This window comes from Helianthus annuus, chromosome 13, assembly GCF_002127325.2.
Source record: "Helianthus annuus cultivar XRQ/B chromosome 13, HanXRQr2.0-SUNRISE, whole genome shotgun sequence".
NCBI lineage: Eukaryota > Viridiplantae > Streptophyta > Magnoliopsida > Asterales > Asteraceae > Helianthus > Helianthus annuus.
Window position 1 is genome coordinate 28,175,323 of NC_035445.2, and position 144,179 is coordinate 28,319,501.

General features: G+C 36.6%; 2 protein-coding genes, 5 long non-coding RNA genes and 2 pseudogenes across 41 annotated transcripts; 6 read left to right on the forward strand and 3 right to left on the reverse strand.

Annotated features, from left to right (window-relative positions):
- Positions 1-8,182: 8,182 nt before the first annotated feature.
- Positions 8,183-8,787, forward strand: LOC110897613. The gene has a single exon (XM_022144371.2). The coding sequence runs from the start codon at positions 8,283-8,285 to the stop codon at positions 8,595-8,597; it is 315 nt and encodes a 104-aa protein (XP_022000063.1). The 5' UTR covers positions 8,183-8,282; the 3' UTR covers positions 8,598-8,787.
- A 4,057-nt stretch (positions 8,788-12,844) lies between these two features.
- Positions 12,845-14,905, forward strand: LOC110902527 (annotated as a pseudogene).
- Positions 14,906-16,012: 1,107 nt separating this feature from the next.
- LOC110897611 (histone H2B) lies at positions 16,013-16,692 on the forward strand. The gene has a single exon (XM_022144370.2). The coding sequence runs from the start codon at positions 16,082-16,084 to the stop codon at positions 16,505-16,507; it is 426 nt and encodes a 141-aa protein (XP_022000062.1). The 5' UTR covers positions 16,013-16,081; the 3' UTR covers positions 16,508-16,692.
- Positions 16,693-19,694: 3,002 nt separating this feature from the next.
- LOC110897609 lies at positions 19,695-20,651 on the reverse strand. The gene is made up of 3 exons (XR_004876891.1): positions 20,426-20,651; positions 20,071-20,335; positions 19,695-19,913 (listed from the first exon to the last, which is right to left on the reverse strand). It is a non-coding gene; the product is annotated as an uncharacterized LOC110897609 (long non-coding RNA).
- An 8,160-nt stretch (positions 20,652-28,811) lies between these two features.
- Positions 28,812-46,225, reverse strand: LOC110900646 (annotated as a pseudogene).
- Positions 46,226-49,241: 3,016 nt separating this feature from the next.
- Positions 49,242-51,840, reverse strand: LOC110897608. 2 transcript variants are annotated; one of them, XR_002568789.2, is made up of 7 exons: positions 51,727-51,840; positions 51,541-51,628; positions 51,023-51,078; positions 50,715-50,793; positions 50,008-50,239; positions 49,578-49,689; positions 49,242-49,484 (listed from the first exon to the last, which is right to left on the reverse strand). It is a non-coding gene; the product is annotated as an uncharacterized LOC110897608 (long non-coding RNA). The 2 variants fall into 2 exon arrangements; XR_004876892.1 differs by lacking the exons at positions 49,242-49,484; positions 49,578-49,689 and having other exon boundaries at positions 49,785-50,239.
- Positions 51,841-60,353: 8,513 nt separating this feature from the next.
- On the forward strand, positions 60,354-66,701 carry LOC110897607. Of its 27 annotated transcripts, none has more exons than XR_004876903.1 (11): positions 60,354-60,611; positions 61,447-61,581; positions 61,738-62,009; positions 62,082-62,174; positions 62,249-62,679; positions 63,125-63,462; positions 63,538-63,600; positions 64,534-64,586; positions 65,485-65,625; positions 65,737-65,880; positions 65,988-66,701. It is a non-coding gene; the product is annotated as an uncharacterized LOC110897607 (long non-coding RNA). The 27 variants fall into 27 exon arrangements; XR_004876904.1 differs by having other exon boundaries at positions 62,265-62,679; XR_002568782.2 differs by having other exon boundaries at positions 61,738-61,857.
- Positions 66,702-81,052: 14,351 nt separating this feature from the next.
- On the forward strand, positions 81,053-108,675 carry LOC110897605. 8 transcript variants are annotated; one of them, XR_004876913.1, is made up of 5 exons: positions 81,053-81,523; positions 81,632-81,945; positions 82,471-82,545; positions 107,990-108,114; positions 108,228-108,675. It is a non-coding gene; the product is annotated as an uncharacterized LOC110897605 (long non-coding RNA). The 8 variants fall into 8 exon arrangements; XR_004876915.1 differs by having other exon boundaries at positions 108,242-108,675; XR_004876916.1 differs by having other exon boundaries at positions 81,054-81,523; positions 108,293-108,675.
- LOC110897606 lies at positions 88,635-93,844 on the forward strand. The gene is made up of 3 exons (XR_002568773.2): positions 88,635-91,278; positions 92,526-92,613; positions 93,588-93,844. It is a non-coding gene; the product is annotated as an uncharacterized LOC110897606 (long non-coding RNA).
- Positions 108,676-144,179: the final 35,504 nt, after the last annotated feature.

Consider the following 144,179-nt stretch of genomic DNA (forward strand, 5'->3'; position numbering starts at 1 on the left):
TCGCGCTACGCTACCATGTATCAGGTTCAGCAAAGTTTCAAAAATGGCAGAAATGGTCCCTGCACGTGTTTAAAGCCTTTTTCGATGCGTTTAAACCCCGTTAACCTCATTTCAAGGCTCTAAAATGAAGTTAAAGTATAGGGGACTCAAAACATGCTCAAAAACATCTCGGATGTCGGTTCGTTTGGTCGTACGGTCACGTTGTTCGGTTATTTACGACGAAACTCGAACGGACGCGAAAACGATCCAAATTAAGCGACGAATGGAATTTTTGCATGGCGATCACTAAAATAAAAATATTTTAGTGTGTACAAAAATTTTGGATGTCCAGATGTGTCCAGAACGTAAGATATGCGCGAAAATGCAAACTTACGCCGCTTTTGACACTTTCAGTCCCTGTAAGATCATATAAGCATGTTTTCACACACCGAACCTATCAAAGCTTATTTCTAAGCCATGTTTAGGTTATATATGGTATGTTTAACTTATGATCAAGTTCCGGACTATAAGTTGTCTTACGAAACGGCAGACTTTTGCAAGTTGACGCAAATAGTCCCTGTAAGCGAATAAACTTGATTTCGGCATACCAAACCATCCAAAACTTATTTCTAAGTTATGTAAAGGTTATTTAAGGTATGTTAAGCCTATGTCACTATTCCGGAGTGTTTGTTGCATTAAACTGGTTATATTTACGCATCAGATCGTGTATAACCTTCCAGAAAACGACTTAAAGCCCGAAATCGAACAAGAATTGATATGTGCAAATGATACACATATTTTCACAAATTCCCAAGTATGAAATACAAAATTTCATTGGTTTGGCATTTGTTTGACGGTCACAGTGACACAGGTGTCACACAAATGTTCACTTAGACCACCATGAGAGGCAAATCAGGTATGGTTGTTGTATAGTTTGTATTATTATTTGTTTTATTTTTTTCTTATCCATTTTCTAGTTAAATGAACGTTGTAGGTGTGTTCCCTATATAACCCTCACGAGACCTACTCATCCTCCCGAGCTATAGGGAGGTTTAAAAATGCTTGTAGCATAAGTTGAATGCAACCGTGATTCCTACGAAAGTGAGTTAGGTTTATTGTTATTGGTGTAAATTATTTTCCACAAATTCAAATTAAAGTAACAAATGGCTTGGTAAATCTTTTGTAAAAATGGTAGAACAAGTAACTAACAGATGTTGATGGTTGTGAGAAGCATGCTTCTACACAAGGATTTAGATTTGTAGGTACATTATGTTCGTGAGACGACCATTTTTATCGAAGAATGAAGACCACACGAGGAACAAGAAACAACCAGGTGCATTCGTTTCCTTTTCTTTGATTTTTATTTAGTTAATAAGTGGAATGTAATTTGTGTCACACCCAGCCGATGGCGGAAACATCGGGGTGCGGCACTAAGCGTTCAGATTGCTCAAAAGTTTCCATAACACTAAAGATTTCAATATAGATTAAATCAAGTTTCAACATAGCATTGTCTAAAACATCAACCACAACCTGAAGTACCAAATACATCACACAAAATCAAATTTTAAAATTCTAGAATTGACTAGGTGCGTTTCTAAGCATCACTCCTAGATTGTTTTCTTGATTCAGCATCCTATCAGCCTGCAATACAAAAGTATTTGCGAGTACACAAGTTTGAGTATATAACATAGTAGCTAAAAAGACTCATATCCATCATGTAAACAGTAAAAATAGTTTCAGCCATGCTAGTTTACGCAGTCCAAATGATAGCCCAAGTGTCCCAATGCATTTAACACTTTCCCAAGTCTCAAGGAAAGCAAATAGAATCCTCCTAACAATACCCCCAAGAATAATGGGGAGGTGCATCTTCCTATAGCGCTACTATTGTTAAGGCGGAACTACACACAAGGATTAAACGTTCACATAGCATAAAGAATCAAGAATCAAGAATCCAAAAGTATCAAGTTTCACATTTACAGAGGATAGAGTTAGATTCAAATAGTTTCAAGTTTCATAGAATACATGTTTCATCCCAAAAGTTTAAAACAAAAAGGGATCGAGTATACTCACAGCGGGTGCTAAGTATCAACACCTACTACTTGGATTAAAGGGAGCTCTGATTATAGTTTAAATGTTAATCGTTTGGACAGAATAAAGAGAATCGTGCAAGCATCGGATCAGTCCCCTGATCGGATGGCCATCCGGACGGATGGCCATCCAGTCGGATGACTCATTAGATTCAAACGGACCACCATCTGATCGGATGGCCATCTGGATGAATGGTCATTCGATCGAATGGTCATTCGAACCAAAAGTGAGTTTCTAAAATGTTTAACTTTTGAAGTTGTCATTGTAGCATAAATACAAGTCGTTCGATCGGATGATCGTTCGGTCGAATGACTATTCGAGTGTAAGTTTCAAAATTCAAAGGTCTGATTCAAAATAGTTTAAGTGTTGGAGTTTACTGAGCTAGCCCACCTGGTCGGACGATCATTCGATCGGACGGCCGTCCGATCGGATGGTCGTTCGTCCTTGGTGTACTCGTCTCTTGAAACGTTGTAAATTTCCAAGTTTGAGTTTGACTGAGACGACATGGTAACGTATCGAGACAATGGAAGCTCACCAAGGTTCAGCTCGCCTGATCGGATGGGAATCACCCCATTCGATTGGACGGCTGTTCTTGGCTGAGTTTCATGCCTGACCCGTAATCCGGTCATCTTCTGCGATGATAATCCATTCCCAAGCCGACTCCAGACTAATCATCAAGTCTACAGTCCATTTGGGTCCGGATTTCACCATCTTAGGTAAAAAGTTAAGAAAGTTTGAAGAATAACACGAGTTTAGCTGAAAATGTGCCGATTTAGCAAGGATTCAAGATAAAACACATAGAAATCCTTAGATCTGAGCTAACACTTGACGGAAATGACATCACACAGTCGGTTGTACAAACCACCATGATGACGTCACCTTCAAGATCTCGAATCTTAGTGATTTCATGGTGAAAAGTGTGATTTCAATGAAGAATCGTGTAAAGAATTGTGTAATGATCAAGGTTGTACAAGAATCTAAGAAAAAACTTACAAAAATCACCGGAAAATGGAAGAAAAGTGGAGTGCGTGCGCTTGGATCAGAGGGGACTGTCACATCAGTGATGAATGATGTGACAGGTCCTATTTATAGTGTTAGAGTGAGAGTAAGGCGGTGCAAGGAGCTGGATCAGATGGTTGTTCGGTCGAATGGCCATCCGATCGGATGGTCATCCGATAGGATGTGCATTCGAACAGTCCAGTCCGTTTTGCAACTTTTTCGTCTTTGGTTCGTTTTGCGAGCTAGATTAAGCGTTGCGTATTATTGTGTAGTATTATTACATAACAAGAGTATATTATTAACATAAAATTTTCCAAGTTTTCAAGTTTACATAAGTGTCAAGCCTCTAGCCTCTCGTTCAACCAAGTCTCAAGTTTCACGAGTCTCAAGAGTCAAGAATCAAGCATCAAGAATCAAGCATCAAGAATCAAGCCTCTAGAATTTAGTATCAAGAATCTAGTCTCAAGAATCAAGTATCAAGAATCTAGCATTAAGAATCAAGTATCAAGAATCTAGTATTAAGAATCAAGTTTCATAGAATTAGGTATCAAGTATCAACAAGATTCAAGTTTCATAGCATCAAGATTCACAAAGTATCAAAAGAGTCAAGTTTCACATAGTATAAAGACTAAGATTGACAAAAGCAAAAAGTCTAGGGACGCAGGCATTACAATTTGTATGTTATTAACCGGGGTGAACTTTTGGGAGGTTGGTCTTGTCACATCCCTTGTGCGTTTTAAAAGCTACATTCTTACACATTGAGGACAATGTTTACCTCAAGTGTGGGGATGGGGAGAAAAAGTTTGCGTTTTTGACCCCTTTCATTGAAACACTACACATTGAGGACAATGTTAACCTCAAGTGTGGGGATGGGGGGAAAATTTCAAAAAATTTTCAAAATTGTCTTTGAAGCAATCTAAAAAGCACAAGTAACTAAGTCAATGAGGGATGACACAACCCATTTGATCTTTTGTGATGGTCAAGTTCAAGTTAGTAGCATGACGGGTATTTAGCGGGTGGTTATTTGAGAATAATCCGCTTAAGAAACTAGTATATTATGCATATCACATACCATACCCTTTATACGTGAGATTTTAAGCCACTTTTACATCATCAAAGCGCATATATTTTTTTTGTATGAGTGGACCTTTAATCGTGTATTGTAGAACTTTAAATTTTTGATACATTTGAGACCATAGACCGAATACAAGCACAGGAATGATTAAAGCATCAGGTGAACCTTTTCCTTTAAAACCATTTATCTATCCTTACCCAAATCCCTTAGTCACCCACTTTGAGTCTAAACCTTTCGTTTGACAAACCCATTTAGCCCACAATCGTAAACCTTTTCTTTTTAAACCCGTGTGATGAAAATTCGATTGTAGGTTTATTTATTTGCATATTTATGTTTTATATGCGGAAAAAAATAAAAAATACAGAAAACGTTGTGAGAAATAGCAGAAAATTGTTGAGAAATATACAAAAACATGTGTTTATAGTTTTTTGAATAAAAGGCGAAGAATGTTTGCCTTCTAGTTCGATGTTGGTAGTTAGTTGTGTTTAGAATAGTCGCTTTGTAATAAAAATCGAGTTTCATCACCTTAGCCACTTTAAAAATAACATATTTCCTACCCTTAGCCTAGCCCCGTTACAACCCTTCAAAGCCCTTTTGACTTGTTATGTTCGGTGGTGGAGAATGATTGAGTTGCAAGCATATGCGGGTACATCTTTTAACCGGTTTGAGTGATTACTTAAAAAGTGCTAATGTATTATCTATTAGCCAATTGTTGAACCGAGTGGAGAGAACATCGTGAGGGATGTGCATAACTTGTTAGTTTCACGGGCGAGTTAATCTTGGGTAACCATAATTATGTGACTAATCACTTACCGCTAAATATTTTGAAAATTATAAGAATCATGAACCGAGTATGACCTTAGACCTTAACTTGAAACTCGAGAATAGGAATTGTATCTCTTGTTTGACCCACGTGAAAGTGAAAAGCAGATTTGATTGAGGGCAAACAAATGATAAGTGTGGGGATGTGATGGGTTGGTAAATTTCCAAAGCTTAACGTGTTTAATTTTACCGATTTGTGTGAAATTGAGTTTTGGAATACACTACTTTGAGATGGTTTGTATTTTGCAGGCCTTGACATGTTTAAGGTGTATTTTGGAAGCTTAACGGAGCTTGGGAATGGAGTTAGGAAGAACAGGAGCGAAAAACGGAGCTAAACGGCGAAAATCGGATAAAGACTTAAGAGACCGGCGTCCCAGACACCCAGACCGCTGATCCCCAGCGTGAATTTGGGGAAAACTTTAGTTAAGAACCCATTTCGAATATCTAGTTACATACACTCCATTCTGGACTTCCGTAAGCGATTTGGAGAGATTTTTGAAGGTTCCATTCGATCTATTATCTCATTCCATCACATTTTGAAGATCAATCATAAACAATAGGTGGCTAATTTCCCAAGATCATCCCCGGGTGAAAGATTGTGAGTTTCTAGGGTTTTTTTTTTTTTTGGTTTGATACAAACATTTGTTAATCTTTGATTGAAATTGTGTGAATCATTTGTTGGTATTGCTTTGAACTCGAAATTGTTAAGTTTTATTGCAAAATTGACGTTGAGAGATGATTGCTACCATTAAGTTGTGATTTATGCTAGGGTTTGGTTTTTGTTCTTGATTAATAAAGCATACTATTGTCTCATATTGTGATGGTTATCTTGCACCGGTTGCGTATGACAGATGATTGTTGATGTCTAAAATTAGGATTTCAAATTAACAAACTCAAGACGTCATTGGTGTTCATAACATAATCAAACCATTCATGTTGGATAGCTCTAGATACTTAATAATCCAAAACCCGGGTGTGATTATTTTCTAAATAGTGTTCACAAATCCATTTTAATAACCGTTTTGATATTCGTCATTCCAAATAACATCATTAAATCATTTTCTACAAACCAATTGGAATCACATTGTTGGTTCACACTTTCAAACACAATTTTAAAGAAAATTAGCAAGCTTCATAATTACTTTGTATATTTTTTGTAAATAGTCTAACTAATCGAACAGGTCGTGTGATACTGACCATATGCTCTTCGTGGATACGATATCTGACTTACCCTAGCTACCCATAAAAAAATGTCTAGGGACTTAGGGCGTTAAACATTTTAATTTTGAACTCAAATGATTAAAACTACTAAAACACGATTTTAAACTCAAATGATTAGAACTACTTTGATTTTGAACTCAAATGATTAAAACTACTAAAACACGATTTTAAACTCAAATGATTATAACTACTAAAACACAACTACTCAAAAAAAAGTCATTTACTTTTAAGAATAACTAGCGATTTTTCCCCGCGTTTTGCGGCGGGAATTCATTTGGTATATGTTCGGTTCGTTACGCTACCGACACTCGCTATAGTAGAGAAAACCTTACATCGATCGAAAATAATAATAAAGAATATCAATATCAATACCGGTACCAATGTAGTTCTTTTGATATCGCTTCGGTTGGTTTGCATTATGTTTATTTGTTTAAACATTTCTATATAAACTTTATTGAAAACAACTATTGTGTCGCTATCGTATGAATCCGAACCAAAATTAATTGAACAACATTTGTATCGGTAGCGATATTTATTTTTATTGTTTTTGTTTTCTATAAAATAAGATACTATCTCTACCATACCGTACCAAACTGAACATCGGTAGCGGTATGTATTAATTTTTTTAGTTTTGTTGACAATTTAAACCAATCGATACCGTTCGAACATCGGTGCTGGTATCGATGTCTGTTTTCGGGTATCGATTTTTTTTGTTAAGTTTTGTTATATTTTTATTATTATTTTATTTTTTTATATTTAAATTTTCCAAGATCACATTTATAATCATTCATATCTTACATTTTCACTTTTATATATAAAAGGTAATATTTTCACTTTAGTATATAAAAAGTAATCATGAGTTTTTTTTATAGAATGATCATCAAATCGTTAAACACAATATTTTATAATTTATATTGACTTCTTATAATTAAAACCGAATACACAATCTTTTATAATATATATAGACTTCTTATCATTAAAATCAAAATAATTGTTTATCTATTTTATCTTATTTAATGTTTTAACTTTTTTCTTTTTGTATTTTTTTAACTATTAAATTATAAGCTTTCGAAGTAACAATTATATACAGGTGGGGGTTTTAGGGAAGGGGTTTTTAATACAATTAATTTTCAACCTATATTTTTCTCTTATAACTTTTAAATATTATATTTTATCAAAATTATAGGTATAGTGTTGCAACATATTTAATTTAATCTATGTTCGATATAAGTTTTATTCAAAATTTTGTTGTGAATTACACGGGTTTGAGTAATAGGTTATTAACTTATGTATTACACGGGTTTGAGTATAAGAAAATATATCATTTAATAATGTATGCACAAATTTATATAGCTAAATTATTTTCATACATACAACTTGAGAGGTAATAGAGGTAGTAGATATGAAACTTTATTTATGGTCGTGCCTTAATGTCAACTTGTAATAAATGATTATATATATTTATAAAAAGTGTTTCATGAGCTAAAAAATTAAAAAACATGCAAAATAATTTGAAAAGGCAAATAATTTTCTGTAATCAAGGAAATAGGTTTGAAAATTATTAATTGAAATGATTTTAGTCACGGTTAAATATGGTATGACTATCATATGTTTGCGATATTTGTTTGAAAAAAAGTAAACATCTAGGTCATATATATAAGCAAATTGCGAAATAAATTATGCATACATTATTAAGTTATATAATTTATATCCTTGAACCCGTATTATACACGGGTCTATAAACTAGTAAAAAATCAAAATGAATGCTAAATAAAATATTACTAATAAAAAATACGAAAACAAATACCTAAGAATGATCTATTACCATTTATTATTAAAAGATCAAATTAATAATAGATAAAATATTAAAAAAATAATTATTAAAAAAAGTATTTAATCATTTAAAACTAAGATATCATTTTACACAAATTTTAACTAAGATATTTAACTCTTTGTGAAAAGTAAGCCTTCCCCATTCGTAAAACACAAAAAACGACGTCGTTCACCAACCGAAATTAGATCCAATCCATAAACCAATCAGTGGTCTCATCAATCAGCCTCTCCAGTCTCCACCCCAAAACCCTACACCGTCGCAGGCATGTTCCGATCACGTCTAACCACCGCCATCCGCCATTTTAGCGGCTCCGCCACCAGTCGGTGGACCACCCCGGGCCACCAGGTCCGACCTAACGGCTACTTCTTAAACCGCACACCTCCTCCACCAGGCCAGTCACGTAAATGGGAGGATTGGGAGCTACCGTGCTACGTCACCAGCTTCCTCACAATCGTCATCCTAGGCGTCGGACTCAACGCTAAACCAGATCTAACGCTTGAAACTTGGGCGCACCAGAAGGCGATCGAACGGCTCGAAGCGCAAAGGAGTTCTGCGTCTGGATCTGACGGATCTGAGTGATTGATTGATTGAGTGTTTGTTGACGAAGAAGCATCTGGTAAAAATTTTACCTAATTTTACTTGTTTGTTGTGGGAGATCGAGTTGATTTCTGTTGACTGAATGTTAAGTTTTTGAAGATATGATATGTTCATATATGTTTTTGATGAATGACCTAGTTTTTCCAATAATACTATTGACGTAATTTTACTTGCTTGTGTGGTGGAGATTGAGTTAATTTCCGTTGATTGGATGTCTGAATGTTAAGTTTCTGAAGATATGATGTGTTCATATATGTGTTCTATTTTTTTTTTTTTTTTAATAATAGTTGTTTACATTTCGGATATGATCGTCGTGTTAGTTCTCTTTTACAATTTATTATTCTGATTATCTTTCGTCTGGTAATTTTATCTAATTTTAGTTCGTATGGTGGAGATTGAGTCAATTTCTGTTGAATGTTGAATTCTGAAGATGTGATGTCTTTTTGATGGATGACCTAGTTTTCTAATAATAATCATGTGTAATTTCTGGATGTGATTGTTGTGTTTACTTTGATTTTACGACTGATTGTTTGATTTTCAGTCATCTGGTTATTTTGCCTAAAGTTTTAGTTGTTTGTGTGTTGGAGATTGAGTTGATTTTTGTTGAATGTTTGTTCGGTTTCTGAAGATAAGATGTGTTAATGTGAGACTTAGTTGATCTGGTTTTTGAATAATAATTGTTTAAGTTTCGGATGTGATCGCCGTATTGCTTCTATTTTACAATTGATTGTTAGATTCTCAGTCATCTGGTAATATCGCCTAAATTTTACTTGTTCTTATATGTGTTCTTATGTTTTTTTGATTGATGGCCTAGTTTTTGAATAATAATTGTTCAAATTCCGGATATTATCGGTGAATCGCCTCGATTTCACCTTTGATTTACATCTGATGAATTTGATTAGTTGTTTGATTCGCGGTCGTCTGGTAGATTATCCTAAAGTTTTACGTGTTTGTGTGTTGGAGATTGATTCGATTTTTGTTAACTAACTGTGAAATTCTGTAGATATGATGTGTTCATATGTGTTTTTGATCAATGACCTAGTATTCTAATAATGTCTAAAATCCAGATATGATTGTCGTACTTCGTTTGTTTTAAATTTGATGCGTTTATCTCTCTTCAAAAGTTCCTGAAAGTTACTTTAACCCTGTGTTTTTGTATCTGACAAATCCAATTGATTGTTTGATTCTCAGTTGTTAGGTAGTTTATTCTGAAAATTTACTTGTTTGTATGTTGGTAATCGTGTCGGTTTCTGTTGAATGTCAAATTCCAAAGATATGACGTGCTCTTATATGTTTTTAGTCAATGATCTACTTTTCTAATTATATTGCTTAAATTCTAGATATATTTGTCAAGGTTGACTTATATTTGATGCAATGATGTGTCTGCAAGTTAATTTTACTAGGTGTTTTTGTGTATTAACTGATCTTCTAGTTCATGTGCTTGCTATTGTCAATTTGCATAGACCTGCATTTTGTTGAATTTGTTTATGAATTATGAATTTTTGGGATTCGATGAGAAATCGATGCTTTTGTTCTGTAGACAGTTTAGTTGATTAGTTTCCAAACGATATTTTTAATTAAAGATCCTGTTCATCAACATGTTAGATTATGGTTTGAACCATGGTTTTAAAAAACGTAAGGCGTGCGCCTCAAGGCGCATCTCGAGGCAAAACGGACAAAAAACGAGTCTGAGGCGCCTCATTGTGTTTTTAATGTATATGCGTCTCAGAGGGGCTGAGGCGCTTAGAAAGCTGCGCCTCAGGGGATTTTGATAGTTGTTTTTGATGTTTTTGACTTTTTGTGTCAATTTGAAGCATTTCATGTCTTTTTTAAGTGTGTTTTTGATGAATCTGATGACGAAATTAGTTAGTATTATTATTTTTATAATATATATAATTTTTACATTTATTTATTAATACCGCCTCGGCCTTACGCCTCGTTTCGCCTCGAGGCTTACGCCTCGTGAGGCGAAGGGAAAACGCCTCGAAACTCGTTTCCGTTCTTTTAAACCTTGGTTTGAACTAATGATACGAACCAACCCACACAACAGTGCAACACGGGTTATGTTACATTGTTACTGCTGCACTTGTCTATTTCATTTATAGTTTTCATATTTCCTTGTTGTTTTAGTTGTTAGTTCATGTTAGGTTAGTGGGTCAGTAGCTAATTGTTAGTGGGTTTATTACTTAATTCTTCGTATTTATTCTCAACCCTAACTTTCTAAAGAGTTGATAATCGAGTTTTACGTATTTATTTTCATGTACGTGTCGTTATAAATTCAAGTTAATTTACGTATCGGCGTAAATATTACCGTAAATGAGTTTGGTCAAATATAATATGTTCATATGCTTATTACTATGTACGTTTTCAGTTGATCTACGTTTCGGCGTACTTGTGTCTTTACCTTTCTGAACTTTATTATTTTTATTTTTTTACTTTTCTCAGTTTTCTGAACCTTATTATTTATATTTTTTTACTTTTCTTTATGTATAACTAGTCTTAAGCCCTCGCGTTGCGGTGCGGTGTCGTAAAACCGTAATACCAACGTTAGGGGTACGAGGGGTGTAAAGTCATGCTAAATAGCAACTAAACGACGATCAAAACTTTAAAAAGCATAAAATAAAAAAATGAATTAGCAAGTAACTCACGTGACGTAATACGTAGCCGAAGTCGAATTTGTACCAACACGTATTGGAACCCGAGTGGCCAAATATGACCACCAAACAATATGCTAAGTAACAACCGAACAAAAAAATAAATAAATAAATAATGGACCAAATGTAACAACCAAACACCGTGCTAAGTAGAAAATGAACGATGACCAAATTTATAGAAAAAAACGTAAAACATAAACTAATAAAGATAACCGAACTAATTTAACTTTTGTGGTAAAAAAAAATAAAACAAAGTTTGTAACCAAAAAAAAATCTTAAAATTTACTATGAAAAGATTTACAAAAGACAAAATGATTACTATTTCTTAATAAATTAATATATCGTTTAAGAAGTATTAAAATAACAATAGGTTTTAAATTAGTGACAACTATATATTTTTTAATAATAAATTAGTATTCGATATTAATTATAAATTAATTAATAAATAATATTATTATAAAATTTTATAATATTATTAATGAATTAATAGAGAGAATGACATGTGGCATTAAATAGAGTCTTTTATTAGTATTAGATGATAATGTTTTAGTTTTAAGTTCCTTTTATTTAAGATGACGCTTACATTTCCATTCACATTTAATTTAAAATCAGTCCGTCCCACTGTCCAATTAAATTTATTTTTATGGTTTTCAGTCTATGTAAAAAATGTATCGATATTCTTTTGAGCGTATTTCTTTCGGTTGGTGTATTGAACCCAAATAGATGTCGACCGGCACCTCACAGCGACTAACCCAACTATATTAATTACCAAGGAATTGAATTGTTGGCTGCCTAAAATAGAACTTTTCAAATGTAGCGTCATAAAACTTAATCTACCCTACCTGCGACAGTTTGTAAGATCGAACCAGGGGCGGACTCACCGTTGGCCAAGGTGGGCGGCTGCACTCCTTGAAAAAAAAAATTAGTGTATATTTTAGGCAAAAAAAACTCGAACGCACCCATTGAAAATATGGTTGAAACCTCATCTGAACCCTCATCAAATAATTTCTGGGTCCGTCACTATCAAATAACTTTTGGGTCCGCCACTGGATCGAACTACAAGAAACTTGCTCATTAAAACCTCTATTGTAGATATTTAGCTGGTCAGAAGATCAACGATATCTTCCTCAACGATATTTGAGATTTTTCAGTCAATTACTTGGTAAGAGGTATGTATATCTAAAAAATGACCAGATTACAATTTAGTTAAGGGTGTCCGGGGCGTACTCGGTGAATGGGGTCGGGGACGAGATGCCGCGCGGGGAGGAGGTGCCGCCATCATCTTTCACCGCATGGAGGGGATGGATTTCGGCGACTAGTTATCGCATGAAGGGAGAGAGGGAGAGGGTGGTCCACCAGATTTTCAACCAATCAAGTTATTTTCTTTTTGGATTTTTTTCAACTTAATTAAAAAAATAAAAAAACAAGTCCCCCAAGAGAGGAGTGTCGTCATCAAATTGATAGTGTGGGAGAAGTTAAGTGAGGAGTTGACGTGGCGCGTACTGATTGGCTGTGGGTAAGAGAGGTCACTCCCCACTTAGAGGAGTGCCCCTTACACCCTAAGTTACAGAAAAAGTGTTTCATTTTTAGACCGAAGGAATATAACAATCGTGATGTGTATTTTGTCTAGAATAAAAAGTTTTTGCATAGTACCAAGGGGATACAACACAATAATGAAAGTGACACAGAGAGAAAAGGTACCAATAATACAACAATTCAACATTGTTATTAACACCACCACCATTTGGAAGTCCCTGGTGATGGGCGGCACTCTTTTAGCCTACTTATTTACATACGTACGGATCCACATTTGTTCATAAATCTTTCTTCTTTTTTTGGTTTTCTACTCGAACAAAGAAAGCGCAATGAAGGCAACCCGTACGAGCGTCTTAAGGGAATATCATGGACCGTTTGATAAGCTGAGAGGCATCTAATGTGGTTGCAATACGACTCAAACAAGGTCAAAGGTCGACTCACTTTGAGAAACGTTATGTACACAATGCCAGTAGCTTTCCAGTTGCAACCAATGAACAAAGCTGGGATTATATCTCCACTAACAACGGTAACCGTAGAGATCACCTATGACTTCCCTCCAAGTTCTAGTCTTCCGGGGTCATTGACGATTCGTTTTTGTTACATAGCGTGGTGGTTCCTTCCTGGAGCCACATTAAAAACCCGTCATCAACCTATGATTCGGTGCCTATTGATTGGTTTACTACAAGAAAGAAGCAAGTGCTTGTTGATAGTGGTATTAAGGTCATGTTTGTGGGCTCGATAGTGATAACTAGACTTGTCAATAATGGGCCCATGGATGAAATAAGGGACGTGTTAGAAAAGACTCAAAAGAGTGACCCGGGTTGGAAAACTGTTGACTCGGTTGATGAAGAAGGTCAAACGTACTCCACTTGGCGATTTCACAAGGCCGACCCGACCTGCTCCAATTGCTACTCGAATTCGAGCCAGATGTTGAGGCTAGGAGTCGGTCGGGAACAAGTCCACTTGAGGATGCAACCGCCTTAGGTGATAGCTTGATTGTTGGCTATTACTAGCTCATCAAGCTAACACTGAGAGGTCAGAGTTATCCACATGGGGCCCGCTCCATCTTGCTACTGGTGGAGGCCATATGGATGTTCTGAAGCTCCTTTTACTAAAAGGAGCTAACGTGAATGCGGTTACAAAAGATGAGAACACCGCTTTACACCTAGCAATGAAGGAGCGGAGATGAGACTGTGCTCGAGTACTGCTGACCGCCGAAGCAAATCCTGATGTCGCAAACTTATCCGACAACGAGACTCCATTGCATATAGCTTCAACTCACAGGGACGAAAACATGGTCATGCCTCTATTACTTAAAGGAGCTAAGAAGAACATCCGAAACCGATTAGGAAAAACTGCTTAGGACTTGGCAAAGGAGCATGGACACACAAGGCTCTTTGACGTGCTTGGGCTGGGCGACCGGTTATGTCTAGCCACAAGAAAAGGCGAAGTGAGAACTGTCAACAGGATCGTTGAAGCTGGAGCCGCTATTAACAAGCTGGACAACACAGATGGACCGCTTTACACCGAGCATCATTCAATGGCTACACGGACGTGGTCCGACTCTTGATAGAGAAGGGTGTCAATCTTGACGCACGAGATGGAGACGGGTACACTGCGTTGCATCGCGCGGTCGAATCGGGCAATGTGGATGTTCTTGAGTTGCTAGTGAAGAAAGGTGTTGATGTAAAAGCGAGAACCAAGAATGGTGTGACCGCAATGCAAATAGCGGATTCTTTAAATTATGCGGGAATTACAACAATACTTATAAATGGAGGTGCAAATATGGATAAAAGAAAAAATGTTGGTAAACACTCACCACCAGCATTTGTGAATAAAACGGGTTGGAGAAAGTGACGGAACCAGGAAATTTTTGCTCGGGCTGCGGAATACTTTTAAAGATTTTAGGCCCCTAGCTATATAAAAAATTGGTTCATAGCGGGTCCGATCGGGTCATTGAGACAAAAGAACATCAAACAAAAATTTATATAATCATCAAAAACACATCAAACGTCATTACTGGTTTCTAAAGGCAACAATAGGTTATAGTCAAATATTTATTTTGGAAAATATTAATTATAGGTTATCGTTCACCCACTCGAACCGTTATATTAGTCCTTTATTGAAATAGTTTGTCGTTTCCTTCTTTTAAAGTGATATAACAAAGAATGCGTCACCAATATATTAAGCTAATATATTAACGGTAGGAGTTTTGACATCTAATATAATATAACGATAATCAATATCTCATTAAAACGTGCTGAGTGACGTAAATATTATTCAATCAAACACCTTATTCTTTAATAGCGTTTTTTTAACTAAAATGTTAGTGTGAAATGTGTTGTAATGCAAAATAGCAATGTTTTAAAAACCGGTAAATACCAGCCGGTTATACCAGTATTACTGTTTCCAGATGTAAATCCGGTACGAAACACCCGGGTAAATAAGTGAAACGGCATAAGGTTTGTACCGGCGGTAAAATCCGGTATACCGGTTTGAAACGTAATACCGGTACCGACCCAGTGTTATTTTAGTTTGGGTTATTACTTATTTTTATTATATATGTTACTTATCTTACGTAATGTTTATATATTATGATTATTCGTAACTAAAAGTTCTTATTTAATATTGTGTGAAACGAAAATAGTTATCCTCTAGTTGATGGGGATAACAATAATAGTGAATTTCATCTTTTATGCGATCGTAAACTTGGTGTATTCAACACTCAGATGACTTAAACATATCATACACTTTTATTTAAAAGAGCTTGTTGGAAAATTGAATAATTTTCAATTATCTTTTGGATAATTTTTTTGTTATAGATTTACATTTGGATCATCTTTTAATATGTAATCATGCATTTTTGGATTAATTTTTGAGTTGATGTTGTAATTGATGAAATTATAAAGTTAGGTAGTCAACCCGGTTGAAATACTCGGTACAACCTGATTCAACCGGTTGAACCATTTTTTAGCCTAATTCGATTTGATTTAAAAACCGGTTTTTAAAACATTGCAAAATAGGATGATTTCCGTTTGGTGGTTGATGGGAGAATAGGAGATGAGAAAATTACAATATACTTACAAGTCACAATGAATCTGGACAATAACAACCGTCCATTCTCATGCCACGTCATCGATCCGCAAAACAACCCAATCATCCAATAAAAACACATTCACCTCTCATAAATAACCGATGCCCCTAACCTCTTTCAGTCGATCAAACACCCCCAAATTTCAACCCCTAGAATTTCAATTTCAATTTCAATTTCCCTCAATGGCACCAAAGGCAGAGAAGAAACCCGCTGAGAAGAAGCCGGCAGAAGAAAAAGCACCGGCGGAGAAGAAGCCAAAGGCCGGCAAGAAACTGCCGAAAGAAGCCGGAGCTGCCGCCGGGGACAAGAAGAAGAAGAGAACGAAGAAGAGCGTGGAGACATACAAGATCTACATCTTCAAGGTGTTGAAGCAGGTGCATCCTGACATCGGAATCTCCAGCAAGGCCATGGGAATCATGAACAGTTTCATCAACGATATCTTCGAGAAACTCGCTCAGGAGAGTTCGAGGCTTGCAAGGTACAACAAGAAGCCCACCATCACCTCACGTGAGATCCAGACTGCCGTGCGACTTGTTCTTCCGGGTGAATTGGCCAAACATGCTGTTTCTGAAGGCACAAAGGCGGTCACAAAGTTTACCAGCTCTTAGGGTGGGTTTCAAAATGTTAGTGCTTTAGCAAGACATTTGTTCTAAAATTGCATAGATAGATTGTCTGAACTGATCTTGTTTGAGTAGATAGTCAATTATGTTTCATCTTTTTGTATCAAAGTAAACTCTCTTTAGTATGATATCACCCTTGTCAAGGACTTCAGGCTCTATTTCATGATTTGTTAGTATCCATTGCATTAATAACTAATGTATTTGTTGTTTAGTTACAATGCAAGCTCAAAAGGAGGCTCCTTCATCTATTTAGATAAAATCTGTATAAACTAGAACTGATTTTTTGTTTTGTTTTGTTTTTGGTGCTCAGTGAAATGCAGGGTGGTTCATGGGTTAAATAGCCTGAGATGGGGCCATTGGATCATTATTTGAACCCAAGAAACTCCACATGGCTCAGAAAGATGTATGTATAAGTAGATTAGGATAATCCAGTTGGGACATGATACAGTTTTGTGGAGGATGAAGAAGAGTTATTGGTGAAAATAGATGAAGAAGCTGTTGTGGACTTGGCTGCATCGTTGATTAAATTATTCAACAGGTATAAAAACCTACAACGAAGCCCTCTTTATATTGTCACAGAATCTTATGCTAGAAAACATGTTAAGTCACTCTTGGATTACAGCTCAAACTTGGAGGTTTAGATTTTTTTTTTCAAACCTTATAATATGAAACGCCATTAAAGCTTATTCTTAAGGTCTGATTTCAATTTTGAATCTTTTTTATATGGGTGTGTAGGAATTATTGCATTGGGAAAGTTGAATGTATGTCACCCGTAAATTTTGTGGTAGGAAATTTCATATATATTTAAAAAAAGAGTTGCCTACTTTTTCATACATTTTAGATTGAAATATTGGAAGTGAAATTACGCGATAACTTAATAAAAGTTTAATGCACCATATATATATATGAACTTTAATTTCTTTTTGTTCAGGTTGAATACGTCTTATGACAAATACTCACATGTAAGCTCGGTCGTGCATGTTAACAATGAACTACATTTTAGCTAGCTTAACTTCTAGAGATGATTTGCTATGTCAATCTTTAGAAGAGTATATATAGTCGTTTACAAAATTGTATTATGGAACCTTTCCTACATTTTCAAAGGATAGTTTGGGGTAAACTCGACATCTTTTTAACGGGAATAGGTAGTGTGTATATGTGTATGCAGTTTATGTGTGTATGTGGTATATATATTGTGTGTGTAGTATATATGTGTCATATGGTGTTCCGAACGAAACAAATTAAGATAAAGAATAGGTGAACATTGTATACGCAGATTAGTTTCGTGAAATGGGAAGTAAAGGAGAAGCAGAAGAAAGAATCCTTGATCTGAACCCAAATAAAGATAAAAGATAAGCGGTAGAACTGAATTGGGGATGCAGGTAATGGATCCGAACTATTTTCTTAGTTTTTTTTGGGGATCTTGACTCTTCACTTGGGGTTTTTGTCTTGCATCTTTGGATGATTAATATTGTATATGTACATTTGTTTTGAGGTTTGTGATATTAGGGCGTGGAGATAAATGATTACTTGGTGTTGCATCACTGATTGTTGATATAGGTGCTGCTAATGTAGAACCGTGGATGAAGCAGAGGAAGACCAAAGAAGAAAGTTGTGAGATGTAGGATTCTACAATCTACATCCATCGCTTTTTGACAGATACATACTACATCATGATTACTTGAAGTTGCATTAGTTATGGTGGTGGTCCTTGAGTCAATTGGAGCAGCGAGATGAGACGAATTTTGACCGATGGCAGCCTCGCGGTGGCTGTTTGAACCAGAATCGGTGAAGACGGCTACGTATGAATCATAATCACTGAAGGGCGGTATGATGAGAGATGTGAAAATGATGAACTTTGTAGGGACCCTCCTATTACATCGGTATTTGGCACTTCTGTATACATGTTAATAAATTTATGACTTGAGGGGTGTTTGGCATTATGTTGGGATACTGATTATCAGATAACACCAAATTAATAAAACATCTAAATAATAATTGATAAAGACAAATGCATATAAAGAACTACTTATACTACATTTTATTGTGCTGAAAATGCAACGATTACAAAGCAACATAATTTCACTTAAAACTCTTGAATATTACATATTGAAATTGCTTGTTATTTGCTTATATATCATACATGCTTATAATTTGGTTTAGGCGAATACTCGAATGTTCAAAATTGTAGAAATGCTAACTCATATAAATACCATACCTTACCACATTAATTGGTAGTTACAATATTGGAATTTTAAAGAAGTTAACTAAAATTAATAAATTAATATGCGTAAAGAAGTACGAATTAATTGATGGCTGAAAACACGTTTTACATATGTAAAGTCGGCCTTACCGTTATCAAGCTTCAAAACAAGGATTGTTTACATCATGAAGTTTTAAGGAAAAAAATAATATAATTTTCCATATAATAATGATTTGTTATAACTATATTCAACTTGATTTTAACCTCTTAACAAATGTGAAATGAGATCATAGCATGTAAGAAGATTTAACGTCGTGTCTTTTATCTCATTTGTCACACATACATCAGTTGGATGTATTCTTTTTATTTACTTTTTTACTTGATGTAACTGTTAAATTTATTTAGTGTTGTTATTGTCTAAATTCGTTTACATAGAAAGTCTAAACTTTAAAGTTAAGTGATCTATATATATTAATAAATTAGGCAATCACCCGGGAACATCCCGGGTTAGGAAATTTAGTTTTCAATAATAAAAAGTACACAAACAACACTTTCAATATATTTAATATCCTCTTTCCTTCCCCACAGGAAATTTTATTTTGGTTTCATAAATATCTCAAGTTTTTCTAAACGTTTTTTTAAATTATATTAGAATACGTTATCCATTGAATTTGCAATGAAATACACTAATAAAGGAATTATAATAAACGGGTTTTTTTTTAAAAAAAAAAATCTTATGTAATTGGTTTTGGCTTTTCTTTTATAAAGATTCATTGATTTATGTTAAATAGAGTATTTTGACCATAAAAGTAACAAACGTCAAATATAAGAACGATTAGCTAAAATAAAAACAAAATTATTTGCTTTAAAAATTGTAGAGTTATTCATACATATGAAAACAAAATAAACATCAAACAGTAAACCTCAACATACAGAAATAATAATAAAAAAAACAATGTTTAAGACGTAAGAAACATAAAAACTAATTTTCAATTCGTAGATATACAAAGCTCAACCTCTTTCTTGCTAACTTTCTCCGAATCCTTGAAGTTGGAGAGTTATAGACGTCAACCAGTTTACGCTAGTTTATTTTATTATTATCACAACTGGTAGTCGCATCATCATTGTTAGCGGTTGTGCTTTAGCGGTTGTGATAGGAGCTTGACTTTTGACATATTGAAGAATGTTTTCCTGCGACAAATGTAAAAAGTGAGTAACAACACAATTTTATAAACTATAAATATAGAACATTTCGACAACCTGCAGAAACGATCTCAAGTATATATTATGTCAATATACATGCAGTTTGGATAAAGTAGATCTCGCTTAAAAATTTAAAGAAAAATACCTAACTCGGAAGCGGTTATCATGCCTTCTGTGCTGACAATGACACTCATTGCTCTGTGTATCTGTATCTGAATGATACTCCCTTTAACTGTGCCATCCACAGCTATGTCTTCAACACGACAAATCTGCGAAAGGTTAAAATGCAACCACCAAAATCAGTACCAAGTTCATCCAGTTTCAAATGACCGATCATCAATGCGCGATCCACCAGCAGGTATAATCACAAGATCCACCCCAGTAAATGCTTGCCGGAGAAAACCTCTCACCTGTAAATCTTCATAATTCTACAATTAGCTATAAAAAACATCAAAAGAAAATTGACAAAAAGAGTGTTGTGTCAACACTGAGCAAGCTACACGTGTTGACACGTTTAGCCAGACCAACCAACCCATTTTGCCACCTCTAGACAATCTAATGAACCAGAAAAATACCGAAACGTTAATGTACTGAGCTACAATGATAGTTTAATTCAACAAACCATAATGAAAAAAGGCCTCTATATAGCCGAAAAGTTTGTTATTGAAAGAAAGTTACGACAACCCTAGTGTCCATATGGCTGATATTGACAGTGACACCAGGAACATTAACTGTTGGGATTTTCACATGTTTATCAAAGTAATTTTATCCGAATAAAATTAAAACGCAGCGGAAAAAAGATTTAAAACATGTTACTTTACAAGATTTAAAACTCTTTTAAATGCAAAAACCCAAAATCGGATCCATATATGACATGCATGCTATCAAAATACAACCATAGGGTGTTATAAGAATACTACCTTCCATATAGCAAAAGATATGAAGAAGATAGATGTTCTTGAATGGAAATCTTCAATGGAGAAGACCTCAAGCTTGCATACCCCAAACCTCCAACAAACACCTTAAGTTGCTAGGATTTACACTTGTGAACTCACTTGAGAAACCCTCTAGAACAACCACCATGGCCGAAAATTTTGAGAGAACATATTGAGTTCTTGCACTTGAATCTCAAACTTAAAAAAAACTTCTAAAATGGCACACCATGTTGGCCGATTTTTAGAGCCTTTCTCCAAGTCTCCTGTTTAATTTTTGTCATACAAAATGTATTAATAGATGAGAGAAGGTTGCCACCCTCAAGACCCAATCAAAAGGCCTCTAACCATGCAAATTGCATGTCTTTCTATTGGACCAAAATTGCTTGGGAAGACCACCCAATTAAATGCCATCTAACTTGTAAGATATGCATGTAATGTGATTGGACCATATTTGGTCTTGGGAAGAGAAGGGAGGGGGCGGCCCACCTTTTAATTTTATAAAAAAAAATTCAAATTTCTTTTATAAAACAATTTAAGTCTTGATTAATTTTATAACTTTTATAAAATTATAACATCATATGTTATAAGACTTATACAACTTTTATTATGTTATTTAACCCATTAAATAACAAAATAAAATATTCTCTCAAAATAAATTATCCATATAATTTATTAGTTTGTCAAGTGCAATTATTTAGAAAACCAATTTCTAAATTATTTAGAAAACCAATTTCTAAATATACTAAGTGTTAATATTTATTTGTTTGATCATATCATAAATAAATATTGTAGGTGTTTGTCTAGCTTGTTATTGGGTATGACCCGACTTGGATCATAACGTACTAGCCACATCAATTTAATATGTGTCTTGGGCATACAGAGTCCAACAATCTCCCACTTGCACAAGATACATAGAAGATTGATGCAAGCAGTAAATGACGCCTAACAACGGTTTACTACCCCTAATACGCATGACAAAGTGCCATTCAATAACATCATCCCCTTCAAGTCCCTTACTTGAACATGATTTAGGTGAATCTATCATTTATCCTTTTGTTGCAGATGTCATGTCAAATCCAGAGACATAGTGTGATCATTCTCTGTTGATTTGACTTTAGCAGGCCTTAGACATCTTACTCTCAACTAATAAGAGGAACAAATCCCTTCTTGACTACATACGTCTCTCACAATCACCTTGTACCACACCTGAGCTTAGCCTTATGTACTGTCTTATTACAGACAGCGAAGAACTAAGTCAAGGTATAATATTTGGTGAATATCAAGACCCAATATGTATCTCAGGTCAGAGGATACTATGATATTCGCCTTTGCTCAAATTTACTTATGATCAATCACAGATGATTCCATGCAGTAATATTTGAGAGCGGGTCAGTCCAATATTTGTATCCCACAAATATCTATGAACTTTGGCAGCAACACTTTGCTCTATATTCATACCTAATGAATATCCACCAATCCAAGTTCATAATAGTCTTACATTCATACTTGTTCCCACAAGTATGATCGACTACGGACATTTAGAATAAGTAACTTATTCACGGATTTAAACATGCTAAAATGGAACATAACTCAACATACCATAAAGAGTTATAATAACAATTGTTCCAATATCCAAATACAAAATAGATCAAATCCAATCACTAGAATATCGAAGTCCCAAGGCACAAGTATGACCCTTCATGCTTTGCCCGTTCAAGGAGCTTCGTGAGTGGATCCGCAGTATTTTGATCAGTGTGAACTTTGCGACTACATATCTTTCCCCTTTTCAACTTCATCCATTATGTAGTTGAAACTCCGCTCAATGTGCCTAGTCTTTCGATGTGCACGAGGTTCCTTGATTTGAGCACTCGCACCATCGTTGTCACAAAGATCTCTAGGGGTCCTGAATGGTAAGGAGTACCCCTAGATCGGCAATAATTCAAGTGACAGATCCACATGAATCATTTTGATGAATGAAGCGGCGATGTATTCTGATTCTGTAGTGGACAATGCTACCCTGATTGTGATCGAGAATCATCTCGATCAGGTTGGAAACTCGTATCCATGTAAACCTTTACAATGAGTTCTTCTTCACCAGATCTATATATTAGAAATATATCCTTAGTCCTTCTAAGGTATTTCAATATATATTTTAACAGTCACCCAATGACCGTTACTCGCTGGTATCTTCTCGCCATGCTTAAAGCGCATGACATGTCCGGTCTAGTGCATATCATTGCAAACATTATGGATCCTATAGCAGACGCATATGGGATTCCTTTCATTCTTTCTTGCTCATCCTTTGAGCTTGGTCATTGAGACGCACTCAATATTGTCCCCTCTTGAATAGGTACCGAACCTTTCATAGGGCTCTCTATCTTGAACCTTTCAAGACTTTGTCAATGTATGCACTTTAGTTTAAACCTATCAAGCGCCTTGATCTATCCCTATAGATCTTTATTCCCAAAATACAGGCGGCTTCTCCAAGATCCTTATTGGAAAAACAACTTCCAAGCCAGGCTTTTACACCTACCATGGTTGGAATATCATTTCCATATAGTAGAATGTCATCGACATACAATACTAAGAAAGTGATGATGCTCCCACTAGCCTTCTTATACACACAAGCTTCATCGCCGTTCTTGATGAATCCATATTCCCTAATCTCTTCATCAAAACGGTAATTTCAACTTCTAGATGCTTATTTCAATCCATAGATTGATATCTTTAATTTGCATACTTTGTCAAGATGTTTTGGATCGACAAAACCTTCAGGCTGAACCATATAGACATCTTCCTTAAAATATCCATTAAGGAAAGCCGTTTTGACATCCACTTGCCAAATTTCATAATCATATTATGCAGGTATGGCAAATAATATCCTAGTTGACTTTAGCATCGCCACGGGCGAAAAGGTCTCATCATAATCAACCCTTTGAGTTTGAGTGAAACCTTTTGCTACAAGTCTCCCTTTATAAGTATCCAAGTTTCCATGCATATATGTTTTCTTCCTGAAAACCCACTTATTTCCAACTACTTTGGAGTTAAGAGGTAGCACAACCAATTCCCATACTTGGTTGTCATACATGGATTGCATCTCTACGTTCATGGCTTCAAGCCATTTGTCACAATCGGATTTTGACATTGCATCATGGTATGTGGTTGGTTCATCCGAATCTACCATGTAGCATCCATTCATGAAAAATCCATATCTTTCAGGTGGACTACTAATTCTACCAGATCTGCGAACGTTTTTGTGTGTATTGATCAACCACTTGATCGTTTTTCAACAACCTCTTGTTGAGTGCTAGTATCAACCAAACGTGTATCGACTTGTGGTTCTTGATCCTTATCAAGTTCCACTGTTCTACTAGTTCCTTCCATAAGGAACTTATCTTCCAAGAACTTTGCCTTTCGAGCAACAAATACCTTTTGCTCTGTTGGATCGTAGAAATATTATCCTATACCATCTTTAGGATATCTTACAAAGATACACTTAGTGGATCGTATTTCTAATTTATTTGAGGTGTATTGCTTCACATAAACTTCATGACCTCATACCTTTAAATATGATAATGATGGAGCCCTTCCATGCCATATTTCAAAAGGTGTCTTATCCACTTTCTTGGTTTGGGCCATATTTAATATACGAGCCACGGAGAGCAAAGCGTAACCCCAAAATGATAGAGATAATGCGCCCCTAGCCATCATAGATCGAACCATATCCGAATAGAGTTCGATTCCTCCTCTATCGGAACGAAGAACTTTGATTGAGTTGATTTTGTACTTCACCTTTTGAAGATTTTGAATGTTTCAAAACTTCATCTTAGTGTCAAGTACACATAACCATAACTACTATAGTTGTCGGTAAAAGTAATGAAGTATCTTTCACCATTCCTAGTCATTGGCTTAAAAGGATCACATACATCCGAATGTATGATACCTAATAAATATTTTTCCCCTTCCCTTTAAGGGATTACTTGGTCATTTTACCTTGTAAACAAGATTCACACGTATCAAATGAACCAACTTCACTTGTCTCCAAAAGACAATTCTTTCGAAGTGTTTACATGTGACAGCTGTTTATATGACCAAGGTGATAATGCCAGAGATAGGTCTCACTCAAATCCATTTTGAGTTTCTTGGTGATTATATGGTACATTTAACTATCAAATGATATATTCTTATGAACCAATTCATAAATACCATTTGAAAGCATAACTCTAAAGTAAAACATGTCATTTATCGAAATATAAATGTCATTGTTTACAAACTTTAAATTAAAACCATATTGTCTCAAAAGGGAAACTTGAATAATGTTCCTAGTCAAACTAGGAGCATTCAAAACATTTTTAAAGCAATTTCCAAACCATTTGGAAGTTTCAAAACATAGTCTCCTAGGGCTTCAACTTGAACTTTCGCTCCATTTCCCATGAAGAGACTAATGTCTCCCTTCTTGTAATGCTTATTTTTTTTGAACTCTTGCAACAAATTGTAAACATGAGTTCTACATCTGGTATCTAATACCCATGTGTTAGAAGAAATAACATTAAGGTCAATATGTATCATTAATATTGTACCTGAGGTTTGCCTAGCATCCCTCTTAGTTTTCAACTCTTTGAGATAGGATGGATAATTCCTATTTAAATGTCCTATCTCACCATACTCAAAGCATGGATCGTTTGTGGCAACCTTTGCCTTCTTTTCTATTGGTTTCGGTAGTTCCGCTTTAGTCTTTCTTTTCTTTCCCTTTGATGTGCCCCTTTCCTTTGGCAACATTTGCTTTGGTGTCGGGGTGATGCCCTTTCTAGTTGCCACTCTCATTGATCGTTAGAATAGATAAAGCCCTTTTATCCATATTGAGCCTTTCGAGGGGATCAATGTGGCTTTTCATCTTAAAGACATAAGATGAGACCGATCGGGTTTCCTCCATCCGACATGCATGAAACGCTCGAACCATTTCGAAGCGTTCTACCCTTAGGAACATTTCCTACAATTGGGTAATCTTGTCGTATACTCATGATGTTCAAAAAATCCTTTGAATCTCGGGAAACATAATTCCTAACATGAGGCAAGAGGCTTGCATAATATACTCGATATACTTAATCCAATCGTTATAGGCATCAATATCTTCCATAAGAGGTTCATTGGGATTAGGATCGATTTCAGTGATAGGTTATAGACGGTTTGGGTAATATTGTTAGCGACCATCTACAAAATTTAACAAGGTTCAAATTTTTGTATTTTCGATATTATTATGTTTTAATCATTAATACCCTTTTATGTCTCATAGACAATTAATAATTAAAATCTAGAATCCAACGTTACATTTAAATATTGGTTAGGTGACCTTTATCCCACTATTTAAATTAACAAGGTAGTCAACGTTTGACAATTGCAACCTTTTGCAACTTCTAGCCTTATGGGATCGGTTAAACATCTTTATGTTTAGTTGGCATGTTTAATCCCATCAACACCTTTGTTCCCCATGCTTCGGTGACCCTAAGTTCATGGTTTCCAAATCAAGTCGTCCAACTTATACACACATGTGAGTTTACACATATAAGTGGTTAGGTGACCTTTATCCCACAAACATGGTAACCCCACCTCAAATATACAAGTTTCCTCAAATGTGGTTAGGTGACATTTATCCCACAAAGAGTTCCCAAGTAATTCGAGTGTTGTATAAAAGGATGGTGTTTGACTTGTTTTATAAAAGGGATTTTCCTTTTTCAAAATTCTAGTTTAGAAAAATTTTATGTACCATATATTTGCATGCATTCAAATCAATGGTACTTTAGTGAAAACCAATTTTCAAGGTTCTTTTAATAAAACCCATTTTATTATAAAATCATTAATTTTTAATAAAACCTTTTATTAATCGTTTTAATGATTTTGTAAGAACCAATTTTAAGCTTGTTGTTGATTTTTTTAGTTTGTTAAGCATGCATATCCAAATATCATCCAAACAACATAAATAAACAACCATACAAGCACAACACACATATCAATAGGTGCATAACCATAGCCAACTATTTTGACCACACTTGTTAGCCGAAACAAGTGTGTCAAAAGGTCCTTCCTAAAGGGTGAATATTGACACAAATAATGTGTCGTTGAACTCCCACTTGATCACGCATCCAAATGCTTCAAGTCTTCTTCTTGTGTTGTGATTTCTTCACATTCTTTGAGCTTCCAAATGTCTTTTATATTCAGTTCCAAACTCCTTTGGACTTCAAAAATGTGTTTTGGTTATCGGGCTAAAATCCCGTTAAGAACTATGAAGTCCTTTATGCCCGAAATTGGCAAAAACCAAAACCGCATTTTTGTGTGCATCTTCTTTTACATAAAAGTATCCTAATACATTTTTCTAGTAAAATAAAATGCATCTAATCTATTTACTTACATACCAAATGAAAATAAATAAATTACATATTTTTACAAATGGAAGACAAAATAATAATTATTACAACCCTTTGAAATAATTAAATACAAATCACAAACACAATCATTCAACATATATTCACATAAGGTCATGGCTAGGTTATGAACACCAAAATTATATCTATCCAAATATATATAAAATTCAAGAACAAAAATGGTTTCCTTTTTACAACCTCTATTTTTTCGGCCAAGAATGAAAAACCGAAAAATGTGGGTTTTTGTCCAAACAAAACAAATCATCCATATGACATAATTTTTTCAAGATTCCTTTATGCATGTAGGAAATAAATCTTGAAAAAACAAAAGGAAAACCATGGATAAAATTTCGGCCATAGGGTTTCTTCAAACCCGAAAAACCGAAATTTTAAATCCGATGAAGCATGCACTCATATAAGCGGCTCTAGATGCCATTGTTGGGATTTTCACATGTTTATCAAAGTAATTTTATCCGAATAAAATTAAAACGCAGCGGAAAAAAGATTTAAAACATGTTACTTTACAAGATTTAAAACTCTTTTAAATGCAAAAACCCAAAATCGGATCCATATATGACATGCATGCTATCAAAATACAACCATAGGGTGTTATAAGAATACTACCTTCCATATAGCAAAAGATATGAAGAAGATGATGTTCTTGAATGGAAATCTTCAATGGAGAAGACCTCAAGCTTGCATACCCCAAACCTCCAACAAACACCTTAAGTTGCTAGGATTTACACTTGTGAACTCACTTGAGAAACCCTCTAGAACAACCACCATGGCCGAAAATTTTGAGAGAACATATTGAGTTCTTGCACTTGAATCTCAAACTTAAAAAAAACTTCTAAAATGGCACACCATGTTGGCCGATTTTTAGAGCCTTTCTCCAAGTCTCCTGTTTAATTTTTGTCATACAAAATGTATTAATAGATGAGAGAAGGTTGCCACCCTCAAGACCCAATCAAAAGGCCTCTAACCATGCAAATTGCATGTCTTTCTATTGGACCAAAATTGCTTGGGAAGACCACCCAATTAAATGCCATCTAACTTGTAAGATATGCATGTAATGTGATTGGACCATATTTGGTCTTGGGAAGAGAAGGGAGGGGGCGGCCCACCTTTTAATTTTATAAAAAAAAATTCAAATTTCTTTTATAAAACAATTTAAGTCTTGATTAATTTTATAACTTTTATAAAATTATAACATCATATGTTATAAGACTTATACAACTTTTATTATGTTATTTAACCCATTAAATAACAAAATAAAATATTCTCTCAAAATAAATTATCCATATAATTTATTAGTTTGTCAAGTGCAATTATTTAGAAAACCAATTTCTAAATTATTTAGAAAACCAATTTCTAAATATACTAAGTGTTAATATTTATTTGTTTGATCATATCATAAATAAATATTGTAGGTGTTTGTCTAGCTTGTTATTGGGTATGACCCGACTTGGATCATAACGTACTAGCCACATCAATTTAATATGTGTCTTGGGCATACAGAGTCCAACATTAACAACATGATAAAGCGGGTTCATCTTTGTTAACATAGCTAATGGTTGACCAATCCCTCCCACAGTGTCCAATATTGCAACTCCCGTAGCCCCCACCCTTTGCTCTGCAATTAGCTCTCTCCAACAATGACCTTCCCTCCATCTTCTGGCACATATATCATTAAAAAACAATTAAAGATTATAATTTCTGACCAGGATGTGAAAAACTTGGAACTTATAATTTAGAGGTTGTAAAAGCCAATACCATTGGGCCAAAGGCCACTTGAAAGTTGAAAGACTTAAAGATTCTAATTTCAATCCAGAAACCTACCTACCTTAATAATTGACTCCTTCATATGCATCTACATGTTCAGCAATCCTGAAAAGTTTGAATACATCATAAGACTGTCACACCCCGACCACGTTAAAACAACAAACCGTGGCGGAAACGTCGGGGAGTGTTGCAACAGAATTATTGTTTCACAACCATGGTAACCAAATGTTTTGTTTTATTGAATTATTGTGTAATGTACATTGTCTTTAAATTAAAACAAACAAACTACATATTGTTATGACTGTTTTTAAGTCACTAAGGCCTCGTCCAGGTCCTATGTGACACAAACTTCCTAGCAAGCATCATCAAGCAATATCACCTGAAACATATGTAAAAAGTAAAGTCAGCAAAGAAATTGCTGGCAAGTACATAGGTTTTGTGGGAGTATTGGATTCATGGCTCGTTTATATGTTGCAGTACCTCGTTAGACTACAAGAGTCAAAAATACAAACCTCGTTTTGAAAAGTGTATTGCAACATAATTAACCAACTCAAATCAAATTGGTTATAGTTTATAAAATCTCGTAGCCATGAGTCTTAACCCAAAAACATTTGTTTTAGTAAAATAATTTGGAAACACCTCGTAAAAGCTCGTTAATAAAACTTGTATGGTTTATATCGTTTCGAAAACCTCGTTGTGTGATATCGTTTCAAATCGTTTTCCCAAGTGCACTAAATAATGACACGCAATGTAATATGATAGAATCACTTATATATAAGAAGTACCAGCGGCGTATCTACCATGATTCTATCATACTACACCCGTCCCATTATTTAATCACTACCCAAAACCAATCGTTTAATTCGTTTATCTCGTTTCAAATCGTGTATCTCGTTTCAAATCGTGTATCTCGTTTCAAATCGTTATCTCGTCCCAAAATCGTATTTGTTTTAATAGTGAAAAAGATACTTTTGGTCGTCTCGTTAACAACATTCAAACCTTCGTGACTCGTTTAACTCGTTTCTCGTTTCGTATTAACAAACCACCAAAGGGTAAGTTAACAATCATCAGGTTCGGTCGTTACCTACATAACCCCCACACATAACCATGGGTGTAGTCTGATAACGGGATTTGTCAGATCCTATGGTACCATAACCTAATACTGGTCGGCTTGATCAGAGCTAATGAATGTCATTTGTTATGTAATAACAACCAACAAGTCTTGTTCACCTTATTGAAATCGTTATTAGTTTTGTATAAACCATCTTAATCGTTTTTGAAATCATCGTTTAAACCTTGAAAATCGTTTTGCACATATGTTTCACCCCAAAACAATTGAAAACAATAAAATAGGGGAACTATGTACTCACTTGAGATTGTAGGGTATCCTTGATTTTGTGAACTATCGATGCACGGGCAATCAAGGAATCAAGTGGTACCTAGTATCGGATCGCTAGATAAATAAAATCGACACCTAAATCGGGAGATAGGATGGAATGAGGTTCTATAAATCAAATGAGTAATTAAACTCATATGGTATGATTTAATAGTCCCAACATTCTGATTGGAAAGCCTACCTAAGTGCTTTTGACCCGTTTCGACCCATTATGGTAACATAAGCCACTATAATGCGTCGTTAGCGTAAAACTATGTTCGGACGGTAATCTATGTGCTATGCCAAGTCTTACATGCCCAATTATCCCTAAACATGTTACTAAATCAGATTACAAGTCAAAAATATGTTCACATAGTCAAATTACGGATTTTAGCTTCAAAAGGGCATTTTGGTCATTTCCTATGGGCATACAAGCTAACTAGCAAATGACTAACCGATCCTACGTGATCATAAGGTATAACCTCAGTGGTTATTCCCTATGCAATTATGATCACTAACTAAGCTTGGTCGGATCCAAAGATCGACCAAACGGGTCGGGTTCGGAAGTATAAGCGGTTGTTTAGACCGCTTATCTTACGACCCTAAACAAGCACAAACTAATAGTGTCGAGTTAGACATGTCAAAACATGTCTAACCTACTGATTTGGTATCAAAACAAAGCGTTTTGATACTCTAAAGTAGTTCCGTTGCAAAATGCGTGCTAAAACGCATTTTGACCGAAACTTTGACTCGACACTACAACTAGATAACGTGGTAATCAGCGGCTATAATCACGAAGGATTATAACTATCGTGATTACAATCACGTGTCAAAGTTCAATTGAACTTTGACTTGACCAATTGATGGTCAAAACCGAAAGTCAAACTGTTGGTCAAACTGTTTGACTTTTTGCTTAAACATAAAGAACAAGCATGAAAGAAGACTTACAAAGGGTCCTTGCTATCTTTTCTACAAGAATAATCAGATTAGAAAGCTCCAAACACTTGGGAGAGCTCTCAATTCAGATTGTAGAAGAGAAGAGAAGGAAATGAGCAATGGATGAATGAAATTGTTGGGCTATTTATACTTGTAGCAAGATCATAGGATCATTACACATGTATTGTGTAGCCTCCAAGCAATAATCTCATCCATACATTTGTTTGATGCAGGTGCAAAGCCTTGGAGAGGTGGTAACTTGGTTACCACACAAAGAAATTGCAAGATTGGCCCCTGAATTTGCAAACAGATGCTGAAAATGAACTTTCTGCCCAGATGAGGCACTCGCGTAGCGCGACGGCATAGGCCTTAGGGCTCGCGCTACGCTACGGTGTGCCTGATACAGCAAAGTTTCACAAAATGGCAGAAATGGTCCCTGCACGCGTTTAAAGCCTTTTTCGATGCGTTTAAACCTCGTTAACCTCATTTCAAGGCTCCAAAATGAAGTTAAAGCATAGGGGACCTGAAATATGCTCGAAAACATCACGGATGTCGGCTCGTTTGGTCGTACGATCGCGTTGTTCGGTTATTTACGACGAAATTCAAACGGATGCGAAAACGAACCAAAATTAAGCGACGAATGGAATTTTTGCATGGCGATCACTAAAATAAAAATATTTTAGTGTGTACAAAATTTTTGGATGTCCAGATGTGTCCAGAACGTAAGATATGCGCGAAAATGCAAACTTACGCCGTTTTTGACACTTTTAGTCCCTGTAAGATCATATAAGCATGTTTTCGCACACCGAACCTATCAAAGCTTATTTCTAAGCCATTTTTAGGTTATATATGGTATGTTTAACTTATGATCAAGTTCCGGACTGTTCGACACCATACGAATCGGTATAGTTTCGCAGTTTGACACAAATAGTCCCTGCGATCGAATAAACTTGTTTTCGACACACCAAACCATCCAAAACTTATTTCTAAGTTATTTGAAGGTTATTTAAGGTATGTTAAGCCTATTTCACTATTCCGGAGTGTTTGTCGCCTTAAACTGACTGCGTTTACACACCAGTTTGCGTATAACTTTCCAGAAAGCGATTTAGAGCTCGAAATCGAACAAGAATTTGATATGTGCAAACGATACACATATTTTCACAAATCCCAAGTATGAAACACAAAATTTCATTGGTTTGTTATTTGTTCGATGGTCTTGGAGGCACAGATGTCACAGTCTCCCCTACTTCAGGAAATTTCGTCCCGAAATTTAATCAGAGGAAACTTGTGAGAGCTCGAAACATGAAGTCGGAAATATAAGACAATACTGGTTGGGTTCTGAACTTCTAGTAACTTTAATAACATTATGCTTGCTTTGTAAGAGGGACACTTATATACAAGTATATGAAGTGTCATTGGTGCGTCCACCGTACCTCATTACATCGTTCACATTCCGTCATTGTTGCCACTATCAGTTCTTACACATGATAAATCTTACTGTGGTTTCTGTGCACTGAATTTCATAATTATGTACGCGTCCATAATTACGTAATTCCTTGCATAGTCCCCGTAGTGTATTTGATAATGTGTAGGGAAGAACCAAATGAATGAACCTGTGATGAGCGTGACCAGACCATCATTGAGTCCTGTAGATCAATAAATGATCTTTTAAAACAGACTACCTAGAAGTCTTTCCAGCTATATCACATTTCATTCCTGACCAGATGTTGAATCAATCTTTAACTAGACCACTCAAGGGGTCTTTTTCAAAATATGAAATGGCACTTATATAATCCAAGGGTCTTAACTACCACGTAGAAGCCCATTAAGGATTTAAGGTAGTACCTCTGAATATCCTACTATGAATCCCTCATATAAAGATATGGGAGATTCTATGAGGATTTCAAAAACAAATCGGATCGCACAAAACACAAAGGAGAACACATAAACACATAATCACAAAATCGCAAAATTGATTAATTCGACCTTTAATTTGTTATCTTTGGACCAGGGTATTTAAAGTACGCCAGGAATCCAATCCGTGGATTTCATTTGGCACTTTAAATATTTCCAAGAGTCTAACCATGAAGATAGGAAGATCTTAATAGGAATTCGGTTCTTGATGATAAGCTTATCAAGCTTACGATAATAGATACACATACAAAAAGATCCATCTTTCCTTTTCACAAAGAGGGCAGGAGCTCCCCAAGGTGAAAAAGCTCGGACAGATGAATCCTTTTCTCGAATAACAATGGGTTTTTAAAAGAAATGAGCGTTTAAGGTTCTAGGGGAGATCCAAGTGATCATGGGATTGACAGAACCACACGAGCAGTTTGTCTTTGTGTTGACATTACAAGGTTGCTTCAAACATTCACACAATTGCAGTAGTTTAAAATAAAACCACAAATTTTATTTATATAACAACCGCATTGTCTTTAAATGTTAAAAGATAACAACCAGAGGGATTCTAAGATACTAATTGTTCATTGCCGCATCATCGATCGCCTCATTGATGTTAAACACTCGCCCACGAGCGGGATTCACATTCGCGTTTGCGTTGACATTCGGATTGACATTCGCATTCGCATTCGCGTTTACCAATCTTGGGCAATTGTTGCGGAAATGACCCATTTCTCCGCAATTGAAACACGAACCAGGCGGGAATCTTGCAGCATTCCCTTGAGCTTGTGCTGGAACCTGGGCAGCCTGATTTTGACCAAAATGACAAGTATTGGCCAAATGCCCAAGCCTACCACACGTAGCACACTGTTTACAGGCCTGTTGGGCAACATGGTGACCATTACATCGAGTGCAGTGAGGTGCGGTACCAGCATATGCTTTCTTTGCAGGAGGTTGAGTCGGTGGGTTCTGAGCGTTCTGAGCAGTTTGATTGGTGACAGCGAAGTTTTGGGAAGCCTTGCGCTTCCTTGACTTCTTCGATGCCTCATCCTGCTTCTCACCCTTACCCTTTTCAGAATCAGTTGACTTCTTTTTATCACCCTTGCGGGTGAGTTTACCCTTCCTGACTTGAGATTCAGTCAGGGTAGCAGACAACTCGATCGCTTGACGAACGGTAGTAGGATTAACGCCAGTCAGGATGTCCTGAATGGAGTCGGGTAAACCATCGATATACCTCTCGATTGCCTTATCCAACGGGGTAACCATCGTGGGACACAACAAACTAAGCTCCTCAAATCGATCCGTATAAGCACGGTGTTCTCCCCCGACTTGTTTCAAATCGTCAAATTCTCGTTCCAACACTCGAATCTCGTGTCGGGGACAGAACTCTCTCATCATGAGAGCTCGGAGCTCATCCCAAGTTTGTGCTAGTGCCACTTCGGCACCCCTATCACGCATCACTCCGTTCCACCATGTAAGAGCTCGCTTCTCAAATACGCTTGAAGCAAACTCAACTTTGCGCTCATTCGGACACTGCACATGTCTGAATGTGCTCTCGATACTCTCAAACCATTGCAGGAGTGCAGTTGCTCCTTGTGACCCAGAAAACTTAAGCGGCTTCGCAGAATTGAAATTCTTGAAATTACACGGTGCATTGTTGTTGTTATTATTGTTATTGTATAGCTCGTGGATTTGGGTCACAATGCCTGGAAGCACAGCAGCCATTTGTTGAGAGACAAGGGCTGCGAGTTCCTCAGCAGTATAAGTTCGAGCATCGGGTTGAGTATTGCGTCGTGGAGGCATTGTCTAAAAAGGAAACATGGGAAACGCGTGAGGTTGACAATTGGAGGAACAAAAGAGGTATTGAAAATATCAACACCACACAAGGAAGGCGATCATTTGTTCGTTACCTTGAACAAACAAACGACACGCAGTGACAAATCAAAGTAAATAGGTCAAAATAATGTATCGCGAAGACATGCTCGCCTATAAGTGAACACTCACCCCAAGAGTTCCCAGGTAAGAGTGACTGGTCCGATAATGCGGATTTGTACGAACACTCTAGCCTTAGACAGAAAACTCAGGGTACAGGCATTCACTCTTCCAGTTTGCACGTGTTCACATTATTTAAACCCAAACTTTGACGAGATTTTGAAAACTCGAAAGGCACAAAGCCAAAGATGAATCAGACTGGAAGGGTTCAAAACCTTATAATAAAAGGTTCAAAACCTAGTAATCAATCATCTAAGGATAGATGATTAATTTTCGAAGCGGATTCGTTATTGTGTTCTTGTTGTGGTTATCACCTAAGGATAGGTGACGGTATTGTTTTAAAATTTCTAAACACAAGTAAACTTGTGTTAGGGTCCTAAAGTTATAGTCTAGGTCAAAGCAATGCTAATAACCTAATTCCCTATAACCATTGGCTCTGATACCAACTCTTCTGTCACACCCCGACCACGTTAAAACAACAAACCGTGGCGGAAACGTCGGGGAGTGTTGCAACAGAATTATTGTTTCACAACCATGGTAACCAAATGTTTTGTTTTATTGAATTATTGTGTAATGTACATTGTCTTTAAATTAAAACAAACAAACTACATATTGTTATGACTGTTTTTAAGTCACTAAGGCCTCGTCCAGGTCCTATGTGACACAAACTTCCTAGCAAGCATCATCAAGCAATATCACCTGAAACATATGTAAAAAGTAAAGTCAGCAAAGAAATTGCTGGCGAGTACATAGGTTTTGTGGGAGTATTGGATTCATGGCTCGTTTATATGTTGCAGTACCTCGTTAGACTACAAGAGTCAAAAATACAAACCTCGTTTTGAAAAGTGTATTGCAACATAATTAACCAACTCAAATCAAATTGGTTATAGTTTATAAAATCTCGTAGCCATGAGTCTTAACCCAAAAACATTTGTTTTAGTAAAATAATTTGGAAACACCTCGTAAAAGCTCGTTAATAAAACTTGTATGGTTTATATCGTTTCGAAAACCTCGTTGTGTGATATCGTTTCAAATCGTTTTCCCAAGTGCACTAAATAATGACACGCAATGTAATATGATAGAATCACTTATATATAAGAAGTACCAGCGGCGTATCTACCATGATTCTATCATACTACACCCGTCCCATTATTTAATCACTACCCAAAACCAATCGTTTAATTCGTTTATCTCGTTTCAAATCGTGTATCTCGTTTCAAATCGTGTATCTCGTTTCAAATCGTTATCTCGTCCCAAAATCGTATTTGTTTTAATAGTGAAAAAGATACTTTTGGTCGTCTCGTTAACAACATTCAAACCTTCGTGACTCGTTTAACTCGTTTCTCGTTTCGTATTAACAAACCACCAAAGGGTAAGTTAACAATCATCAGGTTCGGTCGTTACCTACATAACCCCCACACATAACCATGGGTGTAGTCTGATAACGGGATTTGTCAGATCCTATGGTACCATAACCTAATACTGGTCGGCTTGATCAGAGCTAATGAATGTCATTTGTTATGTAATAACAACCAACAAGTCTTGTTCACCTTATTGAAATCGTTATTAGTTTTGTATAAACCATCTTAATCGTTTTTGAAATCATCGTTTAAACCTTGAAAATCGTTTTGCACATATGTTTCACCCCAAAACAATTGAAAACAATAAAATAGGGGAACTATGTACTCACTTGAGATTGTAGGGTATCCTTGATTTTGTGAACTATCGATGCACGGGCAATCAAGGAATCAAGTGGTACCTAGTATCGGATCGCTAGATAAATAAAATCGACACCTAAATCGGGAGATAGGATGGAATGAGGTTCTATAAATCAAATGAGTAATTAAACTCATATGGTATGATTTAATAGTCCCAACATTCTGATTGGAAAGCCTACCTAAGTGCTTTTGACCCGTTTCGACCCATTATGGTAACATAAGCCACTATAATGCGTCGTTAGCGTAAAACTATGTTCGGACGGTAATCTATGTGCTATGCCAAGTCTTACATGCCCAATTATCCCTAAACATGTTACTAAATCAGATTACAAGTCAAAAATATGTTCACATAGTCAAATTACGGATTTTAGCTTCAAAAGGGCATTTTGGTCATTTCCTATGGGCATACAAGCTAACTAGCAAATGACTAACCGATCCTACGTGATCATAAGGTATAACCTCAGTGGTTATTCCCTATGCAATTATGATCACTAACTAAGCTTGGTCGGATCCAAAGATCGACCAAACGGGTCGGGTTCGGAAGTATAAGCGGTTGTTTAGACCGCTTATCTTACGACCCTAAACAAGCACAAACTAATAGTGTCGAGTTAGACATGTCAAAACATGTCTAACCTACTGATTTGGTATCAAAACAAAGCGTTTTGATACTCTAAAGTAGTTCCGTTGCAAAATGCGTGCTAAAACGCATTTTGACCGAAACTTTGACTCGACACTACAACTAGATAACGTGGTAATCAGCGGCTATAATCACGAAGGATTATAACTATCGTGATTACAATCACGTGTCAAAGTTCAATTGAACTTTGACTTGACCAATTGATGGTCAAAACCGAAAGTCAAACTGTTGGTCAAACTGTTTGACTTTTTGCTTAAACATAAAGAACAAGCATGAAAGAAGACTTACAAAGGGTCCTTGCTATCTTTTCTACAAGAATAATCAGATTAGAAAGCTCCAAACACTTGGGAGAGCTCTCAATTCAGATTGTAGAAGAGAAGAGAAGGAAATGAGCAATGGATGAATGAAATTGTTGGGCTATTTATACTTGTAGCAAGATCATAGGATCATTACACATGTATTGTGTAGCCTCCAAGCAATAATCTCATCCATACATTTGTTTGATGCAGGTGCAAAGCCTTGGAGAGGTGGTAACTTGGTTACCACACAAAGAAATTGCAAGATTGGCCCCTGAATTTGCAAACAGATGCTGAAAATGAACTTTCTGCCCAGATGAGGCACTCGCGTAGCGCGACGGCATAGGCCTTAGGGCTCGCGCTACGCTACGGTGTGCCTGATACAGCAAAGTTTCACAAAATGGCAGAAATGGTCCCTGCACGCGTTTAAAGCCTTTTTCGATGCGTTTAAACCTCGTTAACCTCATTTCAAGGCTCCAAAATGAAGTTAAAGCATAGGGGACCTGAAATATGCTCGAAAACATCACGGATGTCGGCTCGTTTGGTCGTACGATCGCGTTGTTCGGTTATTTACGACGAAATTCAAACGGATGCGAAAACGAACCAAAATTAAGCGACGAATGGAATTTTTGCATGGCGATCACTAAAATAAAAATATTTTAGTGTGTACAAAATTTTTGGATGTCCAGATGTGTCCAGAACGTAAGATATGCGCGAAAATGCAAACTTACGCCGTTTTTGACACTTTTAGTCCCTGTAAGATCATATAAGCATGTTTTCGCACACCGAACCTATCAAAGCTTATTTCTAAGCCATTTTTAGGTTATATATGGTATGTTTAACTTATGATCAAGTTCCGGACTGTTCGACACCATACGAATCGGTATAGTTTCGCAGTTTGACACAAATAGTCCCTGCGATCGAATAAACTTGTTTTCGACACACCAAACCATCCAAAACTTATTTCTAAGTTATTTGAAGGTTATTTAAGGTATGTTAAGCCTATTTCACTATTCCGGAGTGTTTGTCGCCTTAAACTGACTGCGTTTACACACCAGTTTGCGTATAACTTTCCAGAAAGCGATTTAGAGCTCGAAATCGAACAAGAATTTGATATGTGCAAACGATACACATATTTTCACAAATCCCAAGTATGAAACACAAAATTTCATTGGTTTGTTATTTGTTCGATGGTCTTGGAGGCACAGATGTCACAGTCTCCCCTACTTCAGGAAATTTCGTCCCGAAATTTAATCAGAGGAAACTTGTGAGAGCTCGAAACATGAAGTCGGAAATATAAGACAATACTGGTTGGGTTCTGAACTTCTAGTAACTTTAATAACATTATGCTTGCTTTGTAAGAGGGACACTTATATACAAGTATATGAAGTGTCATTGGTGCGTCCACCGTACCTCATTACATCGTTCACATTCCGTCATTGTTGCCACTATCAGTTCTTACACATGATAAATCTTACTGTGGTTTCTGTGCACTGAATTTCATAATTATGTACGCGTCCATAATTACGTAATTCCTTGCATAGTCCCCGTAGTGTATTTGATAATGTGTAGGGAAGAACCAAATGAATGAACCTGTGATGAGCGTGACCAGACCATCATTGAGTCCTGTAGATCAATAAATGATCTTTTAAAACAGACTACCTAGAAGTCTTTCCAGCTATATCACATTTCATTCCTGACCAGATGTTGAATCAATCTTTAACTAGACCACTCAAGGGGTCTTTTTCAAAATATGAAATGGCACTTATATAATCCAAGGGTCTTAACTACCACGTAGAAGCCCATTAAGGATTTAAGGTAGTACCTCTGAATATCCTACTATGAATCCCTCATATAAAGATATGGGAGATTCTATGAGGATTTCAAAAACAAATCGGATCGCACAAAACACAAAGGAGAACACATAAACACATAATCACAAAATCGCAAAATTGATTAATTCGACCTTTAATTTGTTATCTTTGGACCAGGGTATTTAAAGTACGCCAGGAATCCAATCCGTGGATTTCATTTGGCACTTTAAATATTTCCAAGAGTCTAACCATGAAGATAGGAAGATCTTAATAGGAATTCGGTTCTTGATGATAAGCTTATCAAGCTTACGATAATAGATACACATACAAAAAGATCCATCTTTCCTTTTCACAAAGAGGGCAGGAGCTCCCCAAGGTGAAAAAGCTCGGACAGATGAATCCTTTTCTCGAATAACAATGGGTTTTTAAAAGAAATGAGCGTTTAAGGTTCTAGGGGAGATCCAAGTGATCATGGGATTGACAGAACCACACGAGCAGTTTGTCTTTGTGTTGACATTACAAGGTTGCTTCAAACATTCACACAATTGCAGTAGTTTAAAATAAAACCACAAATTTTATTTATATAACAACCGCATTGTCTTTAAATGTTAAAAGATAACAACCAGAGGGATTCTAAGATACTAATTGTTCATTGCCGCATCATCGATCGCCTCATTGATGTTAAACACTCGCCCACGAGCGGGATTCACATTCGCGTTTGCGTTGACATTCGGATTGACATTCGCATTCGCATTCGCGTTTACCAATCTTGGGCAATTGTTGCGGAAATGACCCATTTCTCCGCAATTGAAACACGAACCAGGCGGGAATCTTGCAGCATTCCCTTGAGCTTGTGCTGGAACCTGGGCAGCCTGATTTTGACCAAAATGACAAGTATTGGCCAAATGCCCAAGCCTACCACACGTAGCACACTGTTTACAGGCCTGTTGGGCAACATGGTGACCATTACATCGAGTGCAGTGAGGTGCGGTACCAGCATATGCTTTCTTTGCAGGAGGTTGAGTCGGTGGGTTCTGAGCGTTCTGAGCAGTTTGATTGGTGACAGCGAAGTTTTGGGAAGCCTTGCGCTTCCTTGACTTCTTCGATGCCTCATCCTGCTTCTCACCCTTACCCTTTTCAGAATCAGTTGACTTCTTTTTATCACCCTTGCGGGTGAGTTTACCCTTCCTGACTTGAGATTCAGTCAGGGTAGCAGACAACTCGATCGCTTGACGAACGGTAGTAGGATTAACGCCAGTCAGGATGTCCTGAATGGAGTCGGGTAAACCATCGATATACCTCTCGATTGCCTTATCCAACGGGGTAACCATCGTGGGACACAACAAACTAAGCTCCTCAAATCGATCCGTATAAGCACGGTGTTCTCCCCCGACTTGTTTCAAATCGTCAAATTCTCGTTCCAACACTCGAATCTCGTGTCGGGGACAGAACTCTCTCATCATGAGAGCTCGGAGCTCATCCCAAGTTTGTGCTAGTGCCACTTCGGCACCCCTATCACGCATCACTCCGTTCCACCATGTAAGAGCTCGCTTCTCAAATACGCTTGAAGCAAACTCAACTTTGCGCTCATTCGGACACTGCACATGTCTGAATGTGCTCTCGATACTCTCAAACCATTGCAGGAGTGCAGTTGCTCCTTGTGACCCAGAAAACTTAAGCGGCTTCGCAGAATTGAAATTCTTGAAATTACACGGTGCATTGTTGTTGTTATTATTGTTATTGTATAGCTCGTGGATTTGGGTCACAATGCCTGGAAGCACAGCAGCCATTTGTTGAGAGACAAGGGCTGCGAGTTCCTCAGCAGTATAAGTTCGAGCATCGGGTTGAGTATTGCGTCGTGGAGGCATTGTCTAAAAAGGAAACATGGGAAACGCGTGAGGTTGACAATTGGAGGAACAAAAGAGGTATTGAAAATATCAACACCACACAAGGAAGGCGATCATTTGTTCGTTACCTTGAACAAACAAACGACACGCAGTGACAAATCAAAGTAAATAGGTCAAAATAATGTATCGCGAAGACATGCTCGCCTATAAGTGAACACTCACCCCAAGAGTTCCCAGGTAAGAGTGACTGGTCCGATAATGCGGATTTGTACGAACACTCTAGCCTTAGACAGAAAACTCAGGGTACAGGCATTCACTCTTCCAGTTTGCACGTGTTCACATTATTTAAACCCAAACTTTGACGAGATTTTGAAAACTCGAAAGGCACAAAGCCAAAGATGAATCAGACTGGAAGGGTTCAAAACCTTATAATAAAAGGTTCAAAACCTAGTAATCAATCATCTAAGGATAGATGATTAATTTTCGAAGCGGATTCGTTATTGTGTTCTTGTTGTGGTTATCACCTAAGGATAGGTGACGGTATTGTTTTAAAATTTCTAAACACAAGTAAACTTGTGTTAGGGTCCTAAAGTTATAGTCTAGGTCAAAGCAATGCTAATAACCTAATTCCCTATAACCATTGGCTCTGATACCAACTCTTCTGTCACACCCCGACCACGTTAAAACAACAAACCGTGGCGGAAACGTCGGGGAGTGTTGCAACAGAATTATTGTTTCACAACCATGGTAACCAAATGTTTTGTTTTATTGAATTATTGTGTAATGTACATTGTCTTTAAATTAAAACAAACAAACTACATATTGTTATGACTGTTTTTAAGTCACTAAGGCCTCGTCCAGGTCCTATGTGACACAAACTTCCTAGCAAGCATCATCAAGCAATATCACCTGAAACATATGTAAAAAGTAAAGTCAGCAAAGAAATTGGCACAAACTTAAAAATATAGTTTTACCTATATTTTCCATGGCTGCTTCTACTCTTTCTTTAAAAAAAATGCGGTGTTTGAGTTGACCCGCTTTATTAACGGGTCGTGTTCGAATTGACATGTTTAAAAACGTGTTAACCCACTAATCTCTTTCATGTAAGCGTTTTAAAATAAAAAATTAAATTTAATGTTCGTAACGAAGTATTGTTACATGCTTAATTTACATTCATAATAAAGTAAAAATGATCGTGTCAGGATTCCCAAATTCTAGATAAAACTTTAGCAAAATGAGTTAATTGATCGTGTTCAGGATGACCCGGATTCTATGTATTATGGATAGGGTTGAAATCTTTGACAAGAATAAAACAATGGGTCGTGTTCGGGTTCCCATATTCAACCCGCCCGAAGGCCCACTATGGTAAAACCCAGTTCAGCTCAGTTTCGAACTGGCGACCTCTAGAGAGGCCTAGTTCTAAACTTCATTGCCACCAGCAATGACATTGTTTTTGTAACGATAATAACCCATTAAATATATTTAAAAAAACCATGCAGGTCAAATCAACCCGAAATTTGACTCAACTAAGGCCATGGGGTATGGGGCGTGGGTTGGGGCGTGGCCCTTGGGGCTTGGGTTTCAAGCCGGGCGTGGGGCGGGGGAGCAAGCTGACATGGCGGGCTGTGAATGGTTATAAATATATATATATATATATATATATATATATATATATATATATATATATATATATATATATATATATATATATTTAAAAAAAAGTTGAACCCAAGCCCCAACCCAAGCCCCACCATACCCCCTTCAAAGTGGGTTGAAGACTTGAGTTTTGAATTTCTACGTGTCAACCAATGCCCCAACCCAAGCCCCACCATACCCCATGGTCTAAATCTGACCCTATTTTTTGCTCCAAAATAGGTCAACATAAGACCTGTTGTTGCGTGGACAGTTGTCATCAAACCTTCAACAATACCAAACTCTTCATGAACCACCTGTACAAAAGTAGTATTTCACCAGGAGTTAGAAATGCTATTTTGGTATCGTATTTTTTTTTCAAATTACAATATTCATAAATAAAAATAAAGAAAATAACACCATCAATTGCAGAAAACTCAAAAAGAATGCATACCTTGGCCAACGGAGTAAACAATTAGTGGTGCAGCTTGCATTGGATACGATATCCATGTTTGGCTTGTAAGTGGTCTCATTTACTCCTACAACAAACATGGGTGCATCGGCTGATGGAGCTGAGATCACCACCTTCTTGGCACCACCCTGCACGTTGATACGAAGAAAAGTCAGCCTAGGGGTACAAATGTTCTTTAAAAGTTTTAAGTAAATCAAAGTCAATTGTTACCTTCTTGTGTGCTGAAGCCTTATCAAGCGTTGTAAAAACTCCAGAAGAATCTACAACATAGTCGGCTCCAAAATCACCCTTCCCATTGATTTCAAAAGTTGACTCATCAACTACCTTAATAGTTCCTTTAAATAGGCCATGAGTAGAGTCATACTTCAACATGTAAGCCTGAAAAATACATTCATCACAAGGTTATTAAAATAAATTTGTTGCTGTCCAACTGTGAACTGTCCATAATATTACGCATTTGATTAGCTAGTCTTAGTATCAAATAAGTTGACTACTCCTTAAAACAAGAAATCAAATCTGATTTTGCTACCAGTCATTAAGCAGGAAGTGTTGACAGGTAAAATGTGATTTATTCAAAAGTCAAAACAATACATCCTTTTAATTTAATCATCTGTAGTCATTATAACTCATTAAACAAAACCAAGAAATTGTTACATAAAAGTTCATCCTTACCATATATTTGGCATCAATAAAAGGGTCATCGACCACAACAACCTCAATATCATCTCTAAATGTTGCTACTCTCAATACCAACCTTCCAACTCTTCCAAAACCTACAAGATTCAAATCATTACAATAATGCTCTGCAAATCACAACACATATATTTAACAAACTAAACAAGATCCTTATATCCCATTTTCATATACACAGTAACTATTCAAAAGTAAATCTACAAAATTTACCAAACCACCAATTTAAATTTTAAACATAACCCAAAAATATACACAGCAACAACCACAAAATCTTAAAAAAAAAAAAAAAAACCATACCATTGATCCCACCTCTGGTCTTCCCACCTGTGCTGGACTCTGCATAAAATTCAAGTATGCAGATTTTGTTTAAAAAATAAAAAATAAATAAAAAACTGGCTTTGGCATTTCATCAAACACATAGAAGGCATGTTAAAAACACTTACCTGAAACACTAACTGGTGTCTGTGTGGCAGTAGCTTTGATAGGCTGAATGCTATACGCATGAGACTTCCTGCAAAATCACCAAACCAACCAAATCATTTCCTGAACAATAATATTACCATCAATCAAAAACCCAAAAAACAGAAACAAAACCCAACTGTAAAGACGAAGATTTCCCACTAACAGCAGCAATAAACACGTTGGATTGAAACTTCAAAGATGAGACCTGAAAATGACACGAAATATTAAGAAAATATTCAAGATTTAAGGCAGCACCAATTTATATTCATTTGAAACACAAACCATTAAAACAATTGTAACAAAAGATTGTCAAGAGCAATACCTGCGGTGAGATAATCTGCGCATCTTAAAGATGTCAAATTACCTAACCTTTCACGCTCCCCATCAGCATGCTTGACCTGGATGGGACACACTCCCTGTAAAATAAACTCAAATCATTATGCCTTTCACTTGAAAAGATATCACCAACTTCTTAAAAATGTATCATCATAGTGAAAGAATACGCTGACCCTTAGCAACGTATGCTGATTATGTAAGGCATGTATTGCCCTATCAGCCTCTTTGGCTATCATTTCACCAATTATAAACTCACTAAAACTCAAAACAGAAGCCATAATAGATATAAAAACAAACTGGACACTTAAACTTTTACCTACACTAATATGACTTCAAATGCAGGTCTATTAACAGGATCTTCAACCATCCGCAAAACTCTTTTATGCTTGATCACATCCTCCCCACTCTCCACGTTCACACCCAACATATATCTGTCACCAACATGAAGAACTAAAAATCAAGAATGTGAAGAATCAAAAAGTTTTTTTTAATTAAAATATAAATAAAGGGGGGGGGGTGAACTTGGATCTTGAGAAGCTTAAAGTCTTCATCTTTAGCCATCTCTTCAAACGCCTTGAATACGTCTTCAGCGTTAATTGTTTGCCTCTTCGATTCCTTGCATATGTCATTTGCCCTAAAAAAATCACAACAAAACAAGGTTAAAAGATCACACCAACATCAAACTATACATTAATATATCATTTGCCCTAAAAAATTTACAACAAAACTGAATTAAAAGATCACACTAACATCAAACTATACATTAATACGTCATTCGACCTATAAAGATTACCACGAAACAGGATTAAAAGGTCATACCAGCACCAAACTATACATTAACATGTCACTTGCCTTATACCTATTACAACAAAACTGAATTAAAAAACCGCACCAACATCGGACCGTACATTAACAGCAATTAAAACTTATTTCCAACAAAATAACTATGAAATCAACTATAACATAAAATTAGCCTGTTCAAACTCAGAAAATACTACTTAATTGTACCTATCGCCATGAACAAATTTGCTAGTGTTATTGCCGAGCATCACCATGCATTCGAAAATTCACGAGATAGATAACCCTGTATAAACACCTATTATCAAAATCATCAACAAAACTCCGAATCAACAAAATGACCAATCGACAAATCTAAGAAGGATAAAAATACGTATATAGAAGGTAGAAGATGATACCTGAAATCTTTATTCGTGAGGTATTGACGACAGAGATGTGATGCGATTTAGGGATGAATGAGAATATTATTCGATGAATCAAATAGTAAAACAATTAAAATAGAATCTGAAGATTATAGAAGAACACTGGATTGAATGTAAACCCTAGCCTTGTTTTATGAAAAACTTACATAATAAAGATCGAAAAACAACTTACCAGGTTTCTTTCTCAATCCTAGAGTAAACATATCTAGGGTTCTTTCAAGTGGAAAGAGATGAAACGGCGGATTTGAATGGTTAGGGTTTGTGAGACGCAATCGATTGAGGGAAAATGATTGAAGCAGAAGGCGATGCTAGGGTTTACACAAGAAAATAAACATTTATACCCGGGTCAAAATATGCGGGTATGGTTATCTCCATTCGGATCCCGTGTAGAAATAACATGTCTCTCACGTTTCCCCGCCAAAAATCCATGTGGTTGCACCACCACTTGACACGTGTCCCACATTTTATTCATATATATATATACACTAGGTTATGGCCCCGTGTGTTACACGGGTTGATTAATGAAAACGATATAATTTATTATTTGTAATTACTTATTATTTTTAATCTACTCTTGATAGTTTTGATTGAACATACATGATAAATTCATAAGTTGTCATTAACAACATTGAATTTCATGGGAGAAACCTTTAATAACACATTGAATTTCATCGGATAAACCTCCTAAAATAATAAAATAAAAAAATAAAGTCATTAAAATTCACATCAACAAAACCTGGGAAAAGTTGAATTAAAGAAAGGAATATTGGATTTTAATAATCTCAATTATTCGTCGTTGCCCGCTAACAGTTCCAATTTAAATAACCATTGGTTGAGTGGTTGTCCCAACTATTAACATATTGGCTTCCAATGGACCCTGACTAACAAAACCCTAATGTGGGTTAGTCTTCGATCGCCGGAAAAACGCTTTTAGCCGGAAAAAGGTTCCTAAATGTTCGATCTAAGGTTACAAAAAGGTTTAAGACGAAAATGTTGAGTTTTCCAGCAAAAAACTTGAGTTTTCCGGACAAAAAGAAGTTTTCCGGCGATAAAAGAATTTACGGCGACCTCAATAATTGGGGTTTTTAGTAGAAAAAGGTTCCTAAAGTAAGTAATAAGGTCACAAAGAGGTTTGGGACAAAAAATGAATTTTCCGGCCAAAAATGAGTTTTTCGGCCAAAAACGTTTTTCCGGCGACCGAAGATTTAAATAAAAAATATATTATTTTTATCCACAAATTTTATCGTTTTATCTTTTACCCTAAACAAATATATATAGATAATATTTATTAATAAGATTCAAGTAATAAATGAAAATACAAGTAACAATTTTATCTTTTTATCTTGTACTGTTTTGTTTTCCATTTATATTTATCAATTTTATTATTTGGTATACAAAATTAAATTTATTCAACCCGTGCAATACACGTGTTTTTTTGAAATATATTTTTTTATAATTTAGTATGGAAAACAAAACAGTAAAAGATAAAATTATTACTTGTATTTTTATTTATATTTTTAAATTAAAAATCTAAAACATTAGTAGAAGCCATGAGTTACCTATGCTTATTTTATTATAATTCAGTTTTATTAATCCCTACTATAAAATAAAGTCATGATAAATATAAATGGAAAAAATAGTAAAAGATAAAATTCATAAATTAAAATAATATATTATTTAGTTGAATCTTATTAACAAATATTATCTATATCTATTTGTTTAGGATATATTTTTTGTTTGAATTTTATTAATAAATATTATCTTTGTCTATTTGTTTAGGGTAAAAGATAAAAAGATAAAATTTATGGATTAAAATAATATATTTTTATTTAAATCTTATTAAATAATATTATCTATATCTACTTATTTAGGCGGGAAAAAATAGTTGAGATCACCTAATAGAGCGACATGTGTCCCCATATGATTTACTTTATTATATGTATAGATATATAGATATAGATATAGACTAGGTTATCACCCTGGTACCCACGGGTTGTTTTATTTTATATGCGACACAGGTAGAGAAATTTATTTATATGTCAAAACATTTCCCTTAGTAAATCGAGCCCCCCTCTACAAAAATAACCAACCAAATTATAAGTGTTCAAATATATAAAATAAACGTTGGTCTAGATACCATTCTACTATTATGTTACTTTATATTTTAATAATCCCATACCCATACGGTCATACCTGACCCAATACCTCATGTATTACGCAGATTGAATAATAAAAAAATGTTATCATTGACATGTGTAGACGTGCAGATGACTTCCAAATTGCCTTTTTAATCAACTTTTTTTTCAAATTATAAATAGAATATGGTATACTAAAAACAATGCAATTGACTTTCTATAGTCAAAATAACTGAGTTTGACATTAATGACTAGTTCAATAACAAAGTTGACTTTCTATATAAATCTTTTTTATACTTTTCATACGTACATATCAACAGTAACCTAACATTTATATTTAAATAAGCTCTATATGCACTGAATATGGCATGAACAAAAGGCGTGCCTTGGTTTTACCTACGCTTCCTGTACAACCATAACCTCAAAACAATCAGACAAGTTTGCGTCTAAGTGCGCCAAAGTGAGGCAAGCTTTTTATAACTAAGAAGTCAAGTGATCAATAGTAACACCTCAAGTCTTATATTCTATAAACTTAAGCTTTTTAAGAATCTCTATAATCCTAATGCCATATACCAGCATAAGCTTTTTCGAAATTTATAACATAAAAACTAAATTTATTACTAAAAAATATATCTATTTTATGTTTAGTAGGTATATTTATTGGCCATGCGTGTTTATATATTGATAATTGCAAAATTTCTAATTCACATATCCACTTTAAATTCATTGAAACAAAAATTTATACATCAAAGATGGTAACCGGAAACATTTTCATCCCTCTGATTGTCACTGGATCGCGAGGTGATTGTCACATTCATCGAGATCACGATCTTGAAGAATAAGCTTTTAAAATTTTAGAGAAATAATCTAAAAGTACATTGATCTAGCAACAAAACAATAGCAAACTAATTCCACTATCTTTTCAAGAAGCAAATTCTTCTCGAATCTCTAAACAACTCCTGCAAAATGAAAACAAAATTATTATACCACTTTTTTCTTGTTTTTAGATAAAATATCAAAAGGGCATAGAAGATTAAGAAAACAAACGGTACCATTCTTTTTTGCCGTGACAACATGATAAACACGTTCTCTCATCTCCTGTTGGCATTCTCCACACCAGCTTACAAAATCCGTTTGGTTATTTCTCAAGTCTCTAAACACAGACTGTGGGGAATGAACAAATTAGTTCAGTAATATGCAATGACAATAAATTATATGGTCTAGATGTACACTACTCACAAAGATGAATGGGTAGGTAAATATAGTATATCTAATGGGCTCGACAGGCAATCTTTTTTAAATAAAAGAACTTAGTTAAACACAGTATGGGTCAAACTCATTAATTTATTTTTTAAAGTTAAAAAAAAATCAATACTATATTTAGAAGCCCCATTACATAAACCTCCACTTGATCATAAACCCACTATGATTTTAAGTCCTCTTTAAAAAAATTCAATACAATGTTAAGCCTCTATATCAAACCTTATGGTAAACCTGTTAGAATAGGTTTCCTTCTTCCCATTGTATTACCCTGTGTCCCATCTGGCATTCTTGGGCCTTCCGAACACTGATGTCTCATTGGTGATGCATCCAAATGTGCTGACCTGCTTGTATGCCGGGATGGTGCAAGAAGCCCAAAAGTACCGTGGGTCAGGGTGCGTGACTTTGATTTACCACAGCCACGTCCCCATCCTTTCTTTGAATTCTCCTGAGCCTGCCAATATGTAGTGTCTGAGTCATAAACTTTTATAAAAAAATCCAGATTTTCTAGCATCAGTAATTAATGCGATAAATAATTCAAGTTTTTAATTAAACAGAAGTTATATACTTATAATCGTTAGAATAATACTTTGTGCAAACCCATTAAACTCGTTAAGTTTTCTTTATTCGACTTGTTTGGAGTAGAAAGGTTCACAGTAGTTACATACTCAATGCCGAATCAACAACCAAACACGAAAACCTTTTCTCCAAATTCTTTCATCATTTAATTTGTTAACCTGGATGACGTCAGCAAGATATTAAAAAAGATGGATGAACAAAAACCTGAACATTAATTCAAAGAGTTCAAAAATTCTATGTTACTTGAGCAGTTTCATATCAACAGTAGTGCGAGACTGCATAAATTAAACCAAAACAAATTAAAGTTCTGGAAAATAACAATGTGGTACTGCATAAATTAGAATCCTTACTTGAATTGGAGTTTCAATACTTAATGAACATTAGAGGATCCACCCCCCACCTCAGCAATGGGGCAAGAGACCATAATACCTGCATGATAAAAGGCACGCAGTTTACACAAAAGCAATGGGGCAAGAGACCATAATACCTGCATGATAAAAGGCACGCAGTTTACACAAAATCCCCTTAAAATATCGCAATAAACCAAAATCCCTAATTTATAACCCCCCTCAAATTCAAAACATGCTAATAAACATTTAATGAATATCTGTATATAAATACATTAGAGTACATATTTGTCAAAAATACATAAGAGTACCTGCTTGCATTTAAAGCGAATACATGATCAATTTCCCTCACCTCCTTGCATTTAACCTATGAAGTGCACAATCCATGACCAAATATGTTAAAACCTGAGTTTGATGATATTAAATGCTAATAGTTAGGGGTAATTAAATGACGTTGAAACCAACACAACCGCTTAAACCGAAGCAAGCCGGCTAGTTTGAGATCCAAACGGTTTGATTCATTTTGAAACTTTAAACCGGTCATGTAAACCGAACCAGCCGATTGACCTTTTATTATATTTATATTTAAATACATTTTTGGAATATGTAGTTATGTATATATATTATAGTCATGAACCATTTTATCATTTGAAAATTTTATACATACTTTCTTAGAAGGAATAAAATATCAATTCAAACAGCCAATCTATCCGGCCACCCAACCAGGTTGAATTGGTTTATCATTTCCAGAAATCGTAGTTAGCGGTTTGATCTAGAATTTTAGTCAAAACCAGACCACAAACACCCCTACTAAGAGTTACAAACAAACCTCTGGTGCAAAAACAGCAGCATTTTCAAATGGTACTGGTGAATAAAGTAAAGGAACATCTAGTATATTCAGAGATGGTAAAAGAAACCTGCAAATAAAAAACAAAGACTTTCACTATTTAAAAAGGTTAGAAATATTAAAAATTTACAAAACTTAAATCTTTCTTGATTGAGAACATGTACTCACATGTAATTAAGAAGAAGAAGAAAGTCATATAACCCATGTACATCATTATCGCTTAACACCGATAAAGATTCTGGGGTATTATCCACATCAGAGAGAGAAACCGTACGCCTAGTCTGCATAAATATGTAACGGGTCGATCACTTTAAATTAATAATATTGTACGATCATGAGTGGATTAGGTAATAATAATGCCATTCCCAGGTTGTACTTTTCAATCTCTGAGAGCTCAAAGAGGTCTTCTGTAGTTACTTTCTCCACTTTAGAATGGCACGGAGGCATACTAAAAGAGATATACTTAAATACATTAAAAAACAATTAGCACAAGAACAAAAAATATAAAAAGACTAACATACCCTTTTGAGGCAATGATTTACTTGTTCTTTTAACAGCGACCTCAAGTTTCTTGTTGATTGGGATATGCATACTGTAAACTGTAAACTGGCAAGAAAATCTATATATTAGAGTAATGAAACTATACGCGCGTTATCACCAGACATAGACATATGACAGAAAAATAACAAAGAAATGAAGAAAAAAAAAACATACCGAACGGGAAACGAACCTGGGTAGTGCAAATTAAAAACCAGCTAACGTTGTTGCATGAGCTACATCTTGAAACGATGCATCGTTTGCTAATCAAAAGTTAGTTAAAAGAAATACGTCAAAAATCACCCGAAATATACTTTTGAAGTTGACCCTATCAAACCTTTTCCTCAAAAGGTTAACCAATTTAAATTCAACCACCCAACATTCCCATAGCCATCTATTTAGTCTTTAGCACTAAAAATGTTTTCATTAGATTTATACAAAGGGATATGTTTTCTAGTCAATTAAAATTAGACAAAAAGCATTTGGGGCTAACTCGTGTACAAAAAAATTACCAGCTTTGACCCATTACCTAACTCGTCCAATCGCGCCATTTTCCACCTCTACTAAAGACCGAAGGTAGAGAGGAACTGGACACAGTCATCTGTTCCTGTAATGTTTACTTTTCTTCCTTGAATTCCAAATCTGCAAAAAAAAAAAAATACTTATGAGAATATTAAAACATTATGTAGTTTTTTTTCCTTCTAAAATGACACTTTTTGACCTGAAACTATTGAACACACTTTTAATCTGGCCCGTTCTGATATGTTAACTAACCATTATTAAATTAAACTTTTGAAACTTGCAAAACACAAACAACTGTAGCAAGTAGGAACTAATTAAGACTTATTACACTATCATTTAACACTAACAATTAACAATTGTACATACGTATTGACATTTTCACTGGCGGCCACACCTTCTAGATAGACTCGAAGATCACCATCAGAGCCTGCAAGAAAGAAAGCATACAGTTTCACACAGTTAGGGAGTCCAAAATATAAACGGCAGGATTATAATATCTATTTTCACAAAAATACAAAAATAAATGAATTATAAAACAACTTACCTGAAGAGTTGTCATTTATATCCTTGTGCTTGTAAGACAACGGAAAGATTCAAGTGTGCTTCTACACAATAATGAACGTAACAGAAATTGAAACATGATACGCAACAAAGGTTTGTATGTAAGTTTTAATAAGAGAAAGAGATGAGACTTACAGGATTAGGCAATACGACCATTTCCTTCCCATATCTTCCCAGTTTCTTGAAGACTATGAACTTGTGATAGTTTTCAAGGCTTCGGGCACTTGAATTGGTGCAGTGAGATATGTCCTAAAAACAATAATACATATAATAATAACCTTAGTTAATAACAAACAAATATAATGCTGCCATTGACCACATCTTTTCAATGAAGGGTCTCTTGAAAAATACGAAACACGTACCCAAATAAACACCAGCTTCTTCTTTAAATTCCCTAACAAATAATCAACCACAGGGTCCAAAATTTTCCTATGCATAATTTCATGATTTACAAAGTGCTCACAGCGTATTATAAGAGACACTGAATGGTAAAATACATTTAACTTACTAACAATATAATACCTGGTTCTTGAAGACCAAATGTGACATACGAAAAACTCTACGATACTAAATTGATTGACTTATTATGTCGCATTGCCTACAAACTTAATACATTATATAATCAAGTACATGATTATCGACAATTAAATAATTTGATAAATGTATTAAATAAATATGTGTCCGTACATAACAATAATAAAAAAAATAATAATGTAGTAAATTCCAATTGAGTTTTAGAAACTTGATATTTTCAATTATAACGTATATATGTGTTTAGAAGGTTTGACTTAAAAAAAATATATATATAAAGTAAATAAATACATAAATAATCCTAACTAAATGAAATTGGCCTACCTAAATCAATTTGATTGTAACCAACTTAAATTATTTCCATTTTTACTTCCATCTATATCGTACACAGGGATTATCGTTTTTTTTTAAGTTCCGATTATCATTATCATATAACCGAAACTTGTTCATCCATGAAACCATGCCCTTCGAATAGCTTCTGAATCGGTTCTTTGGAGTTTTCGTCACAACGCAACCCTCTATTTCACTTAAGTTGTACCCGACCAGCCGCACCACCTTAAAACTCTTTCGTTCCGATTGAGTTTTTCCGTAGTGCGGCACTCCCCGCCACCGTGTTGCTACTTCGCTACGACCACGATCGCAACATTGTGTGATCGATGTCGTTGTTCAGCCGTGACCATCAACCGTCTACAAATCGTCAACACACGAACGTGTTATCTTCAGTTCACCAGGAGCCCCGTATAAGTTTGTGTATTCCATGGCAACTATATCACTCCCTCATCCGTTTCGATCCTATTACTATGGTACCAAATCAATCTCTTGTCTGATTCGATTATGAATGTTGTGCATTCTAGTTTGTTAATTTATCCCGGTGACTAAAGGCTCACTTAATCTAATCTAAAATAAGTAAATAAAAAGATGAACATGCTATACGCTTAAATACTAAAATAGAGTTTTGTTTATGTTTTTTTTTTCGCTTTTCTGTTTTCTGTTATGGGTATGTACACCAAGGTGTTGTACGTGATTTGTGTTTATATGGGTGTGTGGCTCATTTATATTGTTGTGTGTGTTATCTTGTGTGTATAAGTGTGTGTATGTTGAGTTATATATGTTGGTATGTCTGCGTGTGTGAGTTGTGTGTTGTTTGTATGCATGTATGTTATGTGCATGCAACATGTGGTTTTATTTTATTTTAATGAAGATCAATAATAAATTATTTTTACAACGTATAATATATTATTTTTACAACGAAATAATATTATTATTTAGTTTAGACCTTTCTTTTTGTCTAAAGCTTGCACTTATTATTTTCCTATTATTATAATATGTTTTTTTGGTGTTATGAAAATCGTATTAGATTTTGTTTTCCCATATATATATATATATATATATAATAAAATAATGCAAGTGTTGTTTGTAGAACAAAATTGTACTATATCTTTAATATTTAGGCATTTTAATAATATCATTAACTTGTATATGCCTTGGTTAAATCCATATAAGTATGTTGTTTTGCGTTAAATATATTGGGATAAAGGTTTAAGAATGAGATTCTTTGTAGCCGGGAAACTTTAACGAACGAGCCAATTTACGTTATTAGCTGTCGTAAAACTGATTTTGGAAATACGGTATCTAGGTTAGCGTACGTTTTCCGAACGAGTTGGTTATGTGATTGCTTTGCTTGCTAAACTAAGGTACGGATTCTGTTTTCTTTTCATCGTAGTATACTTTTATTTTTATTTTTTTTCGTTACTCGTTGGTACGGATTCCTTGGTCTTGCTATCATAGTATTTTCCTATGTCCGTTACTTCGTAGTACGGATTTTTGTCTCTGTCTTAAAGTGTTAGTTTCATGATTCGAAACCTATATTCGTTTGATATGTGATTCACTATAGGAGTCGGTTTGTTTTTGTTTGTTTGTTTGTTTATTAGTGTGTTGTAGCATGCCATACCTCAGACTTGTATCATGGTCGCATGTTCCTGTTAGTATTATTTTCAGGTGCTTGTAAATTATTTATAAGGCCTTAGTATTTGTACTCTGTCACCCAAGCATGTCTGGTTTGCCGTTTGGGCGTCAACGGCATGGCACTTATCGTGACAGTGCGTAATCAAAGTTCACGGCGTCTCTAGCTTGTGCTTGTGTAGCACCTTGGCCACTAGAGGCGTATGGATCGATCTTAGCTCTGAGTTTGAGTTTGAGTTTGTTTGTCTGGAGATGGAATAAGGGGTGAACGCCACACTCACCATCTCATAGGTGCATGGACTAGCTAGCTGTGTACCAGTCTGTTTCTGTTTCTGGCTTTGGGTGCTTCTGCGTTACACGATTTATTTTGTTATACATATGTCGTGTAAGTTAGTATATGTTTCTGTATGTGATTATGTTTAGTATCTGTTCTGAAATGTCTGATATGTTTTGTATGCATCTGGTTTTGTTTCCGATCACGTATCCGGTTAATTATGCTTCTGACTATGTTCAGTATCCGATTTTGTTCTGTATTAGTTATGTATGTTTTGACTCAGTGGATGCATGGTTGCAAAAGTCGCTAGGCGCTTCCTACTCGGTCGACCGGGGAGTTGAGAGTACTCGTCCTAGGCGGAGAGTACACGGGGAGTACTCGGACATGCCAAATTATAAAGAAATTCGTTTTCGGAAATTAAATATATGTCAAATAAAATAAATTTACTAATATTTATAACAAAATACGTGAAATTGATATTAATTTTTTAATATGATAGGCATAGAAATTACGTTTTATTTTATTTTAAGTCAAACTTGGCCCAATGTTGACCGCATTTGATCGATTACGAGTAATTAGTCGGAGTTGAAGAAAGTCGCCTCGGCAACCTACCTTGTAGCGACTACTCGGGGAGTACTCGGCCTTGGAGACCTTGTTTTACAACCATGAGTGTATGTACCGGTTAGCATCAGTTTCGTCTCAGTATCAGTCTCGATTTGGATTTAGATTCCGTGTTGTATGTTTAGTTTGTATTCGTCAGTACCTCTATTCATTATTTGATTCAATATTTGTTCTATACTTCGTTGAACATGTCTTTGTTTCGTTTCGATTCTCTCGATCAGTTTAAGAAATTTCGCAATGATTAAATTGTTATACTTTTAAACTTAGGTTATCTCGATTATTTAGGTTATTAAATATGAATCTTCAAGGCTATAAAAATAGTTATTTTAATTAAATAATAACTTATGAACTTTGATTAATTAATTGAGATGGATTTGAATCTAAACATTTTTTTTAGATAATTGCTCGACAATTCTTCTTTTAAAGTTTATGGGATTTTAAATGGTATTTAGAATGTTTCGGCTTAGCTATTTGTTTTCGTTTCTGTTTCCCATGTCGTTTTACGGAATGGTCGAAAGTGTTCATTTTGAAATCCAGATGATTTAAATTATTCTATTCCCAGAATATGATTTTTTTTTCTTTTTTCAAAGTTAGAAAATTAGTTCCTTTTGTCTAATTGTGATTTGCTATGAAATGTGATAAACTATTTTGTTTTGATAAAATTCAAACGTTCAATATAAAAAAAATAGTTTTGCCAAGTATCTTATTTTAAAAAAATAATAGCATTATTAAACATTGTTCAAATTATACGATAGTTATTAGTTTTCGATTTGTCCAAACGTGTCATTTCCAAATTATGGGTTAGAAAACTTTCTCGTTATACGAATACTAGATTATTTAAACGATGTTTTATAATAAATCTGGTTATACAAGATAAAACGCTTTAGTCATCATGGTCAATGATGTATTAGTCTCTGCATCGGTTTTGTGTTAGGTTTGATATCAGTTATGTATATGACTGAATTTTGTTTCCGTATCAGTTTCCGTTACAGTTTCAGATCAGTTCATGTATCTGTTTTGTATCAGTCTTGTGTCTGCATCTGTTTTCAACACTCGTGTCAGTAATCGTTTCAGTTTACTCTCAGTTCAGTTCTGTTACGTTGTGTTTTGCTTCCGCTGATATGACTTTACTTTTACTGTTGATTTCTCCGTTACTGGGCAATTTTTGGCTCAGCCGTATTTTTTTTTGTGTTTGTCTTATTTGTTTACAGGTAATCTCGGATTTTGGTGAGGAGCGTTAGGAAGTTGTTGATTAAGATTCTTTATTTTAGCATTGTAATAAAATGTAATTAGGATCTTTTATCTAATGCTATGGATTGGTTTTAGTTTTGATATCTGTAAGAGTAACACGTCAGCCCTAGCGGGGTTGGGGTGTTACACCAAATGGCAACGTCAAATCTCTCAAAGAAAAATCCTAAAAAGTCATCCAAGAAGGGTCTCTTAAATACTGCATTAAAAGAAAGATGATAAATAACAATAAAAAAACAGGATATGTAATTACCAGAGACAAAAATTATAATAATCCATCTTCACACCACCAGATCAGATCTGATCTCACCACAACAAAACTCGCTTTCCTCTGTACAATTCAATCAGTTAAGTATACAAATTAGAGACTTTCCTTTGTAATTCACCAAATGTCATCCATAGTAACCAGACCAGAAATAGAAATCTGAAATAAACCCTACCATAATTCAAAATTTTAATCAAGTAACACACAACAATGAAAAGACATGAAACATAAACGATTAAATGTAATTAAGCAACTGATAGATCGTAATATCAAACAACACCCAAGTTGTAACAACCGAGAATCATCAAAACCCCCAAATCCATGAACATACTCAGATATTAGATGAATGTTAGTAAATCAAACATCGTGGTGTCGAATAAAATCCGCGTTGAACTTAATTTCAAACTTACCTTGAGGGTTTCGATGACGGATTGGGAATGGAGAAGAAGATTACCTTCAGGACGTCAATACATCTCTGATATTTGCAGACTCCATTGGAAACCTTTAATCGATTGTTGAATTGAAATTGACAATCACCTTAAACGGAAGATTGAAATCAAAGCAGAAAAATATTCAGAAAGCATCAGCGGCGATGAATCATGGTCGGCATATCAAACCATCATCGCTTGAATCCAACTATGTTACCTCTGATGAAGTTTTTGGTTAGGGTTTACAGGGAGAATAGGAGAGAAAGCGGCGATGAAGTTTTTGGTTAGGGTTTACAGGGAGAATAGGAGAGAAAGCGGCGATGAAGTTCTGTAGTGTTCTTGAATGAAAAGAAAATTTTAGAAACAATATATACCCGGGTCAAAATCCGGATCCCGTGTATACCCATATGAAGAAAAAAAAAGACCCGAAATTTTGGAGCCAAAACCAATTTCTAGAATGCCTAAGGTGATGCCACATCATTTTCCAAGCCCTCATATCATGACACATCAGCCCTTATTTATCATGTTTATTATATATAATAGATAACTAGATTTACGATCCGCCGCAATGCGGCGGGGATCCTTTAGTTATAACTAAGTCGATTTAAGACGCGCACGTTATGTTGAACCTGTCAAACGGGAAAAAATAGACGATGTAAAAATATTCACCCACACACGCACGTTGCGTCGTGTTAACTCGTAAAATTTAGAATGAAACGTAAAAACGTGAAACTAAAGATGCACGTTCCGATGTGTTAAGTCACAAAATTTAGAACGAAGCATAAAGCGAAAAATTTGCGGAAAACAAAAACTATAAAGGACCAAAGCTGAAAGTAAAAAAAAGTTGTGAGGATAGATTGCAAAAAATAAAAAGTTTTGTGTTAAAAGTAAAAAAACAAATAGTTTTGGGTTAAAAGTAATTCATGAAATACTTTCGGGTGAAAAGTAAAAAAAAATCAATTTTTTTAAAAAACCCCCAAAAGCCAAGGTTTTAACAACAATATGCATAACCATTTTTTGTTTGAAAAAACCCACCAAAGCCAAGATTACCACACATAAGTAAAAAAAATCAAAGTGGTTAAATTGCAAAAGATGGAAACTTTTGAATTAGAAGTGAAAAATCAAATTAATCAAACGGCTTAAATTGTATAAGATAGAAACTTTTGAATTAGAAGTGAAAAATCAAATTAATCAAAAGGGTTAAATTACCAAAGATTAAAACTTTAAACTTAAATTGTCAAAGATTAAAACTTTAGGGTTAAAAAGGAAACAAAGATTAAACTTTAAACTTAAATTGTTAAAGATTAAAACTTTAGGGTTAAAAAGGAAAGTCGTAGTTTTTTTTTTTTTTTTGAAAAACTCACTAAAGCACATGTTACAACACATATATGCATATTCAACTTGCTTATTTATAAAGTTTAAAACTTTAAACTTAAATTGTCAAATATTAAAACTTTAGGGGTAAAAAGGAAACAAAGATTAAACTTTAAACTTAAATTGTTAAAGATTAAAACTTTAGGGTTAAAAAGGAAAGTTGTAGTTTTTTTTTTAAAACACCCCAAGCACAAGTTACAACTAAGGTAAGCCTAAAGTTGTTGCTTCTTTATATGGTTTTAATAGATGAGATGATTTGGGCCATTTGTCTTTGAATGGTGGAACCATTTTGCTTATGTGGCATCCTATGGTGGAGTAGAAAGTGATTTTGAGAGAGAATCCGTTCTAAATACACAAAACTTTTATCCACGCGGGATCCGAAAACAACTGGGTCGGACTTTGGGTCACGTAACGATCCAAACGGATCCTTTATATCCTTTTTACTCATTCTTCTTTCTCACGCTTTGACCTTCTCCACAAACCCTAGAAACCAAAGTTGTTCATTTGCCATCTTCTTCTTCCCCTGAATCGATCCCTCACTACCTCACCTTCTGCTTACCTTAATCTTTCGTTGTCATCTATACAATCCGATACCACCATCTGCTAATTACCTTTTTTTCTTTACCTGTTACCTTTTGATCATATTTATTTCAAATCAAGAATTAGGTTTGCTCTTATTTCAAATCTTTATGATTTATACACGCTAATCATCTTCAAGTTTCCAATCCAGGTATTTTTCATTTACTCCATATCATTGCTTTACTTTTAATCAGGGTTCTTACTTTAATCAATGTTTTCATTTGAATTAGGCTGCTTATTTCACTATTTCTAATGTTTATGAGTTTCGATTGAGGTCTTATTGAATTGCTGAATTTCTTCTGTTACATATATTATGGATTTAGTTGTGTAATCGATTCCAGTTCATTTTGTGTTGTTATTGTGAATCTGCCAGTTCATTTTGTGGTGTTATTGTGAATCTGGTTTGCTGATATTGTTGCTTTCACTATTTTTATTTTTTCATGATTTGTTAGGTTTTCTATGAATGATCTTAACTCTGTTTTTTGGCCATTTAGACCGTTCAGATTTTACATTATAATCTACTATGTTTTAGGCTGTAAGTTTTAGGTCAAATTTTGCAAGTGTGTCTTGGCGTATTATCTTTTATGTTTATCTACAAAATGTACATAAGGTGACCCAAGTTTTATTATTATACCCTGTGAAAGTTGTGACTGAACCCACATTTGAGCAACAAGTTGAATCCATCTCCAACAAATCAACAATAGGTAATGATGATTATAAGTTAGACCCAAAATCCCAAATTTGCTTCTTTCGTTCTTCACTCACTGATTCATCAGTGATAATTGTTGGTATGTTGTTTCGTTCATTCCTTCTATCTTGTTTATTGTTAATCGAATCAAACGTAGTTAATCGTATACCAAATCATGTTGATATTGTTCACGTATAATAGATTTGTTGTTTGTTTTTTTTATGTTATAATTGTAATCTTATTTTGTTGATTGTTTTATGACTTTTAATCTTATATATGTTGATTATATCTTTTGAAGGAATCCGTACCTCTAGCCACCCAATCGACGGTTGCACAATCGAGTAATCGACACCGCCATAGAGATCCAAAAACCCAAGTTTTTCGTTGACCAAAGTGGCTGAAAGATCGGAAGAACAACCGTAAAAAAATGAAGGTAAACTCTTGGTTGTCAGTGATTACATGTTAGTCAGGTTTGTCATTTTGATATTTGTTTGGGAAGTCTTTAAAAAAAAACTTTTGTCACATATTGAAGTTGTGATTTATATGTTATTGAATGAATATTCCCTAACAGTGGAAACAATAAAATTAGGATTTACAGGTTAGACACACATCAATGGTGCAACAGACCGCTATGGATGTCAGTTGTGTTGATCCAACAGATCACTATGGAAGCAAACATTGTGGTTATTCTGTAAGCCATGCTCTTCAGGTAAAAAAATCAGGTATATACATGAAGCGTGATTTGTTGGCTATTGAAATATTTCAAACCGTCTACATACATTTGTTAAAGACTCTACTAAACAAGTAATGGGGCTAAGGAGTATATTCCATTTTAAAGTTTTGGGATTAGCACTGATACAAGTGAGTTTAAGTAATTGCGTATTATATTTAATTATTTATTAATTTTTGATATATAAAGAAATTGCCTTTCAGGTTATGCTTTTTGGTTTAGGCTTTTGAATTAGATTTTTCGGATTGTCAATGTTGGTTATGTCATTTATAGCTGTGTCCCCCTTGCCTTTGCAGGTATCGTGCGTTTTGCTTATTGTTAGGATTGTCAACGACTTTGTTTACGAGGTTATTTGATTGTTTTTATTTAGATTTATATTGTTTTAGATAGTCTGGCGTGTACACTATCTCTACAAAATGATTGAAGAATGAGGACTCCATAATCTCAAAGATGTGACTAAGACTTGGAAATTTTGGAGTTCTGACCCACTGCTTTAATGTCGCTTACATACTATATTGACCGAACATGGTTTTAACGATGAAAAGCATTACATGTGGGACAACACTCTCATTTGATGATCAAGAGCTATATATGGTGTTAATTGTGCAAATATTAGATCGAGTTGTTCTATAAATTGGTTCAAATGGAGAAAAGAAGCATCCAGTCGGAGCAGAGCACTATGTGCTATATGAAGAGGTAGGGCAAGGTGTCCGTACATCAGTATATCGCGCCATGTGTACTCTATTCAATGAGATCATTGCGAATAAGATTATTGATTTTTAACACGACAATAGTGATCTGGTAAATTCTATTCGTTCATAGTCTTATACCGTGCTTTGATAATTCCTGGATTGATTTGATTTAGTTTTTGTAGATTTCTTAGTATATTTGGTTCATTGATTTTAAAATTGTTTTACTTAATAATACCTCTTAAGAATACTTGGATAAGATTGGGATTTATAGGTTAGGTTTACAAGTTTATTTTTTATAGTTATATATATTTATATTGATTTTTAAAAATACTTTTATGTATAGGGGCTGAGCCTGAACATAAACTTATCAAGCAGTTATGTGCTAACGTGTGTGTGTAACGGCGTTAGCGCGTTATCTTATGTGTTATTGAATACTCACTCTGAAGGGAAATATATTGCTTTTATGTTTTATGTTTGGCCCCAAATATTGATCCTTCCAAATATTATAGAAAATATAGTGCTTTACTCCAGGTTAAATCTTTCCTTTTATGCAGAACTATCTGGTTGCAATCATGGCAGGGGTTTTGGTGCTATCTACCAGCTTTCGTTCTATAGTTTCTTATGGAATCAAAGTCCGTTCTATTAAAGTGATCTGGTAGTTACAAGATCATCCCATGTGGGTGAGGATTTTTTGTTGTTTGTGGGAAGCAAACGCTATAGACAACTTGGACCAAAGAGGCCAGGATTTCCACTCAAAAGTTGCAGCTACCACCACAGTTTGAAAACTAAAGCCTTCAAGAATTGTGCCAAAGGCCGTGTTTGAACGCTTCACTGTGAAGTGATTGTAAGATAGTCAATGTGACTGAAACGACACACAAAACACCAATGAAGCGTAAGGTGTTTTACCCATTTTTTTCTCCATTGTTGCGTATGTTCTTCCTTTTTACAGCCTTTGTTCGTTCAACAGATAATATGGGTTGACAATTTTGCTTTTGCCTCTGACATTTTGGCTCTTTTGTGGCTGGTGAAGGTTAGCTTTCTTAATTGTTGTTAATTGGAAATCGCCTAATGTTTATCTCTATGGCTATTATTGCTCTTATTTTGGGACTTTTTTCTAATTTTGTAACGATGGTTTTTGCGATTTCGGATAAGCTCCAGGTAAACATAAATATAATTAAATAATTCATTTTGTTAACCTTTTGAAGTGTTCACACATATCAGATATACATGTTCCAAAAAGTTTGCAAATATATGAACTCATAGAGCACTTTGAGATGAACTAATTATTTGACTTGTAAAATGTAGACTAGGGGTTTGTCAAATTGGTTTTGGTTACTTCAAAATTGGGTATTTTTATGTATAAGAATTGGGTCGAGTGACTGATTGTAATAGGTTTGAATGAAACAAGGATTATGTTCGAAGTGGCTTGGGTTGAAAGAGTCGGGTAGGGTCAAGTAACAGGTTATAACTGGTTTGGGTCAAATTAGTTTCTGCCCAAAATGGATTTGGGTTGAATTTGAAGTGTGAGGTAGCTAATCATAATGGGTTCGAGTTGAAATGGTTTGTTTTAGAAAATATATATATATATATATATATATATATATATATATATATATATATATATATATATATATATATATATATATATATATAGCGAAACTGCAAGCATGATAGTCTCAAACTTATTTAGTTCAGTATTACTTGAATGTGATAACGTTGAATTAACGGACTGCTACAAATTTATTATTCTTAAAATTTTACTGTTATTTTGTTTGTGCTTTGATAGGTAGAGGACCCACTTTTTATTTGATGTTGTTTTTAATTAGTTTACCTTCAATTCATGCAATTTGCCATTAATACCAATTGGAGATTTGTGTCATTTTAGGTCTACTTATTTAAGATATATTACCATGTATGTGATCTTCATAACTACTGTATGCTAATATTGTTTTCTTGGTTGTAGCATGCAATGGAATGGGTCAAGAAAAAAAAAACTCTAATGCAATTTTTTCTCATGTAAGTGTTACATTGTTGGAACCTATATCATTTGGTTTGTACAGTAGTCATACAAAATTTCCATTGCTGTGTAAGTGAACATAACTAACCTATAATTCATCATTGCTAAAATAATCTAATTTCGTGACTATAAATCATTTGTTATCCACTTTGTTGTGTAAATGCGGACATGATGCCAGTATGGTGATATACCCCCCCCCCCCCCCCTTGAGAGGAAAGATGGTGGGTCCCACACCCAAGTTTGTGCGAAAGGGATGTAAGAAGTAAATAAGGGGTGTATTTAGTATCACCCTCTTTGTATATGAATTGGGTGGGTGAAGTATGGTGTGTAATATGTTCGTTATATATCTACTTTATGTTTGATACGTTTTCTTTTATTTTAATATTTTGTTAAACAAATTTAAGAAATATGGATTTGACTTTATATTTTCTTTCACTGTTTATGATCAGAAGTTTCTAAGTTATAAAAATTATTAAAAGTTAGTAATAAATGTCTCTTTTTAAGATTGATTAATATATTTCATAATTTCGACAAACAAGAAATAACAAACGCATTTACATATTCGTATATTTTAAATAAATTTTTATATTTGTTGTTTACAAACGCATTTAATATATTTTTTAGTGTTTATCATAACAATAAACAAACTGTCATACCATATTTTTAATAATTAATAATTCTTTTTATTGTTGAGTTTTTGTTTTATATAATTTTGGGTCGATTATTCGAAAATCAATCACCTAAGATAGTATAAACTTTTAGAAAAAAACTATTAGTTGATTTTCTTTGTTCATTTAGAAAGTGTATACCTTATTGCTTATGGAACTAAAAAAATATACGAGTAAGGTTTAACAATACTTCCCACATGTGAACTAATTCTATGAACTCTGCATACAGGATCAAGTTCCTTCATTTCAATCAAATTTGTGCATGAAACAATCATATATAGATGAGCAGATAAGGAAAACATAACCTTTGGAAAGCAGTGGGTCTTCAAAAGTTAAAAGAGTTGGTAAGAAGTAAAACTCCGGTCATGAGGTTTGTGTTGTTTCATGTTTAGGTGAATATGTAGGCCTTTAGTTGGGTTTTTAGTCATACCTCCTAATCGTGTTAGAGGTTGACATATTCATGTGTTAACTATTTTGTTAGAGGCCAGAATGGAGGAGGTTGTTGGTCGAAAATATGTTGATGGAGCTTTAAGGAGAGATAATCAAGCGAGTGGAAGTTAGCGATAACATTGGCCGCTCCGGCGAAATGTCATGGTTTGTGGATGTGTGTGTAAACGGTTGAGAGGTTAGTAGAGAGACCGTTAAGCTTTTGACGGCCGCAAAATTGCGTTATTTTTTGTCCAGTTTTTGTTGATTTATATTGATCTCTTTGTTTTTGATTTGAAGTTTCAGATCTGAATTTGTTAGTTGGAGTATGATTTTCCCTACATTTTTATGAAAGGGTTCGAGTTCGTTTAACAAGGTTGGGGCTGCTAAATTTACTAAAGAAACTGGTGCCTTTGGAATTATTTATGAGGCTATCTTTGGTAGTGACTTGGTTTTATTATTGATTTCTGGTTCAGCTCGGGTTTGTTGGTTTGGCACGTTTTGACCAATGTATAGTCTCTTAAGTATACGATCATTGAGCTGATGTGATTTTGTAGTTAATGCAAGCGGATAACTACGAGAAAATCTTTTCACACATGAAGCCAAACAACATACTTGGGTTATCCCATGGGTTCTTTCTTGGTCATCTGCAATAAGTTGTTCTTGATTTCCCCAAGAACACAAGTGTGGTTGCTGTGCGTCCCAAAGGAATGGGTCCATTTGTTAGGAGGCTGTATGTTCAAGGAAATGAAATAAATGGAGGTGGAATCAATGCAAGTTTTGTTGTTCAACCGGTTGCTTTTCTTCTTTATTCTGTATATATCTTGTGAGATATTTAGATGAAGAAAAATTGTACGTGTGTGCAGGATGTTGATGGAAGAGCCACTGAGGTGAGCCTTTTAACTGCATTTTCATTGTCAATAAGTAATCTATGTAAGATGTCACTTTGTTTGTATTTATACACTTTGTGATAATGTAGATTAAATTTTCCGACCCGCGAAGTTCGCGGGTGATAACCTAGTATATTATATTTGTAAAACAAAGCTAAAATAAATAGTTGCGGGCATATTTTTGTAAACTAATTAACTTATATCTTCATCAATATAAAAAAAATTATATATTTCGAACTTTGTTGTTTTACATTATTTTTAAAAGTTATTTTAATAACTTAATTACACATGATAAAATAAAACACAAATTAACCGTATTAGTTGTTACTAAGGGTGTTCACAATTCGATTTAAAACCGTGAAACCGATCAAAATGGTCATCGGTTTGATTTCACAGTCAGATTTGTTATTAACTTTCGGCTTATGTACTAAGTTTACTAATATATTACTTTTGGATTCAAATTTAAAACTTTAATTAAAAAATCAATAATATCTTGTCACAAAAACCGTTTTATAATATTTTAATCTTCATTATTAAGTATATTTATTTTATTCAACTCGTGTGATACACGGTGTTCTAACCTACTATTTTGTATAATAAACAAGTATTCATTCTCTAGGCTCTATTATCAATGAAAAGTCTCATTTTTACATTTCTTGCTTATCAATTCCGCTTCCATGTAACCGCAAACCTTAATTTGATAGAAACTATATACTTTAGCTACAATAACCAATGGCCTTGTCCGACTTAGTCTTAAACAGATTTTTGATCACTTACATTGATAAACCGATTTATACTATATACTCAAATATATCAAATAGTTGTGTGATTTATTTAAAACTCTTATTCTAAATATATATCTGCACATCTATACACAAAGGATTATCATGTTTAGAAACAGAGCAGAATTTTATTCTTTATGTGTTTCAACAAGTGAAAGGAACTTTTTATTGAATAAAAATTCAAAAATATATATATATTTTTTTGTATTTGTGTAAACATGATATATAATAGAATTTTAAAAAATGTTGGGGGTACATAACGATGGCGACCTACCATATAAAAGCAATTACATTCGTTATGTCTTCAGCCTGACCGGGTAGGAAGCTTTTGACTGCAACGATGGCGACCTGTCATATAACTCTAATTTAACCTCACATAACCATCTTTGTTATTTCTTTTGGCTTTAAAACTTAATAACAATAAGAAGACATCAATTCTGGCTATTGTTCCTGCTGCTCCAATCACAAAAACAACCTCGCTATCGGTCATCTCCTCCCTGACTACTTTCGAGTGAACCTAGGTCGCCGGAACCAGATCTTCCATCCAGCACGATTCGGGTAGCTAAAACAACTCTATAAGCTACTTCATTTTTCCAATCCATCTAGTGGAGATTTAAATTTGGGCTTTAGATTTGTAAGGTAGCGCTTAAAGGAATTTGAAAATAGTTTAAATGAAAAAAAGTATTTCATCTCAAGCTCTCATGTTTGTTATTAATGTTCATCGATGATTATATTTTTCGAGCTTGCCTCGTTGCTAATTACGAATTTATATGAGTGTTTAGATCGGTATTGCAACCCACCAATCTGCGTCATGAAGGTGTGTTTGTGTGGAAATCTCTTATGTTACAAGATCTCAAGATGATTTCTTTGATGGAATTGGTGGTCTCGGAATAAGGTAAATATTTTTGCTTAATTTTAATCTGAATTTAATTTATTGTGAAATCTATATATTCTTTTTCTCTTTGTTGTCGAAAATTAGACTAGTGTTTGAAGAGTCAATGAATGCACATAAAATATGTACCCGACTTTACACACCTAAAACCACTTACGAACCGAACCACTTTTTTTTCTTCTTGTTATGACTTAGCCTTTGACCATTGAAACCCTCTATGTTTGAGTTTAATTTTCCTCACAACAATAGAGACCCTACATCCCTAAATTAACCCTATGACCCTACATAATCTCTTAGCCTCTTTCGGTTGCTTAAAAAGGTCTTCAAAAGAAACTACACACATCATAGCTCGGAATTGCTTAAAAAGATCTTCAAAAGAAACTACACATTTCAAAGGATAGTTTGGGGTGTAGAAGAGTGACACCAAAACATAAATCCTCTTCAATAAAAATTAGATAAAAGAAAAAAAAATTAACTAAAATTAAGATAAAGTGAATCTGAATGATTTTCAAATAATATTCGATGAGATTTTGAAACAACAAAATGCATGGTAAATAGTCTAGATGTGAGATGGATAGTAAATAATTTAGATGTGAGTTTCAAAGTATGGGTAAAAAACACCAAGGCTTTGAAACTACAAAAATTAATAAACTAATAATGCCCATATTTAATTAGCTGTGAGTTCCAACAACGTAAGAAAGAAAACTGTGAAAAGAGTTTCAACCTTTCATCCATCTAGATTCTAGTCTATGGTTAGATTTGTTTGTTTCTTGTGGTCTATAATGAGAAGTTAAAAAAATCTATTCAGCCACGAAAAAAATCATTTGAGATTCACTTTATCTTAATTTTAATTAATTTTTATTCTTTTATCTAGTTTGTATTCTCTCACTTCTCATTCTCTCCTCTTTATCGATTCTTCTTCAGACACATAAGTTTTACAGGTTCATAAGTTCTTTATCCATCTTAGAAATTATGCATTTTTTGTTACTAAGTTTATGATATTATTGCTCACATTGTATATAACAGGATCATTGCAAATGCTTGTTGGGGTATTGAGGTCGCTTGCTGGGGTATTGAGGTCAGTTTTGTCTTGATTATGTCGGTTATCCTTAGTCTAGACCCGAGAACCGACCCGAACCCGAATTCTAAAGAATATATAGGCCGAACACTAACATGTTTAAATCATATCGTTTCGGTTTCAGGTAATTTTCGGTCCGGGTCTCGGGTAATTTCGGGTCGATGATGAGCTATTAATGAGACAAAATCGATGGTGGTCACCAATTACTAAAGTAGATGCTGAATTTTGATTGAATTTAAAATTTCATTGACTTTGAGAAAATAAAACTTACAGCAAAAATCTAGTTGCTTCCAACTGAAAGTACGGTAAATATGGTCTGAATCAATGCTAGAACAAACATGGCAATTGCAGCAAGTAGAGCGATAGCACTCCATGGACCACTAAAGTATGTACGCTTCACCCAAGCTTTTTGTTTACGCCATGAACTAATGTAGTGCTTATTTAGTGTTTTCCACTGTTGACCGTAAAGGAATTGTCCACATAGAAGTTCTTTTCTTATGATGTTTATCATTGCAGCGACTTCTTCATTGGACCCCATGTTGTTGACAAGAACTCTCGAATGTACTAACTTTGCAACATCCTCTTCTGTATCCACTAGCTTATTCAAGGCAAAAGCATACGATGTAATATGATTGAGAACAAAATTTGCCTGCTCGTATGCTATAAGATTTCTTATAATCAACTCACTGAATTCGGAAACAATAAACACCGGCATTGTAAAAGTAACGTCGCTCCAATACGAGGAAAACAATGGGCACGGATTTGTTGTCACTCCCATCTCTAACAACCATATTGCACCTGCATTAGGTCAAAAGTTGATCCCTACTCTGTCTAGATCACTAGCAGATAGAGTTGTTGAGCTAAATGAGGCTGGGTCCATATGCTCTGGATTTTTATAACATTCATGTAGAATGCTCAGGATATCATAGGATATCATAGGATATCATGAGCATTAACTAAGGAAATTGAGACAACCGGTACTTTTCGGCTTCTAATTACGCGATTGACAAACGTTTAAGGCGATAATAAGTAGTTTTTAAGGCACAAATTAACTTAATTAGGCTTTTGAAATGCTTAGGAATGCCTATCTGACTTTACAGTGCGCGTACGGTGATTTTCAGGAAACTTGCTGAGCGTTAAATGATAACGAACTGACACCGTACAAATTACTGACAACGCCTTCAATTACGAGGTTTATACATATAAGTTATACATATAACGTGATTTTTGCAAAAATATCATGCTTTTTAACGACACAAAACGCAAATGTGAACGAAAAACGCGACTGTAGGAACACACTAACAACGACACGGAAGCATTGGACTCAAGTATGGCTTTCAAAACTGAAATAGTATGACATATTTAGCTCCGTAATCAAATTTTAATATTCGCTGTCGAAATCGGATCGAAAAACGGATTGGAAACGACCTCCGGAGCAAATTTCGCGATTTAACGCAACCGATGAACGAACGCGTCAACCGTCAACTTCCGACACTATTTTACACATCCTTGATCCTAAAATGACATTGTACGACATTACACAACGTTCGGGTGCAAAAACAGGCTTTAGAAACGTGATCGGGCTGCTCAAAAACACTAGAAACGGGCTTGTGGGCCTTTGGCCCAAACCCTAACTATATAAAGGTCTACACACACTCCAAACACCATAACTACACACACATTTCTCTCTCAAACCCTCACACTCTCTTCCTCTAGAAAAAGTCCGGCGAGAATTCCGGCCGACTTCCGCGCGGAGTTCCGGCGACCGACAATTTTTCCGGCGACTTTTCCGGCGGCCGTTTTCGGCCAAGAGTACACATTTTCGACTACATTCGACATTCCGAATCGCGTGGTGATGTTAGTTTTAGCTAATTCTTAGCGGTTTGAGCTCTATGGCAACTCCGGCGACCTTCCAGTCAAATTCCGGTGAGTCCGTTTTGAACTTTTGACTTTGCGGATGCTTAGATCGGGACTTTAGGAGCATTTATGCACATTTTCAAGAAATTTTATTCTCCGGCGAAATTCCGACTTCTGACATGGTTCTGGCGAGGTTCCGGGCATCCGTTTTCGACGAAAAATATATTTTTGGGCTCCTAGTGATCCGTAGAGTCCATCGAACCACTTTCGTCTCGGGTGAAAAATTAAAGTTCGGGACACTCTCGGGCTCGGTTCAACATGGTCAACAGGTCAAACGTGGTCAAAACTGGTCAAGGGGAAGTTTTGGGTCATTTTTATTGCCTCGGTTCAGTTTTGGGTTCGGTCAAACCTGGTCAACACGGGTCAAACGTGGTCAAACCTAGTCAAACTCAGTCAAAGCTGGTCAAACTCAGTCAACTGCTGGTCAACGTAGTCAACTCAGTCAACACAAGGCTCAGTAAAATTTAAACGATGTGAATTTTGTTATATTATTTATATAAATACCCTTTAGCGTGAAACCAAGCTCAAACCGACCCGACTAGTATAACGACAAATATTTTTCGAGTAAATTATAAGGATTATTTGAAATCATGCGATAGATTATACAAGATACAATATATGATGCCTAAACGGCATCTACATATACTTTGACGAATATATATACAAGATACAATATATGATGCGAGTTTGTCATATGTTACTTTCATATAAACTTTGGTACATACACGTACGACTTCGCGAGACGACTAACACTATCCTACCAATATATTTATATTTTTGTGTAAATATCTATATATTCGAATTTCTCAAAAGCTAAGTACTTTCTAGGCTTTGTAAACTATCAACGACATTAAGCAAAACTTAACGAGTATAACTTAATCATTACTATTAAGTTATCAACAAACCCTCGAATCGTTCGGTCAACGATTCGGTAGAGCTCGATGACACGCAGTGTAGTTACCGCATTTACTTAGAAACTTATAAGATATTCCGTGTTAGGAATATTGTAGAATGCACGCTAGCGAGTCTCGTCTTGGAAATGACATCACGAAGTCGTAATTAGCTAGCTTCACACAAGACAATTCAGGTGAGTTCATAACCCCACCTTTTTACAGTTTTACATTTTTGTAAATGTTTTCGGGGTGGAAAGACATGCACGTTTTGCAGAAAACACACAAAGTTCTCGATGAACAAAAATTACATATTTTTAGACAAAACACGTTTTGAAAGGACATACAAAGCTTTTGAATGAACGAAAACTCATGTTTCTAAATCATATTACGAATGGATTTCGAGGAACCCAAATGGTTTACGGATGGATTATACTAAATATACCGGTTTTTACAAAACAAATGCGTATTATCGAAATGTGAATGATTTTCATGACTAGGGATGGATTGTCTGGTGTTAATATAGAGAGACTAGGGAGTTGGTCTTAGAGGCTGGGGAGGTTCAGCCTTAGAGGCTGGGGTAAAATACATGTTACAATTATTTCAGACATTTTTATACATGGTATGGTTAGCCTAAGGTGGGTATACTACTTAGATCATGTGAGTGGTGGGTACAACACTTAAGGCCATTAATCCTCATTGTAGGACCGAGGGACATGAGTAATAGATCTATTTGGGTGTAGCGAGCCCCACACATGAGTCCGCGGGATGGACCATGAGGTGACTATGTCTTCCTGCCGAAAGTCCGGTACAAATTTGCTAGGTTTGAGTGCTTCCTGCACCATTTCACACATACCATTGGCTTTGCAACCCATTGGTGATCTCTTTTTCCTTATTGCTACATACCAGGGACATATATACTTACAGAAATACTTGATTTTTACAAATTACATACCTTGTTTTATACAAATTCAAAGCATAGGATTATGCGGGCATGGGGTCAAAGTCAGGGTGGGCATTGACGGTTATACGAACATTACAAATACAAGAGTTTACAAATACATGGTTTTACGAACATAATGCTTTACAAATACAAAGTTTCCATACAACTTGAAAAAAATGATTTCTAAATTCGTATTCTCAATAACATTTCGCAAACCGGTTATTCAAAAGATTTATTTCAAATCTTTTACAAACAAACTATGAACTCGCTCAACTTTATGTTGACTTTTTCGCATGTTTCTTTCTCAGGTCACATTTCAGAAACTATGGCACGGTTGGAATAGGAGAACCATTGGAGAATCGAGTACTTAGCGGGCGTTCAATTTATAGAAGTCTTAGCTTATTTTGCTTCCGCTGTGCAATGAAGATACCAGTCCAGTCACGCCAGCTCTGATAATTTCGGGGTGTGACAGATTGGTATCAGAGCTGTAGGTTACAGCGAATTAGGTTTCTGTTGTGATACCTAGGCTCTAACCTCACTTTTCTCTGGGACTTAGACTATTAAGACGTTGAATACATACAGAACACCTAGTACTCAAATATGGTCTCCAACCGTTGCCGAAAAACAAACAGTCAAAATTTTGTTTTCAAACATACGCTAAAGTGGTGTTTTACACACGGTGCATAAAACAATTACATACAGTACACAACACTCCGAGAGTTTAGGAAACATACATTTAAGACCTTCGGAAACTTATTGTCACACCCCAACCGATGGCGGAATCATCGGGGCATGGCACTGAGCGAAACAGATTGTCCAGAAGTTTCCACAACAACTATCATTACCATTTAGTTTAAATAATTCGTCCCATACCGTATCCCAAACAGTAAAACAAATTATTACAGAATATAACTAGTCAAATACTCTGTTCCGACAACTCAGATTCAAATATAATAATAAATACTGTTTGTTTGCATCTAAAGACCCCTATTTTGACCATGACAGACAACTATTTGTTGGGGGGCTCTAGAGCTTTATTCTAGCCTCGCTTCCCTAGCAAGTAAACACCTTAAACACCTGTCACATACGTTAAAATAAAGTCAATACATGAAATGTAAAGGTGAGCATACAAGTTTGATAATAGCATATAGAGTTTGAAATAGTTTACGCATAACCAGCACGTACACAGAGGAAAACGAAGCATGTTAATTATCGACATGGATCTATCGATACCAATGACTGTGGGTTGACTGTCCGAGACAGTTCGCAATACATGATTACCACCGTAATCCATGCAAGTAATTGTCCTTAACAACCCCCGTATGAACGGGTGCTGAGTCCAAACTATAGTACTACGTCGTTAAGGCAGGTAGACATCATTCCACGTGTAAACATAACAACAAGCATTCATTTAGTCACGTAATACATGCAGAACGGTTAGCGTTTAAATAGTTGAGTAGTGTGTTCGATTGTGATTTAGATAAGTAACGTATGTAACACCCAAAAGTGTTAAAGCAAAAAGGGTTCGAGTATACTCACAGCGATTGGTTGATGGATTGAAGGGAGCGCTTGAGAGTAGGGTTAGCCTGAATAGTTCGATAGCATAACGATGAGTAACGCGTAAAATGGAAACAAGTGTAAGTGGGTCGAACAGCCTGGTCGATCGAACAGTAGGTTCGATCGAACGAGTTGTTCGTTCGGTTTGACAGTCCGTTCGGACAGTCTGTTCGATCGGCCGGTAGGCTCGATCAGTTGGACTGTTCGAGTGGATTGTTTCTTCCTTTGAGTAGGATGTGTTTGTGTATGATGGCTTGTCCTTTTGAAGTTTTCGTTGTAGTATTTGAGAACACTGGAGTGTCCTTACCTTTCAGGTCGATCGATCGAATGGCCTGTTCGATCGGCAGGCTTAACCGATCGGTTAGGGACTTCAGAAATGGGTCCTCAGTGGGATGTTTACATGATCGGACGGCATGTTCGATCGGGTGGCACTCCAATACATCGAACGAGTTGAAAATCGATTAAGGGTTGAAGCATAGTATCTCATGATCCGAAGAGTAATGTTATCAAACAGATCATTCGATCGAACATCACTTCGTTCAATACCATACTTCATGAAATTGTCAAAGTGTGGGGCCATGTGCTAGCCGATCGGCTGGCCTGGTCGATTGGCTGACATGTCCGATCGGTTGGGCTGTTTGTTCGAACAACCTGTTCGATCGGTCAGCATCCTGACCTGGTTGGCCTGTTCGTCTAACACTTGACTGTTCTGATTGTTTGACGTTATATTGAGGTATTTTGACAACGAGCTAAACCACGACACTTTCATTCTTACTTGTTCCCTCTGCTCGGACAGGAATCACCCAAATCCGGCCGGTGAACGGTTCGGAACGGTAGTTTAACGTTCAACCCAAAATCGGTGAACCTCGTAGATAGAATCCGAATCTTGAACCACACAACCATTAGAATGTTTAGTGAGTTGGCCCAAGCTCCGTTTTTACCGGTTTGAAGGCATTGAGTGTAAAAGAGTTGAAAGAAAGTTGGAAATCCTTCTTTCAATCCTTCATACCATGTAAATGTTTAGATCTGTGATAGATCTTAGTTTGTTTATGTGGAAATCGGCTAGATCCAAGTGATTCCTGGTGGATTGAGGCCAAAACATGATGTTCTTGAAGAACACCATGATGACATCATCCTTGAATGCTTAGATCTTGATGATTTCATGGTTGGAAATCAAGATTTGAAAGATAGAAAGGAGTAGAAGCATGTATTGATCATGAAACTACAAGATTTAGGATGAAAACTTACCAAAATCGGAAGAAATCTGAGAAAAGAAGGGGAGCACGAGCTGGTCGGTCAGGGGGTTTCCAAAAGTGGAAAGAATGACAATGATATGCCTATTTATAGGCTTCCAAAAGGGGAAAGAGCTGGCCGATCGGCCAGGCATCCCGATCGGACAGCCTGCTCAATCGGACAGTCCGTCCGATCGGCTGGGCTGTTCGATCGGCTGGGGAGCCTGATCGATCAACAGCCTGCTTCGAGTGTTTGGCGCGACGATTTCTGATATTTCGATTTCGATGGAAGACGATACGAGTACGATAGAGTTTCCTATTCAAATTACTTTTAATCCCAACCACTATATCTACATACAAGCATCTATATTTCACATTGTACTTTTGTTTCCATTCAACATAATTCGATTTCGATTGAGTTCGATTGAGTTTCGAGTTTCGATTCGATTGATCACCATACGTAACATAAAGTAAACACGCACAGGTAACACATAAGGCACACACACACGTAATATAACACCAAATTTGCATAGTTCGAGTTTCGAGTTCGATTGATGATTCGATTAGCTTGATTATTGATTGATTAACTTTATCGCATTGTTACTTCCTACTATTCACAGTCGTAAAGCGTTTCGCGTTGATTAAACATTCGGTTCGTTCAATTCCTTTGATAGACAACACTTACTCCACATAATACAAATAAACATAAAATGGACCAATTATTGTTAGAGAAGTCAAACTTGACTTGGACTTTGACTTTGACTTCGACATTCGAAAACACGGGGTGTTACAGCCTCCCCTTGTTTAGGGGAATTTCGTCCCGAAATTAGGCTGAAAGTTGCACAGAACCGTGAGCGTTTTTACCAATTTCTCGTTTCAGATCTTTATTTAAACAACTGCGGGTACTTAGCCTTCATGTCGCTTTCGAGTTCCCAAGTGAACTCTGCGCCTCGTTTGCCTTCCCATCAGACTTTCACGATAGGGATGCGCGAGCATCTGAGTTGCTTGGTTTGGCGATCCATGATTTTGACAGGCTTTTCCACGAAATGCAGCGTTTCATTGACTTGAAGGTCGTCGAGAGGTACAATTAGATCATGATCAGCTAGGCATTTTCGGAGGTTTGACACATGGAAAGTCGGGTGGACGTTACTAAGTTCCTCCGGTAGTTCGAGTCTGTAGGCGACTTTTCCGATTCTCTCCAGAATCTTAAAAGGTCCAACATATCGAGGCGCTAGTTTCCCTTTCTTGCTGAATCTGACCACACCCTTCCAAGGTGATACCTTTAGGAGTACGTAGTCGCCAACGTCAAATTCAAGGGGCTTGCGTCTTCTATCGGCGTAACTTTTCTGTCTATCCCTGGCTTTTGACAAGTTGTCTCGAATCTGGAGGATTCTGTCAGTCGTCTCTTGTAGTAACTCGGGACCGGTTAATTGCGAATGACCGATATCGTGCCACACAATGGGTGAACGGCATCTTCTTCCATATAAGGCCTCGAATGGTGCCATTTGAATGCTGACATGATAGCTGTTGTTGTACGAGAATTCGACTAACGGTAGGTATTTGTTCCAACTACCACCGAAGTCTATGACACACGCGCGGAGCATGTCTTCAAGAGTACGGATCGTTCTTTCAGTCTGTCCGTCGGTTTGAGGATGGAATGCGGTACTCAGGTTAAGCGACGTCCCAAGAGCTGCTTGAAACGTTTCCCACAATCGCGAGGTAAACCGAGCATCACGGTCTGAAATGATGTCACGAGGCATACCATGATTACAAATGATCTTGTCGGTGTAGATTCGGGCTAGTCGTTCTACCTTGTAGTCTTCCCGTATTGGCAAAAAGTGGGCTGATTTGGTCAGACGATCAACTATCACCCAAATGCTGTGGTGACCTGATGGCGTGGGCGGTAGTTTGGTTATGAAATCCATAGCTATACTCTCCCACTTCGACATGGGGATCGGAGGTTGTTCGAGTAAGCCAGAAGGTCGTTGATGTTCAGCCTTAACTCTTGCACAAGTCAGGCAACTTCCAACATAAAGAGCGATATCCCGTTTCATGCCCGACCACTAGTACTTGTAACGAAGATCCTGGTACATTTTATCGGCACCGGGATGAATAGAATATCAGGATTTGTGGGCTTCGTCCATTATAATCTTTCGCAGATCGGTTCGCTTAGGGATCCAAATTCGGTCCAGATAATAGAAATTCCCATTTGCTTTGCTTACAAGCTGGGCTCCATCGTGATAAATCCTCTCTTTCTTCAAGGTGCGTTCATTAAAACAAGCATGCTGGGCTTCGCGGATGAGGGTTTCGAGATCATGCTGGGCTTGGGTATTGCGAATACTGAGCAAATAACTCCGTCTGCTGAGCGCGTCGGCAACAACATTTGCCTTGCCTGGGTGATAACAAATCTCACAGTCGTAATCGCTAAGAAGTTCTACCCATCGGCGTTGACGCATGTTAAGTTCATCTGATTAAAGATGTGTTGTAAACTCCCGTGGTCGGTGAAGATCGTACACTTGGTACCATACAGGTAGTGTCGCCAAATCTTCAATGCAAAAACAACTGCGCCTAGCTCGAGATCATGGGTTGTATAGTTCTTCTCGTGGATTTTGAGTTGACGAGATGCGTAAGCTATAACCTTGTCCCGTTGCATGAGAACACAACCAAGACCAAGGTTGGAAGCATCACAATAGACAATGAAATCGTTGTTTTCGTCGGGCAATGTGAGAACAAGAGCATTGCAGAGCATATGCTTGAGGGTTTGAAAAGCAGACTCTTGTTTGGTTCCCCAAACAAAAGGCTTGTCTTTATGGGTAAGGGCGGTAAGCGGCACATCGATCTTAGAGAATCCTTCGATAAATCATCGATAATAGCCCGCTAGTCTGAGAAGGGAACGAACTTCGGACGGGTTCTTAGGCGTAATCCAACTCTTAATTGCTTCAATCTTCGCGGGATCGACATGAATACCTTGACTATTAACAATGTGACCCAGAAACTGAACCTCCTCCAGTCAGAATTCACACTTGGAGAACTTGGCATAGAGTTGATTCCCCTGGAGTAGCTCGAGAACCAAACGTAGATGTTGCGCGTGTTCGGCTTTCAATTTGGAATAGATCAAGACATCATCGATGAACACAATGACGAAACGGTCTAGAAATGGCTTACACACGCGATTCATCAGATCCATGAAAACCGCGGGTGCGTTGGTTAAACCAAAAGGCATACAACGAATTCATAATGGCCATAACGAGTTCGAAAAGCGGCTCTGGGGATGTCTTCCTCTTGAATGCGCAATTGATGATAGCCTGAACGTAGATCGATTTTCGAGAAACACTTGGCACCTTGCAGTTGATCAAATAGGTCATCGATTCGAGGCAAAGGGTATCGGTTTTTGATGGTTAACTTATTCAACTCCCGATAGTCGATGCACATCCTGAACAACCCATCCTTCTTTTTAACGAAGAGGACTGGCGCGCCCCAAGGAGAGGTGCTCGGGCGAATAAAGCCTTTTTCAAGTAACTCCTGGAGTTGGTTCTAGAGTTCCCTCATTTCGGATGGCGCGAGTCGATAAGGGGCTTTGGCAACGGGGTTAGCTCCAGGAATAAGGTCGATACGAAAGTCGATATTACGACTTGGCGGTAGTCCCGGAAGATCGTCAGGGAATACCTAAGGAAATTCACGGACCACTGGAACGTCTTTGACTTCAACCTTCCTTTTCTTTTCCTTCTCCGCTACTACAATGTTGGCCAAGAAAGCTCTGTATTCCTTGCGGAGATACTTGCTAGCTTGGACGCATGACATGAGCTTGAGACCTTTCGAAGCAGTTTCACCGTACACACATAAAATATCACCATTCGCGAGCGAGAATCGAATCATCTTATACAAACATACAACTTCAGCATGGTTTTCGCGAAGAAAGTCCATGCCTACTATGACGTCGAAGCTTCCGAGCTGCATTGGAATGAGGTCGATTGGGAAGATGTGATTGTTGAGCTCGAGAGTAAAATCACGGAGAATAGAGTTAACGGCAACAGTTCTTCCTGTAGCGACTTCAACTTCGAATGACGAGGGGAGATAAGAGCGCTTACGACTAAGGAGCTTCTCGAATTCAAACGACACAAAGCAGTTATCGGCTCCAGTATCAAACAAACACGATGCATAAATACCATTCACAAGGAACGTACCATTAACCACGTTGTTGTCAGCCTGAGCTTGACGGGCGTTGATGTTAAAGGTTCTGGCACGGGCTGCTTGCTGCTGTTGCTGAGGCTGCTGCTGCTGCTGTTGCTGTTGGGGCTCTTGTTTCACCACCCTATTCGGGCACATGTTTGCAAAATGGTTAGGATCACCACATGCAAAGCAGGCTCGAGCATTGACCGCGGGTGCTTGAGCTGCTGGTTAGCCTTGAGGGGCTGGGAGTAGAGCTTGATGAGCGGCAGCAGGAGCTGCGGTGTTATGGAGATCATAGCGACAGTTAGCAGTGAAATGACCGTAGAGGTTGCAGTGAGCGCAGAAACGAGAGGCGATTCCCACCGGATGATGATATGAGCATGTCGGGCAGAGCGGGTGGGGTCCTTTGTAAGCACGCTTTGCTGGCGGTGCATTGGTCACTGGAGCTGGTCGGTGATGAGACTGCTGCTGAGCCGGTACGGCTTGCAGAGGGGCAGCAGTTGTTGTGACAGCACAGTTCTTGTTGCTGGAGCTGCTGTTGTTGTGCTTCTTCTTTCGGCATGATGACTTGGAGGGTTGAGTAGTGGAGTAGGCGGTCGGTGCAGTAGTAGCTTGATGCAAAGACTTGGATGGCTTATCCCAGAAACCAGCTTTTACTCGCTTGTGATTGATCTCGGCGGCAAGCAAGTAGGTCTCCTCAATCGATGATGTCTTGGCGGCGTGAACAAAGTCGGCAACACAATAAGGCAGAGCTCGAATGTAACGCTCCGTGTTTTCATAGCTTTCCTAATTTTGAATTCGAGTCGTTATAAATATGGTTATTTACCCATTGTTTGGATTAATTAAAATAATTAATTTTTGCCTTTTAAAAGTTAATTTTTTTATATAATAATCTCGTTAGACTCGTTATATTTTAAAGTTAGTAAACTAACCTAGTTAGTTTGTGTTATAAAGTTGGTTTTCTTTATGTATAAATTAGTTAGTTAAACCCCTTTTAAAATAAGTTAGTTAGTTAAACCACGGGGACCGTTTGTGCAAATTCACTAACTAGAGCTACCTTTATAATAAAACTTCAAACCCTAGTTTCTAAACAAAAAGAGCAGCCACTCCCTCATCTCATTTCAGCCGACACCCCTCTTTCCTTTTCTTCCTTCACTCTCGAACACATAAACCAAATCACAGGGAACCAAACCTGTCATCTCTCCCTCTCCGATTTGGGTTCACCGACGAGTCAACCACGACGGCGCTTCGTTTTCTGGCGATTCAGAGCTGGTCGAGCTCCAACTGATGTGGATTCAGTCCAATTCCTGTTCGAGTCTCCATTTCGGGTTAGATTTGAGACCAGACCTTGTGTTGTTTGCTCCGACGACTCTCTTCCGGTTCATTAACGATGGCATAACCGTCGAACGTCGAGAACAGCAGCGGTGCTGGGCGTTTCGTCTGCGGCGGCGACGGCGAAGTGGGTTCAGCTCCGGGTTGTTTTCATCTCAGGTCAGTCGGTTCAGTCCCGGTTCCGTTCGGGTTTTGTTTTGATTTTGTTCGATTCAACTTCTGGTCCGTTCGATTCAATCGTATTTGTTCGATTTGTTTTCATTTCAGACCCGGTACAGTGGTGGTGTTAGCTCGGGTTGGTAACGGGACTGGTTCTGTTTAGATTCCGGTTCGGGTCGTCTAGAATCGATCTTGCTTCAGGTCAGTTTTGGATTCGGATTGTATTTTGTTTAAATTCCGATTCAGCACAGGTTGTTTTATTATTTCAGTTCGTTCGGGTTCACGACACGGGGTAGCTCGGTTCATTCGTTTCAGTTTTGGTTTCGGTTCTATGTTCGGGTCAAATCTGGTCAACAACGGTCAAATAGTCAACACGGGTCAAACCCGGTCAACTGACGGGTCGACGGTTCATCCGAGACTTGGTACAATTTAAACAACGTTGATTTTATTATTGTTTTATATGTAAGTATTGCTTGAAACGCCAAACAAGATTCAATTAGTAATACTTTTTTTTATTATTTATTTAGCACATGTCGGGAATTTTTATATATATATTGATGTGCTTATTGTTGTGTTTTGACTTACATATCGACAACTTGTGTTGTCGGGATCGTCCAAAAACAGAGGAGACTCTGCCCGTTTTTCGTAAAATTACCTAAAACGAAACGCGATAATTTTATAAATCGAAACCTATTAGATTCGATTAAATTTTTATAAAATAGATATAAATGTGTATTTATTTTGGTCACGTTTCAGCAATACACTTGATATAATTAATTTTTAAATATTACTTATACTAAATGAAATACATACCAACTAATTATATATACAAATATACGTATATATATTTACATATATACATATATATCAACTAGGCATACTTTAAATTCCAATTCTTATCCTTCATCGTGTTTCCGTTACTCATGCATCACCGCTTGCCCATATAGGGTGACCTCGGTGTTCCATCCTCCAAATCCCTTTCACTCGTCAACAATCGGATAATCGGAAGAATTTGCAATATTGTGAGTATACTCGCAACCCCCTTTTTATGTTTACCACTTTTTGGGGTGTAACATGTTTTACTATTAAACTACACTTAAACTTATTCTTTATGCGATGCACAAAACAATCCTTATACATGAATACTATGTTATGATACTTGATGCTTACGTGGACCATACTTATGTGATATGTTTTAGTCATTAGCTCTCACGAGCCTCCCTTCGACATGTATAGCACTATAGGAGTAACGCACCGCCCCCCTTAAACTTGGGTCATGTTGAATTAATTAAACTTTCTTGCGTAAACAGAGGTTGGCTAGAAATATTGCATGCCACGCTAGGTTGATCTCGTATAGACTAAGTTGCCATGTGGATTCGTTTTAAACTTTTATACTTATACTTATACTTATGCTTAAACTTGTATACTCACCTTTGCTTTTGCATTGAATTGTATTTTAAACATGTTACAAGTTGATGATGACGATGCTATGAAAAGAAGTAGCGTTGATGCCTAGATACACACATAGACGTTTAGGTTTAATATGTTGTATCAATTTTGATTGTGTTGTTATGTATTTCCTTCGAACTTGTTGTTATTTGTATTTCTTGTATTGTTGACAATTTACTTATGAAATGAAATCGGTTTATTAAATATTGTCACAAATAGCGTTATGAAGTCTCTTGCAATCTTCACACTTCGTCTCATCCCGATGTTTCCGCCATTGGTTGGGGTGTGACATCGAATGTACTTCTTGATGGCCATGTCTGGCATCTTGACTTGATCGGGACAGATAATGCTAAGCTGCTTGAAGCGAGCAGTTAAAGCAGCGTTGTCTCCGTCCTTCTGCTTGATGTTCCAAAACTCGTCCTCCAGCTTTTGGCGTTCATGGGGAGGGCAGAACTCGTCCATCATGATGGCCTTCAGCTCTTCCCAAGTCAGCTCATCAGCTGCATCATTCCCGCGTTTGTTTCGCTCGGCCGTCCACCAGTCTAAAGCTCGGGACTGGTAGACACCGGTCGCATTGAGGGTACGGAGATTTTCAGGACAGCCGCTTTGGCGCAGAGTGACTTCGACCGAATCAAACCATTGAAACATGGCGGTAGGGCCATCTTCTCCGGTAAACTCTTTTGGTCCGCATGCCTTGAACTGTTTAAAGCTGAAAAGAGTCTTCTTAGCATCTTTAGGAGCATCAATTCGCGACTCCTCAGACGATTTGCTGACGTTTTCATACACCTCACTCACAGCTTTTGCCACTTGCTTGGTGATGATAGCAGCGAGACGCTTGTCTCTCTTTTCTTGGCGAGTCAGAGGGGTTCGGTGTCCGGATGACGACATGGTCTGCAACCGACATCGTCGTAGGTCTCAGACACAACAAATCGAATCTCACCTCACACGTCTACTACTTACTAAAGCATAGGAGTACGTCGAAACACGTATCACATAAACACATAAGCACATAACCACAGATTCACGTAATCACAGAAGCACTTAAGCACGTAGACACGTAGAGCACAAAGACATATAAACACAGAAGCACATATATATTTAATCCCAGATGCAGTAAATATCACGTAATCCTCCTACCCGCACACAGTAGCACATACTGTATCCTGACTGCATCTAAGTTTTACGAGTTATTCGAATATAGCGTTCGCACATGGCATATCGAGTAGTATAGTATGATCGTATAACATGTCGAGTATAGTATAAGCGTACATCGTAGCATAATGTCGTCTAGATTTGCAGCGACTTGTTACCGTACTGAGATAGGAGAGCAATGTGAGTCGTGCGTGTCGATCGATATGGGAGCAAAAATCGAGTGAACATCAAAATTGAACACATAAACAATTAAACTCATATAATCACATAAACGAGTCATCAGAGTCAGCAGTTGCGGGCTCATAATCGAAACACATAAAATCGAGAAATGGATTGTCTGTGGCTATTAGACGTCGACTACCCAAAGTGATTCGACTATTCACAATAGACTTGTCGTCACTTTTCGACTTTCGGGATCGTGTTTCTGCCTCGATTCTTGGGCATTCAGCACGTATTCCCTAGGTCATACCCGTGAGTTCAGGTCGTTGGAGTCCATCGAGGCTTTGGTGAGATGAAATAAAAGTCGGAACAAGTTGTCAAGGTTAGGGTTTCACCCCTAGCTTAGCAACTTCTTCCTTGTTTTAGCAAAATTGAGGAGATTATTCATCAAAATATGGATTTCACTCCTGATTTGGTATAATCCTCCTCGTTTATTATCAAAAGAAACGAGAAAATCATTGATAAATTGATAAAATCAGCATTGACCAAACAATTCAGTCGAGAGTTTGCGGCTTTCACACCTAATCTCGACTAAATCGCTTGACTTTATTTGAAAATTCGAGTGCAATGATGGCGAAGAATAACAGAATATAGCACATAAGCTTGGTCGGTTGGTGCCTAACTATAGTCTAGGTCTCTAAGACAGCGACCCGGACTAGGTCGTGTCTAGCCTAATTCCCTATAGTTATGGCTCTGATACCAATCTGTCACACCCCAACCGATGGCGGAATCATCGGGGCATGGCACTGAGCGAAACAGATTGTCCAGAAGTTTCCACAACAACTATCATTACCATTTAGTTTAAATAATACGTCCCATACCGTATCCCGAACAGTAAAACAAATTATTACAGAATACAACTAGTCAAATACTCTGTTCCGACAACTCAGATTCAAATATAATAATAAATACTGTTTTTTTGCATCTAAAGACCCCTATTTTGACCATGACAGACAACTATTTGTTGGGGGGCTCTAGAGCTTTATTCTAGCCTCGCTTCCCTAGCAAGTAAACACCTGTCACATACGTTAAAATAAAGTTAATACATGAAATGTAAAGGTGAGCATACAAGTTTGATAATAGCATATAGAGTTCAAAATAGTTTACGCATAACCAGCACGTACACAGAGGAAAACGAAGCATGTTCATTATCGACATGGATCTATCGACACCAATGACTGCGGGTTGACTGTCCGAGACAGTTCACAATACATGATTACCACCGTAATCCATGCAAGTAATTGTCCTTAACAACCCCCGTGTGAACGGGTGTTGAGTCCAAACTATAGTACTACGTCGTTAAGGCAGGTAGACAGCATTCCACGTGTAAACATAACAACAAGCATTCATTTAGTCACGTAATACATGCAGAACGGTTAGCGTTTAAATAGTTGAGTAGTGTGTTCGATTGTGATTTAGATAAGTAACGTATGTAACACCCAAAAGTGTTAAAGCAAAAAGGGTTCGAGTATACTCACAGCGATTGGTTGATGGATTGAAGGGAGCGCTTGAGAGTAGGGTTAGCCTGAATAGTTCGATAGCATAACGATGAGTAACGCGTAAAATGGAAACAAGTGTAAGTGGGTCGAACAGCCTGGTTGATCGAACAGTAGGTTCGATCGAACGGGTTGTTCGTTCGGTTTGACAGTCCGTTCAGACAGTCTGTTCGATCGGCCGGTAGGCTCGATCGGTTGGACTGTTCGAGTGGATTGTTTCTTCCTTTGAGTAGGATGTGTTTGTGTATGATGGCTTGTCCTTTTGAAGTTTTCGTTGTAGTATTTGAGAACACTGGAGTGTCCTTACCTTTCAGGTCGATCGATCGAACGGCCTGTTCGATCGGCAGGCTTAACCGATCGGTTAGGGACTTCAGAAATGGGTCCTCAGTGGGATGTTTACATGATCAGACGGCATGTTCGATCGGGTGGCACTCCAATACATCGAACGAGTTGAAAATCGATTAAGGGTTGAAGCATAGTATCTCATGATCCGAAGAGTAATGTTAACAAACAGATCGTTCGATCGAACATCACTTCGTTCAATACCATACTTCATGAAATTGTCAAAGTGTGGGGCCATGTGCTAGCCGATCGGCTGGCCTGGTCGATTGGCTGACATGTCCGATCGGTTGGGCTGTTTGTTCGAACAACCTGTTCGATTGGTCAGCATCCTGACCTGGTCGACCTGTTCGTCTAACACTTGACTGTTCTGATTGTTTGACATTATATTGAGGTATTTTGACAACGAGCTGAACCATGACACTTTCGTTCTTACTTGTTCCCTCTGCTCGGACAGGAATAACCCAAATCCGGCCGGTGAATGGTTCGGAACGGTAGTCTAACATTCAACCCGAAATCGGTAAGCCTCGTAGATAGAACCTGAATCTTGAACCACACAACCATTAGAATGTTTAGTAAGTTGGCTCAAGCTCCGTTTTTAACGGTTTGAAGGCATTGAGTGTAAAAGAGTTGAAAGAAAGTTGGAAATCCTTCTTTCAATCCTTCATACCATGTAAATGTTTAGATCTGTGATAGATCTTAGTTTGTTTATGTGGAAATCGGCTAGATCCAAGTGATTCCTGGTGGATTGAGGCCAAAACATGATGTTCTTGAAGAACACCATGATGACATCATCCTAGAATGCTTAGATCTTGATGATTTCACGGTTGGAAATCAAGATTTGAAAGATAGAAAGGAGTAGAAGCATGTATTGATCATGAAAGTACAAGATTTAGGATGAAAATTTACCGAAATCGGAAGAAATCTGAGAAAAGAAGGGGAGCACGAGCTGGTCGGTCAGAGGGTTTCCAAAAGTGGAAAGAATGACAATGACAGGCCTATTTATAGGCTTCCAAAAGGGGAAAGAGCTGGCCGATCGGCCAAGCATCCCAATCGGCTGGGCTGTTCGATCGGGTGGGAGCCTGATCGATCAACAGCCTGCTTCGAATGTTTGGCGCGACAATTTCTGATATTTCGATTTCGATGGAAGATGATACGAGTACGATAGAGTTTCCTATTCAAATTACTTTTAATCCCAACCACTATATCTACATACAAGCATCTATATTTCACACTGTCCTTTCGCTACCATTCAGCATAATTCGATTTTGATTGAGTTAGATTGAGTTTCGAGTTTCGATTCAATTGATCACCACACGTAACATAAAGCAAACACGCACATGTAACACATAAGGCACACACACACGTAATATAACACCAAATTCACATAGTTCAAGTTTCGAGTTCGATTGATGATTCGATTAGCTTGATTATTGATTGATTAACTTTATCGCATTGTTACTTCCTACTATTCACAGTCGTAAAGCGTTTCGCGTTGATTAAACATTCGGTTCATTCAATTCCTTTGATAGACAACACTTACTCCACATAATACAAATAAACATAAAACAGACCAATTACTGTCAGAGAAGTCAAACTTGACTTGGACTTTGACTTTGACTTTGACATTCGAAAACACGGGGTGTTACACTTATGTTGAAGTTCATTAAAGGTCATCACGTAGGAACTGCGATTATTAACTCGAGCACACACTACTATCCATATTGTCTATGACATTTTAACTTCCTTAGCAGGCAGCCTACGCAGAACAGAACGCTAGTGCATGAGAATACATGGAACTTAGATTTTACGTCAACGGATGTCGGGGTACATCACATTCTTACGTGGAACGAAACGCTAGTGCACATGTATACTTGAAACTCAATATGTACGTCAACGGAGGTTGAAATACGTCACATACGACTACCGAGGCGAGGCCTTTGAAAAGAAACAATGGCGAAATTCAATGATGAGGCTAGATTCCTGTAAGCAGGAGAACTATCGATTAGGAAGCGGCGGTTTGGCATGCGGTCCTGCAAACGACACGAGTCACGCTAAGGAGAAGACGCATGCCTTCATATTCCCCCTATCTTATTAACGGCGAATACGATATGTTCGACATTCCATGGTAATGTCAACTAACAACCGGATATCACATGAAACCCCAGGTAAAGTCCTCAAAATTTCTTTTATTGAAATTTCGACTTTCACATTTACTGAGTAGATTTTCGTATCTCTACTCCTCTTAATGGTCATTGTGTACAAATCATTTCTTTCATTATAGCGAACATTCATTTGCTCACTTCTTAAAAATTCATATGTTACGCATGCATCGTTTGTTACGCATGTGGTTTCGTTTCGAATAAGAGTTTCATCGAAGTTCAAATATTATTTCGCTAAACTTAATTATTGATTTGTGATTCGAATGACCCGCATTATTGTAATTGTTGTCTCCTTTGTTATTAAGTCAACATATTTTCTTGAAAATTCTTTTCTTTTCAAGTTACATACATGGTTTTTCGTTGTGACCATGCCGAAAGTTTTCTTGTCGATACATATATTTATTGTCGGATTGCACTAAAACCCAGTTCAATTGTTTGAACTTGTCCATTACACATATTCACTTCAGAGAATCATATAATGTATTGGAAGCATCATATTCAAAATTCGTTTTAACAAGTGTTTCATTTGTTCCGAGTCGAAGTAAACTTGTTTGGCATTCGACTCCATTAAACTGTTGGTTAATTTCGACACCTTGTGCTAGTATTTTCACTTGTTTGAAGCTTGCGCTAAACTCGTTTACACATCTTATGCACGGATTTAATTAATTATTTATTGATTTGCTTTAAATCCGCTTCGATTTATCATATTTAAGCGGTCTTAACACAATTGTGTGTTATGACGATGGTACACAAATTCATTGCATATTCCGGTGTACCTACTAACAGTTCTTGCATTATCGATCGAATGTTTTGCGATATTCATTGCTTCTTCATCTTCGATCAAAAACATTATTTCTTTGATGTTCCATTTTCAACTGAAACTCCTATGATGTCATTTGAAACAAACTTTTAGGTTCACTTTATTACACTTTCATTTGATTTCAAACACGGTGAATTTGTTTGATCACCGCTATTATTGAATTATTTAAGTCACTACAACACCTTGTGGTGTCAGTACAAACTTGTAGCTTGGCCTAATCATGATTGAGCGTTTCATGCAAAACACATGTGATACTTGTTCGATCACCGCTATACTGAAATCGTTTCATTCTCTACGACACCTTGTGGCGTCGGTATAAGTTGCAGCTTGCGCTGATCACGACCGAGCGTTTCATACAAACTATTACATTAGAGATTGTTGATTCTAAGTTCATCCAGTGGATGTTATTGCTTCTAGAACTCATTTACATGTTGTAAACGTTCATATGGAATTCAATTGGTCGAAGTTCCTGTTCTTTGTTGCACCCCTGTTAACTTAGTCACATTAGTGACAATACCTATACGTCATGTTTCCTTTTACATCAATTTCTGAAACATATTCCTGTTAACCGTTGGGTTCTTATTGTTGAGGTATGTCCTTGAATTCACATAACTCGAATGAGTCTTGATTTGGTTTCGCGGTTATCCACTTTGATATTATTCTACGTATAACGTAACTCTAAGGAGTTAACGTAGTCTAAATTTCGAGGACGAAATTTCTGTAACATGGGGAGAATGTGACAACCGGTACTTTTCGGCTTCTAATTACGCGATTGACAAACGTTTAAGGCGATAATAAGTAGTTTTTAAGGCACAAATTAACTTAATTAGGCTTTTGAAATGCCTAGGAATGCCTATCTGACTTTACAGTGCGCGTACGGTGATTTTCGGGAAACTTGCTGAGCGTTAAACGATAACGAACTGACACCGTACAAATTACTGACAACGCCTTCAATTACAAAGTTTGTACATATAAGTTATACATATAATGTGATTTTTGCAAAAATATCATGCTTTTTAACGACACAAAACGCAAATGTGAAATAGTATTGCTTTCAAAAAATGAAATAGTATGACATATTTAGCTCCGTAATCAAATTTTAATATTCGCAGTCGAAATCGGATCGAAAAACGGATTGGAAACGACCTCCGGAGCAAATTTCGTGATTTAACGCAACCGATGAACGAACGCGTCAACCGTCAACTTCCGACACTATTTTACATATCCTTGATCCTAAAATGACATTGTACGACATTACACGACGTTCGGGTGCAAAAACAGGCTTTAGAAACGTGATCGAGCTCTCAAAAACACTAGAAACGGGCTTGTGGGCCTTGGGCCCAAACCCACAAAACCCTAACTATATAAAGGTCTACACACACTCCAAACACCATAACTACACACACATTTCTCTCTCTAACCCTCACACTCTCTCCCTCTAGAAAAAGTCCGGCGAGAATTCCGGCCGACTTCCGGCGACCAACGACTTTTCCGTCGGAGTTCCGGCGACCGACAATTTTTCCGGCGACTTTTCCGGCGCCGTTTTCCGGCCAAGAGTACACTTTTTCGACTACATTCGACGTTCCGAATCGTGTGGTGATGTTAGTTTTAGCTAATTCTTAGCGGTTTGAGCTCTATGGCAACTCCAGCGACCTTCCGGTCAAATTCCGGCGAGTCCGTTTTGAACTTTTGACTTTGCGGATGCTTAGATCGGGACTTTAGGAGCATTTCTGCACATTTTCAAGAAATTTTATTCTCCGACGAAATTCCGACTTCTGACATGGTTCTGGCGAGGTTCCGGGCATCCGTTTTCGACGAAAAATATATTTTTGGGCTCCTAGTGATCCGTAGAGTCCATCGAACCACTTTCGTCTCGGGTGAAAAATTAAAGTTCGGGACACTCTCGGGCTCGGTTCAACATGGTCAACAGGTCAAACGTGGTCAAAACTGGTCAAGGGGAAGTTTTGGGTCATTTTTATTGCCTCGGTTCAGTTTTGGGTTCAGTCAAACCTGGTCAACACGGGTCAAACGTGGTCAAACCTGGTCAAACTTAGTCAAAGCTGGTCAAACTCAGTCAACTGCTGGTCAACGCAGTCAACTCAGTCAACACGAGGCTCGGTAAAATTTAAACGATGCGAATTTTGTTATATTAATTATATAAATACCCTTTAGCGTGAAACCGAGCTCAAACCGACCCGACTAGTATAACGACAAATATTTTTCGAGTAAATTATAAGGATTATTTGAAATCATGCAATAGATTATTGTATATAAATCGTGTATATGTTAGTTAAAAACGAACCGACGTATCCTTTCGAAATATATAATTATGTGTTAGACTTATACGGGACCAAAATGGAAGTTTTGAACACGACGGAAACTTATATACATTGTTATTACATTGTTTATTGAGTTTTGAAAATATATCGACAACTTGTATTGTCGGGATCGTCCAAAAACAGAGGAAACTCTGCCCGTTTTTCGAGAAAAACCGTAAACAAAATGTGTTTTATAATAAAGTGAACTTTACGGATCCAAATAATCTTTTATAAAAGCGAATACAAGTATATAACTACTTACGGCAACACTTTACAACATCACGAGAACGACGGTTCGGAAAGTATTTTTGACAATTCTTTATAAAATAAAATGTGATATAATATTTTCAATTCTTTTATTATTCTCAATTCTTTCGAGTATCAAACACTACGAATTCTTTTCTAAAATAAATATAATTTAGATATTTATTTCAAATATCAAATGACATTATTTCGTTTTGTAAAAATCAATATAGTTTGTATATTTATTTGAAATATCAAACAACATGATTTCGTCTTATAAAATAAATATAGTTTTTATATTTATTTCAAGCATCGTACCACACGAATTCCTTTATAAAAATAAATATAGTTTTATATTTATTTAAGACTTCGAACAACTCGGCGATTCTTTTACTAAATAAATATAACTTTTTATATTTATTTTAGACGCCTAAACGGCATCTACATATACTTTGACGAATATATATACCAGATACAATATATGATGCGAGTTTGTCATATGTTACTTTCATATATACTTTGGTACATACACGTACGACTTCGCGAGACGACTAACACTATCCTACCAATATATTTATATTTTTGTGTAAATATCTATATATTCAAATTTCTCGAAAGCTAAGTACTTTCTAGGCTTAGTAAACTATCAACGACATTAAGCGAAACTTAACGAGTATAACGTAATCATTACTATTAAGTTATCAACAAACCGTCGAATCGTTCGGTCAACGATTCGGTAGAGCTCGATGACACGCAGTGTAGTTACCGCATTTACTTAGAAACTTATAAGATATTCCGTGTTAGGAATATTGTAGAATGCACGCTAGCGAGTCTCGTCTTGGAAACGACATCACGAAGTCATAATTAGCTAGCTTCACACAAGACAATTCAGGTGAGTTCATAACCCCACCTTTTTACAGTTTTACATTTTTGTAAATGTTTTCGGGGTGGAAAGACATGCACGTTTTGCAGAAAACACACAAAGTTCTCGATGAACAAAAATTGCATATTTTTGGACAAAACACGTTTTGAAAGGACATACAAAGCTTTTGAACGAACGAAAACTCATGTTTCTAAATCATATTACGAATGGATTTCGAGGAACTCAAATGGTTTACGGATGGATTATACTAAATATACCAGTTTTTACAAAACAAATGCGTATTATCGAAATGTGAATGATTTTCATGACTTGGGATGGATCGTCTGGTGTTAATATAGAGAGACTGGGGAGTTGGCCTTAGAGGCTGGGGAGGGTATACTACTTAGATCATGTGAGTGGTGGGTACAACACTTAAGGCCATTAATCCTCATTGTAGGACCGAGGGACATGAGTAATAGATCTATTTGGGTGTAGCGAGCCCATGAGTCCGCGGGATGGACCATGAGGTGACTATGTCATCCGGCCGAAAGCCCGGTACAAATTTCCTAGGTTTGAGTACTTCCTGCACCATTTCACACATACCATTGGCTTTGCAACCCATTGGTGATCTCTTTTTCCTTATTGCTACATACCAGGGACATATATACTTACAGAAATACTTGATTTTTACAAATTACATACCTTGTTTTATACAAATTCAAAGCATAGGATTATGCGGGCATGGAGTCAAAGTCAGGGTGGGCATTGACGGTTATACGAACATTACAAATACAAGAGTTTACAAATACATGGTTTTACGAACATAATGCGTTACAAATACTAAGTTTCCATACAACTTGACAAGAAAATGATTTCTAAATTCGTTTTCTCAATAACATTTCGCAAACCGGTTATTCAAAAGATTTATTTCAAATCTTTTACAAACAAACAAACTATGAACTCGCTCAACTTTATGTTGACTTTTTCGCATGTTTTTTTCTCAGGTCACATTTTAGAAACTATGGCACGGTTGGAATAGGTGAACCATTGGAGAATCGAGTACTTAGCAGGCGTTCAATTTATAGAAGTCTTAGCTTATTTTGCTTCCGCTGTGCAATGAAGATACCAGTCCAGTCACGCTAGCTCTGATAATTTCGGGGTGTGACAGAAATGCGGTCAATCTTTATATATCTTTTGAATGGATTCGCAAAAACTATAACTAAATGAATAAGCCTAAGAAAGATCTCTTTACCTTCAATCTTCATTAAAGTGCAATCAAATATTTTTTAAGTACAAAAAGTGGAATCTGGTTCTCAACCAATATCAAGTCTCTCATCACATTTGGGATTACCAACCTTTCTCCCCCAAATGATATCTTACCATCTTCAGACTTCGACTTCAATAGATCAAAAAGGAATTCTAATATGAAAAGTGCATTGACAACAATAATATCAGCAAATTTTCTATCACATTGTTAATAACGATCAACATCATGAATATCTCCATTGTCATCGTAATCCATATCACTTTTATCATCTTCATTGTCCTCAACAGTCTTGGTCAAATCATAACATGCTTTGATTTTTTTTTTCATCAAAGCGTACACCCTTTTTATACATATGTCTAATCTTCTGGATCCTTGAGACGCTTCGTTAGCCTAAGTACACACATTAATTTTCGCTTTTCAAATGGTTTGAGATTCTTATAACCTTTGTGCAAAGGTCCAATGGAGACCAGCCGAGATGTGAAAGAATTTGGGCTTAGATTTCATAGTATATCCAAAGACTAAACTATTAAACTATTAAGCTCTTGTTGTGTTCTTTTCTTGTAGTTTGACCTTAAAATTGTCGCCCGTAGAGACAACATTTAATTTTTTTTTGAAAAGTTCTTGTTCAGTCATGGGCAATTAATATTACTGAATGTCAAGTGCATGCTAGAAAACATATAAACACCAACTGAAATGAATGTTAACCGCATAATGGCAACATGATATCTTTATTCTTCAACTGAGCCTGAGCTAACTTTGCCTTATGAACTTTTCTTATCCATCCATGAAATATTGTGGCATAAGTGTTTTTCCATCCATGAAATATTGTGGCATAAGTGATTTTAGGATGCGGGTGTCTTCGACAAATTTTATGGGCTGTGTTCGAGTGTCATTTTGTGAGATTAAATATATTAGTAATGTAATATTTAATCTTGTAGCCTATATAATCATTTATATTATATTAGATCAAAATATATTAATAACCTATTAATAATTAGTTGGTAGTTGTTGATGGACCATATTACCCTTATTAACTAATTGGGTTTCCTCTTGGGTGTATAAATAAGGGGCTTATTAGAGAGTTAAAGGGTTACACACATTACACAATCAAACCCTCATAACATCGTTATTTTCGTGACTCTCTCCCCATAACCGAAACCTCCCTATTTCGGTTTCATCACCATCATTAACTTATACCCTAAGGAGGAACCAGGTCATCCTGACAATCATGTCGAACTCAATGGCTGCATCTCTGACTGGATTCTCTGCTGGCCTGTCTGCTGTAACAGGTATTATTCATGTTTTCCATTACATTTAAACAGAACTGATCCAACATGTGGTATCAGAGCATATGTTGATAAACCAGTTCTGTTTTCGTATCCATTATTCTGGGATCAAAAATCTGGAAAACGGAAGTTTTTGAAGTCATTAAAATCACGGCTGATTTCGAGTTCTAATGAGCCGAAATCACTGTTTCGGAAAAGTATGATTGACAAAATTGACCCGAAATCGTAATGGGTAACTTAGTATCCGAAATCTGTTAACTTAAATCTTAAAATTCAGGTTTCGGATCCCAGAATTATGTTTTAAATTTTTTAGGGTTCATCATAATGTTCTAAGAAAACTCGAAAATTCCCTAAGATTTGGAATATAATTCGGATTAGTGGGTGTTTTACTGTTTTTGATCTGAATTTTATCTACTAAAAATTTCGGAAACTGTTAAAAGATAATCAGTTATTATTTTCGAAATCTTTTGATAAGTTTAGATCAACATTAAAACAGGAAACATTATCCCACATTCCCTAAAATTTCGAGTTTTCAGTTATCATCACAAAACAGCTGTTAATAAGGTTATAACTCGAGACCATGAGGTTGCTACTCGAGACCATGAGGTTGCTACTCGAGACCATAAGGTCATAACTCGAGACCATGAGGTTGCTACTCGAGACCATGAGGTTGCTACTCGAGACCATAAGGTCATAACTCGAGACCATGAGGTTGCTACTCGAGACCATAAGGTTGCTACTCGAGACCATAAGGTCATAACTCGAGACCAAGGTTGCTACTCAAGACTAAGGTTGCTACTCGAGACCAAGGTTGCTACTCGAGACCAAGGTTGCTACTCGAGATAATAAGGCTACAACTCGAGACTAAGGTTGCGACTGGAGACCTCATAACTCGAGATCTCAAAACTCAGTCGAAACCATGACTCGAGACCATGACTCGAGACCTCACTCGAGATCTCAAAACTTAGTTCGATCCGCGCTAACAGGTGGTTTGCTATTAAATACTTGGTTTTGTTAACACTTAATTAATTTATCAGAATCAGATAATTTTTTGCAAAACCAAAATAGCTTTACTTGAATGAGCTTCTGATGTATTAATTCTGGCCAAAGCTGATTTAATACATCTATTTATTGTTCAAGTATTATTAAAGCTATGTTGAGTATGCATTACAAACTTGAAATGTCTTAATTCTGGCCAAAGCTGATTTAATTCATTTATGTTTAGCATGCTTGACAAGTGCATAACTAAAGTGATTGTCTTATTTCTGGCCAAAGCTGATTTGTCACGATTACTTTGCACACATACTTAAATGATTACACTTCTGGCCAAAGCTGATTTGTCTTCGTTTAAGTAGAATTTTAACTAAGTCTATTATTTTGATGTTAGTAATAGACATTATCACAGCTTCATAATTAAAATGGTCATTATTTATGCTTGCCTTAGTATAATAAGCCCATTAGATCACATTAGGACTTCTTCTTTTGTATCATAACTTGCTCATCTTATTTCCACTATCAGCACCCAATTGCGGGATTCCACCTTTGACTGGTGATAACTTTGCTGAATGGAAGGATGCCCTCATGCTTACTCTAGGATTGCTAGACTTTGATTATGCTTTAAGAGAGAATAAGCCAGCGGACCTTACCGCTACAAGTACTGCTGCTGAGCAGATAGTCCATGATAAATGGACTAGGTGTAACCGCATGTCTCTCATGTTCATGAAGCAGTCCATTCATAACTCAATCAGAGGGGCCATTCCTGATTCTGATGATGCTAAAACCTATTTGGCTTCTGTGGAGAATCAATTCAAGGGAACATCAAAGGCACACGCAAGCACTCTTATCCTCAAGCTGGTGACAACTAAATATGATGGGAGGAGCGGCATTCGCGAACACATCATGATGATGCATGACATGGCCAATTAGTTGAAGGGCCTTGAGATGGAAATCAGTGATGGTTTTCTTGTTCACTTCATCATCACTTCGCTTCCTTCGTCCTATGAAGCATTCAAGATCAATTACAACACTCAGAAGGACAAATGGACGATGAGTGAGCTGATCGCTATGTGCGTGCAGGAGGAAGAGCGTATGAAGATGGATCGCACTACTGATGTTGCTAACTTCACCACCTCCAGCTCAAAGAAGAGGAAGAACTCTTATCAAAGAAAGGATGCTTCTAAGGTTCAAAAGGCAAATCCAAATCCTAATACAAGTACACCTTCCAGCTCTAAGAACTCCTTAGGCAAACCCTATTGCAAGTTCTGTAAAAAGACAGGACATAAGCAAAAGGAATGCCCTGACTTCAAGGAGTGGCTGGCTAAGAAAGGTAACGATTTTTTCATGATACTTGAGTCCTTTAATTTAAATGTTCCTGCTAATTCTTGGTGGTTTGATTCTGGTTCTATGGTTCATGTTACCAATTCACTTCAGGGATTCCTTACAATCCGGAAGCTGGGAAGAAACCAAAGAACACTTAAAGTTGGGGATGATCGGGAATTAGAAGTGAAGGCCATAGGAACATTACAATTATTTTTGAAAACTGGTTTATGTATTAAACTTTATGATACCTTATATGTTCCTGAGGTAACTCGGAACCTTGTATCAGGACCAAAGTTAGACATGGACGGTTTTGTCGTTTCTCATGGTCATCGCAAACTCTCTATTCTCTATGATTCCGTTGTTTATGGTACTGGCATTCTGGATGGTGGTCTCTATAGATTAGAACTAGATGATAATTTTTCCAAATCTTTGTTGTCATATAATATAAATGAATCACTCACAAAGATGGAAAAGAAACAAATTCGAGACTTAGAGACTTCATCTATGTTGTGGCATCAACGTTTAGGCCACATCTCAAGAGAACGATTAAATCGTCTCGTAAAGGATGAAGTCTTACCTCCTCTCGATTTCACTGATTTTGGAACATGTGTCAAATGTCTTAAAGGCAAAATGACATCAGCGAATAAGAAAGGTGCCACTAGGAGCTCTAATTTATTAGAACTCATTCACACTGACATTAGTGGTCCCTATCAAATCGCTGGCATCACAGGACATACTTCATTTATCACTTTCATTGATGATTATTCTCGTTACATGTACTTGTATCTTATAAAGGAAAAGTCTGAATCTCTTACAACTTTTAAAGATTATAAAGCTGAAGTTGAAAAGCAATTAGATCGTCAAATTAAAGTTGTGAGATCAGACAGAGGCGGTGAATATTATGGAAGACATACTGATGTGGGTCAAGCTCCTGGTCCATTTTATGAGTTTTGTAAGGGCCAGGGGATTGTGAACCAATACACCATGCCTGGTACACCTCAGCAGAACGGTGTCGCTGAACGAAGAAATCGTACCCTTATGAACATGGTGCGCAGTATGTTAGCCAACACTAATTTACCATTATTCCTCTGGACTGAAGCGTTAAAAGCAGCTGTTCATATACTCAATAGAGTTCCTTCTAAGTCTGTCCCTAAAACTCCTTATGAACTTTGGACAGGAAGGAAACCGAGTCTTAAATATATGAAAGTATGGGGCTGCATTGCTGAAGCAAAATTATATAATCCTTTCCTAAGGAAACTTGACCCTAAAACAGTTACCTGCTTCTTTATCGGGTATCCTGATCATTCAAAGGGTTATCGTTTCTATTGTCCTTCCCATGTCACTCGTATTGTTGAAACCAAGCGTGCTGCGTTCCTGGAGGATTTCAAGGTCAGTGGGAGCAGTACCAACCCTTACGAAGAATTGCAAGTAGTACAAGACGCGGGGGGGGAGAGACTCGTCGCTTACCATTACTCCGTTTACTCCTCTTGTACCCCATGCAACTTCACCTGAAGCCACTGCATAAACTCCATCTCCACAACCAGAACCCATCATACCTCATAACGAAGGCACATCAAACGCTCAAAACCAAGACAACGCTGAACCCGCAAATCAGCTCAGGAGGTCATCTAGGCAGAAACGGCCTACTAATTGGGATGATTACGTTACCTACCTGACTGAAATGGATGCTGGAAAGCTCAATGATCCTATCTCTTATAATGAAGCCATTAACAGTGATCAGTCTTCTGAATGGAACAAAGCAATGATTGATGAGCTTGAATCCATGAAGAAAAATGACGTTTGGGATTTGGTAGAATTACCCAACGGTGTCAAACCTGTAGGTTGTAAGTGGGTGTTCAAAACAAAACTGGATCCGAATGGGAACGTTGAACGCTATAAAGCGAGATTGGTTGCAAAGGGCTACACTCAAAAAGAGGGAATTGATTATCAAGAGACGTTTTCACCTGTCTCTCGTAAAGATTCATTAAGGATCGTTATGGCCCTAGTAGCTCATTTTGATTTAGAGCTACATCAGATGGACGTCAAAACTGCTTTCCTTAACGGAGACTTAGACGAAGATGTTTACATGAAACAACCTGAAGGCTTTAAACCTGAAGGTCAGGAGCATCTAGTCTGTAAGTTGAAGAAATCCATTTATGGGTTAAAACAAGCATCACGTCAATGGTACCTCAAGTTTGATGAAGTCATGAAGAGGCAAGGTTTTATGAAGAATCAAGTGGATCAATGCACCTACCTCAAGATGAGTGGGAGTAACTTTACTATACTTGTCTTTTACGTAGATGATATTCTATTGGCAAGTAATAGTTTAGACATGTTGCATGAGTCGAAGCGGTTACTCTCGCATAACTTCGACATGAAGGATCTCGGAGATGCTTCTTACGTCATTGGCATCGAAATTCACCGAGATAGACACAAAGGGATCTTAGGATTGTCTCAAAAGACTTACATAGATCGTGTCCTTACACGTTACAACATGCAACAGTGCAAACCCTCCGTCGCTCCAGTAGTTAAGGGAGATGTTTTCGGTTCATTCCAGTGTCCGACAATAGAGGTTGAAAAGGAGCAAATGAGCCAGATACCTTACGCGTCAGTAGTCGGGAGCCTGATGTATGCTCAAGTCTGTACTCGCCCAGATATCGCTTATATTGCTGGAATGCTAGGCCGTTATCAGACTAATCCTGGCCTAGATCACTGGAAAGCAGCTAAGAAGGTCCTCAGATATCTGCAAGGGACGAAAGACTATAAACTGACTTATAGAAGAAGTGATCACTTAGAAGTGGTAGGTTATTCTGATTCTGACTTTGCCAAATGCAAAGATGACAAGAAATCCACTTCGGGCTACATCTTTATGTTAGCAGGCGGACCTATCTCATGGAAGAGTCATAAACAACAGTTAACTACAACTTCTACAATGATGGCAGAATACATTGCTGTTTACAACGCAACCTGTCATGGAATGTTGCTTAGAAATCTGATCACTGGACTCAAAATCGTTAATTCCATTTCTAGACCATTGAAGCTTTACTGTGATAACTCAGCTGCCGTTAGTTTCTCGAACAGTAACAGTTCGACTGGAGCTGGTTTATATCTCGATACAAAATACTTGTTCGTACGTGAACGAGTTGAGGAAAATAATCTTTGTATTGAGTATATTAGTACTAAAGATATGCTAGCGGATCCGATGACTAAAGGTCTCCCACCTAAAGTTTACGAAGAACATGTAACGAATATGGGACTTACTAAAGACCTTATTTAATGGCATATTGTACTAGCTTATGTTTTAATTAATGAAATTTCCTCAGTTTGATTTTGTATGTCTCTAACATATGTTCTGCCGGTGTAATGACATATAGACAAATATAAATACAAATTAGACGCTAAAGGGCTTATACATATTTTGATCGTAACTATTAGGTTTTAAATTGAGGCTATAGTATGATTAATGGGGGTCCTGAGTCGAATGATGATTCAACGGCTGTATTTCTCTGCTATAGTTCTTGGTTTAAAGCTAAAATGAGTGTTAACTCCTGGCCAGGCTTACCTAATACTCATGATAAATGATTACTTGGCTAAGTGGGAGAATGTGAGATTAAATATATTAGTAATGTAATATTTAATCTTGTAGCCTATATAATCATTTATATTATATTAGATCAAAATATATTAATAACCTATTAATAATTAGTTGGTAATTGTTGATGGACCATATTACCCTTATTAACTAATTGGGTTTCCTCTTGGGTGTATAAATAAGGGGCTTATTAGAGAGTTAAAGGGTTACACACATTACACAATCAAACCCTCATAACATCATTATTTTCGTGACTCTCTCCCCATAACCGAAACCTCCCTATTTCGGTTTCATCACCATCATTAACTTACACCCTAAGGAGGAACCAGATCATCCTGACAATCATGTCGAACTCAATGGCTGCATCTCTGACTGGATTCTCTGCTGGCCTGTCTGCTGTAACAGGTATTATTCATGTTTTCCATTACATTTAAACAGAACTGATCCAACACATTTAACACAATACGAAATATACGTTGAATAAATATGGAATAAAAAACAAGTGGGGTGGTGACGCAGTTGGCTAGCGCATAGGTCTCATAGCTAAAGAGTGATCCTGAGTTCGAGCCTCTCTCACCCCATCACTTTTTTATATTTTTTAAATGTTATTTTTTCAACTCAAAGTTTGTTGTCGGGACTTGAACCTGGGTCTCTAGGGTGAGAGCTGAGTATCCTAACCAACTAGTTAGAAAACCCTAATGATCACAAATGGATGACGACAAAAATTTCTTCAAACAAAAACTTGAATCTTGTAGAATCAATCTCGAACCATACAAGAAGAGCAAAAGCTTTGATACTAATTGTAGGTCCCTATCACACGTGGATTGATACGAGATTGACAATCAATCAAGGGTGCAGGACCCCCTTGATAGATCAACGAACACAGAAACAAGTTTGTAAGATTTGAAGAATACGAACAATCACTTTCAAAATTGTCTTCTATTGATTATCCAACAAGAATGTTTACAATCAATTCAAGACACACAAAAAATCTCTTAGCCACTCTATGTAGATTTCTCTCACCCTCTCTCTCTAAAACCACTAACTCTAAGGATTGAAAAAACCCTAATGCAAAACATGTTTATATACTACATGTTTGCATACTGAGATTTGGAATGGGCTAGGCCATTCTCCAAGCCTATTACAACTATAAACAAGCTAAACACAAATGCTGAGCCCAATACAAAATATCCAAAGACTAAACTATTAAACTATTAAGCTCTTGTCACTAAATATGCACGAACAGTAATATGTGATCCTCCACAATGAACCATGTTTAACCAAAAAAGTTATAACTTCTTGGTAACTGATTAAACATCCATCTTTATCACTCATCAAAATCAACACCTTTTCCTTACGCTCTGTTCCCGAGTTAACTTAACGAGGGATAAGAGAAGAAAGTAAAAGTGAGAAAGGAAAAAAAAAGACGTCTTTCCCACCATTTCCTCCCAAATCGGAAGGAAAGAAAAACTAAAGAATTTAACCTAGTTTTCCTTTCATTTTCTTTCTTTTCCTTCCTTAAATGAAACTCGGGAACACGACATGTTTTATTTTCCTTTCTTTTCCTTCCTTAAATAAAACTCTGGAACACAAAATATTTTTACTTTTTTTTGTTTCTTTTCCTTTCATTCCATTAGTAAACTCTGGAACACAGTGTTAAAGAACCCACAATCTTTGAACACATTACTGGTTTCTAAAGGCAACAATAGGTTATTATCAAATATTTATTTTGGAAAATATTAATTATAGGTTATTGTTCACCCATTCAAACCGTTGTATTAGTCCTTTATTGAAATAGTATGTCGTTTCCTTCTTTTAAAGTGATATAACAAAGAATGCGTCACTAATATGTTAAGCTGACATATTAACGGTAGGAGTTTTGACATCTAATATAATGATGCTAAAACATTCATAATCAATATCTCATCACAACGTGCTGAATAACGTAACTTGTTATTATTTAATAAATATTATTCAATCAAACCCCTTATTCTTTAATAACGTTTTTTTAACTAAAATGCGTTTTACAATGCAAAATAGGATGATTTCCGTTTGGTGGTTGATGGGAGATGAGAAAATTGCAATCTACGCTTCACAATGAATCTGAACAATAACAACCGTCCATTCTCATGCCACGTCATTGATCCGCAAAACAACCCAATCATCCAATAAAACACATTCACCTCTCACACTAGAGGCAAAATCATAATTTGACAAGGAAAAAAAAAAACAAAAACTATGTCAAAACTGTAAATTTGAACTGATGACAAAATTGTGATTTGGCTAGGAGGATAAATAAAACAAAACAAAACAATAGCAAAACTTTAAATTTAAAAAGGGGAAAATCGTAATTTGGCTGGACTAATGGAGAAGTATCTGGCAACTGTCTGTCACTATTCCCCCATGCCTTTTGAGAGCTATTTTCTAGAAAGAGAAATATGAGAAAAGGGAGTGTAAGCCTGACACTATTCCCCTTCATGCTTTTTGTATGTATATAAAATAAAATTTCTAGAGAGAGAAATATGATAGAAGAGAGTGTAAGTCTGACACTATTTCGCTCCATGCCTTTTGTAAGTATATAAAATAAGACAATAAATATTATAGTTGTAATGGGTCAAAAATAATTAGTTTAATACGGGTCAAAATAACTCATAAGGACCAAAACACCTCTTTAAGACTTTCCTTTTATTGAATTACACAAGTAACTAGTGTTTGAACTTTGAAGTATGCTTAATTAATCTATATACTTGCACTCAAAATCTAATTTGTCCAAAAGAAATAAAAAGAGTTAATTGCCGTGGTTTTTTATTTTTTCACTTTTAGTCCTTAGATTTCTAAAATTACATGTATGTTCCATGTGATTTGATCGTATGTTACTACTAGGATATATGTTTGTTAGTTTCCTTAGTTAAGTTGATACAAAATTATTAAATTACCCTTTATCATTTAAAACATTAAAAAACATCAAGTTAGGCCCACCCACCACTCACTCCTAGCTTTGTCTTCAACCTCCATTACCCAACCTCCAACGTCACCAAGGGCATGAATCTTACAGAGTTGCAATTTATTAATAGAGGATCAAGAAAGCTGATTCTGAGTAATTGCCATTTGGGAGATGAAGACATGAACTATGTAAAAGAACTAGGTGATGCCTCACCAGCGTTGCGAGGCGATTGCCGAATAATTCTCAATCAATTAAAAAAACACTATTATAATTTTGTCAGTAAAAAAACTAAAACGATGATAAGACCATTTTTTTGGGCTCAGGGCAAAACTGCAATTTTTTAGGACTAATGAGCGAGTGTTAGGCAGCTCCTTGACACAGGAAAAAATTAAATCGAGTCAACCAATTAAAAAAAAATTCTACTTTTGCGAAAAAAACTAAAACGATGGGAAAACGTAATTTTAAACTGAGGGCGAAATCATAATTTTTATTCAGGGATAAAATCGTGAATTAAATGGACCAATGGAGGAGTGTCAGGCAGCTGCCGACATGATTGTAATTTTACACTGGAGAAAATTGTAATTTAACCAGGAAAACAAACAAAAATGATGGAGAAAATGTAAATTTAATTTGAGGGCAAAATAGTAACGTGGCTATGAGGGAAAAAAACTAATGGAAAAACTGTAAATTTAAACGGGGCAAAATGTAATTTTGAACCAACGGCAAAATTAAATATTTTTGCTGAGAGAAAAAGCGTAAATTTATTTTTAAATTGGGGTAGAAACATAACTTTGAACTGATGGTAAAATCGTAATTATAAGGGGAAAAACTAATGGCAAAACTGTAAATTTAAATGGGGCGAAGTCGTAATTTTGAACTCAGGGCAAAATTGAAATTTTTAGATAGAGCAAAAGCGTAATTTTATTTTTAAGTGTGGGCAAAAAAATAATTTTACACTAATAAAACGGGATAAAATCGTAATTTTGTTGGGCCAATAGAAGAGTGCCCTGCCTGGCACTATTACCTCCACCGCCCATTTCACCCAATAGGCGAAAACAATTATTGCCGCCAATTGAAAATAGGCACAAACATATTTCAATATTTGAAATTTGTATATCTCTAGTCAACTATACTAGTAAAGTAGCTAATATATCTTCTCGAGTGTATGAATCTTGTATACAAGACTTTTATACAAACTTTTCTACCAAGTTGATAAACATGTATTTATATTCTTTCAAAACTTTAAGTAAACTCTTTAAAACTTTTTTAAATATTCTTTTAAAACCATTTTCAAAGTCCATGATATTTTTGTTTATATAACTTGGTAGATCTACTCATGATTGCAAAAGTCGCTAAGCGCTCCTTATTCTTTCAAAACTTCAAGTAAACTCTTTAACAAGTTTACTAGTTAGATTTGCATACTAACATCAAGAATAACTTCAAAAACTTCAAGATTCATCACATAACAACATAAAAATAAACTTCATCAACAAGTAAATAACTTATATTTTTAGTGTTTTAGTTATGTTTACCATGTAATTTTAAGATGAGCTTCAAGATGATTTCTTGCACTTTTATGAACTACATGGAACAAGAATCTTAAACGGGTGCAAAGTGAACTTACTACTAGCACAAGGGCTAGGGAAGAACACTAGATGAAAAGAATGTAGGAATCCGTTCGTGCAAAATTAAATAAAACTTTTATTAACTTGAATTACAAATACTTAACAGAATTACAACTGAAAGAACAATACAATTACAACTGGAAAAATTGAAAACAAGAACAAGAAAAACGAACAGAAACACTGTTCTTGGCTGAGGATCGTGTTAAACAAGGGTCCCTTAAAACAAATTTCGTGTCTCCCAGGAGATCGCGTTTGTTTCCAGGATACAACAGCCCGAAGCAGTTGCACTGCCCGTCTGAACTCCAACACGAAGGTGCACCTTGAATGCTTGAAGAGTAGAGAAGAGTTTAGAGAGAAGATTGATTGCTGTGTGATTCGGTGTATTCAATCTGCAACAGGAACCTCCTATTTATACTGCAGGTCTTGAAGAAACTGAAAAACGAATTTAATGGGAGAACTAAACTGCATTAAACGTCTTCAATGCACTTTAATTCGTTATTAAATTCTCAGTCAAACGCATTAACTTCGTCAGTTTCAAATGCTGAAACGTAACTGCACTGGCATTAACTGCTGCTGGAAGCTTCTGCGCGCGTGCGCGCGCAAGTCTGCACGCACCTGCGTGCGTGCGCCATTCTGGCTCAGGTCCATGCGCACCTGCACGCGTGCGCCACGTCACCTGTGAGCCTCTACAAGCACGCCACACAGTCGCGCCGTTTTAGCTCACTTTGGTGCGCCGCGCACGTCACTTCAGTGCCCATGCTCCATGCACGAGTGCGCGCCACTATGGCATGTGTACTCGCGCGCGTGCGTGCATGACTGCAACGTCATGCACCACTGCGCGCGGACCCACCACGCATGCTACGTCACCAACCACCTGGTCCTTGCAGCCCTTGCTCCACCACGCGCACGCGGTCAAAAATACAAAGGCGGCTCTCAAGCGGCTCGCGGCGATATCTCATTCATCAGGAATACAAGGTCAAAAATACAAAGGCGACAAGGTGCCACTTTCCCACTTTTTCCAGCATTTCAAGTTTCAAACACCAAACTTTGAGCATCGATATCTCATTCATCTTAACTCCGTTTTGGACGTGGTTTAGTTCGTTGCGAAGCTCTTCCAACATAGAACACAAACCCACAAATAAATATATAAAACCCCCTCATTTTATTATATTTATTTCTAGTCCAAAATAAGAAAAAATCATTTTTCTATATTTGTGAAAAATGCTATTTTCACAAATTTCCAACAAAGAAGAAATAGATGAAGAAGATGATGATTCAAGTCTTGGATATAAGCCAATGGTGGTGGATAATAGACTTCTAATGCTTGCAACCTTCTTTGATCATCACCATTCTCTTGGAAGTACACTTGAAATGCTTGAAGTTTACTTGAAAGTGAAGATGGCTTGGGGTGTTCTTGGCCGAAATTTGAAGGGGGAAATGGAGAGGATTAGTGTGTGTTTTATATTGTCACAGAGTCTTATGCTAGAAAATATGTTAAGTCACTCTTGGATTACAGCTCAAACTTGGAGGTTTAGATTTTTTTTTTTCAAATCTTATAATATGAAATGCCATTAAGGGGCTGTTTGGTAGTCTCTGAATGGTCATTAAGAGGCTACCTATTAATGAAACCATTAAGAATTTTACGAATGAGAAGGTAGAAGAATGTGACATGTGTTAATTACCATTCAGAGGTTACCACTTAACCATTCAGACTTGAAGTTACCTCTTATTCATTCAAAGGTTTTAAAAGAGGTAGCATCTAAATTATCATTAAGAGGCTACCAGACAACCCCTAAAGCTTATTCTTAAGGTCTGATTTCAATTTTGAATCTTTTTTATATGGGTGTGTAGGAATTATTGCATTGGGAAAGTTGAATGTATGTCACCCGTAAATTTTGTGGTAGGAAATTTCATATATATTTAAAAAAAGAGTTGCCTACTTTTTCATACATTTTAGATTGAAATATTGGAAGTGAAATTACGCGATAACTTAATAAAAGTTTAATGCACCATATATATATATGAACTTTAATTTCTTTTTGTTCAGGTTGAATACGTCTTATGACAAATACTCACATGTAAGCTCGGTCGTGCATGTTAACAATGAACTACATTTTAGCTAGCTTAACTTCTAGAGATGATTTGCTATGTCAATCTTTAGAAGAGTATATATAGTCGTTTACAAAATTGTATTATGGAACCTTTCCTACATTTTCAAAGGATAGTTTGGGGTAAACTCGACATCTTTTTAACGGGAATAGGTAGTGTGTATATGTGTATGCAGTTTATGTGTGTATGTGGTATATATATTGTGTGTGTAGTATATATGTGTCATATGGTGTTCCGAACGAAACAAATTAAGATAAAGAATAGGTGAACATTGTATACGCAGATTAGTTTCGTGAAATGGGAAGTAAAGGAGAAGCAGAAGAAAGAATCCTTGATCTGAACCCAAATAAAGATAAAAGATAAGCGGTAGAACTGAATTGGGGATGCAGGTAATGGATCCGAACTATTTTCTTAGTTTTTTTTGGGGATCTTGACTCTTCACTTGGGGTTTTTGTCTTGCATCTTTGGATGATTAATATTGTATATGTACATTTGTTTTGAGGTTTGTGATATTAGGGCGTGGAGATAAATGATTACTTGGTGTTGCATCACTGATTGTTGATATAGGTGCTGCTAATGTAGAACCGTGGATGAAGCAGAGGAAGACCAAAGAAGAAAGTTGTGAGATGTAGGATTCTACAATCTACATCCATCGCTTTTTGACAGATACATACTACATCATGATTACTTGAAGTTGCATTAGTTATGGTGGTGGTCCTTGAGTCAATTGGAGCAGCGAGATGAGACGAATTTTGACCGATGGCAGCCTCGCGGTGGCTGTTTGAACCAGAATCGGTGAAGACGGCTACGTATGAATCATAATCACTGAAGGGCGGTATGATGAGAGATGTGAAAATGATGAACTTTGTAGGGACCCTCCTATTACATCGGTATTTGGCACTTCTGTATACATGTTAATAAATTTATGACTTGAGGGGTGTTTGGCATTATGTTGTGATACTGATTATCAGATAACACCAAATTAATAAAACATCTAAATAATAATTGATAAAGACAAATGCATATAAAGAACTACTTATACTACATTTTATTGTGCTGAAAATGCAACGATTACAAAGCAACATAATTTCACTTAAAACTCTTGAATATTACATATTGAAATTGCTTGTTATTTGCTTATATATCATACATGCTTATAATTTGGTTTAGGCCAACTTGAGTATTTGATAGATACTTGAATGTTCAAAATTGTGGAAATGCAAACTCATATAGTACTTGTTACAATATTGGAATTTTTAAAAAAAGTTAACTAAAATTAATAAATTAATATGCGTACTTATTGAGGGCTGAAAACACGTTTTACATATGTAAAGTCGGCCTTACCGTTAACCATGCCTTGTAGCCTGCAAGTGAGACAAAATCCATTATCAAGCTTCAAAACAAGGATTGTTTACATCATGAAGTTTTAAGGAAAAAAATAATATAATTTTTCATGTAATGATGATTTGTTATAACTATATTCAACTTGATTTTAACCTCTTAACAAATGTGAAATGAGATCATAGCATATAAGAAGATTTAACGTCATGTGTCTTTTATCTCATTTGTCACACATTGTAGGATCGTTCTCGGACCTGTTTGAGTCGTTCAGAGAAGTTCGTATCCGAATTAAGAGGCGGAAACTAATAATTCGGTGCTATTGAAGCTATATTCACTTTAATATTGCTGTTTTATTGATCTTCAACTTGATTACAAGGATTGACAACACTTCGGCAGCACTTCGTGGCTCAACCGGAAAATTACACCGTTTTCTATGTGTTTGGATCGCTCTACTATATATAGACACCTCTGGTTCGCTTATATGGACATCCATATAAGCGATCCTGATCAAAGACCATATAAGCGATCCAGTTAAGTTCACATAAGCGAACCTGACATTGCCTAAAGAGCGATCCTGATCCAATCTATGACATATAAGCGAACCTAGTCTAGTGACATATAAGCGAACCCTATACAGCATGTATTTCTATGTATCCGTGCTATGTCCGATCGCTTTATCTCGAAGACTCGATGTAAGACGTAGTTGACAGACGTAGGTGCACCAACAGACTCCCCCTCGGATGTTGACGGAGTCTTCATAGAGTCTTCACACATGTCAATCTACAATCTTCATCAGTTGACAATCTGCCTCTGAAATATCTATCATTCCAAGAATCCTCATTCTCTATCTTCATCATCAACCAACTCTTCTCTCTCAACTGTTGACATGGTGTCTTCAGACTCCCCCTCTCACACAGCTGGGATCGTAGTCTGGAATTCAAACTTTCACTGGTTCTAAGATCATTAACAGGCTCCCATCAGGTTCCAAATCGATACCTGGTTCCATTCTCTCTCAGGATCAATATCTGGCTCAAGTCCTGCACAATCTCTACCGAACCATAAGTTTCTACAAAGATTAAAACTTTTCAACAATTTAGAAACTATGTTGAATCAAAACAGTAATGATTTTGCATTCAAGAAATGATTACTGGTTCTTATCAAAACAACTTTACCATCTATATACAAACACTCCCCAAACCAGTTCTTTAAGTTTAGCACTTTGAATTTCAAAAATCAGCATCTCAACACCAGTTGTCGAAAATCTTTTTGACTTTTCAAAATTTTATACTAAAACACACCAAAAATCTTTTTGGATTTTCTGAAAGAAAGTAAATGCAAAAAAAAAAAAAAAAATGAACTATTTACAAACAATATTTTTGTGAGTTTGTGCAAGAGGATCATATCAGTTATGAAACATATCACTAACACCGTTAAGCTTGATTACATATTAAGTTCTAAACAATTTACCTAGATTGTCAGTATGTTTGTCCACTTAAATTTTCACATAAATTTCAACTGATTCGAGATACGATATTAATGTTTTAGAGACTTAAACTTAATTGTGTATCACTCCACTTGAATATACTCCCGTATCCAGATCCCAAATATTCAGTCTTACAGGTGAGTATACCACAGATGATATCTGTAAAGGGGTAAATGCGAAACCGTGAGAGCTCAGGTCAGAACTTTCGTTCAGCAGAGAGATGACGGCTCGACTTTTGGTGGGTCCCCTTTAGAGGATCTTTTTTACAACAGCAATGACTATCAATTTTATTGTTTAATCAGATTGCTGAGGGCGAGCTTATGTTTCAAAGCTTTTTGCAGAAAGTATTATTCGGGGACTAGGTCAGTATTTCCATACAGCAGAAGTCCCGGAATAATACCACAGATATCACTGAGCATAAAGACCTAGTATCTCAGAATATGGGACCTTTCAAACAAGATTTCGGGGGTTACCCATATATTCAAGAATAGTTACCCACGAATTAAGTAAGTTTTATTTAGGTTTATATTTCGTTTCAATTTACTAAATGTGCGAAAATCTACTGACACATCCGCAGTAAGATTGTTTATCACATTTTAACTTTCCAATTCTTTAGCGTGCTGTGATAGTTCACTGATATACTATCATTTCCTCCTTTATGCAACAAAAACTCATTTTTCTGTTTTATCATGTTTTTGTCATCATGTTTTTGTCTTTTTCAAATTTTCTGATGTTTTTGGATTTTTTAAAAATTCTTACTCCCCCTAAAATTCAAATACATCTAAAGAAAAATTAAAAAAAAACAAACTATACAGAACATGACAACTGATATCGAAACACTTCAATTCTCCATCCGTTTGGCTTAAACCATCAGAACTCCCCCTCACAACAAACTATTTTCCCATAATGATTTCAAAACACTTAAGTTTGTTTTAATCAGAATGGTTTTTCCGGAAAATAAGTTTAGTTGCTTTTACCTTTTGTAAAAATGGGGCAAAATCATCACATTGTTTACCAATTTCATGAATAATTTCATGAATGATAATTAAATCAAGTTCAATTTAATGACCTTGATTTAACCATTTATAACATCCACAAACATACAACCACTTGTAGATTTAGTAGTTAAACTTATCAACCCTGTTTTTCAACCAATTACCATCTTTTGGTTGAATTCTCAAAGTGCCGATTCCTACTCCTCGCTTACAAACCTGGGAGTTCCGGCAAATCCTGCAAAAAACCTCACAAACAGATTTAGAAAGATGCCGATTCATGATCCACAATACCATCTTGGGATCTCCGGCAAGTCAGGTTTTCATTCTTGGAAAAATATATCCACCCAAGCCTGACCTTCCTTGGGTGTAACCTCATCATTTTCATTGTTCCTTTCAACCGGCTTGTAAACCCATCCTTTGGAAGCATAAAAATCCTTGATGCTTTGGGCCTTACCACTGACCATTTTTCCAAAGATACGTTTTACATTTCTGTTGAAAGTTTTTTCAACATCAATTTTCTTCTTGTCAGAATAAAACTGATTTGAAATTTCAATTTTTCCGATTTTAGATTTGTAATTTTTAACATTTAGTGGCGGAAAATTCACATCATCCACTTTCGGAACTTTCTTTTCAATCCTTTTCTCAACACGTGGCTCCTCTGATTTTATGGAATCAGAATCATCACCAGAACAATTACCTGAACCTTTCACACCCCATTTCTGATTTGGCATATTTTCTTTCCTTTTTGAAGCACTCTTTGAACATTCTCCTTTTTCAAAAGTTGAATTTTCAAAGCCAGTAAATTTCCGGGTTAATAGTTCAGTCTTTTCAACAACTTTTTCTTTCATTTTTCTTGAGACTTCTTGTTTTGATCGAAATGTCTTTGGACAATCTTTCGCAACATGACCCACAGCTTTACACTGAAAACAAGATCTCTTTTCAACCTTCTTCGGATCTTCCTTCTTCTTCATGTCCTCTTGCTTCTTAGCAAGGAATTCTTGATTCGTCTGATTTCTGAATGATTTTTCTTTTTCAGCTTCAGTTGTTTTTCCTGCAACAAACATTGTTTTTGGTTTATAAACTTTTTCATTTTTATAGTTTTTCTGTGGAACAAAACCAAGACCTTTCTTTTTGTAATTACGATTATGGTTTGGTTTCTGTCGGAAACTATAACCACAATTGTAACCCATTTTCTTGTTGATTCTTTGTTGATCTCTTGAAGTGTACTGTTTAGGTTTTCCATTAAGATTTAAATCTTTTATTTCGGAAATATTAATTTCTATTATTTTGAAAACCTTTTCAATCATTTCAAGTTTGACACTTTTTATTGGAAAACTCTCATCTGAATATAATTTGTCAGAACCTTTCAAAGTATATGCTACTTTGACTGATTCATCATTCAAATTAGATTTCGAAAGTAAAAGTTCTTTATCATAAACCCGTTTGTCCTTTTTGACAATTGGCTTTGACACACTGGACCCAGACTTTGACTCGAGTTTTGACTTCGGTTTTGACCCCTCATTGTCATTGCTGTCTAACACCTGATCGACCATACTTTTTATCAACTTTGACTCATGATCAGTATCTGATGACGTATATGTGACATCAATACTTTCCGGTAAGTTATCCTACGATCCAGGCTCCCATTTCAAATTGATTGCTTTATTGACTCTTTCCGAATTCGGATTTCGAGGCATAAATCCATATTCGACCGGGGGCGGACATCTATTGTAGGATACACTCGGTTTCTTACCAGAAGTTTTCACTTTTTCTTCATCTTCAGTCACAATTTTCTTTTCTTCAGACATCTTCACTTCTTCAAACGTTTTCAAGTTCTCCACCACTGGATAAATCCTGTCAACAACAAAAGACGAACATGAGTAACTGTCTAACAACTTTTTAACTTTCTCAGTCTCTATCTTCTGTGTTGCCAACTCCAACTCTAAATCAGCACACTTTTTGATATGAAAGTTTGCATCATCAAGCTGTCTAAGATATGCTATTTTCAATGTGTTCATCGCCACTGCTTGTTCACCACTTGAATCAGTATATTTGTTAATTTCTCTGTTCATTGTATCATACGATTCTTTCAACTTGTGAATGTTGTGCAACAACTCATTGTTTTGTTTAATCAGTGAATCACAGTTCATGCACTTTTCTTGGACCATGACCGGTTCAGCTTCAATCTTTACTTCAAATTCTGGAACTTCTTTGACATTTCTGCTCGGTTGTAAAAACTCGGCTCTTCTTCTTTTCTCAGCTTTCGCTTCTTCCTTCAATCTCTCTTCCTCTTCTGCTTCTTCTCTGATCCTTCTTCGTTTTTCTTCAGCAGCTTCCATGACTTTTCTGCACATTTCAAATCATAAGCATTAGCAAAGAAAGCATGAGAAGTGTTTTTGGACATCTCTTTGGCCATAAGATTTTGATCTGGACAAAAATCATCCCAAGTAAAACCTTCTACCAACTTCTCATCATCTTGTTCAGCCAAACACACTTTGCTGTCTTTCGGAAGATACTTTTCCCAGGTAAAATTATCATATTTTCCCTGACTAACAACACATGCTCTTTTCGAATTATCCATCACATCTCTTCCATGAGCTGTTTGTGCCTGTGCAGGTGGTGTGATTTGATGATAAATGGCCTTCTTGTGATAGTCGTTGTTTCCGAAAGGATTCTGGACTCCGGTAGTTTCACGGTTTTTGCACTCCCGCTTGAAATGCCCTTTTTCCCGACAACGAAAACACGTAACTTTAGATTTGTCAAAACCTAAAGCTGAAACGTTTGCATCACGAAAATCATCACGGCCAGTAATTTGTTTAAACTTTTCAGCACGTCTCATCACACTTGCCATACACCATTTAATATCCATCAATTCCATTTCCTCAGCATCGATTTGATCGTAATCCTCTTTCATGAGCATTGGATTTCCGATCTTTCCTGCAACAAAACAACTATAAGACTCTAAAATCATCCCTAACAAAGACATTTGATTTTTAGCAATCTCTTCAGTGTAGTCTTGATCATTTTCAAGGCTTAATACAATGTTACACTGAAGTTTTCTACCATTCTTTGTTACAGAGATGTTAGGATCGAAAGATGAAAATCTTGTGTTGTTGCTTGATCCTTGAGATGCCTTCTTCTCTTGAGAATCTTTAACACTGTAAGCAGTTTCAACCTTAGGAGAAAACTTTGTTGAATCAGTAACACCATGCTTGTAGTACAGACTGATATTATGCTCTCCATCATAGTTTTTCATCCTAGCAATCTTTCTCTGTTCCATCTCTTGAGCTTCCAGATGCTTTATGAAGTCTCCTAGCTTCATCTTTTTATATTCTGCTTTGTTGGACTTCAGCATCATCAAAAACGTTCCCCATGTTTCATATGGAAGCACATCTGCAAGTTTTTCAATTAACTCATCAGTATCTTTCTTAATACCTAACTTTGTCATATTTCTCACCAAGTTACAATATCTATCAATAATTTGCTTGGTGTTTTCATTTTTCAATCCCCGGAACAAATCAAATTCTTTCTTCATGAGAGACATTTTATTCTTTAACATATCATCACTTCCCGTAAACTTTGCTTCCAATTCTGTCCACATTGAATATGCAGTTCCGTCATGTTGAAGCAGTATCAAGATATCTTCTTTTATCGCTTGCTGAAGTAAACTCACCATCAATTTCTCATCGCGATATTTCTTTTTATCAGCTGTACTCATCTCTCTAAGTGTTAGCGGAGTACCATTCACAACGTCGTTCTTTGTGGGTTTAACATATGGTTCTTCGGTGTGTTCTCATGCATCGAGATGATATGCTTCGACCCAATTGCCAAAACGTTCAGACCACACATTATAATCGTCAATATCCATGAGTTTAGGTGGTTTCTGAGACATTCCGGTTTCGTTTTCAATCAAAGCACTCTGAGTAATCGAGGTCGGAGTAGCAAAAGCGTTATAAAATTCAGTATCCATTTTTCAAATTTTTCACAGATACACAACAATTTCCAAACTTTGACAAACTGTTCAAATAAGCGAATTGTTCCAAAAGCTAATCTCTTGAACTGATCAGATGAGCGAACCAAATAATATGTCGTTTAAGCAAACCAGACCAACTGTTATATGAGCGAACTTGGTGAACAAATAAGCGGACCAGCCAAATAAACCCTTCGAGCGAACCGTCAAATAAGCGGACCAATCAATTGACTAATATGCGGACCGTTTGAGCGGACCGACCAACTTTGTTCGGATGAGCGAACCAGGAGATGTTCGTTCGAGCGAACTCACTGAAAATTTTGGAGCGAACCCACTAAAATCTGTCACAAAGAGCGAAACCAACTTGAACTTTCGAGCGGACCTGTTGCTTACGTCACCTTTTGCGCGAATCTGTAAAAGCGATCCTCTTAAAAAACAGCTTTCTAGGTCGATTTTAGTTCTGAAAACTTCAAGGGTTTGTTAAATCATGATTCCGAGTGCACTGTGTGATTTTGAGCTTGTTTTACCGTGAAAAAATTTGAAAACGTGAAGAAAGTGTAGAAAATCAGAAGAAATGCAGCTAAAATGGCAAGAACTCCTCCTCCTGAGCTCTGATACCAATTGTAGGATCGTTCTCGGACCTGTTTGAGTCGTTCAGAGAAGTTCGAATTCGAATTAAGAGGCGGAAACTAATAATTCGGTGCTATTGAAGCTATATTCACTTTAATATTGCTGTTTTATTGATCTTCAACTTGATTACAAGGATTGACAGCACTTCGGCAGCACTTCGTGGCTCAACCGGAAAATTACACCATTTTCTATGTGTTTGGATCGCTCTACTATATATAGACACCCCTGGTTCGCTTATATGGACATCCATATAAGCGATCCTGATCAAAGACCATATAAGCGATCCAGTTAAGTTCACATAAGCGAACCTGACATTGCCTAAAGAGCGATCCTGATCCAATCTAGGACATATAAGCGAACCTAGTCTAGTGACATATAAGCGAACCCTATACAACATGTATTTCTATGTATCCGTGCTATGTCCGATCGCTTTATCTCGAAGACTCGATGTAAGACGTAGTTGACAGACGTAGGTGCACCAACACACATACATCAGTTGGCTATATTTTTTTTATTTACTTTTTTACTTGATGAATTGTAACTGTTAAATGTTGTTATTGTCTAAATTCGTTTACATAGAAAGTCTAAACTTTAAAGCTAAGTGATATATCTATACTATATAATAAAAGAAACCAATAAAGGGACACTTGTCATTATTCTAGACCCTCCTTAATTATAGATAATTATTAATTAATTTAATTTTAAATTCAGGAAAATGTCGATTCCTTATAAAAGTCACTAATCTATATCCAAATTTAAAATCCAAATGGATAACTATGATCTCAAAGCATAAGAAGTTTAAAATTCGTTTTCTAGGATTTCCCACAATATCCTCATAGAACTCATATTAAAAGTCTAAACAACTTCAAAATCATATAAATTATTATGCAAATTATTTTCATTATTTACACGTAGGAAAATCTTAATTTTATCACGTCATATTTTCAAAGTTTTTTATTTTTATTTTAACAAAGTCTGTTTGAAAATTTAGATTTTTTTAGGATGGGAGGGAATTTGACAACTTTTAAAATGATTTTTTAGGGAGAGGGTATGACAAGTAATAAGGGGAACGTTTAACCCACCCCAATGACAATTATTATTACTTATCAACGTTTAGCCACTTTTGTTTGTATCTTCGAGTAAAGAACCGATATGAGAATTTTTTGGCAAACTGGAACGACTCTAACTCGCTTCTGGTTATGAGCTTGGAGGAGGAAGATGGTGACTTCAAAATATTTGAAGAAGAGTCTTGACCTCTTGTGACCTTTCATTTAACTGGAAGCAAATCTACCGTGTAGCACTAATAGTATTAAAAGAATATTTTTAGGTTATTTTTACCTTGATTATTAGTAATAGTATTAAAAAAAATTGTGGTAAATGTATAAAAAGTAGACTTAACAAAATTTATAATTATCACGTGAATGTTCATTTTGTTAAATACATATTTTGACAATTCTATATGTTAACAAATTGCATTATACTTTATTCAATTATTATTCAACCGTGTAATGCATATATTTTTTAAAACATTATTTTTTTTTATTATTAATCGTATAACATTACATCTATATTAACTCATTTATGTCAATCTGGTATATAAATGTCTCTGTCTTTGTTTTGCAAGAAATATTTATTATATAGTTTAAATTGTTCAACCCGTGTAACACACGGGGAACTAACCTAGTTATATTTGTAAAACAAAGCTAAAATAAATAGTTGCGGGCATATTTTTGTAAACTAATTAACTTATATCTTCATCAATATAAAAATATATATTTCAAACTTTGTTGTTTTACATTATTTTTAAAAGATATTTTAATAACTTAATTACACTACATTATAAAATAAAACACAAATCAACCTTAATAGTTGTTTACTAAGGGTGTTCACAATTCGATTTAAAACCGTGAAACCGATCAAAATGGTCATCGGTTTGATTTCACAGTCAGATTTTTATTAACTTTCGGTTTATGTACTAAGTTTACTAATATATTACTTTTGGATTCAAATTTAAAATTTTAATTAAAAAATCAGTAATATCTTATCACAAAAACCGTTTTTTTAATATTTTAATCTTCATTATTAAGTATATTTATTTTATTCAACTCGTGTAATACACGGTGTTCTAACCTAGTATTTTGTATAATAAATAAGTATTCATTCTCTAGGCTCTATTATCAATGAAAAGTCTCATTTTTACATTTCTTGCTTATCAATTCCGCTTCCATGTAACCGCAAACCTTAATTTGATAGAAACTATATACTTTAGCTACAATAACCAATGGGCTTGTCCGACTTAGTCTTAAACAGAGTTTTGATCACTTACATAATTACATTGATAAACCTGTTTATAATATATACTCAAATATATCATATAAATGTGTGGTTTATTTAAAACTCTTATTCTAAATACATATCTGAACATCTATACACAAAGGATTATCATGTTTAGAAACAGCGCAGAATTTTATTCTTCGTGTGTTTTGACAAGTGAAAGGAACTTTTTATTGAATAAAAATTCAAAAATATGTATTTGTTTTGTATTTGTAAAAACATGATATACTAGAATTTTAAAAAATGTAGGGGGTACATAACGATGGCGACCTGCCATATAAAAGCAATTACATTCGTCATGTCTTCAGCCTTTTGACCTTTTGACCTGGTAGGAAGCTTTTGACCGCAACGATAGCGACCTGTCATATAACTCTAATTTAACCTCACATAACCATCTTTGTTATTTCTTTTGGCTTTAAAACTTAATGACAATAAGAAACCATTAATCCCGGCTATTGTTCCTGCTGCTCCAATCACAAAAACAACTTCGCTGGTCATATCCTCCCTGACTACTTCCGAGTGAACCTAGGTCGCCAGAACCAGATCTTCCATCCTGCACGATTCGGGTAGCTAAAACAACTCTATAAGCTACTTCATTTTTCCAATCCATCTAGTGGAGATTTAAATTTGGGCTTTAGATTTGTAAGGTAGCGCGTAAAGGAATTTGAAAATAGTTTAAATGAAAAAAAGTACTTCATCTCAAGCTGTCATGTTTGTTATTAATGTTCATCGATGATTATATTTTTCGAGCTTGCCTCGTTGCTAATTACGAATTTATATGAGTGTTTAGATCGGTATTGCAACCCACCAATCTGCGTCATGAAGGTGTGTTTGTGTGGAAATCTCTTATGTTACAAGATCTCAAGATGATTTCTTTGATGGAATTGGTGGTCTCGGAATAAGGTAAATATTTTTGCTTAATTTTAATCTGAATTTAATTTATTGTGAAATCTATATATTCTTTTTCTCTTTGTTGTCGAAAATTAGACTAGTGTTTGAAGAGTCAATGAATGCACATAAAATATGTACCCGACTTTACACACCTAAAACCACTTACGAACCGAACCACTTTTTTTCTTCTTGTTATGACTTAGCCTTTGACCATTGAAACCCTCTATGTTTGAGTTTAATTTTCCTCACAACAATAGAGACCCTACATCCCTAAATTAACCCTATGACCCTACATAATCTCTTAGCCTCTTTCGGTTGCTTAAAAAGGTCTTCAAAAGAAACTACACACATCATAGCTCGGAATTGCTTAAAAAGATCTTCAAAAGAAACTACACATTTCAAAGGATAGTTTGGGGTGTAGAAGAGTGACACCAAAACATAAATCCTCTTCAATAAAAATTAGATAAAAGAAAAAAAAAATTAACTAAAATTAAGATAAAGTGAATCTGAATGATTTTCAAATAATATTCGATGAGATTTTGAAACAACAAAATGCATGGTAAATAGTCTAGATGTGAGATGGATAGTAAATAATTTAGATGTGAGTTTCATGGGTAAAAAACACCAAGGCATTGAAACGACAAAAAAGTAATAATGCCCATGTTTAATTAGCTGTGAGTTCCAACAACGTGAGAAAGAAAACTGTGAAAAGAGTTTCAACCTTTCATCCATCTAGATTCTAGCCTATGGTTAGATTTGTTTGTTTCTTGTGGTTTATAATGAGAAGTTGTTAAAAATATCTATTCAGCCACGCAAAAAATCATTTCAGATTACTTTATCTTAATTTTAGTTAATATTTATTCTTTTATCCAGTTTATATTCACAATTAAAACTATTATTCTGCAATTAAACCGTTAAATGTTTAATTGGCTTCTTATAGTGCTGATTCACAATTAAAACTATTATTCTGCAATAATATAACCGTCTAAGTGTTTAGGATTTCTATTTTTAGATCTCTAAGTGTGTTTTTAAGTGTTTAGTTGATTCACTGTCAATTGTTAATTGATTCACTATCCAGTTGTTAACTGTTAATTAATTATTTTATTCACTCTCAATTTAAACTTCAGTTTTTAAGTTTGTTAATAATGGTTATGTGATAGGTGTAGAATCTTGCAACTTTTAAATGGCATTAATCGATGCTATCTTTGGTCTAGGAACTGTAAGGCTATATGTAAGTATGTGAGGTTGTTGGTGCTTTTCACTAGTTAGGCCAGAGTCATGTTTGCATATACTAGGTTTCACTGGCTGAGGTTTTATTTGCTTTTAAATTTACCTTCTGTTATTCACCTCGTTTACATTTACAGTTGTTTACTTCTGTTTTGTTTTGTTATTGTATTAATGAATGCTTTTAAATTTACCTTCTGTTTTTGTTGATCTGAATTAAAAGCAAATGAGTAACATATTGGAAAACTTGGAGGGAGCAAACCAGAAGCTTGTACAATAGCTAAAATGGAGGAATGAGCAATTCAGGAGCTTGGAAGAAGCTCATGAAAAGCTTAAAAGTACTCTTAAATTGAAGGAAAGAGAGTGGGATATTGAGAATTATGAAACTTCCAAGCAAAGGAGAGAATTAGATCATATGTTTGAAAGGTTGAAGGAAGAAAAGTCGAAGTTGAAGAAGAGTTAAAAATGAAGAGTGGTCTATTCAATCAATTGGAAGAAAATTATGAAATGCTTAGAAATAGGCTTCGTGTGAAGTAAAACGAGAAACGTGCTTTTTGTGGTGAGATATCGATACTGGAAAGAAAGTTGGATTCTGAGATTACACTCTCAAAAGATGTTAAAAACCGATTGGAGTTTTGTAAACAAGCTCTTGCTCATGAAGAGAACCAAAGAAGGTGCTTACAGAGTCAGCTTTTAGAAACAGAATCATGCAATGAAGATATAAAATCAAAACTTGAAAGATTGACAATTGAGAAAGATGGTGTTTGTAAGGAGATGGAATGCAAGATTCTTCAAATCGAGGAAGAAAATAAAGAATTGGTTCTTCCTGTCAAGAAACTTAAAGAATCTCAAATCCAAGAAGCTGTTAATTATTCTTTAATCATAGAGCTTCTTCAAAACAAGTTTAATACTTTGGATGAGATTAACAAGGGCAAAGTAGCAGAATGGACGTCTCGGTTAGAAAAACTGGCGGAAGAAAAGCTTTTGTTGCATGATCAAATGGTACAAACAAAGAGTGAGCTGACGAATGTGTGTGAGCGCTTAGATCCAGCAAACGAAGAACTCGTTAAGAGTTCTTGTAGAGGAAATGAGGTTGAATTTGAGTTGCAAAGATGGAAATCAATTGCTAAAAAGTTACAAGTCGAGAAAGAATGGGTTACAAATGAAAAAGATCAAATGATTAACAAGCTGTTAACAGAAAAAGAAAAGTTGATGAATATGATCGATGACATGTTCCAATGGATAGACAAGTTAGCGAGAGAAGAGAGGCGGATGATGGGAGCTTTGAGGAGTTCAGCGCCGGATTTTGATGAGAACTAGTAACAACACTCGCTATTTGCGAGCTTACATCTAGTCATAGATTTAAAGTTCCTGTCCATATTCAACATTCACCTAATTTTGTAAACAATAATCCGTATAACTTGAACTCACAGCTATGATTTGCTTAATATCATACATGCTTATAATTTGGTTTAGGCGAACGATACTCAAAAGCTAGTCCAAGAAGCCGCTGAGACGTGGTCCAACTACTTGAACTAATGCGGGCGGTCGAATGTTCAAAATTGTAGAAATGCAAACTATCTTAGTACCTTACCACATTAATTGGTACTTGTTACAATATTAGAATTTTTAAAGAAGTTAACTAAAATTAATAAATTAATATGCGTAAAGAAGTACGAATTAATTGATGGCTGAAAACACGTTTTACATATATAAAGTCGGCCTTACCATCTTCAGACTTCGACTTCAATAGATCAAAAAGGAATTCTCATATGAAAAGTGCATCGACAACAATAATATCAGCAAATTTTCTATCACATTGTTAATAACGATCAACATCATGAATATCGCCATTGTCATCGTAATCCATATCACGTTTATCATCTTCATTGTCCTCAACAGTCTTGATCAAATCATAACATGCTTTGATTTTTTTTTTCATCAATGCGTACACCCTTTTTATACATATGTCTGATACCTCATCTTCTTCTGGATCCTTGAGACGCTTCGTTAGCCTAAGTACACACATTAATTTTCGCTTTTCAAATGGTTCGAGATTCTTATAACCTTTGTGCAAAGGTCCAATGGAGACCAACCGAGGTGTGAAAGAATTTGGGCTCAGATTTCATAGTATAGTAGGGGTCACGTAAATTGTCATCGGAGAAAATTTTTCATCTTCTTCAATTTGTTTCATTTGATAAAGAAGACGTATACTCTCAAGAACTACGCCTCGCTTTCCATATGTTTCTGATGAACCTGTACACAGTAAGTGATATTGTTAAAGATTATTGAGAGCTATAATTTAAATTTTATTTGATTACCTTATTTAAAGTACAATTAAAAACCTCATGAAGTAAAAACATCGCATTACTTGAGAATGGGTTGTATGAGATAGTCAAATGTGATGTCATATCTATCCTAGTCAGAGTATTGTAACAGTTTACAATCGGTTAACTTATTAGAACCTAATTAAATACCACAATCTATTTTAAATGGGTTATATGGTTTTAAATGTGTCTAGACTAGAGTTGAATATCTAGATAATATTAACTATAAAAAATTTTAACCCCACAACTTACAACAATTTTACCCTGAACTTACCATTATCATGTACAGGATGTTAATGAAAATAGTAACCCTCAGGTAAAAAGAATCTTTCCTTTACATTCATTAACTACATATGAGACAATAAGCAACAGATTCTTTTGACCATATTGAAAATCAAAAAATTGATTTTAACAATAATATGCTAACAAAAGAACATTACAATAGAAAATGGAATATTTAGAATCAAAGTATAGCACATTCATCATCAGAAAGAACAAACTGAAAATCGGAAAATATGCTATTTAACAAAAGAACACTACAATAGAAAATGGAATATTTAGAATCAATGTATGTTGGCCCGAACTTGGATCTTGATCTCTAACGAGCGTGAATAACTTGAATAATAACAACTTTATAACAATCGAATAAGAGTATATACAATGATTTTGAGAGTAATGAACAATTACAAATGAAACTAACTATCTCTATTTATAGTTTCTAAGAGGCACGAATGAATAGACACAACTCTTCGTGAAAGGGTATGTCTCTAGGATTGTGCGGTTGAGATTGATCATGAAGAGGCATGTTGATTTCCAGCCATCCATCTCGAACCGTCGCGTCTTCTTCTCCTTTCCTTGATGTCGATCCGAGAGGGTGTGTGAGAGGGGACACACCTTTTCGCTAAGTGAGGGAAGTTAACAAGTTTCCCTTTGTCAACTTTGGTCCCTTAGTTTCATAACCGCTTGTAACCGCCACTTTAATATAAAACTAATCTATCTATTCTAAACTAACTAACTTATGGATTTAAGAGATTAACTCGGTTTCATTCACCCCCTTAATCTCGAACATCCATGAGTTGCTTTAAATCTTGAATTCCGAGCAGTTCCCTCATTGTAGCAAACTTGATCCTTGCTAGTGCCTTTGTTAGTATATCTGCCCGTTGTAGTTCTCCACTTATGTGCTCCACAGTGATATCTTCGTTTTCCACGCATTCTCTTATGAAGTAATAGCGTGTGTCAATGTGCTTGCTTCTTCCGTGAAAGACTGGATTTCTCATGAGTGCTATTGCTGAAACGTTATCAACTCTGAGTGTTATCTTTTCTTCCTTCCAGCCTGTGATTTCACTTAACAGTCTTTTAAGCCATAGTGCTTGACATGCTGCTGCAGTGGCTGCCATAAATTCTGATTCGCATGATGAGAGTGCCACTGTTTGTTGCTTTTGTGTACACCAGGTTATAGGTGATTCTCCAAAGTAGAATACCAGACCAGTTGTTCCTTTTCCTTTGTCTGTATTAACTCCAAAACTACTATCGCTATAACCTGTGATCTTACATCCTCCTTGTCTTTTGTAAATGATTCCATGCTCTTTAGTTCCTTTGATGTAACGTAGTATTTGCTTTACTGCTTTCAGGTGTTGCTCCTTTGGTTCTTGCATGAATCTACTAAGTAGACTGACTGGGTAACATAGATCTGGTCTTGTATGCAATAAGTACCTGAGAGATCCTATCAGGCTTCTGTAGTGTGTTGCATCTACTAGATCTCCTTCTTCAGTCTTTGTTAGTTGAGTTCCTGGAGTCATGGGTGTCTTTGTGTCATTGCAGGATAACATATCAGCGTCTTTGAGTATCTTATTGATGTATCCTGTCTGCTTGATGCCTATCTCACCCCCTGCTTGAATTACTTCGATTCCCAGATAGTATGCTAGCAATCCTAGATCGCTCATATCAAACTTGTTCTTCATCTGAGACTTGAAGATGTCTATTTCCTTCTTTGATGTTCCAGTGACTATCAAGTCATCAACGTAGACTCCAACTATTAGTGTAGAGGCTTCATTCGTCCTTGTATAGATTGCGCTTTCTAGAGTGCACTTCTTGAAGTTAAGTGACTTTAGGGTTTGATCTAATTTCGTATTCCAAGCTCTTGGTGCTTGTCTCAATCCATACAGTGCTTTTGATAGTCTGCAAACTTTTCCTTCATCTCCTGGCTTTATAAATCCTTCTGGTTGTGATACATAAACTTCTTCCTTGAGGTCTCCGTGTAAGAATGCAGATTTCACATCTAGATGATGTACCTCCCAACCTTGATATGCTGCTAAAGCCAACATTAGTCGTACCGTCTCCATACGTGCTACTGGTGCAAAGACTTCGTCAAAGTCTATTCCATGTTGCTGAACATATCCCTTTGCAACTAGCCTTGCTTTGTGTCTGACAATATTTCCATTTGCATCTTTCTTAGTCTTGAATACCCACTTTAAGCCTATTGCCTTGTGATCTCTTGGCAATTCCGTCAAGCTCCAAGTGTTATTCTTGTTTATCGAGTCTAACTCAGCCTTCATTGCTTCAATCCACTTTCTGTCACTAGATGCTTCCTTGTAATTCCTTGGTTCTTCTTCAGCGAGTAATAATTCATGTGGATCTAACTGAATTTCTTCTGTTTCGTCATACAGTTCTTCGAGACTTCTTAGTCTTACTGGAGTATTGCTGATATTTCCTGTTGTACTTTCAGAAGTGGATGGACCTCCATTTTGTATGTTGCTTGAATTTCCTGCTGAGTTCTGATTGTATGAATATGCTGGCGGGGTTACATAGGAGTCTTGTTCTTCTGTCTGATTTACTCCTGAATCGTCATGATGTGGCCTGCTACTGCCTGGTCCGCTACTGCCTGGACTACTTGGCTCATTTTCTTCTAACTCTGGTGGTATGTCATCTTCATGAATGACAAAGTTCGTCCATTCGGGATTCCCTGAATCTACCGTTTCCATATAACTATCCCAGTTCCATGGTTGACCTTCCATGAACTTTACATCTCTACTGACACATATCTTGTTCTTTGCTGGATCATATAATCTATACGCCTTTGATCCTTCTTCTATTCCAAGATAAACCATAGGTGCGCTTCTATCATCTAACTTCTTTTGTTGAAGTGGTAGTACCTTAGCGTAAGCAGTGCAGCCAAAGACTTTCAAATGTTCTAGATTTGGCTTCCTTCCTTTCAGTGCTTCATATGGTGTCTTATTCACCAGGGCTTTTGTCGGAACCCTGTTTAGTACGTATATCGCGTGTCGTACTGCTTCACCCCAAAAGTTCTGTGGCATGTTCATTGCCTTTAACATACTGCGAGTAGTGGATAACATCGTCCTGTTTCGCCTTTCTACTACTCCATTTTGCTGTGGGGAGTATGGTGCTGTAAGCTGTCTTGTTATGCCATTTGTTTTGCAATACTTGTTGAATTCAGCCGATGTGAATTCACCTCCTCTATCCGTCCTTAGCATTTTTAACTTGGTCTGCGCTTCCTTTTCCACCTTTTCTTTGAACTCCTTGAATGTTTCGAATGCTTGATCCTTGGAAGTTAGTAAATATGCCCACATGTAGCGAGTACAGTCGTCTACAAGTAAGAATATATACTTCTTCCCAACATGTGTTGGTGGAGTTATAGGACCACACAAATCTCCATAGACTAAGTCCAGAGGTTTTAAGGATCTGAACTTTGCCTGATTTGGAAATGGTGCCCTACTATGCTTTCCTAATAAGCATGCGTCACAGACTTGACTAGCATGACTTATTTGGGGAACTCCATGTACCAAGTTCTTACGAGTCATTTCTTTAATAGCGTCGAAGTGTAAATGGCCTAACCTCGCGTGCCATAACCATGCTATGTCTTCCGTCTTTGATAGTAAGCAGATTGGTTTTCCTGTCTTCAGTTTGACCTTGTACAGCCTGTTCTTCAATCTTTTGACTCGCATTAGTAGCTTTCTATTTCGATCTCGGATAGTCAGTAAGTCTCCGTCCATAACCACTTTGCAACCAGTTTCTGTAAGTTGTCCGAGGCTCAATATATTGGTCTTCAGACTTGGAATGTAGTATACTTGTGAAACAATCTTTTGTTCTTGATTCATACATTCCAGTAGTATTGAACCTTTGCCTTTAATTTCTACGTGTGACCCATCACCAAAACGTACTTGCCCTGTCACCGTTTCATCTAATTCCCTGAAGTGACTTCGCACTCCTGTCATGTGGTTGCTGGCCCCGTTGTCTAAGTACCATAGATTTTCATCTCCTGAGGCATAACTTGCTGGTTTTATCTGTTCCTCGTTTAGCAGAGCCCTTTCTTGAACATTTTCTTCTTGTATTGTCATTAACAATACGGGTGCTTCGTCTTCCTCGACGAGGTTTGAATGCTCTTGCACTTCGTCTTTCTCAGAGCAATCCTTCCTGTAGTGTCCAAACTTTTGACACTTAAAACATTGGATCTTACTTAAGTCGGTTCTTGCAAACTTCCTCCAGTTTCTTGAATTTCCATTTCTAGGCCTTGATGTAGATCCTTCGTTTCTGGGACTTTGCCTATTTCCGTTGTTTCGCCAATTTCCACGCGTCTGGTTAAACCTACCACGACCGCGGTTTCCAAATTGCCTTCCTCTGTTGTTATCCTGATGTGTAAACATAAGCCTATCTTGGCTTTCCCCTTGATTTCCTTTCTTTAACTTGAGACGTTCTTCATATGTCTTTAACCTTCCGATTGCTTCTTGTAGCGTCATGGTTTCTATATCGGAGTATTGTTCCATAGAGGCAACGATTTGAGTAAACCTATCCGGTACGCCATTTAGGAGTTTGCGTACTAGAGTCGGTTGACTCATAGTCGATCCTACTTCTGTTGCTCGGGTAACGATACTATTGATCTTTGCGGTGAATGAATCAATAGTGTCGTCATCCTTCATTTGCAACATCTCAAATTCTGACATTAGCGTGTGCATACGCGCCTTTTGTACCCGATCTACGCCAACGTGTCTAATCCTTAGATTTTCCCAAATCTCCTTTGCAGTCTTACAACTTGCAACTTGCAATACAACGTCCTCTGGTATTGCTTGAAACAAATATGCAATGGCAGACTTATCTTTCTTCGTGTCTACCGTTGCATTTTCTGCCGGTTCAATCGTTTCCCACAAACCATTCGCTTCAAGAATCGTCTTGATACGAATAGCCCAAACTGTATAGTTTGTTGGTTTCAGAATCGGACACTGAAACTGGGAAAGAGAATTTCCATTTATCGTACTTTGCCCGGTCGCTCCTGACATATCTTCCTGCCGAATAATCTTCACTTTCTAATAAACTTTCTTTTGGTTTCAATATATTCTTAACAACCCCGATTCCCCGAATCGTGTAATAACCAAAACAACCAAATCAAACTAATTCGCACTATAACCCCGGAATCAAAACAAACGAACCCTAGATTCCTAACCGTTCGGTTCAACCGACTTCCTAGAACCGAAAATAAATTCTGAAATTGAAACTTTGCGAATTTAAACGAAATTGAAACCTGATCGCGAATTCCCTGCGATGCCTTGCGATTCCCACGCCTAGAGCCTGACGCTCTGATACCACTTTGTTGGCCCGAACTTGGATCTTGATCTCTAACGAGCGTGAATAACTTGAATAATAACAACTTTATAACAATCGAATAAGAGTATATACAATGATTTCGAGAGTAATGAACAATTACAAATGAAACTAACTATCTCTATTTATAGTTTCTAAGAGGCACGAATGAATAGACACAACTCTTCGTGAAAGGGTATGTCTCTAGGATTGTGCGGTTGAGATTGATCATGAAGAGGCATGTTGATTTCCAGCCATCCATCTCGAACCGTCGCGTCTTCTTCTCCTTTCCTTGATGTCGATCCGAGAGGGTGTGTGAGAGGGGACACACCTTTTCGCTAAGTGAGGGAAGTTAACAAGTTTCCCTTTGTCAACTTTGGTCCCTTAGTTTCATAACCGCTTGTAACCGCCACTTTAATATAAAACTAATCTATCTATTCTAAACTAACTAACTTATGGATTTAAGAGATTAACTCGGTTTCAATGTATAGTAGGTGCAAACGAGTCGAGCCCAAGCTCGACCAGGCGGCTCGATTAACCTATGAGAGCTCGGGCTCGGCTCGTTTATTATCTATTAATTAATATATTAAATAAAATAATATAAATAATAGACTTTTTAGAAGCTTATCGAGCTCGGGCTCGTTTACTAATAAGGTTATTTTTAGGTTCGAGGTCAGCTTGTAAACAAGGTTAAATAAGTTCGGCTCGTTCACACTAAGGCTCGGTGAGCCTAACGAGCTTAACAACTATATGATTTTAACTTTTGCAATCAAATGTATACTTAAATATAAGTTAGGTTTGCCACTTACCAGCCATTAAAATCGAACTTCAAATGAGGGTATAGGTTGTTGAGAAGATGTGGTGGAGGTCGTCGCCATCATCTTAGAACCCTAGATCTGAGTTTCAAGGTGAAACAAATTCAGGAAGAACGAGAAAACCCTAGAATCGTCGCGTTTTACGAATGATTTGTTAAACACGTGATGGTATTGATTAAGATCTGGTACAAACCGTTTTTTTAATCTAGTGAGCGTATTGAAAATCAGCTCATTAAACCGTGGTCACCTGTTTGGGCGTGCATGGGCAAAAAAACACTCTGTTAAATGGTAACACTATCCTCTAGGGAGTTTTTTAAGAAAAATTTTGGTTGGGAGTTTTGATTGTTTGCATAAAAAAATCAATGTTTTAAAATCCAAATTCTATCCCATTCCGCACCTTTTGGTGTTCCATCTCGGCCTATGAATCCAAATTCTTATCGCCCTAACACCACTCAACCACTACCAACCTTCAATTATCAAGATATTGACCCGAATACGATGGCTTACACGCAACTATTAAACATGTCCTACCAATACTTTCAAGGGCAACTCGGTTTTGTATCTAATGTGAACATAAGCATGAGCGGTACGCATGGTATTCAAGAAGAAGCCGAGCCCAAGATCGAGGCGGTGCCGGAGACACAACCGGTGCCCGAAGCCAAGTGTGGTTCTCAATGTGGAAAACACTCCCATAAAAAAGATCCTAACGCTCCACGTACGAAAAGAAGTTATCTAGCTTGGACCAATGAAGAGGAGTTATTGGTGAAAATAGATGAAGAAGCTGTTGTGGACTTGGCTGCATCGTTGATTAAATTATTCAACAGGTATAAAAACCTACAACGAAGCCCTCTTTATATTGTCACAGAATCTTATGCTAGAAAACATGTTAAGTCACTCTTGGATTACAGCTCAAACTTGGAGGTTTAGATTTTTTTTTCAAATCTTATAATATGAAACGCCATTAAAGCTTATTCTTAAGGTCTGATTTCAATTTTGAATCTTTTTTATATGGGTGTGTAGGAATTATTGCATTGGGAAAGTTGAATGTATGTCACCCGTAAATTTTGTGGTAGGAAATTTCATATATATTTAAAAAAAGAGTTGCCTACTTTTTCATACATTTTAGATTGAAATATTGGAAGTGAAATTACGCGATAACTTAATAAAAGTTTAATGCACCATATATATATATGAACTTTAATTTCTTTTTGTTCAGGTTGAATACGTCTTATGACAAATACTCACATGTAAGCTCGGTCGTGCATGTTAACAATGAACTACATTTTAGCTAGCTTAACTTCTAGAGATGATTTGCTATGTCAATCTTTAGAAGAGTATATATAGTCGTTTACAAAATTGTATTATGGAACCTTTCCTACATTTTCAAAGGATAGTTTGGGGTAAACTCGACATCTTTTTAACGGGAATAGGTAGTGTGTATATGTGTATGCAGTTTATGTGTGTATGTGGTATATATATTGTGTGTGTAGTATATATGTGTCATATGGTGTTCCGAACGAAACAAATTAAGATAAAGAATAGGTGAACATTGTATACGCAGATTAGTTTCGTGAAATGGGAAGTAAAGGAGAAGCAGAAGAAAGAATCCTTGATCTGAACCCAAATAAAGATAAAAGATAAGCGGTAGAACTGAATTGGGGATGCAGGTAATGGATCCGAACTATTTTCTTAGTTTTTTTTGGGGATCTTGACTCTTCACTTGGGGTTTTTGTCTTGCATCTTTGGATGATTAATATTGTATATGTACATTTGTTTTGAGGTTTGTGATATTAGGGCGTGGAGATAAATGATTACTTGGTGTTGCATCACTGATTGTTGATATAGGTGCTGCTAATGTAGAACCGTGGATGAAGCAGAGGAAGACCAAAGAAGAAAGTTGTGAGATGTAGGATTTTACAATCTACATCCATAGCTTTTTGACCGATACATACTAAAACATGATTACTTGAAGTTGCATTAGTTATGGTGGTGGTCCTTGAGTCAATTGGAGCAGCGAGATGAGACGAATTTTGACCGATGGCAGCCTTGCGGTGGCTGTTTGAACCAGAATCGGTGAAGACGGCTACGTATGAGGTATAATTCGGTGCAATTTCTAATCCGGTTGCGTGTTCAACCTACGGAGACTTAAGACTTGGAATATCGACGAGGCTTGGCTCTTTGTTTCCTTCATAAAAGTATTACTATCGACAATCGATTCTATGAAATCACAATGGCCAACTTGATTATTTCATTCTTTACAACCCTTTAAATACAAAAATGAAAACAACTAATGAGGAGAGAATTACTCCTCTATACATGGATACAATTGACTACATAATTACACTTTAAAGAATTAATGGTATGGGAGGATATTGCTCAAAGAGTTATGGTGTGGGAGGATATTTCTCCAAGAGTTATGTTGTAGGAGGATATGGCTCCAAGAGTTATGTTATTTCCTAATACCCCCCGTCAATGCAAGTTGGTGGTGGTCCAAGACGAAGCATTGTTCGAAATTTTTCAAATAACGGTTTTGGTAAACTCTTGGTCAAAATGTCTGCGACTTGTTTATCTGTTGAGATGAATTTAGTGTGAAGCTTCCCGACGGTTACCAATTCACGAACGAAATGATAATCGATGTCAATCTGCTTGGCTCTTTTGTGTGATATAGGATTTTGACTTAAGAATAAAGCACTCTTGTTGTCACATAATAGTGTCGGTCGACCTGGTGGAAGAGCATGAAGTTCCCGAAGAAGGTTAGTTAACCAAATAATTTCTGCTGCCGTGTTTGTCATGGCTCGATATTCTGACTCACAACTGGATCTTGACACCGTTGGTTGCTTTTTAGCGCTCCAAGAGACTAAATTCCCTCCTAAATAGATACAATTTCCGTATATGGATCTTCTTGTGTCGATACATCGTGCCCAATCTACATCTGAAAAACCTAATAAAGTAGTGTTAGGTGGACGATCAAATGTTAAACCATCTGCTAAAGTGCCCTTAACATAACGAAGAATCCTTTTTACTAGCTGGAAATGATTGGTTGTGGGATTTTGAAGGAATTGGCTAGCTTGGTTGACGGCATAGGAGAGATCAGGACGAGTGATGGTCAGATGTTGAAGAGCACCTACAAGGGAGCGATAAAGAGTGGGATCATGAAACGGTTGGCCTTGAGAGGTGAAAACATCTTTGGTTGTTAGAGGAGTGGCAACCGGTTTGGAGTCAAGTAAACCGGATTGGATGAGGATGTCATGAGCGTATTTAGATTGGTTTAGAAATAGACCCGTTTTTGTGTGATGAACTTCGAGTCCAAGAAAGAAATTTAGGGGGCCAAGGTCCTTAATTTTAAATTCTTTGTTTAAACATGATGTGAAGTTGTTGATGAAATTGTCATTATTCCCGGTGATAATGATGTCGTCAACATAAACAAGAATATAAATTAAGATACCTTGGTGGTTGTAAACGAACAAAGATGTGTCGGCTCGACTGTTGTGAAAGTCATGATTGAGAAGAAAGGAGCTTAAGCGCTGAAACCAAGCACGTGGTGCTTGTTTTAAACCATAAAGAGCACGGTTGAGTTTACACACATAGTTGGGTCGGTTTGAGTCTTCAAAACCCGGCGGTTGTTCCATGAAAATGGTTTCGGTGAGATGGCCATTGAGAAAGGCATTATTGACATCTAATTGCCGAAGGGACCATTTGTTAATAGTGGCGAGGCTAAGAACAACCCGAATAGTGGAAGACTTAATGACCGGACTAAAGGTGTGAGAGAAGTCTAGACCCGGTATTTGAGTGAATCCTTGAGCCACAAGACGTGCTTTGTAGTGATCAATGGATCCATTAGATTTATATTTGATTCTATAAATCCATTTAGAACCAATGATGTTGGTGCTAGCGGGTCGAGGAACAAGAGTCCAAGTTTGATTGGCATGAAGAGCTTTTAGTTCGTCATGCATTGCTTGAATCCATTTGGGATTTTTGAGAGCAGTTTTGATGCCTTTAGGAATGTGGGAAGAGAATAAAGAGTGATGTAGAGGATGAGTGGTGGTTTGAGAGAGATTAGCAAAGTGTTTGGGTTTGAAGATCCCATCCTTTGCACGAGTAGTCATGGGATGAGAGTTAATGGGTTGATTGTTGGTGGAGGTTGTGGTTGTGGTTGTGGTTGTGGTTGTGGTTGTGGTTGCGGAAGGTGGAGTGGGATGGTCGAGTTGATTGGATGGTAGGGAGCTTTGTGGGCTGGGTGGTGGGGAGTTTGGTAGGCTTGAGTGAGTAGAAGGCGAGGGGGTCGTGGGTAGAGGGACGGATGGTGGGCTGGGTGGAGGGGAGTGAGATGGGCTTGATGTGTTTGTTGGGCTGGATAAGGGTGAGGGAAGTGGACTGTTGGGAGGTACAGCGAGAGGGTGAGGGGGTGGTATGTCATCACAGAAAGGTGTGGTTGGTTTGGGTGGGTTAGAGGATTTTGGTATTGTTGGTGAGGGTGTTTGAGTGTTGGTAGGAGTGGGTATGTGTTCCTCAAAATTGGTAATGGGTAGGTTAGTATTGTTGGTTGATGTCGAATTTTGGTGAAAAGGGAAGATGTCTTCATCAAATTTTGCATGTCGGGTTGTGTAGATACGACCCGACGTTGGTTCAAGACACCGAAAACCTTTATACTTAGGACTATAACCAATGAATATGCACGGAGCACTTCTTGGTTGAAGTTTATTTTTTGTGTAGTCTCTAAGGTAGGGAAAAACAAGACAACCAAAAATACGCATGTTTGAGTAAGTGGGTGGTTGGTTGAACAAAACTTCAAATGGAGATTTATCATCAAGAAGTTTTGTGGGTAGGCGATTTATAATAAAGGTGGCGGAGGTGAAGGCATCAAAGCATAGGTTGGGTGGGGCTATGGCATTGAACATCATAGCTAGACCGGTTTCGGTTATGTGACGGTGTTTTCGCTCGGCCCTCCCATTTTGTTCGGGTGTGTGAGGGCACGTGTCACACCCCCCAAAACCCCACCCCGCCTTGGAGGCGTGACATGCCCAGGATCATAGCCACCAATCATATTGAACAAGCATGTAAGTAATTTATAAAATCCAACATAATACAATTGGTGTCAAAACATAGTTTAAGTTTACAACGGAAGCATAAAACCAAAACATAAGTTTAATATAAGTTAAAATGTTTTCCCACAACGACCACGCCTCCTCGTGCAAGCTCCTTAAGCTAGGGACCTAACGACCTGCAAGGCATGTAACAACGAGTCAACAATAAAGTTGAGTGAATTCACGGTTGGTTCGCTGGCTTACTAGCCGTGGGGGTTACCCCATAGTTGTAGTTGTCCTACCCAAGGAGAACGAACGTACGTAATCTACCCAAGGAGAATACGCAGGATTTTATAGTGGCATCCTACCTATGGAGGATGGCGGTACATATCCTACCCAAGGAGAATATACAGGAATTAATACTGTTGGCATCCTACCCACGGAGGATGGTCGTGCCTTGTAGAAAGTGTGAACTCACCTTTGCTTTTGCTTTGCTCGGTAGATAAAGCTAATAACTTAATTTGAAAAACTATGCACACGAAACTAGGCAAGTAACTTAATACCACATTTACGATAACTCACGAGATCAAACCCTCACAACGAATGAATGACAAAGTGCGATACTTAAACATCCAGCGGATTCGCAATGAATGACAGAGTATAGCCCAAGTTTGGGCGACACTCAAACATCCTGTCAGAATCACAACAAATGACAAAGTATAACCCAAGCTTGAGCAGCACTTAAACATTCATCAGATAGTTTCAATCGATCGGACATTGAATCGTAATAGCGATTGAATTAATACCCTGTTTCTGCGGCAGCGTTTCTCTACTGAAAATTATGATTTCTAGAGTGAGAATTCGTTTCTGAAAGAAACTTTTGACACCACTGAACTGCTCGTAGCCTGTTCTATTTATAGCTGGAATTTGGGTCTCACGCGGCCCGCGTGAACCTTCAGCCTATCCTTAAGCGGCCCGCGTAGCCGCCTAGTCTACGTATAGGTTTGCTGGGTCATCCGTAGGTGTCCCACGCGTATGACTCGTGTCCCGGAAAGCTTATCTGGTCAACTTTAAGTTGACGCGGCCTGCGTAACCTTCCCTTATGGTTTACGCGGCCCGCCTGAAACCTAAATTTCTTGTTTTCTTGATTTTTCAAGTGGATTAGGGTTTCAGGGGTTCGGGTTCCACTTACGGAGCATTTGTAGGACATTTTTGGGTGAGTCGTTACATTCTCCCTACCTTGTTTTAAATCTCGTCCTCGAGATTTATTGGAATAAGTGAGGATACTACCTCGTCTATTTATAATTTGGCTAATCTCTCCATATCAAAGGTTTCCTTTATTGGTAGAAAATACGCTTAGTTGGTTAATGGATTTATAATTCAGCCCTACTGTGCTAGTCATTCGTCCCCGTTTTGTGTTTGGTATACAATATGTGGAAAGAAACATTGGGGAGGACTTAACCTAACCGTAGCACTTAAAATTAATATTATAGAACACAGTAAAGTATCGAGTCTTGCACTTGGAGTGAAGCGTCGTTGCGGATCATTGAGCACTGTACAGGTTATAGTCTGGTTTTATCAAAAAGCTTTTTCCCCCTTTTTTTTAAAAACCAAGTTCACTATAACCAGTGGCTCTGATACCAATCTGTCACACCCCCAAAAACCCCACCCCGCCTTGGAGGCGTGACATGACCAGGATCATAGCCACCAATCATATTGAACAAGCATGTAAGTAATTTATAAAATCCAACATAATACAATTGGTGTCAAAACATAGTTTAAGTTTACAACGGAAGCATAAAACCAAAACATAAGTTTAATATAAGTTGAAATGTTTTCCCACAACGACCACGCTTCCTCGTGCAAGCTCCTTAAGCTAGGGACCTAACCACCTACAAGGCATGTAACAACGAGTCAACAACAAAGTTGAGTGAATTCACGGTTGGTTCGCTGGCTTACTAGCCGTGGGGGTTACCCCATAGTTGTAGTTGTCCTACCCAAGGAGAACGAACGTACGTAATGATGGAGAGTGTAAAACATGGGTGTTTAAGTGTTGATTTTACGTGGTTTAGATTGTTTTACATGACTATATACCTTGAATATGTTAACTACGAGTGTTTGTTGGTTGTACAGGTAAATCACCTAATTTGGTGAAGTTAGAAGAAATAGCTTAATATGAGTGGTGATTTTATGAGTGGCCATATTATTTTATAAGAAAGCATGAATTCTCACCATTAAAATAAGATTGGCAGCCAACATAAACAGGGCACACCTTTTTGTGATGGCAGACTTCTACATATGAATCTTGGGACAAAACAAAAGTCAAACAACATTGGCATCACATGATCAAAAAGTTGAGCAACCATATTTTCATTAATTTTGGGAACTCTCAATTCATCGTGACATCATCATGATATCATCGATTTGGGGGGAGCTTTTAAATCATCAATATTTCAATAACTTTTGGCAGCCATAATATAGAATTGGGAATCTCAAAATATCTAAACACCTCCTCATCTCTCGATTATTGGCATCAAAATAAAAAGACTTTTGGGACTTCCAATATATCACGAAAGATTGGGCCGAGAGATGGGAATTGTTTTGGGCTGATCGTTGACTTCATGATTGGAAATATTGGTAGCCATAGACTAGGATATTTGGGCCTTTAATTCATGATCAAGATCGCACTTCCATTAAAACGATTGGGGGGACGAGGTTCGGCGGCACAAGGAGGCAGCCGGCTCTCAACTTCATCACTCAACATCATCGACCATATCAAGTTTTTTTAGAAGATTTGTCACATATCATGAGCGGCTAGTCTCTTCGGTTTCACCCCGGTGTAGGTAGTTGTATTTTCTAGGGTTTATGCATTTGTTCTTGGATTCAACATTGTGACAACTTGTATTGATTTTTGAAACCATTGACAATAGTTTACATTTGTTTCGTATTCGTAAATTGTCGAACGATGTTAAAAGTTATGACTTTGCGAAATGGTTATGTGTAGTTATGCGTTGTCGTGGTTAGGATTTACTTGTGTTGATTACAAAGTGTATTCTTGTCCGTTCTTCGGGACGTTGATAGTTATTGGCACCTAAGTCACGGTACACTAAATCCGCTAATCGTATGCAATTGAGTTGAATTAAAACATGTAGGAACCCTAGGACTTACAATTACCGAAACCGGGTGTGATCCTTATTCTTATTTCCTGTTTTCAATTAAGCAGTTTAGTTTACAAGTTTAGTTAATAAATCATTGTTTCCGATAACATCAATTTGTCGGTTCATTCCGATTTATTTTAAAAAAACCAAACAAATAAACAAAAATAGCAATATTCATAATCATCTTGTACATTATTTGTACATAGTCTAACTAATCGAACGGGTCGTGCAATACTGACCACCTGCTCTTCGTGGATTCGATACCCGACTTACCCTAGCTACCTAGGGTTAATTGGGTTTTTGACTGATCGGGACGACACGGTCACGTCAAAATGGCGCTGTTACCGGGGAGCTAGTGCGCTTAGTATTTCATTGCTTGTTCGATTTTAGTTTAGTTTTTTCTTTCTTGTATTTTTGTCATTTTACTTTGGGTGGTCGAGCTTTTTTGTGCAGGTACATGTTTTGCAGGTAACATCTTTCAATTTGAATTGGGTAGATGATGATCCGTGTGAGTGTTGCGGAAGAGGATTGCTCTGTTTTCTACGAAAAAGTTCAAGCCAACAAGGAACGGGAAGACTACCTCAGTGGACTTTTTGAATATAGGAGGGTGGATTATGAAGATTTCAATGGTCCATCCTCATATTATCCATACGATAATCCACCACCACCACATTATCAAGAATACTACTATGAACCCGAATCACCACATTTTTCAAGTTACCGGGAGGAGGAGTATGATGATTATTATAATGAATACCCTCAACCGGCATTAGAGGAACCTCTAGAGTCAATGCATTCTAAGCTTGATTCTCTCATAAACATGATGAAAGAATATCATGAAGATATCAAAGAATATCATGAAGATATCAAAGAAATAAAGAAAGCGAATGAAGTGAGAGATAAAGCCCATGAAGTATTGGCGATGCAAGTGGGTCAATTAGTGAAGGAAATGGCCCAACTTAAACGTGACCAATAGGATTTGGCTAAGGGTACAAGGGTGGATGGTGATGTGGTGGAAGAGGTTATAGAACTTCCGGAGCAAGAAAATGAATGTTTGAACCAAGAGGAAGACATAACGCCGCGAGACGGGTCAGAGCCAAAAGAAGCCCACGTTCATATCGATCCCTCTCCCATACTTATCATTCCAACCAACAAAGTTGGGGATGAAGGTTCGGGTATAAGGATTCGAAGGGTGGTATTGCAAGATATTGGCCGGTTTGGTAAGAAGCGACCCCGAAGTTGTACATTACGCATACCGAATAGAAGAAAAAGAGAGCGGATTCGGCATGCCAACTACCGTGCATATGTTGGAAACTCGGTAGGCAAATGTGCACTTCGACCACCATGAGAGATAAATCAGGTATGATTGTTGTGGAGTTTGTATTATTATTTGTTTTATTTTATTTTAGTAGTTAAATGAATGTTGTGGGTATAACCCTCACGAGACCTACTCGTCCTCCCGAGCTATCGGGTGGTTTAAAAGGGCTTGTTGTATAAGCTAAATGCAACCGTGATTTGTCACACCCCGACCACGTAGAACATATCAAACGTGGCGGAAATGTCGGGGAGTGTTGTAACAGAATTAATTGATTCAAATCCACGGCAATTGAAGTTCCATTTTATTGATCAAACATGAAAGTTTACACTGTTTAGATAAGAACAAAATAGTACATAACATAAATTAACTAGTGTCTCGTTTTAAGTCACTAAGGCACATGTCCGCCTAAGTATATCTTGATAAGTCCTATGCATCATCTCCTGAAAACACATGTGAAAATAGGTACGTCAGCATAAAAATGCCTGTGAGATACATTGGTTTTGTGAAAACGGAATTCATGACTTATGTTTGAGAAAATGTTTAGTCATGAACCTTGTAATTTGCTTTGTCTTGTAAATCATTTGAAAAATGATAAGATCAGATGATATGTATAAATAAGAGAACACTGTATGGTTAAATGAATAACCAAGTAAAATGAGTTGAATAAGATAAGTTGTTTGTAAAAATAATGTCTTGTGAAAAGTATGTTATTTATGTAACATGTAATGTGTCTAAACTGAAATGACTTAGATAACGCTACGACATGTACTATTATACAAACATTTATATATAGGAAGTACCAGCGACGTATCCACCATGTTTGTATCATATTACACACATCTCGTTACTCTAACCATTTACCCAAAACCAACCACCATGTAAATTGTTCATGTATAAATCCATTGTCAAGTGTTACTGTGTAAACCATGTCGAAATGTCTATGTTCAATGTAAACCACCAAGTATGTATATCAATGTCAAAATGTTTATGTTCAATATAGATAGTGTAATGTGTACTCAAAATATATCTTGTATGGTAAGTCAGATCTATCAACTTAAACCATATGTAAAATGCACAAAACGGGGTGTTGAAGTAAAACGTAGTTTAAATCAACGTTATGTTCTGTGGAAAAATGCATGCTCTATTGATATTAACATTTATGCGGTATTGTGAAATATGCATACATCCAAGCCTTGAGACTGTGGCGATAAACCCTTAAACAAATTAAAGGTTTATCTAAGTTATGTATATCGAATTCGGTCATTCCTTACAATCCTATCAAACCCAGGATTTCAGGAACGGGATTTGTCAATTCCTATGGTACCACTACCTACTAACGAACGGCGTAGCTAATGTTAATGAATGTATTGTTCCATGTTAAACAAACCAAATGTCATAACAAAATGAGGGCATGTGATGTAAACAATTGTACTAAGTATGCTAAGTAAACATACGAAGCAGAAATGTTCATGTAAATCAATGTGCCCATATGCTGAGTAAACATATGCAGCAGAAATGTTCATGTAAATCAATGTGTCCATGTGCTGAGTAAACATATGCAACAGAAATGTAATGTAAATCAATGTGTCCATATGCTGAGTAAACATATGCAACAGAAATGTTCATGTAAATCAATGTGTCCATATGCTGAGTAAACATATGCAACAGGAATGTAATGTAAATCAATGTACTAAGTATGCACACAATGGGCATACATAGCATGAAATGTAATGAAATCGTGTACTATAATGTACTAACAACATAGCAGGCATATGATGTGAAAACATGGAAAGCATGAATGTAACAGATAGGCACATGTGTTTCACCCCAAAATAGTTTAGAAAACAGTAAAAGAGGGGTTCAATGTACTCACCTGAGATTGCTTTGAGTTCTTGTATAATAACCAAACAATGCTAGATAACAGAATATCAAACGGCACCTAATAGGTAGCTATGTTAATATACCGGACCTAATTCGGAAGGATCGGATAGTATGCGGGTTCGTAAACCAAACGAGTATGGAGACTCGTGTAATATGGTTTAACAAAGCCTACATACTAAAATGGAACCTAACCTATGTGCTTAAGATCCATTACGACCCGTTTAGGTAGCTTATGCTACCTTAACGCGTCGTTCGCGTAGAACGCGTTTGGAACGCCTAACATCGTGACCACAAGGCATAACCTCGGAAGGTTATAGCTATGGTCACCTAATGCGTTTGGTCGGATCCTAATGATCGACCAAATGGGTCGGGTTCGAAAGTATAAGCGATGGTTTAGATCGCTTACCTTACGACCCTATATAAGCACTAAACTAAAAGTGACGAGCTAAGCATGTTAGAACATGCTTAACTAAGATTAGAAAACAGGTTTGGCATCAAAACAAACGGCTTTGATGCTCACGAGTAGTTTGGTTACAAAATATGCAAGAATGCATATTTTGGCCGAAACTACGACTCGTCACTGAGCCTAGATAACGTGTTAATCAGTAGGTATAGTCACTACAGACTATAACCATCGTGATCACGCTCACGTTATGAAGTTCCATGAACTTCATGTTGACCATAGGCTGGTCAACGCAGAAAGTCAACAAAACTTTGACTTTCGGACTCGAAAAGCGAATAAAAGAACGAAAGAATACTTACGGAGGGTCCCCGAATGCTAATCTAGATCAAAGAGCTTAGGTATGAAGCAATGGCATCAACTTAGAGCATTTTGAAAGGCCAAGTTGCAAGAAAAAACAAAAATTCTGTTACTGAAGGTGCCATGCGGCCCGCATCAGGATATGCAGAAGCTCAGGCGGGCCGCCTGGGCCTGTCTGATCTGCACATACTTTCAGAAATGGCAGTTTTGGTCCCTGTTGCGTATTTAAGCCATTTCCGACACTTCTGAGGCCCGTAAAGCCAACTTTAAGGCCCTAAAATGATGCCTAAACATTGTGGACATGAAACATGCTCAAAAATGTTCCGGATGTTGGTTGGTTTGGCCGTACGATCGCGATGTTCGGTTAATTTCAACCCACAAAGTGAAGTCCTTGTAGTAACAAAACATGGAGTTTCGAACTACGGGCAGGAAAACGTTTCCCGTGAAGAGTTATCATAGGAAACTTGTGTGTGCTTGAAATCAGAATTGGGGAGTGTAAGGATAAATGACATTGGTCAAAATCCAAGACCTCTCCCGTATCATTACTCTTGTCACTGTAGGTCTTAACACATGACAAAACTTCCTGTGGTTTCTGTGCACTGAATTCCATAATTATGTAGGCCTCCATAATTACGTACTTCCTTGCACAGTCCGCACAGTTCATTTCATAATGCGTATGGGAAAAATCAAACGAATAATCTCTTCAGCTAAACTACCCAAGAGAAATATTTAACTACATCAACGTAGGATGTCTTTAACTAGATTGTCGAACCAATCTATCTAACTTAGATCGACGTAGGATCTCTTTAACTAGACCACCCGAGGGCCTTTTTAACTATATCAACGCATGATATATTCAACTAGATTGTCGAACCAATCTCTTTAACTTAGATCAACGAATGATCTATTTAACTAAACTACCCACGGGGAATATTTAACAAAACTACCCACGGGGAATATTTAACTATATCGATGTAGGATGTCTTTAACTAGATTGTCGAACCAATCTCTTCAACTAAATCAACACATATTGTCCTTAAACTTTGGAATTGTACTTTATAATCCAAGGGACTTAACTACAACGTAGAAGTCCATTAAGGATTTAAGATAGTACCTTTTTGAATATCCTACTATGAATCCCTCATATGAAGGTATGAAAGATTCTACGAGGATTTGGATAGCGAATATCCAGAGTATACAAAAACACAAAATGCATAAATGGAAAGACAAGATGCATAAACACATAGTCACATAACCACAAAATTGTTTATCTAGATCTTTAATTTGTTAATTTGTTTTGTTGATTACGTACATGCATTTAAAGCACACTAGGAATCCATTTCATGGATTTCATTCGGTACTTTAAACATTAGCAAGAATCTAACTATGAAGATAGAAAGATCTCCTATATATTCGATTTCGTTTTCAAGAAAACGCAATTTTCGAATTAAGGTACAATAATTTTTGAATATACGGAAATACCCTTAGGTACCCTATTAAGAATTTATAGTGGTACTTTGGGTATTCGTGGAAAACACAAGAGATAATAAAATGGAAGAAATTACGGGGTAGTCTGTTCTTCAAGGAATACGGTTCCTTGATTGTCGGTATTGCAGAGGATACGTTGTTTATACATGACATCACATTTGTACATTGCAATGTAAAATAAAAAGATTTATTTATAAACAACAACAACAACTGTTTCATGGGCCTTGACTACAAAAGAAATTAATACATAAGGCTTGATTATCTCTAAACAACATTGTCTTCTAGTTGGTCCGATGCTTATCCTTGCGCTGGATTCGCATTAGCAATCTTTGGGTAATTTCTCCGGAAATGGCCCATTTCGTCACAGTTGAAGCAAGGACCTAGTGGAAGACGAGCTTGAGCAGGATTTACTTGAGGTTGATTTGGACCACCTTGGTTCGGGGTAAATCGACAAGCATTTGCCAGGTGACCGAGTCGCCCACATGATGCACATAAACGACACTGTAGGTGAGCTAAGTGGTGTGCATTACATTTGTCGCATATCGGTGCAGTACCGGCATAAGGTTTCTTTGCAGGAGGTTGAGTTGGTTGGTTGCGGGTGTTTTGGTTGGGTTGAGCAGCAATCGCACAATTCTGCGAAGCCTTACGCTTCTTAGACTTATCAGGGGATCCAGTCTGTTCATCCATGGTCTTTGATTCCTCGATTGGCTTCTTGTCACCCTTTCGAAAAAGCTTATGCTTTCGGATCTGCGATTCAGTCAAGGTTGCAGATAGCTCAATGGCCTGACGGAGTGTGGTAGGGTTGCTACCAGTGATAATGTCTTGTACCGAGTCAGGCAGGCCGTCGATGTACCTTTCGATAGCCTTGTCGAGTGGGGCGACCATAGTCGGGCAAAGTAGACTCAACTCCTCAAACCTATCAGTATATGCCTTGTGTTCGCTACTATCTTGCTTCAAATCATCAAACTCTTTCTCCAACGCTCGTTGCTCATGACGAGGACAAAACTCCCTCATCATAAGAGCTCTCAGTTCAGCCCATGTCTGTGCTAGAGCAACATCTGCACCACGGTCTCTCATTACCCCGTTCCACCATGTAAGAGCCCTCTTCTGAAACACACTCGAAGAAAACTCGACCTTGCGATTATCCGGACACTGCACGTGGCGAAAAGTATTCTCGATGCTCTCGAACCATTGAAGAAGCCCAGTTGCTCCCTCAGAACCAC

Coding starts and splice junctions, on each gene's coding strand:
- LOC110897613 (XM_022144371.2), top strand. CDS start 8,283: ATGTTCCGATCACGTCTAACCACCGCCATCCGCCATTTTAGCGGCTCC.
- LOC110897611 (XM_022144370.2), top strand. CDS start 16,082: ATGGCACCAAAGGCAGAGAAGAAACCCGCTGAGAAGAAGCCGGCAGAA.